The sequence below is a fragment of the Muntiacus reevesi genome, chromosome 2, assembly GCF_963930625.1.
Source record: "Muntiacus reevesi chromosome 2, mMunRee1.1, whole genome shotgun sequence".
Lineage (NCBI taxonomy): Eukaryota > Metazoa > Chordata > Mammalia > Artiodactyla > Cervidae > Muntiacus > Muntiacus reevesi.
This window is the reverse complement of record NC_089250.1, coordinates 224,185,665-224,301,673: the sequence shown is the minus strand read 5'-3', so window position 1 is coordinate 224,301,673 and position 116,009 is coordinate 224,185,665. Positions and strand designations below refer to the sequence as shown.

The following is a 116,009-nucleotide window of genomic DNA, read 5'->3' as shown; positions in this document are numbered from 1 at the left end:
AGAACACCTATACAGTGTATTTCCTCTCTCCTCTGTCATACTTATTTCCTCATCTCTGCCCTCCCCAGGGTTGGGCACTGTCCCCAGACCACAGAACAGGTGCCTCTATCTTAAAGGATCTTGGCCAGGGGGAAAGTGCTCAAGAAGAGGAGTAAGCCAAGGTAAGAAGTACCAAGGGTCTGGATTGCATTGATTCTTGCCTCAAGTCACTCTGAATCCCTTAATGAATCATTGATTTTCTATAACTCAGTTATCACATAAGAGGAAAGTCCAGTGTGTCCTGCCAGCCTCACAGCATAGATACTGAAATGGACTGGCATGATGAAAGGAAGCTTATATCCTGTAGACTAATTAGCTGCCATGTGTTCATGTTTCCACTGAGTTAAAGCAGTGACATCACTATTTAATACTCTTTCACATTTCTTGATCCAGTCACCCCTACCAACCTTTCCCATTCTTCCAAGAAATTCTTATTTTTCATTGATATTCAGCTAACATTTTTTTTTCCTGCAAAACAGACAGCTGGGGGTGGGGATAGGATAGCTTTCTTTCAGTCTTCTTTAACCTAGAAAAATAAGTATCCTTTCTATTCTCAAGTGAAGATTGATTACTATAATGCAAGAGTTTTGGGGGGACTTCCCTGGTAGTTCAGTGGCTAAGACTCTGCTCTTCCAATGCAGGGGGCCTGGATTTGATCCCTGGTCAGGGAACTTAGATCCCACATGCCTCAACTAAAAGTTTGCATGCCAAGTTTAAAGATTAAGCATGTCACAAATATATTTTTAATAGCTTTGTTTAGCCCATAGGAAACATCCTGGTCAGGCCCACCTGTGAATGATTGCAGGAAGGAAGAAATTAACACAACCCTCCAGAGGCAGCCCAGAACCAGAAAGCGTCTTGCTTTCTTCCCTCCCCTTTTAGTGTAAAAGAAGTCTGAATTCTAACTCAGACAAAATGGTTCTTTGGTGCACAGGTAGGCCCACCTTCTTCTTGGTTTGCCATCTTTCCAAGTAAAGCTACTATTCTTTGCCCCCCAAACTCATCTCTTCATTATTGACGTGTCTATGGTGAGCAGTATGAGCTTAGACTCAGTAACACCAGGATAGATCGGAGCCCAATGAGAAGGGCAGCCTTGTAATGCAGCCACACATGGCACACCAAGGTTCTAATGGGTGGGCAGCTTGTGGTCAGGTGAGAACCCCCACTTTGGAAGGAGCCAAGCAGGAACTATAGCCAACATCCTGTAATAGTGCATGTGCTCAGTCGTTCAGCCATGTCTGACTCTCTGCAGCTCCATGGACTGTAATCTGCCAGGCTCCTCTGTCCACGAGAGTATCCCAGGCAAGAATACTGGAGTGGGTTGCCATTTCCTCCTCCAGGGGATCTTCCCAACCCAGAGATTGAACTCTCATCTCCTGCATCTTCTGCAATGGCAGGTGGATTCTTTACCACTGAGTCACCTGGGAAGCCCATCCTACAATAAACCATAATACAAAAGAATATAAAAAAGAATGTGTACATATGTATACTGCTGCTACTGCTAAGTTACGTCAGTCGTGTCCGACTCTGTGCGACCCCATAGACGGCAGCCCACCAGGCTTCCATCCCTGGGATTCTCCAGGCAAGAACACTGGAGTGGGTTGCCATGTCCTTCTCCTGTGTACATATGTATAACTGAATCGCATTGTTGTACACCTGAAACTAACACAATACTGTAAATCAACTACATGTCAATTTAAAAAAAAGCAGATTTTAGCAGAGATAAAAGATGGAGAGAGAGAGACAAAGACAGAGGTAAGAAACAGCTGACATTTCTTGGGTCCCTGGATACAGCAGATTGAATCTGCGGACAACTCAGAATTCCACATGAACTGAGACCCCCAACCCTTTCAAACCTTTGCCACTTTGGACTGGCATTTTGTTACTTACCACCAAGTGAGTGCCATAAATACATTAATATTGTTGGTGTGTAAGTGTCATTTTCACAAAGTTAGAACATGACATTCAAATATAATAGTGAACCCATGTCAGAGGTTCACTAAGCTTATTGATAAGGAAGGCAGCAGAGTGGGGGGATGGATTCAAGGAAAGATGCAAAGTAGAGTCTGTATAGTTATTGAAAGAAAGAATGGTGGAACTTTTTTTTCTTTTTGACTGCTTCGTGTGACATGCAGGATCTTAGTTCTCTGATCAGGGATCGAACACATGCCCCCTGCAGTGGAAGTTCAGAGTCCTAACCAGTGTACCACCACAGAAGTCCCCACATTTTCATTTTAGAAAGACATCTCAGATATTAGCAGGTAAATTGTTGGAGATGGGAAGGTGGTGAGGTTGGGGGAGTGCAAAGAGATAGGAGGGCTTGATACTAGTTAAGAGCCTTCAACTGAATCCCAGGCTGGAGATACTTTGTGAGCTCCTGGATATAGCCATGCCTGAAGCTAGAAAAAGTTCATAGACTTCCCAATTAAGTCATCCTGAATAGGATGCTACAGAGGAGCCAGCTAACAGGGGAAATAATGGAAAGACATTAATGTGATGGAACTTGTTAGCTGATGTCAAAGGTAAGAGAGGCAACATTATTCTAATGTCATTTGGATTTCCGATTTGTTTTAGTGGGTAGAGGAAACAGCCTAAGATGAGGTGTTTAACTATTATTAGAAGTGAAATGGAGTAGGACCTGGGGTGCCCTCCATAGTACAAATCCTTTCTGTGTGCGCCATTTCTCATTTGTAAGAAATAGGCTTCATTCAGCCCTCTTGAACATCCCTGAATCCCAAAGGGCAGATTCAGATAGTTGCCTATCAGGGAAGGGAAAGAAAGTGTGTTGCCAGGCTGCTCTGTTCATGGAATTCTCCAGGCAAGAATGCTGGAGTGGGAAGCCGTTCCCTTCTCTGGGAGATCTTCCTGACCCAGGGATTGAACCTGGGTCTCCTGCACTGTAGGCAGATTCTTTACCATCTGAGCCATGAGGGAAGCCCAGAAACAAGCAAGGAGCAGCCAAGAAACAATAGTGTAGATTTGGGGTAGAGTCCTGGTTCCCTCTCAAACAATATCTTCGGGTTCTTCTGCAGAAACTAAGGCTCCCACCCAGGTGGATAACTTCAGGCTGAACACTAGATTCCTGGAGCATCACCCTGTTACCTCACCACCAACCAATCAGAAGAAAGTCACACCCCCTGCAGCCCTCACCTGAATTTTGTCTATGAGAATTCTAACAACCATCAGTGAGTTTGGGTTTCTCTGAGCATGAGCCACCTATTCTCCTTGCTTGACCCTACAATTAATCTTTCTCTGCTTCAAACTCTGAGGTTTTGGTTTGTTTGACCTCACTGCGTTGGACACATGAACTTGCCTTCGGTAACAGAACCTCTCTGGTTGCTCAGCTCAGGTGAGAGAGAGAAACACAAGCCAAGGGAGTGACAGTCTTCCTTCAGAGGCACAGTGCCTTATCTTTTTCTTCATTTCCATCAACAGGGCTTTGTGAACAACACACCCACACTGACTAGGCCACATGCTGACTTACCTTGCTCTACTTCTGAGTTAAATGCTCCAAGGCTTCAATTTCAGTTCTGCCCCGCCCCCAGCAAGAGATTTAATTTTTCTGTCTCTGTTTCTTCATCTCGGATGCATCTTCATCATGGCCGTGAAGACACATCAAAGCCCTAGGGCTCTGCATGATGCCTGGTCCATGATAAGTGCTTTATAAGGGGTGGAAATTACCATGATCATTCTGGGTTCTCCAAACCAACAAACATTTTTTGACTAACTGGCTTGTGACATGGATTGTTTCTTTCCAATTTAAGATGCTTTCTTTTCACAGAGGATTAAAAAATAATAAAAGCGTAATTACCATTGGGTAGGTAATTACTATGCTGTGCTTGCTCTATGATTAAATAAAAGTATTTTGCATATAAGTTAGTGTTGCTGCTATTAGCAGTATTGATATATTAGTTATGCAATAATTTTTAATTTATCAGCATGTGCAGGTTCCGGGGAGGGCAGCCTCCCAGGAAAGGAGAGGGGCACCTGACCACATTGCCCCCACTGCAGGCGGTCCAGGCACTGGGACTCCAAACTTCCACTGCAGGGGCAAAGGTTCAATCCCTGGTCAGGGAACTAAGACCTCCCACATGCTATGCCACGCAGACAAAAAAAGAAAAAAATGCTGCTTTTCCAAAACTGCTGCCATTTTACTGGTGGTGGCAAAGCAAGTCAGATAAAGAGTAAAGAAAATTTTGCACGCAGAGCCCTGGCCACCTGCAGGCTTGAATATATTTTATGTTAAGATTTTTTTAAAAGGGGAAAGGATGGACAGTACACAGGACCCTAGGCTGAATTCTTTCAGAATTTGGCCCATGTAGTCAGTTCCCTGAGTCTGTTTTCTTGGGGCTGTTAGTCAGCGTTCTCTTGAGAATGGAACGAATAGAAAGTGTGTGTGTGTGTGTGTGTGTGTGTGTGTGTGTGTGTGTGTGTGTGTATAGAGAGAGAGAGAGAGACATTTATCTTAAGAAATTGGCTCATGCAATTACAGAGGCTGGCAAGCCCCAAATCTGCAGGATTGGTTGGCAGGCTGGATACCCTGAGAAGAGCCAGTGTGTTGTAGTTCAGGTCTGAAGGCTGTCTGCTGGCAGAATTCCCTCTTGCTCTGGGGAGGATGCTCTCTGTGCTAGTCAGGCCTTCACCTCATTGAAGGCCCACCCACATGATGGAGAGCCTCCTGCTATACCCAAAGTTCACCGATTTAAATGTTCGTGTCATCCAAATAACACTTTCACAGAAACACTCAGAGTAATGTTTGACTAAATATATGGGCACTGTTACTCAGCCAAGTTGATACATATAATTAACCATCACATATGCATTAACCAGACCAAGATTCTAGATACGCAAAACCGAGAGCCAGACCTTAAAACATAGTAACCACATCATGCCACTGTCTTCCATGAGGAATCCTATGGAGGATTCTTTGACATCTCTGTGACATCTTTCCAAATGGGTGATGGGAATATCACCAAATCTTTTCAGAGTTGATGAGACACAGAAATCTTTTAGCTTCCTGTTTCCTAAAAGGTGTTATGATGACATAAAATCTCTACAGTTACTTTTGTTTACTTTTAAAAAGTTTTATTTTTGTTTATTTTGGCTGTTCTGAGTCTTTTTTGCTGCATGGGTTTTTCTCTAGTTGCAGTGAATAGGGGCTATTCTTCTTTGGGGTGCATGGGCTTCTCATTTATGGAGGCTTCTCCTGTTGCAGAGCACAGGCTCTAGGGTGTGTGGGGTTCAGTACTTGCAGCTCCCAGGTTCTAGAGCACAGGCTCAATAGTTATGGTACTTGGGATTTGTTGCTCCAAGGCATCTGGGATCTTCCCAGATTAGGGATTGAACCCATGTCTTCTACAATGGCAGGTGGATTCTTTACCACTGAGTCACCAGGGAAGCCCTCTATAGTTATTAGCAAGGAGGCACAAACAAGCTTGAGAAACCTTGGGTTAACCAGAGCTGTGTTAGTTACTCAGTTGTGTCCAACCGTTTGCGACCCCATGGGCTATAGCCTGCCAGCTTCCTCTGTCCATGGGATTCTCCAGGCAAGGATACTGGAGTGGGTTACCATGCTCTTCTCCAGGGGATTGTCCTGACCCAGGGATGGAACCTGGGTCTCCTGTATTGCAGGCAGACTCTTTACCATCTGAGCCACCAGGGAAGGGTCCTAACCAAAGTTAGGTAGGTGTCTTTAATGGGACTTTCAGAGGCTATAATATACAAATGTGTAGCCTGCTGTGAGTCTCCAAGAGGAAGATCTCACCTCAGAGTTTCCTAAACATTTCCTGACCTAAACATTTTCCTCTGGGGCAGCTGCATAGGAGACAAGGGTGAGGCAGGTCACACTCTGGGGGACATCTCAGTCACAGTGTAAACAACTGAGATTTAAGAGATAAAATCTCTTGTCCAGTGGCATGTTTCAGAGTGAAAGCGAAAAGCCACATTCCTGAAGCACAGCCCTGCGCTCCGTCCGTGAGGCCCAGGTGAGATCTAGTCCCTGTCCTAAAAGCAGGAGACACCAAGCAGAGCCTTGTTTGAGGCTAATTAGTTAGGAAGATCAGACTGGAATCCTGGTCTCTTGAATTTCAGTCTGGAACAAAAAAAGAAAGCCCACAGCATTGAGGCACTTAGAACTGCAGACAGGAGTTATATTTTTAGTGACTTTAGGTGACCCCTGGGAAGATGAATCACTGCTATGGCACGCCTGGTCAAAAGATTCCACTTGAGCCAAGCATGAAGTCCCAGCGCCAGCGGATGCTGGAGACGATTCAAAGGGTCGGGCCACACCCTAGCACTTCCTGCCTCCCATCAACAAGAAAGTGCACAGATGAGGTTCACTTTCCCTGGGATGCAGCAGGTGTGTGGCCCTGCAGAGGTTTGCCCTGCAAGGAGACCTCGCCAGCCTTCTTGAGCCCAAGTCTTTGGCTACCCCCGGGCTGAGTTGGACTTTAACCAGAGGGACGCCCCGTGGTTCAGGTTTGGTCAGTTTAAACCGGGCACAGCTGCTAGGGATCTGGCAGACTCATAGCTCAGGAAAGCCTGCAGGGGCAGAAAGGAGACAGAATCATCTAGAGAGCAGTGATCCTCAGTCGAGCCTGCCTTAGACTCCCTAGGAGGGTTCATGGAAACACACATTGCTGGGCCCCACTCCAGGAGTGGCTGAGTCAGCGGATCTGGGGTGGGGCCTGAGAATCTGCATTCCCAAGTTCCCTGGGATGCAGATGCTGCTGATCCAAGAACCACTGTTTGAGGACTGCTGCTCTAGAGCGCCCTCTGAAGGATACCCCGAGGTCTGCACACACAGAATTGCTCCCTTGGCAGGCCTGAAATCAAGGCTACTTTTTTTTTTTTAATGCTACCCTTAAAAAAAAATTCTTTTTATAAGAATGTTTACCCTTTAAAAAATATTTATTTATTTTTCACTGCACTGGGTCTTCGTTGCTGCGAGGACTTTCTCTAGGTCCATGGAACTAGTTTCTAGGTATGGTGCTCCAGCTCCTCATTGTAGAACTCAGGCTCTAGGGCTTGCAGGCTCCGTAGTTGTGGCGCACGAGCTTAGATGCCCCATGGCATGTGGAATCCTCCCAGACCAGAGACGGAACCCGTGTCTCCTGCGTTGGGAGCTCAGAGACTTAACCACTGGACCACCAGGGAAGTCTTATTCTTACTTTTTTAGAACCCCAATTTTAGAACCCAAGGAGGGGGGTTTCTAGTCTGAATCTCAACCTGTAGTTATCTGAGAGACCAATAAATAAAACTCAGAGAATGGGGTGAATTACTTACTATTTTCATTTTTTAATTAAAATATTTATTTATTAATTTGGCCATGCCAGGTGTTTGTTGCACCATGTGAACTCTTAGTTGCAGCTTGCAAACTTCTTGGTTGCAGCTTGTGGGATGTAGTTCCCTGACCAGGGATCAAACCTGGGTCCCCTGCATTAGGAGCTCAGAGTCTTAGCCACTGGATTGCCAGGAAAGTCTCTGGGGTAAAGTATTGCTTTGATATTTTAAACAAATGTACTGAGATATGATTCATACATCATACAATTCAATGACTTTTCATACAGTCACAGACATGTGCAACCACAAACACTGTCAGTTTTAGGGTATCTTCATCACCACAGAAGAAACCCATATCCTTTAACTTCTGCACTCCTATCTTCTCTCATCACAACTCTCCCCTAGCCCTAAGCAAACACTAACCCACTTTCTGTCTCTAAATTTGCCTGTTCTGACCACTGCATGTAAACGGAATCAACAATACGGTGCCCTTCGTGCCTGGCTTCTTCCACTCAGCACAGTATTTTCTTTTTTTTCTTCTTTATTTATTTTTTTTTTTTTATTTTTCAGTGGGTTTTGTCATACATTGATATGAATCAGCCATAGAGTTACACGTATTCCCCATCCCGATCCCCCCGCAACACAGTATTTTCTTTTTTTTTTTTTTTTTTTTTTTTTTTTTTCTTTTTTTTTTTTTTTTTTTTTTTAATATTATTTTATTAGTTGGAGTCCAATCACTCCACAACATTTCAGTGGGTTTTGTCATACATTGACATGAATCAGCCATATAGTTACATGTATTCCCCATCCCGATCCCCCCTCCCACCTCCCTCCCCACCCGACTCCTCAGGGTCCTCCCAGTGCACCAGGCCCGAGCACCCGACTCATGCATCCCACCCGGGCTGGTGGTCCGTCTCACCATAGATAATATACATGCTGTTCTCTCAAAACATCCCACCCTCACGTTCTCCCCCAGAGTTCAAAAGTCTGTTCTGTATTTCTGTGTCTCTTTTTCTGTTTTGCATATAGGGTTATCGCCACCATCTATCTAAATTCCGTATATATGTGTTAGTATACTGTAATGTTCTTTATCTTTCTGACTTACTTCACTCTGTATAATGGGCTCCAGTTTCATCCATCTCATTAGAACTGATTCAAATGAATTCTTTTTAACGGCTGAGTAATATTCCATGGTGTATATGTACCACAGCTTCCTTATCCATTCATCTGTTGATGGGCATCTAGGTTGCTTCCATGTCCTGGCTATTATAAACAGTGCTGCGATGAACATTGGGGTGCACGTGTCTCTTTCAGATCTGGATTCCTCAGTGTGTATGCCCAGAAGTGGTATTGCTGGGTCATATGGCAGTTCTATTTCCAGTTTTTTAAGAAATCTCCACACTGTTTTCCATAGTGGCTGTACTAGTTTGCATTCCCACCAACAGTGTAAGAGGGTTCCCTTTTCTCCACACCCTCTCCAGCATTTATTGCTTGTAGACTTTTGGATAGCAGCCATCCTGACTGGCGTGTAATGGTACCTCATTGTGGTTTTGATTTGCATTTCTCTGATGATGAGTGATGTTGAGCATCTTTTCATGTGTTTGTTAGCCATCTGTATGTCTTCTTTGGAGAAATGTCTGTTTAGTTCTTTGGCCCATTTTTTGATTGGGTCGTTTATTTTTCTGGAATTGAGCTTCAGGAGTTGCTTGTATATTTTTGAGATTAATCCTTTGTCTGTTTCCTCATTTGTTATTATTTTCTCCCAATCTGAGGGCTGTCTTTTCACCTTACTTATAGTTTCCTTTGTTGTGCAAAAGCTTTTAATTTTCATTAAGTCCCATTTGTTTATTTTTGCTTTTATTTCCAATATTCTGGGAGGTGGGTCATAGAAGATCTTGCTGTGATTTATGTCGGAGAGTGTTTTGCCTATGTTCTCCTCTAGGAGTTTTATAGTTTCTGGTCTTACATTTAGATCTTTAATCCATTTTGAGTTTATTTTTGTGTATGGTGTTAGGAAGTGTTCTAGTTTCATTCTTTTACAAGTGGTTAACCAGTTTTCCCAGCACCACTTGTTAAAGAGATTGTCTTTTTTCCATTGTATATCCTTGCCTCCTTTGTCAAAGATAAGCTGTCCATAGGTTCGTGGATTTATCTCTGGGCTTTCTATTCTGTTCCATTGATCTATATTTCTGTCTTTGTGCCAGTACCATACTGTCTTGATGACTCGCAACACAGTATTTTCAAGGTTTCATCCATGCTGTCACCAGTGTCATGCTTCATTCCTGCTCGTGGTTGAGTAATATCCCTTTCTCTGGTGTTTGCATCCCAGCAGCGCCTTCTGGGGGCATTAACGTCCCATGCAGGGAATGTACATGGTGGCCTTTTCCAAGCAGTTGAAAGAGCTGGATGTGAGCTGGCCGACTTAGGTTAAGTACCAGGAGTAGCAGGTGCCTCTGGGGTCCAACATGGACCCTCTGCCCTCCTCTGATTCTGCTTCAGAGCTGGCCACATGCTGACAGGATGCCCCTGCATCACACAGGGTGCTTCTTTCTGCCTCAAGGAAGGAGGGTGGGAGCTCTCTGAACAGCCAGCTCTGAGCAGGGCAGCCCTGGAGTGGACGTTGCCAGGGCCTCTGGGAGCTCCCACCCTCCTTCCTTGGGCAGAGGATGTGTGAGGATACACTGGCTGCTGTGGGACTTTCCAATTCATTGATACCCCTCAAAAAAGGTGCCATCTCTGTCATCCCTCAACCTCCAACCTAGGGCATCTTTGCTTTTGCCCACATGTAGGATCTTAGTTCCCTGACCAGGGATCAAACCCATGCCCCCTGCACTGGGAGTTCAGAGTGTTAACCATGGGACTACCAGGGAAGTCCAGGGGGTTGCTTGTGATGCCCTCAAGGAGCAGGACATGGCAGCCACGTGGCTGTTGCTAGTCACACCTGGGACACCTGTTCTGGGAGACTTTGGCTGCCAGGTAAGAAACTTGGTAAAGAAAGACCTGGAGAGAGATATGGCAGATTCTTGGTGGCTCAGACAGTAAAGAATCTGCCTGCGATGCAGGAGATATGGGTTCGATCCCTGGGTTGGGAAGATCCCCTGGAGAAGCAAATGGCAACCCATGCCAGGATTCTTGCTTGGAGAATTCCATGGACAGAGGAGCCTGGTAGGCTAGAGTTCACGGGGTTGTAAAGAGTCAGCCAACACTGAGTGACTAACCCTACTACTCTGGGGGAAAGAGAGAGACCAGCAGGATGTGGGAGCAGAGCAGAGGGAAAGAAATGAGGGGGGGGGGGGGCCCAGCTGTCTCAGGTCCCAATGTGTAGTAAGCCTCGGGGAGCTCCTATCTGGCTGTGACTGTGAGACCCAGGAGAGTGCTATTTCCATGAGCTCAGTCAACCCTCAGATTCGTCAGCAAAAATAACTGCCATGGCTTTAAGCCACGGCTTGGGGTGACTCACTACTCAGACACAGATAAAGCACCCTGTGAGCAGCTTTTCCTCCTTCCTGGTCTTGCTCGGCTTCCCAGCTCCCCAGGTCAGCCACCTGCCTCCAAGTCCTTGTCTAAGGTTCTCTCTCTGTTCAAGAGGACCCAAATGGACGTGGACCTTCTGGGGAGGTGAGGTAGTCCAATGTGGGTAATATAATTAGCCCGAGCTTTGGGTGCTTCATCTGGAAAATGGGAGGCGTCTCATTTCTAACCTAAGATTCTTCTGGAAGTAAAAGAATCCAAGAGAATTTACCATCTGTTAGTTGGTATCCCATCTGGGGCAGCTCAGTGGCTCAGAGGCAAATCTGAATCCAGTTTACAGGTGGAAACTGGCAGGCAGGTTCTTCCCACCATTCTCCCAAAGCTGAATTACCAAAGGCTCAGGGGAGCAACGCCTAACCACAGTGTCTGGGCTTGTCTGCTTGCTGGTGGTGGCCTTGAAACCCCTGCAGGGCATCAGAGCTATCTATCTGCCTCTTCTTGGGCCCTAAGGGCAGTAAAGGGACTCTGTTCTTAAGGAAATGCTACTATCTTTCTGATAAAGATAACCCATTGCTTGTTTTTCTTTTCTCATCAGATTATCCCAACTGACACAAATTTAGGCAAATAGTTTAATTTCAGGTCACAGGACTTCGGGCTGTCATTAAGGAACTGAACAAAACTTCTGGTAAAATACAGTAATTAGGAGCATAGTGAAAGCTGACTGGGAATGCCCCTGCCTCCCATGACACCGAAAGGCAGTCTGGTTAATTTCCAAATTATATTTGGCCTCAACATGCAAAGAAAGGGGTTCTTTTTCATTTGGGCAGAGAAAATAGAACTGAAGATTACTATAATAACCACACAAGACTAGGGTTTTAATTATAAAATAAGCCATACCCTAGCAGGCAAGTCATTTTTAATGTGTTTCGAGAATTGAATACTTCATAGAGTTATAAACAGAAGGGGAAAAAAATTCAACATGCAGGAAATTAACTAAGAAGAGATAAGAAACAGAAAAGCTTTGGGTGTCATACAGTTACAATACAAAAGCAACAGATCAAAAAAATAGCACACACATGATAACAGGCTTCAGTAACATTAACAGCCAGAACATACCCAATGAATTATCAATACTTAATCATCAAAGACCTAATTCTGCAAGGGAGCTGGTAGTAATGATGGATTTGAGTTGACCCAAAGGACTTTTTCCTTCCATCACAAGCAAACCTATAAAGACGGCTCGAGTGACTTGGAAAAGTAGAGTTCCTTTTCTCAAAGAAAACTGACACAGGAAGGTTTTTCTCCTCCGGCCCCACTCCCCCAAATTTGTACATTCATTAATTCTTCTAAGGCAACCAAACTACAATTTCTTGAGACCACTGAACTGAACACCCTGCAAAGCCACAAATTCTACCCGTGTAAAAATGAAAAAAAAAAAAAAAAAAAAAAAGAGCGATCTCCAAAACTCTGTAAAGTGCAGGATGGTTTAGGTTACAGCTTTTGTTGGATTTCATGTTAATGTGTCTTTATAAAAGAAAGGGTGGACGGACAAGAGTGACTCAAGACGCAGCCAGGCCCTGGGTTGAAAAATGACCCATATTGGAAAGGTGACAGATGGATAGGCCCTCAGGGATCTTTTCAACTCTGCACACTCTGCTGAGGTAGGAGCTTTGGAAGGAATGTTCAACGCCTCAGGGTGTTAGCGCATCCTCATCACACACACTGCCCTTTTGCTCAGCTGGGGCCCAAGACAGTCACATTCCTGGGCTATGTGTGACCTCATACAACTCAAAAGCATGGATGAGATCGCAGCCATGGCAGAGAGTCATGTCCATGGGAGGCGGCTATGACAAGACCCTGGCGCTGACCTCGGGAGGGGTGCTGGTGGGGAGATGGAAAATGAAAACCCCGGCAGGCAACTACAAAATGGTTATCAGCAAATGGTATAAAAAAGTATCAAAACATTTCAAAAACTTTAAAAACTGCCAGGCTTGGTGGACACAGGGGGCGGGCTCTCCAAGCCCCTGGAGAGCGGCCCTACATTTCAGAGGTTTATCCTGGAGGTCAGGGACATGGCCTCTTCCCCTCTGAAGGTGCTCAGAATCCATGGAGACAGCAAGGATGTCCATGCCACATGGCTGGAACTGCCCCTCCAGGTTTAGGAACAGGGGTCTCAGATTCTAACCAGAAGATCTGAGAGCCACAAGCTCAGTGAGATGCTGGCCAAGGCGCATGCTATGGAGGAAAGGGTAAGAGGAGGAGGAGGCTACTAGGTCTACAAGGGGTGGGAGTGGAGTCCTTTCACTTCCTCCATGGCTGCCTGTTGCCCAGAGGTCCCTACTGGCTTAGGGGCCAGGCCCTTAACTCACCTGAACTCAAGAGTGGGACCCAGGCCTGCGAGGGACGCCACTTCCCTTGGGCATCTGGGCTGCCATCTAGCACTGAACACCCTTTAGGGCTGACTTCTGCAGTTCCCACTAAGTCACCATGTGGCCAACTTATGATTAAGGGGCAAAGGGAAGGGCATTCAGAATAAAAATACACACATGAGGTTTTCTGCTCAGATTAAGACCTAGAAGGACCTAGACCTACCACCTAACAGTCTAGATTTCTAAAAGCAGCAGGATGTTAGGAATACAGATTGAGCCATACACACAAGCAAGGTGCTAAGATAACCTCTGTATACTTTAAACAGCAGACAGACCACTGTAAGTAACAAGGATTCTTCAGCTTTCTTTCTGTCATTACATTAACATCTTAAGCAAACAGGGTTCCAACTCAGGTGAGGATCAAACTCAAAATGTACCACTCATATGAAGTTAAAACTCTAGTTCTTTAAAAGAAAAAAACAAAAACAAAAACAGAACTTGAATAAACCCCATCATTCTGAAAGATCAAAATAAGACAGTCAAGGTGTTGTCAAAGTTCAAGGCAAATAGCTGGGAGCGCTGAGCTTGACAACATGATGGGGAAAGTTACCATTTCTGTCTCAACATGGCAGCCAGGAGACCCCAAGCCTTTGTCACTGTGGCTGGAAATCATATTATTGTGGTTCTGCAGTTTGAAGGGCCGCCTGCTAAGTGTGCCCCAAAGCTCTGCCCACCTGGGTTAGACTTTTCCTCCAGTCTTAGTTGGATTGCACAGCACACTGATTTCCACCTTAAAAGCGCAGATAGCAGAAATCTGCCACCGTTCCACCACTGCGCTCTCCCACCACTGCCCCACCCAGGCAGGCACTGCCCCCGGGTCACAAAGTTCCTCTCCATGGACCCCAAAGAGCTTGGAAAAACCTTTCTTAGCACAGTGAAGCCACCGCCAACTATTTGAAGTGGGTCTACAAGAAGAAATTTTTCTCATCGACCCTACCTTTAAAAGCCCACTCACGCCTCAATCATACCAGATTCTAAGGTGCGTAGATCACAAACATCCTTCACAGTGGCAAGAGAGACATCAAGGCACGAGAAAACGGGAATAGAGGTCAGCAGCACACCCTTATTGCCAAAAGCACAACAGCTAGCTTAGGCTAGAAATCTACAGCTGTCCTCCTCCCGAGGTCAAAGCCTTCCTGCTCCTCAAAGCAAGCATGGTCTTTCCATGTGCTCAGCCCAATCTGCCCCTGGATTCTGGTTGAATGAACACCTCTTTGCTCATGACCTGGGCTGAGCTGGGAACAGACCATAGGTTCTGTGCCTTTCAGGGAATAATGACACCTGCCTTGGAACAGGAGGAGGGTAAGTTCTTCCAAAGTTGGCAGTAGTGCTATAACACGGATTCTGTGGAAGGCTGGATTAAGTTTGAGACGAAAGAATTTCCGCTTCAATGCAGTTTGGAGGTGCAGGGTTGATGGAGGGTTAACAGGTGACACAGGACTTCTCAGAGCCTTCAATACACTGAAATGTTGTATCAAGGGGCTCCAAGAAGGTGGACAGTTTTTTGGTTTATTTGTATGCCTTGCAGAACCTCTCAAGGGTTTGTAAGCCTTTAGCGACTTCCACCGGTTAAACATGCATACAAGTCACCCATCTCGTGAGAGGCGGCGGTCATTTGGCTACCAAGTTTTCAACTCTTAGCTGGCTCTCAACTCTCCTGGTCACTATGGAAACAGGCCAACCAAAACCACAGTGAACCTTCAAGAGAAGGGGAAGGAAGTGCCATAAAGGAAAAAGGAAAAGAAAGAAGTTCACTGAGCTTATTCTAATGCCAACGTTAACGATAAATCACGAGGCGTTCTCGTCTCTGCAGTAAGATCTCTGCCACAGCACGGATCACTAATGTCTCCCTAGGCTGCTGATTAAAACCTGCTCCACACCCATTGTCCTGGTGTGACAGGTGGCTTGGGCAGGAGTCTCGAACACTCCTTAAAGGGCACACACTACTGCTGTCAATTCTGGTAACTGCGGGACCAGCAGGGGTGGTCGCGCATCTCAGGAGGAGGTGCAGAATCCACCATCACAGCTCATACAGACTGGGAGACCTCGACCCCTGGGCGGAGGCCTGGCCAGGATCTCACCCGTCCTTAATGAAGTGGGAAGCAGCTCGAGACTTGTTGAAGAATGTGCCCCTAGCACAGGACTACCTGGCGATGGCCGGGAGGGATAGGATCTGGCGCTGGAGTTGGGGAGATGCTCCGACAGCCTCCTCTGGTCAGGGGTCCCCGGGCCCTCCTTCATGTGGGAGCCTCCTGTGGCGTCTCAGAGTGGGGGTCATAGAACACAATGGCACGTTCCACCTGCCCCCTTCTTTCCTGAGTGATAAATGGAGATTCGTGAGGCTCAGTACATCAGTAATCTAAGAAACAGTGGGTTCCAGAAGAGACAGTAAAAAGACCAAAGCACAAATTACAGAATAACGCTTATCAAGAGCCTTGTGCCTGTTTTCCTTTCTCCCTTGATTACCTGTTCCCTTCTAGAATTCGGGAAGATGACCAACCGGGAGAAACGGTTACCTGAGGAAGAAAGGCCAGTGGGGAGACATCCCTGGTGAGAAGTCCCACGCCTTACCTGACTGCCTGGGTTGCTGGTGACCCTTGGTCACTCTCCAGGAGTCTCTCTGCCCTGCTTGTAAAAAACCACCTGGCCAGTGATTCCCAAGCATGGCTGATGCTCAGGTATTCCAGGGGCAGTAGTTTTCAGGCCCCTCTCGGCCCCCCACCCCTACCATCACTCCTGGTGGTTTCAGAATCGATAATTCTGAGGTGGGGCCCAGGAACCTGGATTTTGAAAAGCTCAGACAGGTTTGGGGAGGCGTGGACTACAGGGACTGCACTGTCGCACCGAAGCCCTTCATTCCACTACAGAAACTTCTGGGTCACTCTTGCCCTGGCTGCTCTCAGCAGGATGGTCGGGGGGTGGGGGTGGGGGGACACCCACAGGGGTTGGTGACTTGGGAAGCAGCCCCGCACAGATGCAGGGACCACTCCTGCCTGGGCCCCAGGTTAATTACTCAAGCAAGATGATATGTCAAGTCATATTAGAATATTTAATCGGTTACTGTGATACCATAGAAATACCAAGAATCATAAAAGTAAAAAAAAAAGCTGCTAAGTCGTACATAATGGTGCCGGGTTCTCCCGGGTGGCTGCGGGTCTGCTGGCAGGCCGGGGGTCACTGGCCGCGGTCCTGGGGCCTCTTGCCTTTGCCCTTCCTCTTCTTGTCCTCCAGCCGTGGCTTCAGGGCGCACACGCAGGCCGACACGCCGGCGATGGCCTTGGGCAGCTCGGTGCCCTCGCTCCACTTGTCCTTGTCGCGGTCGTAGACCTGCACGGTCTTGGAGAAGGCCGTGTTCTCCCAGCTGTAGCCCCCCAGGATGTAGATGCGGCCCTCCCACACGGCCACGCCCGACTCGCTGTTGGCGTGCAGCAGGGGCGCCACGCGCGTCCACTGGTTGCACTGCGGGCTGTAGGCCTCCACGCCCAGCACGTCGAAGCGCTCCATGGACTCCAGGCTGTCGTCGCTGCCGCCGATGGAGTAGATGCTGTCCCCCAGGCTGCACATGCTGTGCCAGCCGCGCGCCGTGCTCATGGGCCGCCGCTCCTCCCACACGTCCGTGCGGTGGTCGTAGCACAGCAGGTTCTTGCGGTAGGGGCCGATCTGGTAGTCGTGGCCCCCCGAGATGTACACAAAGTCCTTGTAGATGGTGCCTGCATGGCCGTAGGTGAACCTGCGGGTGGGTGAATGGACAGAGGGAGAGAGGAAGCTAAGGGCTCGCCTAGGACAAGGTCAAGATTTCCACGGTCAGCTTCCCCACCCGTGGTCGTCTGCGTTTGGGTGATAAACTAGGTGCGTTACAATCCACCCTGCTAGCTATTCTGGGGATCGAGGGACTCAACTCAGCACGTGAAGCATGAGGCCCAGGCTGGCACATGGTCATCATTCTATTCACAGGTGTCCAGGTAGGGCTTCCCTGGCGGCTCAGTGGAGGAGCTGGGAGCCACACCCAAACGCTTACCCCATACCCTCTTCTAACTCCCAGGGACGAAGACCCCTAGACACTCAGACGTGTTCCACAGCAAGCCTGCTTCAGAGGCTGCACTTGCAGGTTTGATTGCAAGGAGCTAGTCAGATAAATGACAGGCCCTTCTGCGAAACTCGTGATGATAACGAACGCAGTGAACGGACAGCTGGACAGGGTGGAACAGTCATCACGTCCTCATCACGGATGAGGAAGCAGAGACAGCACGGGCTGGGGACACCTGCTCGAGTCAGATGGAGCACAGACAACCCCTACCCTCTGAACGCCTCCTGCCCAAAGTTGAGAGGCTTTCAGTAAATCTCTCACTCCCTGAACCCAGAACCCACTCCCTGAAACTCAGGCAGTGAAGAGACTTGGAAATGGAGCACTCAGGAGGCCCAGAACAGGCGCCCTGACACATCACCACTACGCCCTCTGCTCCTCATGCTGGTATTTACAAGCCAGGAGACTCCGCCTGGAATTGGAGGCCAAGATACCCAGAGAGGCAGGTGGGCTCAACTGCCATCCCAGAGCCTCAGCGCCTGTAGGTCTGACCCCAAGCCCCAATCACCTTGGCAGGCCGGCCACGTAGGACCAGGAGTCGGTCTTGGGGCTGTAGGTCTCCACCGAGGAGAGTGCGCCGTTTTCGTTTCGGCCGCCGACGGCCACCAGCATGTCCTCGATGGAGGCCAGGTAGAAATCCACGCGGCGCTGGTTCATGGAGGCCACCTGCGGAGGCGACACACCTGTACTTCCCCATTCCCAAACTCGGGTCAGCATCAACATCCAGCACTGTGTCCCCAATATGCTCCATGGAAGACACAGCCCAGGGGAGGCAGCGGCCATGTGAGTCTGGGGAAGGGAGCCAAACTGGAAGAAGAAAGGTGGGACCCTCAAGACCTCATGAATCCCCATGAGGGGCATGGAGAATTCACTTCCCCAAACCTGTCTGGCCACACGTGGACTAGGATTCTGCAGGACACACAGGTCCCAGCGGCTGATGGACTGCTTTCCTGAAATGTAAGTTCACCTCTCCCCTCGCCCCCCACAATCAGATATTTTAAAAATTAGTACTGATTGCCATCCGTGTTGACGGGCAGAAAGTGGCACTCAGCAGGAGATTACCAACAGGAGATCCAAGCTTCTGTTTTCTTTTTTAAAGACATTCAGGACATTCGAATTAAAGATATTAAAGACAAGCAGGACATTCGAATGAAGACAGTCCCACAGGCGACTGTACGGTTAGACTGTCACCGCTATGAAGGTCTGGAGGCCAGCCTTCAAGGCTGGGAGCTTCCTTCTTGTGACAAGACTTACAAAGCGGTTGGTTTTAGATTTTTGAGAATAAAATCAAAAAGTCATCTGAGTCCCTTCTGAGCCTTGAGCTCAGGAAAGCTCCGCGTTTAGGTCAGCAGACTGAGATGTGAGTATAAAGACTGAGACAGACTCTCGCGGGTGGCGCTGTGGTTCTGGGGAGCAAAGGAGCACAACCCCAACTCCCCAAAATGTGAGCTACAACCGTGACCCTGGAAGGTCAATGTCCCCCCCACCTGTTTCCAGAGGGAGAAGCTGAGATTTGGAGTGGGCATGGAACCGGCCTGAAACTCTCAGCTACAATTTAGCCAAGCTGGGCCATGAACCTGGGTCTGATACCAAGACCCAGGCCCTTCCCAGAATTAGCCACCACACCTGCCAAGGGGCCATGGCTCCTACGAGGCATAAGCCTTTGCAGCCTCCCTGAAGCACCTCCAAACCCGTCCCAAAGAGGAGCTTGGCAGAGACTCCGAGACCTGGGGAGGCTGTCAGAACTATGGGTCAAGTCCCCAGACCAGTGCCATCCAGGATGGTAGCTGCTAGCCTCACGTGGCCATTCACACTCAAGTTTAAATGAATGAAAATGAAATAAAACTGAAAACTCAGTTCTTCAGTCCCACGGGCCACACTTCAATCCCTCAACTGCCACAGGTGGCTGGTGGCTACCATTGGATGGCACAGACATAGAACGGTTCTGCCGGTAGAGAGAGTTCTATGGGGCAGTGGTGCTCTGGACGTGGCCCATCCCTACAGAAGGTGGCCAGTCAGCCCTCACCGCCCCCATTAGGGGGCCATGATGGGGCTCGTCACTTTATCACACCTAGTTCAGAAGCAGGATGGCCATCCAGGCCCAAGAGAAGGGGGTGGGGGGGGCAGTCAAGACTAAGGTTAAGGAGATGGAAAGTCCTCAAGAGTAAAGAAATAATCTGGCTTTAATCTCACCTTGATCCACTGTTTACAGCGGGGGTCATACCTATAAAGGAGATTGGAGGCCGCATCCCCTCCGTTGTCCCGTGAGAAGCTGCCACCTGCGATGAAGATGAACCCCCCCAGCACGGCAACGCAGTGGTGGCTCCGCCGGGCCGGCAGGGGCGTCTCCTTGACCCACTGCTCGCTCTGGGCATCCAGGTAGCAGGTGTCGTCGCTGAGCTCCAGACACCGCTCGGAGACCTCGCCGCCCACGAAGAGCAGGCACTCCTGGGTGGTGCGGAGGGCCGTGCGCTTGGTCTGCATGACGGGCTGGGCCGCCAGGTTGTTGTGGTAGCGCACGGCCTCCTCGATGAAGCCCTCGCAGTTGGCCTCGCGCGGCAGCAGCGAGCACACGGCGGGCTTGACGCGGTGCAGCAGGTCGTTCTTGGGGATGAGTGGGAAGTGGATGTTCTCCAGCACCTGGTAGGCGTGGGCCTCACGCTCGGGCTGCTGAGTCAGCCACTGCAGGGCGGCCTGCAGCAGGTCATGCTCACACTCCCGCTGCACCTCACTGCTGCCCAGGTAGGCGCACAGCTTCTGCATGGAGATGTTCTGCAGGAAGTCGGGCGTGAAGGACAGCGTGCCGAAGCGGCTGAGGATGAAGCCGTCGATGAAGGCGTCCAGCCGCTTGAGGCTGTAGATGGAGGCCAGCTCCTGCAGGTACAGGTAGTTGTCCTCGCTCACCTCCTGCTCCAGGTACTCGCAGCAGAAATCCACTGCAGTCCAGATCTGCAGCAGGTGGGCCGTCTCCAGCACGTAGTCGATGTTGCCGCCATCCAGCACCAGCTCCCCGCCGTACAGGAAGTCCACCACAGCCTTGAGCCCGATGTAAGAGGCGCCGATCAGTTCCACCTCCTTCTGGAAGGCCTCGCGCATGCCCAGGGTGAACATGGAGTTGAAGTAGTCGCTGCACACGGCCAGCAGGTTGCGGTGGGCCGGCAGGCGCTGCTCGTCGGCCACCAGGACCACGTCGCAGAAAAGGCCACGCAGGCGCTGCTCGTTCAGCCGCTGCAGCACCGTGCCGGAGTGCTCGGCCCAGTGGTACACCTGCAGCAGTGAGAGCGCCCGTCAGGAGGGGAGCCCGATCAGCACTGAACACACAGCAGGAGGAGAGAGAACGGGAGACACAGTGCCAGAGTGCCTCGCAGAAAGCAAGGGTGTTTCACTGTGCTTGTCTGTATTTGTATTGGGCTTCCCTGGTGGCTGAGATGGTAATGAATCTGCCTGCAACGCGGGAGACCCGGACTTGATCCCTGGGTTAGGAGGATCCCTGGAGGAGGGCATGGCAACCCACTCCAGTACTCTTGCCTGGAGAATTCCATGGGCAGAGGAGCCTAGTGGGCTACAGTCCATGGGGTCAGCAAAGAGTCAGACATGACTGAGCAACTTTCAGTTCCATTTCTTTACAAATTAAATTTACTCAATCTTTCTTTTTTCCTTTCATTTTCCCCCATCCTCCTCCTTTATAAACAGAATTCCCCAAAGTGTTCTTCGTTCCCTCCTTTCCCATCTCTCTTTCCTTCTCAGCAAGTGTGTGTCATGGCAGAGGTTTGCAAATGCTGTCCCATGGGGAGGGTGAAGGTATGTGGGGCGGAGCCTCTCCGGTGGGATGGGAGTTGGTGGAGCCCCAGCTCTGCAGCCTCTGAGTCTCAAGCAGGCTCTGGGCCTCTGTTCCTGGTCTCACAAGTGAGGCTGAGGGTGTTTATCACCCAGGTTTGCGGGGGTCCTGAGACAGAACCTGGCACAGAGCTGGCCCCAGGGGAGCGGCAGCAGAGTCACCTGCTGGGCCCCTCAGTCCCCACGGAGGCGCAGTGCCGACACTTAGGCTACAGAGACCATCCAGCAAGATCGTGGGGCCCAGAGACTAACGTGCCTGGGGAATCTTACTTTCAGAAACACGGCTTCAGCAGTCATGGCCCGGGTTAAAAGAAACGTATGTAAACTGCAGGAACACTGCTACACACCCCCCTGTGCATGTGACTGCATGCTCTTGTCCCAGCATCATGGGAACCCTCCAAGGGAGCGTCAATTGTATTTCCAGATGAGGAAAAGTCAGGCTCAGAGAGACCATGAAATCTGTCCCAAATCCCACAGTGACTGACAGGCAGGGCTGGGATTTCAACCTGGATCTGATTCCAGAGCCCAAACCTTTCATCACCACACTACACAGGAAGTAACAAATCAATTGACACGAATAATTAATAGGAGTTAATTCAATACATTCAGGTTGGTGGACATTGACTGACTGTTGTATGCCTGCCCTGGGCTTTTAAAGATACAAAGAAAACTCAGACTTTAGACAACAGTTTCTAAATCCTGGATGGAATAATCAGGATATTTCATACTGCTCTATTTACTCCCTATAAAAACAAGATGACTCAACATATGGTAAAACAGACCATTCAGAAACATCAGCAGGGCGATTCAAGGGTGATTGGGGAAAAGGGCTGGGAGGGCTGGGCATTAAGTCTGGTGAGGGTGGAGGTGTGGGATGACAGAAAGGAAGACGGGGGGTGAGGCTGGGCAGGTGCAAGCAGCTGGCTGACTTGCACACAGGTCCCTAGAGATTACTTCTCAACATGTGTTCTATGGGAGGGGCTTGGCTTTTCCTTCCCTTCCAAATCTGCTCTCTACCACCTCTGATGCACTAGTAATGGGCCACTTTATCTCCCTGTGGTCCTTCCCGTCCAGCCAGTTCCAACACCCATGGCTCCATCCATACGAGTCTCAGGCAACATCCTCACATTCTGAGGACACCATGCAGCCGATCCTTACAGCTCCCTTCTGTTCCAAGTCTACAGAGCTCTCCAGCCTGACATTACAGGGTGGCTTCTTGGAGGTCCACACATGGATATTTCTGTCTATTCTGGTTATCCACAGAGAGCTGGGCTGGCCTGGTTTTGGCTTACAATTGAGCAGGAAAGGTCTGGGCTCCAGCACAAGCTGGCTTGGGGCCCCTCTTGGGTGCAGACTGAAGTAAGGAAATAAAAAGGCACCACAGGAGCGGGCTATCGAGTGACAGTGAAGTCTAGTGTCCTTGAGAAGCAAGTGAGGGGCCTCAGGTGGGCTCTGAGCCCACCCTGGTCTCCTGGTTGCTTCCATGCTGGTGGGGGCACCGGCACTATCACAGTTAAATAGGGGTACACACACCCCTAGCTGTGGAGTGAAAAGGAAACAGCCCTGGGGAGGGGCAAGGATAGGGAGAGCCCTGGAGGACAGCTGCCACGGGGCCATCTGCTGCAGACAGCCAGGGCAGAGACGGCTTCACTGCTTCTACAGCTAGGCCTCCAGGCTAAGTGGGCTTGTCTAGTTCTTCACCTGGGTCTCCATCACAGCCTGTTTCCAGCTGTTTAGTGTAGCAGTAGAGCCAAGAACTAAAAACAGACAAACGTAACTTCCCGACTTTAAAGGGTCATCAGTAAAAGAGTTGCAGCACTTCACATAATTTAGAAACTCTGACCTTTGACTTTCTCCCATGACATTAACCCTGTTCATTCCTTCATTTCTTATTTTAGCACCATCATCAAGGGCTAGGCAAGGTGAAGAAACACAGGTACTCAGGGTCTAACGCTGGGCAGAAAGGAGGAGGTATGGGGTTGTCGTTGCTGTTTAGTTGTAAGGTTGTGTCCGACTCTGCAACCCCATAGGATGCAGCCCACCAGGCTCCTCTGTCCATGGGATTTTTCAAGGCAAGAATACTGGAGTGGGTTGCCATTTCCTCCTCTAGGATCTTCCCAACCCAGGGATCAAACCTGTGTCTCCTGAATTGGCAGGTGGACCCTCTACCACTGAGCCACTAAGGAACCTGAGGACGGGGTACCTTATACTAAAAAAGAATTCAGGGACTTCCCTGGTGGTCCAGTGGTTAGGACTCCTCGCTTCCACTGCATGGTGTATGGGTTCAATCTCTGGTCGGGGGACTAAAGTCCCACAAGCCACATGGTACAACCAAAATAAATAAATAAACATTAAAAGATAAAGAATTCACCATCAAATTGGATGGACACATTTTAGAGGAGATAAATGAGCAGGGGCAACCACAGAATGGAAGACTCCACTGACCTGAGACAGGCAAGGTGTACCACCACACGCAGTAACCAGGGTAACCCTCAGAAGCAGGGTAACGAGAGCAAGGAGCAGGCACACAGAGGATCCGCCCCTGACTCCATTCATACAAGTTCAAGGGCAGGTGAAACCGCGCAGCTGAAAGCTGGGAGAGTGGTTCTCCTGACTGCAGGGACCCGGAGGGGTCTGGTAATGTTCTTTTTAACTTATCCAGGTTCGGGCCACATGGGTGTGATGAATGTCTAGAAACTCAAGGGCACGTTATGATTTGGGCACTTGGTAAGTATAAAATGTTAGGAACATAAATACAACGAACCAAGGGATAGAGAAGCCTGTTCCTGAAAGCTTCAATTCAAAGAGAAACCAGTTCAGAATCTGGCTTGAAGGGACAAAGGTTTCTGGCGCCATCGAACTTAGAAAGCTACGCTGTCTCGGCAGCCAAGTTCCAAAACAAAGCCCCTTTGAGGCAGCAGTGAGACCTTTCTGGGTTTTCACAGCAGATAAAGCCGGGCTTGGCAAGAGCCTTCTCAGTCAGCTCAAATGGAAACAGAGTTCTCAGGGGGACCAGCCTCCCCTGAAAATTATACCCCATTCTTCTTTTTCACACATCTGTTGTTGAACCTCACTCCCTCTTTTTCTCATCTATGAGTTGCTTGCAGTTCCCTTTATCTAAAATGCTATTTCTTTATCTTTCTTCATTTGTCTGCTTTTAAGATATTTTTTTCCTAATAGCTCACTGTGTCATTTAAATACATATATAGTCTATATATCTTGGCACGTATTATATGTACTTTGAAAGAGTAAAATTCTTTCCACACCCCCAAGAACACACTGCAGCTCCTTGTGAGCAACGTCAGCCCCATGGAGAATGCATGATCTAGTTCAACCATGACATTTAATCTCCAAAAAAGGAGACTTTTAAAGAAAAGGATGCTACTGATATTTATAAAGAAGCAGGTGTAAATGGGGACTGTCCCACAAATTAGTCCCCTGAACCTTATCTACAGTGGCTGTGGGGACAAGGGCCGTTTCAAGTCACCTGAGGAGTCTGCTAAAGCTTACAGATTACCAGGTCCTGCTCCCAGATTTTAATTTAGCAGGTCTGGGGTGGGGCTGGGTATATGTACTGCCAATGAGACGCCTGCCGCCTCTCTCTTCCCAGGATGAGTTTGATGCAGTCAGTGTGACAGGTAGGGAGCAGCGCCCTGGAGACCCACCCTCACTCACCCCTAGGGTCCTAGAAAGTCACGACCAGGAAAGGCTCTGGCCTTTGACATCAGGTATGCCAAGTGCTGCCCCACCATAAGGCTGGGGGCTGGCTTCTTGACAGACATCTTTGGAGCCTCAGGTGGAAACAGGAATCCCATGGCATCCACCCTGTCCTGTACACCTCTCAGGGTCGAGGTGCAGGATAAAGGAGTCCAGTTGTGTTTCTAACATCCACCACTCCCTTCAACCCCTGCTCTGATTTTATGATTTTTCCACTTCTTGCCTGTGCCGCCTCTAGTCATCGTTAAGGAGATTAACACCAATGCCAAGAATAGAAAAGCAGCCTGTACAATGAGAATGAGCTTGTTAGAAAAACCTCATGCTCTTGGGCAATCGGCACAGTGACCCGTTCACAGACCTTTGAGGACTCGCTGATCTTGTACGGCCGAGATACTCGCGTCTGCCGGCTTCCCTCCATCACAAACGAGATCGCAGCCCTACGACAAGAATGGGGTTTCTGAGCATGTAGTAATAACTTGAGGTCATTCACAAATCGTAGGCTCTGCTGGCAGGTGTCAGTGACAGCAAGAGCGAAGGGAGGGAAGAGAGAGAGAACATTGTACTTCCAAGTACTCTGTCACGCTGAGCGCTGAAAACATGCGGGTGTTAAAATCAGACAACACATAGTAAGCGTTCCCTTCTCACCTAAAGTCCCATCTCATCTTGTCTCTAAGCTCGCCTACAAACACCTACCTTTGGATGTTTGATCAGAAGGACGTCTTTCCAATAGATCAAGACCACAATATCAACAGTTGTCATTTCAGAACCCAGACTATGACTCCAGGACCAAGTTAAGGGACTGACACCTGTTATCCCATTAAACTTCCACAACGGCTTGACCAAGCTGATGTCACTTAACCCATTTCACAGATGAAGATGTTGAGCTCAAGGTCACAAAGGTAGTGAACGCCTGGGAATCAAACCTGAATCTGTTCAGCTTCAAAACTGGACAGACATGGGCCCTTGAAAGGGGCCTAGGCTTTGAGAGTCTCATCCTTGTAAAATTTTGTGATGTTCAGGACATGGTTCGGTGACGACTACCAAATATAAAATATGTTCCGGACACAGGCCCTGTCTTGTTTTCTGTGTCTCACTGATTTCAGCCCCACAACATCACCAGGAGGCCAGCACCATTATTACCCTCAGTTTACAGAGGAGGAAGCTGACACAGGGACGGGAAGGAACTTGCTCAGCATCACACTCAGGAAGCAGCAGCAGAGTCAGGATTCCAAGGTAGAGAGGCTTGCAGGCTCTTAACCTCTAGGCTACTCCACTTTGACCATTAAACAAACACCCAGAGGCAGGAAACCTCTGAGACAGAGTGGAGGAGGGGGCGGGGGTATGCCCTGCCTGGAACATCCAAGATAAACTTGAACAAGCAATTTAACCTCTACACACTTCATGGTGGAGTCTATGGCAAGGGCTGGTGTACTCACCCTGTGATAGGCTTCTTCCAGTTTCAGAAAAGTCAAGCAACTCACTAAGAGCACACAGCCCACACGGAGGAAGGATTAAGCCAGCAACATGGGCACAAGCCATATACTGGGACAGAGGGTTTCCAGAGGATCTATGCCTTGCTATCCAAGTTGAGAAGAGTCAATGTGTCACCTGCTGAATACACAGCTTTTGCTAACAAATAACAGTGCGACAAGGAGTCAGCGCTCTGTTAAGATAATCAGGGAAACCAAGAGGGGGCTCCAGTGATGCGGGGGAGGGGGAGGAAGCGATCCCGGTGCAGTCTACCCTGCCAGTTTCCTGGGGGGAAGGAAGGAATAAGTAGATTTCTTTTGGCAAATTAGCAGCTTTGTGACAAAGACCAGCTGTAGCCCTCCCCCCAATCCTTTCTGACTGCCCCTAGGATGCTGGGGACTCAGAGACGGAAGGGAAGGACACCAGCATCCATCCTACTCTTCACCCCTGACTTCCTTGTTTCACCTTCACCCTCCGAGACAGGTGTCACCGCCGCTCCTGACGCCCAGGCTCAGGTGGCCGTGGGGCCCGCCCAAGGTCACCCGTAGCAGACGGTCTCCACCACCCTAGGCAGCCAGCCAGGTCTCAGGTCTGCCTTCAGCGCTAAAAGCTTTGTTTTCTAGGCCAACGTTTCTAGAGAGAGTTTTCTTCGTGCGGAGGCTCCCTTTTGTCTGAGGGCAAGCGGTTCGGGGGGCCCGGCTGCTCCCGGAGTGTGGGTGTCAGCTGCCTCCTGTGCTTTCTGCAAGCAGGTGAGGGGTCCAGGCCACCCGCAGGCACGGTGGCGACACCGAGTGAGGCGTTGAGAGGTCTTTTTACTAAACACGGAACAGAGGCCACGTCCGGGCGGCCGGAAGGGTCCCCAGGGAGCCCGGGTTTCAACCCAGAAACCTGCCGGACCGCGGCGCTGAGGGGATGGGGAAAACCGCGTCGTGGAGGTGGAGGTGTACCTGGACGCCTGCCCGCACTCACCGGTCCCGGCTCTCGGCGGACGCCGCCGTCCCTTCCTTGGACTCGGGACCCCTAGGCGGAACCGCCGGCACAACAGCCGCCGGGCGGGCTCGCGCGGGCCGCGAGGCGGGGGAGGGCGCGTAGCGGGGTGGCGCCCGGGGAGGGCTCCAGCGGCGGGACGCAGGGACACTCGCCCACCTGGGCCGCGCGCCGCCGCGCAGGCCGCACCTGTCCCACCTGCGGGGGCGGCGGCCCCGTCCCCAGCCCCGAGCCTCGGGGCCCCCGCAGTCCTCACCGACGCTCCGCCGAGCACAAAGGGCTCCCGCGGGCGGAACCGCGGCGCCGGCGACCCTCCCGAAGCAGGCCCGCCCCCCGCCCGGGCCCCCGGACGGCGCGCGGCTCCCAGCCCGCGCAGGAGCGGGGTGCGCGCGGAGGCCCACCTGGGAGGGCGCGCTACTGGCGCGGCGCAGGGACCCCTGGCGGCGGGGCCGAGCGGGCGGGGCGGCGGGGCCGGAGCGCCGGAGCCCGCGGGCCGGCCGGGATCGCGGCCATGGCTTCGCCAGGAAGTGCGAGGCCAAGGGCGGAGGCTCGCGCGGCCAATGGCGGCAGCGGGGAGCGGGTGGGCGCAGGCGGGGCCTGCTAGGGGCGGGGCCTGCGCTGGCGTGGAGCCTGCGCCGGGAGGGCGGGGCCTGCGCGGGGTCTGGGCCTGCGTGGGGTCCTCACCCACCCCTCCGCCCGCACATCCTCGATCCGGGGACTAGCTCGCGGCCCCGGCGGGGCACTCAAGAGTCAAGCATCGCGACCTGCCTCCTGGGTGTCGACCGCCGTCCCAGGCGCAGGGACAAGGCGTGGACCGGACAGGCGAGGTCCCGGGCCTGGGGGACCTGAGTGCTGGGCGGGGACATCGCGGGGGCACCTTCGCACCTTCACCCTCTTCCAGCCTTAGTTCGGCCGGTCCCTTTGCTTTCACCTACAGCGAGGTCTTCGCTGGCCCCTGTGTTAAAGTCACCATTCCTCTCTCTCTAATCTTCTCAACCATTCCTTGTTCATTTGACTTACTTTTCTCTCTCCCCGGGGCTTCCCTTGTGGCTCAGCTGGTAAAGAATTCGCCTGCAATGTGGGAGACCTGGGTTCAGTCCCTGGGTTGGGAAGATCCCCTGGAGAAGGGAAAGGCTATCCAATCCACTCCAGTATTCAGGCCTGGGGAATTCCATGGACTGTATAGTCTATGGGGTCACAAACAGTCGGACACGACTAAGTGACTTTCACTTTCACTTTCTCTCTCCCCCGACTGGAAACCCGCTGGGGCAGGGTTTGCTGCCAGCCCCAACTCTGGCACGTGGTAGCCTGTTAGTTAAGTATTTGAGGAATAAATGAGCTTTAACCACCACGTATCTGTCATTGTCAAACTTATACTATAGCCTGAATGAACCTTGGAAACATTATTCTAAGTGAAAGATACGGAAGACCGGGTATTGTATCAGTCCATTTATATGAAGTGTCCAGAACAGGCAAATCCGTACAGACAGAAAGGAAATTAGTGGTTACTCAGGGCTGGAATGTTGAGGGAAATGGTGTGGCTGTTAAGGGATGTTTTGGGGCGGAAGTGTGATAAAAATGTTCTGAAATTTGGTCGTATTGATGATGGCACAACTCTGAATAGATGAAAAACCACTGAATTGTACACTTAGAAAGGGTGGATTTGGGATTTCCTCAGCGGTCCATTGGTTAGGACACGGCTCTTTCATTGTCATGGAGCAGGTTCGATTCTTGGTTGGGGAGCTAAGATCCCACAAGCAGCAGAGCACAGACCAAAAAAAAAAAAAAAAAAACTAAGGAAGTACTCAGTATCAAAAGGGACAAGCACAAAAGGGAAAACATGACCCACCCGAGGAGAACAGCTGTCAGTACTTAAGTGTAGATCAGCCTTGTGTTTTTTGCATGCCTGTGTTCTTCACGGATGCATGCACGTGATTCTGAGTGGTGCAGACCCTTTAGAGAGGTGTCAGTGAACTGCCAGCCATGTCCCCAGAACAGCTGGGCCTGGGATGGGGGGGTGGGTGGGAGGGATAGGGAGGGAGGTGTTGGGGATGGGGTGAGGCCTAGGAGAACTGCTCCATGCAGCTGCAGCCTTAGCTCCCCAGGGAGCCTCCAGGTCCTTGAGTCTCTTGGAGGAGGAGGGAAGGAGGAGGAGGCAGGCAGCTCTCTAAACACTCTGTTCTCACCAGAGGTTTGTCCTTGGCCCAGCTTTCCTCCCAAAGGCTGAGTAATCTAGAAAAATTGCAGCCCAGCATAAGCGAGCTGGCCTGGGGGCCACCCTGGATCACGTCTGCAAGTGGAATTCTTGGCTCCATCCCTCCAGTAAATTTGTAACTGTTTAGATTGGAGGGTAAGAAGCAACAGACCAATAAATGGGTGAAGCCACAGAGGTTTCCTGGCCTAGGCCTTGGTCGTTCCTAATCTCAGATTAAAAGAAAGACTTTCTTCCCCTCGGTTGGCATTTCTGCTTCCTGCTTCCTTCTCCTCAGGACTTGCCTCCCCAGCTGTGCCTGGATTTGGGCCCTGGCTTGGTGCCAACTGGACCAGCTGCACCATTTCCCATCTCCAAATGGGGTAGCCTTTGTTCCTTTCGTGGTGTTGACAAATTAATACATGATGAATGAATGATATAATGAATGAATGAATAATAAATGGATTAATACATGCTGACCACTTCCATCAGGAGAAGGCAATGGCACCCCACTCCAGTACTCTTGCCTGGAAAATCCCATGGAGGAGCCTGGGGGGCTGCTGCCTATGGGGTTGCACAGGGTTGGACACGACTGAAGCGACTTAGCAGCAGCAGCAGCAGACCACTCCCATCAGTGCCCCGTGCGTGTTAGTTGCTCAGTTGTGTCTGACTCTTTGCGACCCATGGACTGTAAACGGTCAGGCTCATCTGTCCACAGGATTTTCCAGGCAAGAATACTGGAATGGGTTGCCATTTCCTTCTCCAGGGGGTTTTCCCAACCCAGGGATCAAAGCCAGGTCTTCTGCATTGCAGGCAGATTCTTTACCATCTGAGCCACCAGCAAAGCATAAAGCCCCATGCACAAAGCTCCTAAATTTGAACTTTTGTTGATGATGCCTGTCTATCAGTTAGAAAACTTCCTTAGCTGAAGACTTTGTTTCCTGTTAAAATAGAAATCATTTGAAAATGGACTCTATGAGTCATTGACACCTTAGCATTCATTCATCAGCTTCAGGCGCTTTTTTAAGATCTTGTTGTTTCATGACCAGAGGGAAAAGAAGCCGCCAGCCCCTAAGAGGGGTAGAGAGAAGAGGGCAGGGCAGGCAGATACAACATACAGGAAGCTTCCTGCGTGTCACAGCTTCTCCTGGAGCTGATGCTGTCTTGGGACCTGTCAGGTCAGAACCTCTGGTCACTTACTGCTGAGGTTTCTAACGAAGCTGGCCTTGCCCACAGCCTGACTCTGTTTGCCATGGTTCCCTGTTTGCCAGCTGTGAAAATGAAATGCTTGGCATTTCAGGGTTGCACAGCTGGCTGTGGTCCAAGGTCAGCAGGTAACCCTGACTAGCCACGTCTGCTATGGAATCTTCAAGCCTCTTGTGTGAAACCCGGCGCGTGGATAAAAGCTTTCACAGAACTGTGTGGCCAAGAGAGCCACACAAATAATACAATTACTTGTAGATTCATTCACTGCTACACCCCCCTGCCCTTCCCAATGGAATTATAACTGAAAAAAAATCTCAGTGTTTTCATTTGACTTGGAAAACCTGGACCGGGTGTTTGGTATCAGTCTAGGGTGGTTGAGCTCTCAAGCTCTACAGCTGTGCTGGGCCATTTCTATTTCAATTAGTTAGAATTACATGAAATTTAAAGTTCACTTTCTCAGTTGCCTTACCTCCATGTTGCATCCTGATTAGTCACCTGTAGCTAGTGCATAGCACAGATTATAGAACAATGCCACTTCTCAGAACATTCCAGAGATGCTGCCCTAGAGGAGCTCTTATTAACTGCATGACTTTGAGTAAGTTACTTGTCTCTCTGGGCCTCAGTTTCCTCATCTGCAAAATGGGAGTTCATCTACTCAATAGCAAATACTTATTGAGTGCCAGCCATATGCCAGGTACTCTTTTAGGTGCTGTGGATATAGTGCTAAACACAGATAAATAAAATTGTGGGACTTCCCTGGTGGTCCAGTGACCAAAACTCCACGCTCCCAAAGCAGGAGGTCTGGGTTCGATCCCTGGTCAGGAAACTAGATCCTACATGCCTCAGCTAAGTGTTTGTATGCCCCAACTAAAGATCCCATGTGCCACAGCTAAGACCTAGCGAGGCCAAATAAATAAGAAAAATTATATAAGTAGGTAAAATTGTGACTCTTGTAGAGCTGCCATAGGGGAGGGACCAGAGTCCCTTATCTCTGAGCGTTATCTTGAGAATTAAATTAAATAGAACAGGCAAAGCATTTAACAGGGCACATTCCAAGTTCTTGAGAAATGTTCATTCTGTTATGACTACTAATCTGCCCAGCCCCTTCCCCCACAGCCCTGCCATCTGATGGTAAACAGATAGCATGCATACCTCTACGTCTGGTAGAGTATGCATGGCAGATATTGGTAGTTGATCACAGCACTTTCCCACTGAGCCCAGAGGTACTGATGGGATTCTAGGAACAGCACGGAGCAGCACTCTCAGACACATCCTTTTCAATATCTCTTCCAAGCTCCCCCATGAGCTGCAGGCCCCGTTAATTCCTGTCTATAGAGTTCAAGCTCAGACTTCAGGCCCAAGCCTGACTCTTCTTAGGGAAAAGAGCAAGTGCCTGGTTGATACCTCGTCAGCCAAGCAGTTGGTCCTGCTTTGACCTCCTGCCAGCAACTGACTTCTTGCTCTATTGCTTCTTGGAGTGGGGTCTTTCTGTGTTCTCACCAGGGCTCCTGCAGTCTTGAATATCATTTATTTCCTTTATTCAAGAAAAGTAGATTGTCCCTAGGTGGACACACAGTCCTGGCCAGAAAAGTTTGAGTGAAACTGGGCCCAGCATCCAAAGTGGGAGAGAGACACAGGAACTTGCAGTTACAATATAGTGAGATAAGGGGAGGGTGGAGGCTGGCCCCTAGCCATCGGGACCCAGGGGAGGAAGAACACTAGGTCCCCAGGGAAGGGTCTGCTCCATGGGAGGGGATGTCATCCTTCTCCATCTTTGAATTGCCTGTCTCTGTTCTTGTTCTCCCCCACTGCAGGGACTGACCTGGACAGCCCACCCTGACTCAGCAAGGCTGTCCTCTCTCTGGATCGACCATCATTTTGGTTCTGATGGTTGCATTCATTCAATCATTCATTCAGTATGCCACGTGGTGTGAAGATCCCAGAGTTCAGCCCTTGCTTCTACCACTTGCCAGCTATGTGACCTTGGGCAAATTACTCAGCCTCTCTCTACCTTGCTTTCCTCCTCTGAGAAATGAGGTTTACAGTAGAGTCTACCTGCCTCCCCTTCCATGGAGAGGGCTTAGCATGATGACCTGTGTGTGATACTGGCTCACTGTTATTTTCATTCACACATACATCTCCAGATCCCCAGAGATTTTTTTTTTTTTTTTTTACTCTTTTTTTGCTCTGTTGGCATGGTTAATTCCAGGAATGAACTTTTTTTTTTCCCAAATGCTAAACTTCCCTGGCACCCCTGAGATAAAGCTTTTCTGTGCATGACTTAAAACTGTGGGGGCAGTGACACCTGAGCTGTGTTTGAAAGGTTAAGTGGGAGATTCTAGGCAGATGAGAGTGGTGAAGGGGGTCCCAGGCAGAGGAAACAGCATGTGCAGCAGACAGTTGAGGAGGAACTCTGGTTGGCTGGACATGGGGTGCTTGCAGGGGTCCATGGAGGGGAAGCTGGACTCTATGAGAACAGAAACCCTTTGGCAGTGAGCTGGGTGCCTGGCCAGTGTGGTTGAAGTAGCTTTACTTGTGTATATATGTATGTATTATTTTATTGAAGTATAATTGACTTACAATGTTGTGTTAATTTCTGCTGTATAGCACAGTAGTTCAGTTATATGTGTATATGCATTCTTTTCCACTATGGTTTATCACAGAATATTGCATACAGTTCCCTGTGTCTACTGTAGGCCCTACCCTCTCCCTCTGACCCCCTTGGTGGGCTGGCATGTCTTCCCCCTTCTCCTTCCTTCTGAATCAGTCTCAGAGAATTCTTAACACCATAAAGGAAAAAAGAATTATATCAGTGATGCCAATTGGCAAGCGGGGTGGGCTCTGGTTGTTACCCATCTGCTTGTGCTCAGATTCATTCTTCACTTTCTCTCTGTCCTAGAAGCCTGACCTTGATGGAAGGCATCACCCGGGCTCCCTCCCCTGTGATTTCCTATTGGGTCCAACCAGTGGGAGGCACCAGATGGAGACTGGAGGGCAGGAGGAGAGAAGTGGGGAACTCCCTATAGTTCCTAATTTAGATTATCTTCAAGGACTTCCCTGCTGGTACAGTGACTAGCACTCTGCACTCCCAATGCAGGTGGCCCGGATTAGATCCCTGGTTAGGGAACTAGATCCCACATGTGGCAACTAACAGATCTTACACACAGTATGAAGCCACAACTCCTGAGCCCCTGTGCTTAAACCATTGAAGCCCATGTACCCTAGAGTCTGTGCTCCGGAAGAAGAGAAGCCCATGCACTGCAACTAGAGAGTAGCCCCCGCTCACCGCAACTAAAGCGCACATGCAGCAATGAAGACCTTGTGCAACCAAAAATAAAACTAATTAATAAAAAAAAGGGGACCCTCCTTGCTGCAATGAAGATTGAAGATCCTAAGTGTCCCTACTAAGACCCAGTGCAGCCAAATAAATAACTGTATTCTCATGCTCAGTCGTGTCCGACTCTTTGCAACTGCGTGGACTGTAGCCCGCCAGGCTACTCCGTCCATGGGATTTTTTAGGCAAGAATACTGGAGTGGGTTGCCATTTCCTCCTCCAGGGGATGTTCCCCACCCAGGGACTGAACCTGCAACTCCTGTGTCTCCTGCATTGCAGGCAGATTCTTTACAACTGAGCCACCTGGGAAGCCCTAATAAATAAATAAATACATACATAGATATATACATACACACTTATTTCAAAAAAATAAATTCTCTTCAGAATCTATCTAATGTGCCTTCTGTTTGCTGTCAGCACTCTGACTCCAAACACTGGGAAAATTTGCCTTTCAATCTATTTATCTGTCAGTTTTTCAAAATGGCTTATAGTATAGTCTGCTTTCTCCCTCGTACTGTCAACATGGAGAACCTGAAGTTCTGGTTTAAGGGGAAGAGAAATCTGAACCCTCCGTCTTACATGGTAAGGAAGTACATGAGGATGTACAACCAAAAGACTTGGTACTTGTACTTAAATGTGTGTGGCAATGACAGCTGGCTGAGCCTCAGTCTCCCTACCAATAAAATGGGCATAATAGAGTGACCCTGCCAATCAGCCTGTAGCCAGCAATGTGTCTAGTATTGTGAGTTCACAGAAGGAATATTTATTGACTGAAAGAGCACATGATGGATGACCAAGTAATATGAGCTAATACACACACGAAAAAGGCACCTCGAGTTTCAAAGCAAGTTTTAATTTTTATAGTTTTTTTTAAGACACTCTCTTAACCAGTCTTCATTTAACTGACTCACTAGGTTAATGAACTTGTCCCATTTCTTCTGTGAAACACACGTGCATACCAAACTCTCTGCCTACATGCTTCTTCCTCATCTTTGTCCTCTACCGTTAGGCAGAGTCAGTGTGTTTGCTCCCAAGCTTGTGTATGGCAGTTGTGTTTATTATTGTCAATAATTGATTCCACTAAGTGTTGCAGAAATCATGGAAACATGAAGGTAAAAAGAAAGAATATTGTCTCTATGAAAGCTGAGATGAAACTTGGGAAAACTTGAAGCCCCCGACTAAGGAAATCGACATCAAATGAACTGTAGAAACCAGGGAAGAAGGTGGAAGGGATTGTGAACTCCAGGTAAAGGGCTTCATTCTTCACATTAATGGTTTTGAAAGATTCTTTAGGTTCTCTAACCACCATAAAGAAAGGGAAATGGGAAATTGTAGTAGAAGGTCCATGCAAGAAGAAAGATATAGGGCTATAAAAAAGAATGAAATAATGCCATTTGCAACAACATGGATGGACCTAGAGATTATCGTACTAAGTAAGTCAGAGAAAGACAAATACCATATAATACCACTTATCTGCAATCTAAAAAATAATACAAGTGAACTTATTACAAAACATAAACTCAGGCATAGCAAATTTATAATTACCAAAGGGGGAAGAGGAAGGAGGGATAAATTAGGGATTTAGGATTAACATATGCACTACTATATAAAACAGGTAAAGAACAAGGACCTACTATCTGGTACAGGGAACTGAATTCAACGTCATAATAATCTACAATGGAAAAGAATCTGCAAAAGAGTAGATATAAATATAACTGAAGCACTTTGCTATACATCTGAAACTAACACACATTGTAAATCAACTATACTTCAACTAAAAAAAAAATACACTAGTGTATTTCAGCCAGCCTGTGCTCAAAGAAGAACATATACATATACTTGTTCAGTTCAGTTCAGTTGCTCAGTCGTGTCCAACTCTTTGCGACCCCATAAATCGCAGCATGCCAGGCCTCCCTGTCCATCAATCACCAACTCCCGGAGTTTACTCAAACTCATGTCCATCGAGTCAGTGATGCCATCCAGCCATCTCATCCTCTGTCGTCCCCTTCTCCTCCTGCCCCCAATCCCTCCCAGCATTGGAGTCTTTTCCAATGAGTCAACTCTTCGCATGAGGTGGCCAAAATATTGGAGTTTCAGCTTCAGCATCAGTCCTTCCAATGAACACCCAGGACTGATCTCCTTTAGGATGGACTGGTTGGATCTCCTTGCAGTCCAAGGGACTCTCAAGAGTCTTCTCCAACACCACAGTTCAAAAGCATCAATTCTTCAGCGCTCAGCTTTCTTCCACAGTTCAACTCTCACATCCATACATGACCACTGGAAAAACCATAGCCTTGACTAGACGGACCTTTGTTGGCAAAGTAATGTCTCTGCTTTTTAATATGCTATCTAGGTTGGTCATAACTTTCCTTCCAAGGAGTAATACTTGTTAGGTCCCTTCAAATACACCTAGTATGGATGATTTTAAGTTCTCCCTGGGACAACTGACTTAGATGCACTATTAACTGGTTGACCAAAATCCTGATTTTATACAATAAGAAAGCATCCTTTAGAAAGAACTTTCTAAAGTTCTCTGCCTTCTTTCCCTTTTCTTTTGATTTCTCTTTTTCTCTACTATTGTTCCTTCCTTTTTCTCTACTAGGTGTCCAAGTATGAAACTGGTCTTTAAATGTATTAAACTTTAATATTAAGTTTAAAATTTGTTTTTAATTTATTATATTTATTGACTTTGGTGGGGTATTTGCTGTTAATTAACTTAAACAATATATCTTTACCTACTGCAGGCTGCTGTTATGGGCTGCTAAAAGCTAAAAATGGTTATTTTAACAAATACCGAAGAAAATTGTGACTTTTTATTTGCATATTGTTCACATTAATTTATTCCTCTCTATAGACCTCCTCTGGATAATAGTTTCCCTTAGCCAGCATAAAATAAACACTTCGGGAAAAATTTTATTTGACCCTGAAAGTATGTTTTAAATGTCCTAGCGGCAGTTATTGTTTAAAGGAATTTATTGATAGTTTTTTGTTTGTTTGTTTGTTTTTAGTGGAACCAAGAACCAAAATTTTCACGTATTATGTTTGCTTAAAGTCAGGCAGATCTATACACATGTTCCTGTCTGTGAGGAACTTACAGCCTGTGAACAACGAAACACACCACACCAAAGGGAAGTAAAACAGAAGGTTTTTACAAAGCAAGTTTAAAAGTTTAACTGACAATACCAGATCCCCTGGATTACTGAAACTTCTTTGTCATGTCAAAAGTAGAAGCTAGTTCAAAATAGCAATGGTCACTAGACCAAGAATTAACACTCACAAATCCTTTGCTGTGATGGGGAGCTCACTACCTCCCAGGAAAGCCAAATTCAGTTCCATCAGAAAAGAGTTTTCTTCTTCTCCTTTTTTTTTCCATCAATATATTTTGAAAATTGAAGTGTAGTTGATTTACAATGTTGTGTTAATTTCTACGAAAGAGAGCTTCTTTATATTGGCTCCAATTCTGCCTTCCTGTAACTGGGTTAGATCTGCTTCCAGGACGGTCGTATGAGACTAGCTTCAGGACTGCCCTGGTCGTTCAGCGGTCAAGAATCTGCCTGCCAATGCAAGGAATGTGGGTTTGATCCCTGATCAGGGAAGATCCCACATGCCACAGAGCAATTAAGTCCATGTGCCACAATTACTGAGCCTGACCTCTGGAGCCTGCGAGCCGCAACAAGAGAAGTCACCACAGTGAGAAGCCCATGCACCGCAAGTAGACAGAGTGACCCCTGCTCGCCGCAACTAGACAAAGCCTGCACAGCAACAGAGACCAAATGCAGCCAAGTCTTCCTTTTCTTTTCTTTTTTTAAAGAAGACTATTATCTGCTGTAAGAGGGACTTCCTCCCAAGTGAAGGGGCAGTTCCCCTGTCCTCCACAAAACCGCTCTCCTGCAGGATAAACCACGTCTGTGGCTTCTCATCCCTCCCAGTGTCCGCTGGGGTCCTCCTTTAAGCACAATCCCCACATCAGAACACAATTCTCAAGGCGTGGTCTGACCAGCTCAACCACGTCTTCTTCCCTGGTTCTGGACGTTAGAACGCCTCCTCCTAACTACCCTCCTTGACCCTGAAGGGCTAGGGGGATGGTGGTAGAGTGGGAGAAGGGGGTCCCCCTTGCAGGTTGCTGGGTCTGATAGAGGGAGACTGGTGAGAGAGTGGAGGGCAGGAGGGAAGAAACACCAGGGGCACTTCTACCCCTCTCTGGAGCAAATCTCCAGTAGCCATACCTTCTCTGAGCTGCAGCATCCCTTGGGTGATCGCAGCTCTACTCCAGTGTCCCCCCACGTCGTCTCTTTGACCCAGGGCTGGTCACCCATCTCTGGGCTGTGGCTGATTTCTGGGGGTGCTTCACCAACCGGCTGGACTTCTCTGCTCTCCCATCCCTGCTGTAGTCAATATCCTGCATTCAATTCTTCCTGCTTATATACTTCTCCACTTGCTGAATGATCTCTATATATAAAGTTTCTATTTCCCAGTGGAGTTTTGTGTGCTACTTCTAGTAAGGAAATTTAAAGTTTCATACTGATTGGAGGGGGGGGGGGTGACTGGTACTTAAAATATCAGCTACTTTTTGGGACTTGCCTGGTGGTCCAGTGGTTTAGACTCTTTGCTCCCGATGTAGGGGGCATGGGTTTGATCCCTGGTCAGGAAACTAAGATTCTCATGCTGCACAGGTGTGACCAAAAAAATATTTTTTTTAAAGTAGTTGCTTTTATCACCTCTGATATGATTTTCCACATGTGGTCCTCACTTCATGGAAGAGGAGACTGAGGCTCAGGGAGGGAATGGCAGAGCCAGGGTTTGGGAGAGAAGTTTTCTGAACCTGCAGCCATTAGACCACACTGCCCCACTCAGAGGCTTGGACCCACCCTGCCCTTACACAATCCCAGGTCACATTGCCCTTCTAGTGTCTTCTTGCTGGATTTCTGGAGTCCAACTGGAGTTCTCCCCAAGTGACTCACAGTTCCTGAAAAAGACCATTTGGGAGGAGGTAGGTATTACGTTCCCTCTGTCAATAGCTCAGCTCCTTCACTTCCCAAAACCTCCAGGGACCCTCTTTTCAGAGATCTGACAATGAGTGAGCTCAGCATGGATTCCTTTTTTTTTTTTTTTAGCATGGATTCCATAAATACCATTTTCTATAAATATCCATTCCATGTAAGGCACCTGCTTCAGAATGACAACCACCTTGCTGAGAACAGCAAATCTCGGGGTTATGCTTTATTTCCACCTCTAATTACAGCTGAGATGGAATTTCTTCCTTCCTTTCCTTCTTTTAATATAGAGCCCCAAGGAAAATGTGGGAACCAGGACACTGACCTTCAAAATTCTGTAGGTTATTATTATTATTTGCAATGACAGAAACAAAGCTCATGCAAAAATGATGGTCTTAAAAATCAGCACAATGTTCCTAGTATGGAACACACACAGCTGAGCTACTCTGGGTCAGTTTCACTGTGTCCAAGCTCTGCTTCTTTCCGGGGAGGCTCAGACCCCGGAAGTCACACCGCCTGGGTTCTAACTGTCTCTGCAAGGTTCTCTCTGTGTGACCTTGGGGAGATGGTGCAGCTGTCCCTGCTTCAGGTCCCTCTTCTATGTTGAGGCGGTTAGTGACACTGTCTTCTTCGGCTGATGTCAGAATTACTTGAGAAGATAGTCGTATAGCACTTAGCGCAGAGAACACATAGGAAGCTATTACTCACCCCACGTGAGTGCTGAGTCTCTTCAATCGTGTCTGACTCTGCAACCCCATGGATGGAAGCCCACCTGGCTCTTCTGTCCGTGGGATTCTCCAGGCAAGAATACTGGAGTGGGTTGCTATGCCCTCCTCCAGGGGATCTTCCTGACCCAGGGATCGAACTCATGTCTCCTGCGCTGGCAGGCAGTTTCTTTGCCACTGAGCCACCTGGGAAGCCCCCCAATTACTATCCCTAATACAGCCTAATATAGTTACTATATCATGAATAGGATATATAGGGGCTGTATTAATAATATATCAATATGGATTATGTAAGTTGCCCATCTGTCTTAACGGTGGGGCTCAAAAGAGGCAGTACCAGTGAATTGCTGGGGAACCCACTTGCACTGGTCTCTGTCCATTGTCCATTTTCTGGGTCATTAACAGACTTAAAAATTTATTTGTCTACTGTCTCATTGCCCCTCACCACTTGCTGTCCCCTTTTTCTCCCCTGCCTAATATCACAGGGATGGGTTCTAGCTTGTCCCATTAAAAAAATATATTTTTTAATTTATTTACTTGGCTGCATTGGGTCTTGGTTGACACATGTGGGATCTTTAGCTGTGGCATGTAGGATCTAACTCCCCAACCAGGGATCAAATCCAGACCCCTTGCTTTTGGAGTGCGGAGTGTTAGCCACTGGATCACCAGGGAGGTCCCCATCTTTTGTGTATTTTTATTATTTAAAAATTTTTAAAATTAATTTTATTCATTTATTTTTGGCTGTGCTGGGTCTTTGTTGCCACGAGAGTTTTTCTCTAGTTGGTGGGTGGGCTTCTCACTGCGGTGGCTTCTCTTGTTGCGGAGCACAGGCTCTGGGGATTAAGGGCTCAGTAGCCGAGGCTCCTGGGTTCCAGAGCACAGGCTCAACAGCTGTGGCCCACAGGCTCAGTTTCTCTGTGTCACGTGGGAATCTTCTGGGATCAGGGATCGAACCTGTGCCTTCTATACTGGCAGGCGGATTCTCTACCACTGGGCCACCAGGGAAGTCCCCTTTCAATATTTTAAAATTTGGTTACCTGTATTTTATTTATTATTAAAACATGCCTGAATTCTATTAACTCTGGGCTTTCCCATCACAGAGTCATTGCTTTCTCTCCACTGTCCAGGCCTATTTGAACTAAGTTTTCATTTGGGCTTCCCTGGTGGCTCAGATGGTAAAGAATCCGTCTGTAATGCAGAAAACGCATACAGGAGACCTGGGTCCCATACCTGGGTCGGGAAGATCCCCTGGAGAAGGGAATGGCTACCCACTCCAGTATTCCTGCCTGGAGAATCCCATGGACAGAGGAGCCTGGTGGGTTAGAGTCTGTGAGATCACAAAGAATCAGACATGACTGAGTGACTGACACTCCAGTGTTAACAAGCAAAACAACTACCCACACCAAAGTGGCTTGTCTCCCTCCAAGACATAATTCCCATGAGGTCATGGAGCACCTTTGTCTAGTTCAAATATGCATGCAGGCAGCTCTTACATGTAACATTGTTACTGCCCAAGTTTAAGAATCTAGAGATGAGATTTCACAAAAAGATTCAGATTTTTACTGGAAGCCTTGGCCTCATCATGCTAAGATTCCTGCATAGCAACTGGGACAGATCTGAGAACTAGCGGACCCCTTTAAAGGGCAGTTCTGAAGATGAAACTGACACCCAGAGGAGAATGACCTTCAGGAAAAAATGTTCTTAGACTGTGTACTTGGCTCATTCACATTACGTGCCTGCCCCCTACAGGCAAGTGCGTTTGTGATCTCTTTAGACACACAATGGACCCAGTGCCAGGAATAAATGAATGAATGGATGAATAGTTAAATGAATGAATAAATGAATGAATGTATACCTGCTCTCAATTTTTTTTTGGTCCCACCATGTGGCAAATGGGATTTTATTTTCCTGACCAGGGATCAAATCCAAGACCCCTGCATTGGAAGTGCAGATCCACTGGATCACCAGGGAAGTCCTTCCCCCAATCCCTGACATAGTAGCTAGCCCATTATTGTTGCTGTTCAGTCGGTAAGTAGTGTCCAGCTCTTTGTGAACCCATAGACTGGACTGCTAAGCTTCCCTGTCCTTCACTGTCTCCCAGAGTTTGCTCAGATGCATGTCCAGTAAATCAGCGATGTCATCCAACCATCTCATCTTCTGTCACCCTCTTCTCTGGGTGCCCTCTATCTTTCCCAGCATCTGGGTCTTTTCCAATGAGTTGGCTTTCTTCGAATCAACTGACCAAGTATTGGAACTTCAGCTTCAGCATCAGCCCTTCCAATGAATATTCAAGGTTGATTTCCTTTAGGATTGACTGGTTTGATCTCCTTGCTGTCCAAGGGACTCTCAAGACTCTTCTCCAGCACCAGAGTTCGAAAGCATCAATTCTTCGGCACTCAGCCTTCATTATGGTCCAACTCTCACATTTTTACATGACTACTGGAAATACCATAGCTTTGACTATATGGACCTTGTGATGGTTTAGCAAAATGATGTCTCTGCTTTTTATTACACTGTCTAGGTTTGTCATAGCACGTAATATATGTCAAATATTTTGATTTGATTTTTTCCTAATGAAACGTGAGTTTGATTAGATTGATTTTTATATTGTGTGGATCTCAGATTTAAACAAATATTCATTCATTACTCGTGTGCAGTTTATTGTTCTGCCTTATCTGGGCATGTTGACTTCAGAATGCTCAAAATCAGGTTTTGTTTCAAAACCCACCATACACTTTCAGTCCAGTAGAGGGCAGCAGCAACTACGAATAGGAGAAACACAATTAAAGGTGGAATAACATAGTCAAGGCACCCAGGCAGGGTCCCTAAATTCTGGAATCAAATTCAGGCTAGAAACCACTTTGTTGTTGTTTAACATTCTTAATAGATAGTGCATTCATATGTTCAAAAACTGAACAGAATAGATAAAATGGTATATGGTAAAATCTCTCTCCTCCTCTTCCTCATCTCCATCTCAGGAACAACTCTTTATTTTTCTCTTGTGTGCTCTTCCACAGGTGTTTATGTACATATGAATGAACACAAATATCTCTGTACACCCTCCCCCAACTTTACCCAAAAGGTACACAAGCTTTACCCAAAAGGCACAAGAAGGTGTTTTGAGCATACTGTTCTGTACTTTGCTTCTTTCCATCATGATGTAGACTGTAGATCATTAATGTAGACTGTAGATCTATCAGTAACAGTGCATAGAGAGAAGCCCCCTATTCTCTTTGTTTTTCCAGCTTCAGATTTCTCCATGGCACACCTGTATCATTATCTCTTCATCCAGTCCCCCATCAATGGGGGGCTTCTGATACTAGCAATAAAGCTCAATGATTCAGTTCAGTTCAGTCGCTCAGTCGTGTCTGACCCCATGGACTGCAGCACTCCAGGCTTCCTTGTCCATCACCAACTCCCTGGAGCTTGCTCAAACTTGTCCATCCAGTCAGTGATTACTTGAATGATGATTGCTCAATGGTTACTTGAATGTGTCTATAGCAGCGGCCGTCAGCCCCAGTTGCACATGAAAATGATGAGAGGGGATTTAAAAAATCCCACCCCTTAAGTCACACCTCAGATCAACTACATCACTCTGGGTGTGGGACCGAGGCACACAGGGCGCCCTATGTCCTGTTGATGTTTCTAGGGGACACTGGCCAAGAGCACATAGATTTGCAACTTGGCTAGATATTGACAAGTGGCTTCCATGCTTGGTTGTGCCAACTTGCACTCCCACCAGCTTGTATGAGATGGCCTGGGTCTTCATGGCTTCACCAACAAAGCATGCTTGTCAAATTTTGCTTTTTGCTAAACTGTTAGTTTTTCTTTTCTTTAAAGTTATCTCAGTTTTGCTTCAATTTGCATTTCTCTTATTAGGGCTTGAGATTGAGCATCTTCTCGTTGTCTAAGAGCCTTCTGCTGTGTCTGGGCGTATCTTGTGCTCACTTTTCGTTTCTCTCCCTTCCTTCTGGCTGCTCCACAGGGCTTGCAAGATCTTAGTTCTCCTAACCCAACCCTCCTCACCTCTCCAGGACTGGAAGCATGCAGTCCTAACCACTGGACTGCCAGGGAATTCCCTCTTTTCTCTTTTCTAAGTTGGTTTCTCTACATGTCAGCGAGATAAATTCTTCCTGATTTGAGTTGCAAATACTTTCTACTGCCTTGTTTTCTTTTCTTTTTTTTTCCCCCTCAAAGAAGACTTTTTACATATCTGAATGTATCTATCTTTTATTATGGCTTTTGGATTTTGAGTCACGGTTAGTTTGGTTTCCCATTCCAGTCTTACAAAGGAAGTTTCCCATGCGTTCTTCTGGCACTCTTGTGGTTTCCTTTATTTACAGGCAAATCTTCCATCCTTTTGGAATTTACCTTGATCTGCGGTGTGAGGTATGGATCCATCTTTGGTTCGCTTTCTAATGGCTAATTATCTCATTACCTTCATCAGGGAGTAAGATAGGAGCTGCTTTGAGCTGTATCCAATTTGAATTTCTTTGTTTTTGCCTTTTAATTTATAGCAGTACCAGCTCCTACTTTTCCCATTCACCCTCCCCCATTTGCCTGTTCAATGCTTGATTGATTTTTATTTGTTTACCATTGAGAATTTTATTACTAATCGAACATTGTCCCTGACCTTTGGGGTTTTTTTTTACGACTTATTTTAGTTGATAACCAACAACTATGACCTTTTGTCGAATGTCTAACATATTTGTTTACAAGTTTCATTAAATCATAAAGCAAACCTTTGATGTCAGTTGTAGTTTAGTCACTATGTTCGACTCTTACGTTGTCGATACTATTGTTATTCCATTGGAGGAAAGTAATCGGAGAGTTTTTGAGGCTTGTCCAAAAGCCCACAGTTAAAAAGAGGCAACACTGGATACAATTCAAGAGCCAAGTCTTGAGGGTCCAGCCTTTTTACTTGCCTTTACCCTATAACTGGTCTTTGTGGAATGACTGCAGGAGGGAATGAATGAGTGAGTCAGTGAGGGAAGTAAGAAGACAGAATGAGTCATCTCCTGCCCTTAGTGGAACCCAAACGGGGAGATAAGATGTGAGTGGAAATAACCAGAGCGCAAAGTAAACAGTGATCCCACCCGTGTTTCGGAAGCAGTCCACATTCTATCCCCTCCTACTTAACAATCTTACTTCTTTCCAATTTCTCCCTACCTAGAAACCACGGAGCCCAACACTGGGGCAGGGCAGTTTGATGCAGTAAGTCACCCATGTGGTGGTTCCCTGTGGAGCTCTGCAGCCCAGGAGCTCTGGTGGGGAGGAGGGAGGCAGAGGAAGGGGTAGGGAGGAGGGGGGATGCAAAGTGAGAGAGAGGAGAGAGCAGGAGAGCTTGAAGACAAGGAATAGCGAGGAGGTAAACGGAGTTGTTGTTTGGGGGGGATAAAGAGGACTAGGGGAGGCTGGGGTAGGAGGTGGGGGAAGGGAGGGGAGGTGGGAATAGGGAGACAGGAGGAAGAAGGGGTTAAGGAAGTGGGAAGGGCAAGGGGAGGAGGTGAGGCGAGGAGCCGGGTAGTGAATGAGGAGGGAGACTCAAGGAGGGAGGAGGGAGAGGGAGTAGAGAGAGGAAAAGGAGAAAAAGGGCTTGGGGAGGAGGAAGTGGGGGAGGAGTTAGGGGAGTGGGAGAACGACGAAAGGGTTGGGGGATGGAGAAGAGAAGAGGAGGGGGGAGGAGAAGAGGGGGAGGGAGAAGAGGAGGGGAGCGGGGAGGAGGGAGAAAGGGCCCCCCTCCCCAGCCCCCTTCGCAGGTTTGCGCAACCCACTCGGGCTGGGATTGGCCGCTGGCGAGTAAAGACGCCACGCCCCTGACACGCGCTACGACCAATAGCGATAGGGGGCGGGGCGTAATGCGTCCTGGAAGGCCAATGGGCGGGGGGGGCGGGACTGCGTGGCCTGGGTCTAGCTCGCGCTCCTCGCGCACTCCGAGCCACCGCCGCTCTCAGAGCTCCGAGCTCTCCTTCTCACGCTGCAGTCGCCGCAGCCGCCCGCCCGCCCGCTTGCCAGCCCGCCTTCCGCGCTTCCCCGCCCCGCTCCGCTCCGATTCCTGCACGCGGCCCCAAGCGCGCTCATCTGTCGCTGCGAGCACAGTATTCCCACTGAGGCCCCGGGGCGATGGCCACCAAGATCGACAAAGAGGCTTGCCGGACGGCGTACAACCTGGTGCGCGACGACAGCTCGGCCGTCATCTGGTGAGGAACTTTCCATTGCTCTCCGAGCCCCGCTGCCCGAGCTCGCAAGGGGCCTGGTGCGCTGAGCCGTCTTCCAGACGGGATGGATTAAGGGTCATGCCCGTGCGGTCTCCCCGCAGCCTTAACCCGGGACAGCGTGGAAAGCCAGAGCTGGCTTTTCGCTAACCAGAGCATCTTTTAGATTGTTCTGTGGAAGCTCGGCACCGTTCAGCCACCGACGCTGATGTGTATGTGTGTTTTTCTCTTCTCCCAATCCAAAGGGTGACTTTTAAATATGACGGCTCCACCATCGTCCCCGGCGAGCAGGGAGCAGAATATCAGGACTTCATCCAACAGTGCACAGGTAGGGAGACACGCCTTCTGGGGGGACTCCCGGTCTTTTGGAACATGGTCAATGCTAGGGAGGAGCCTGAGGCCACCCTGGGCGCCCCCAGCGCTGGAGGAACCAGATTGGAGCGTTCTAAAGCCTCCACAAGCCTTCTCTCCTCTGGGCATCCAGAACAACCAGAGGTGACCGCCAGCCTCCTCCCTCTCACAGTAACCTTTTCAGGCGGAACAGCTCCTTTGCCCCCATGGTCTCTAGCTTTCCACCGTTAACTCAGGGGGTTCCAAACTCCAGGGTCCAGCCCTCCCGGGTTTCCCCTTTCATCAGTCAGAGCCAAAATAAAAACAATCCTGGTGCTTATTGAAGGAGAAAGAAATGGTTAGCGGCAGCCCCCTCCTTTCTTCTGCAATCATTGTCCATGTGCTGGTGATGTGTTTTTGTTTGTAGATTTTAGAGCAGGATATGAAAGCGTACATACCATATGATCCCATTTATATGAAATTTTAGAAAAGGCAAAGCTAATCTGTAGCGTGAAAAGTCAGAAGAGTGCTCCCACTTGTGGGTGGCTAGCCCCTGACTGGGGGAGGCACATGGAAGGTGGGGTGGGGTCTCAAGGAGTTGGGAATATTCTGTATTTTGATTTGGGAGGCAATTACACAGGTGTGTACATATAAGAAATCTTTTAAGCAAAATCTTTAGGATTTGTAAACTTTGTGCCTTTCCCTGGGTTGTCTTAAACCATTAAGTGGAAAAAAACACATGCATGTACAACCACAACCTCCAATCCCTGTCCCCCAACCCACCCCCCACACCATTGAAGCAAAAGGCCCAGCATTACTGGTAATAGGGCCCTTTAAAGCTAAAATTGGAGGATGGGCTCTTTTTCTGGGCTCTGGTCTCTAGCTTGGAAATAGATACTTTCAGACAAAGGCAATGCCGCCTGAAAGTTAGGGTGGGGACCTAGAGTCAGCAAGGTGGGTTCAAATCCCCTTGTGGCCACTTTCTAGTCGTGTGGTTTGGGGCAAGTTACTTAACCTCTCGGGGCCTCGATTTCCTCCCCCGTAATCTGAGAGGGCTGTCGAGAGGATAGGTGAGTCAGTGCTTGTACAGATGACACGGTCATTTGTGAAATAAATAAGAAATACACCACTGTGCTCAAGATCGCGCAATGGCCCCTTTCCTTTATTCAAATTATTATTTTGAATTTATTCTAATTCAAAGAATATCTATAAAGTGCCTGCTGTGGGCTGGGTGGCACTGAGATTTACCACCCCAAAAAAAAAAAAAAAGTCTCCCAACTAAAACATCTCCCAGAGCTACCTCTAGACCTTCACTCACTGCTTTTGGACAGGATTGTTTAAAATGTTGTTGTTGAGTTCAGTCGTGTCCAACTCTTTCGTGACCCCATGGACTGTAGCCTGCCAGGCTCCTCTGTGCAATTTCCCAGGCAAGAATACTGGAGTGGGTTGCCATTTCCTTCTCTAGGGGATCTTCCCGACCCAGGGATGGAACCCAAGTCTCCTGCATTGGCAGGCAGATTCTGTACCACTGAGCCATCTGAGGAACCCTTTGTTTAAAAGCAGATGTGTAAAGTACTATCACAACTCACATCTGTTGAGGTAAATGGGGCCAGGATTGAAAGCCAGGCCCCTGGCTCAGGAACCCTGTCTCTCAGCCACCTCTGTCCTTTCACCACCGTGATGCCTGCTTTCACAAGTGGGGTAAGTGCAGACTCCTGGGGTTTGGTGTATAACTGGGAGGTTCAGCAGTATTTTTTGCCTTGCCGGCTCTGAGAGTTTCTCTCAAGCCAGCTTCCTTCCTCTCTGGACAGTAAAGTAGCAGTTTCCTCCTGCTAGCCATCCATCATCCCCACCCCCTGCCATCAGACTGGGGTCTTCTCCTCCCACCCACCCCCCAGTTTCTGAAGCTATAGTTCTGTCCATTGAGTAGAAGGTGACCCCAGTAATAAAGAGCATCCTGTGAGTGGATTCTGAATTGGGGAGGCTGTGGTCAGAGAACACTTCCTCCCTCCCTGGGGCTTTGTGGTTTGCTAGTCCAGCCCTTCCCCCAATGATAGGGATGGCAGTGGGGAGGGCCTGGTGGGAGAACTAAAAATGCTTTCCCTGCTGCTTGTTGAGCTTATGAATGGGCCGTGGGATCTGAAGGCTCCGTCTGCTCTGGCTGGAAGTCCGCCTTCCTTCCCCAGCCATCTGTTGGACAAATGTATAGGCGAGCTATAGTTGCCATGTCTGCTCCTGTTTGTCTTAGAAAAGCCTGTTCCATCCAGCCACCGTGTCCTCCTAACCCAGTGACCAAGGATTCGGAACGCTGACTAGTAACTTTCTACACGCAAGTCACTGCACTGGGCACACCTTGTCTCTGTTTCTGAGCTTGCTTCCCTTCCGTAGGTGGGGAAACGGAGACCCAGAGAGGTTAAGTGATTTGCCTGCAAGTCACGGCAAGGTCGTGGCAGGCCCGGGCCTTGAACCCGGGCAGGGTGGCTTTGAGGCCTGTGCTTTTAGCCTCTTCTCACTAAGGAAGTAGTTTAGAGGCTCATTTCTGAGTCGAGGAGCATCTTCACTGTACAGCAGGTTCTGGTCGGGGCTGGTGGGATTGTTGGCAGTTACGGAAGGCACGTTCGCCTACTCCTGTGACGCGGGGAGTCCTCTCCATGGCCCTCATCTCTGGCCAGGTGTTCTGACAAGCCGGAGGGTCTAGTGCTCCTGGTCTGGCATAGCCTTCCTATTTCCAAACCTCTCACAAGGTCACAGGGGACCCGGGAGCCTAAAAACAGTACCTGGTCGCTCCTCTGTCTGCCCTGGGTGAACAAGGTGGGTGGAGGCCCCCCCGCCCCCACTGTGGGCTTTCTCTCCTCCTTGACATCCTCACCCTGTCCCCCCATCCTTGCTCTGCAATACTCTCTTTCACCCCTCCTCTGCCCTCTGGCTACTATCTTCCTTCTGTCCTTCCCCCGGGTTCTTAGGAATGGAATCTGCCCAGTAAGCCTCTCCCTGTCAGCCCTCCTCCGCCCCCCCAGGCTGGCCTGTCCTTGTCCCCAGGCACTGGTTCCTGAAGGTCATGGACTGGAAGGTCGCTGGGCCACCCTTGTCCTCTGTTTCTTGCTGCCAGGATCTGAGCCCTCTGGGCCCCTGCACTGACTCTTCTCGCGCCGGCCTCACCTGGCGCCTTCCTTCTGTACTGACCGCTCCATCACTGCCTCTGCTCTGGCTTCTTACTCCAAACTTCAGTCTATGTGGGATGGTTGCAGATCTGTCGGTGCAGTGAGAGGAGCCCAGTGCAGGTAACTTACCCACTCTCCCACCCCCGAAGAAACCAGTCTTAGCTTCTGTGGTTGGAAAGTCCAGGTAAAGTACTAGCAGCAGATAAGGCTGTCGGGACTCACGCCCCTCCCCCGGCCCTGTTTTCCTCCTTGATCACCTGCCTTGGGAGCAGGAGGGCAGGTTCTCCCTGAGCGGCGAGGTGATAACCTCTAACCACCCGGCTTCCAGGCTTTGGGGAGGAGAGAGAGACTGACTGCCACTGATTTCAGCAGAAGTCTCCAGACTGACAGACTCTTTGGTCTGACTGGGTTCATGTGCGCATGTGAACTAATCCCTGTGATTCTGGCTGACTATACCTGGATCAGTGCCCATGCCTGGACTGGGGGAGGGGCAGCCCCACCAAACCAGGAGACAGAGGGGGGGGGGCAGCCCCACCAAACCAGCAGATAGAGTTGGGGAGGGTGGGTTCCTAAGGGAAGAGTGAAGGCGAGGGCATGATGCTTCCAGAAGAGGGGCAGACCCAAAAGAGGTCCATGGCTGCCCTTTATTGCAACAGTCTCTCAGCCCACAGTCTTTCTAGTCTTAAATTCATTCTATCCCCCTCAACTCCCCCAGATGGGAGTAAAAGTGAAAGTGAAGTTGCTCAGTCATGTCTGACTCTTTGCAACCCCATGGACTGGAGCCTACCAGGCTCCTCTGTCCATGGGACTTTCCAGGCAAGGGTACTGGAGTGGGTTGCCTTTTCCTTCTCCAGGGGATCTTCCCAACCCAGGGATTGAACCTGTGTCTTTTGAATGGGCAGGTAGACTCTTTTACCACTGAGCCACCAGGGAAGCCTGCAAAGTAACTCTTCCTAAAGCGCGGGTCTCCTCAAGTTCCTTCTCTGTTCATTAGCCACCTATAGCTCCCGTCTGCCCACTAAGTACAGGCTATCTCCTTGGCCTTCCAGTCTGTTTGTCCCCACCCACATCTCCTGTGCAATAGCTCCCACACCCTCCTTTGTGCACCTGCAGCCTGACCCTGTGTAACTCTCTCAGTCTGCAGGCCAGCGATTCTCTCTAGGTGGAATTCCTCTCCCCTGTATCTGTCCATCTGAGACTGATCCAGCAAACCCGCCTAGTGCAATCCCTTCTGCATTTCAACAGCCAGGACCTTTGGAATCAGAGAAATTATAAATTTGCATCCCAACTCTGCCCCCTGCCATGTGACCTCAGGCATTTCTTTACCTGTACCACAGTTTTCTGGTGGTTCTGATGGCGCCCGCCTCTCATGCTGACTGAGAAGGTTCGCTGAAGCTGTATGTCTAAATGGAGAGTCCAGACATGGTGATGCCGTTGGCTGTTGTCGCTGTTACTTTTTTTTAAAAACTCTCCTAGCGTCACGTTGGTTGTTGCTACCGGTACTTTTTATATTATTTCTATTCTCCTAGCGTTTAGGGTGACAGTGTGCTTGCTGCTCTGATGTTTCTTGTGCATGCCCTAGCTCAGCACACAGTAAGCACTCAACTCTGAGTTCACTTAGTAGAGGTGCTCAACCCCAGACTGGCATGCAGTAGGTGCCATGTGGGCATGCCTGAGACCTTTGGCCCAGGTCTGCATGCAGTAGGTGGTCAGTACAGGGTAAGAGGTGGTTAGCACAGTGGTTAAAGGTCTAGGCTGCTTTGGATGGTCTGGGTTCAAATGCTTGCCAATCATGTGACCTGAATTATTCACCTGCTCATCCTTTTGCTATAATGTGATTATTAGGAGGATTAAGGAAGCAAGTTCATGGTGCCAAGGATGCAGTCTGTTCTCCATAAATGGTAGTCACTGTGATTGTCATTTCATTGGTGGAATTTAATTGATATGGAAGTAAAGTATGTGATCAGAGAGATGGGGGGAGGGAAGAGATGATGGGGAATGGGTACTGAGCTGTCTGGAGGGTCTCTGGTTGCCCTGACAGAGCCATGGGGAGTGGGGAGGAGCCAGGGCTAAGCTGGCAAAAGAGAAAGGAGTCATTTGCCAGACTGACTGGTGGTGTGATCTCTCTGATCTCTGTAGGAAGGACTTACAGATCATGTGTATGTGTTGGGTCAATGTCTCAGGGTGTCTGTGAAATGTTTTTTTTTCTTCACCTTACAAGTAATACAGGTCCATTGCAGAATATTCAGAAAGCAAGCTTAAGCAAAAGGAAGAGAATAAAAACCAGATATAATTCAAATATAGTTTAACCCTCAGAAATTTGTTCATTCATTCATTTCCTCCTTCCTTCCTTCAATCAACTCCTCTGTAGGTTACTGTTCTAGGCACTGAGGGTAAATCTAAAAGCAGAGAAAGCCCCTGTTCTCATGGCGCTGATGTTTTATTGTCATCATCCAGCCCTTAAAGTGGCTCCTAATCTATCTGTTGTATAAATGTAACGTTGTTTAACAGATCTTTTATTGATAAACTGACCCCAAAATACTCTGTTGCAAGCATTTTTATTTTAGAAAGAAGCTAGGCATCTGGGAATGAATCCAGTTTTCTGTTGGTACAGATTTTAGAGCCAATCAGTTATGAGCATCGATGGTAGAGCCAGGGTGTCTTGCTTTGACTTGGAGCCTTGCTGCACTGTGTGACCTTGAGCAAGTCTCCCAGATTCTCTGTTTCTTCATCTGTAAGATTCCGTTAGTGATTGCACACAGGGAACAGGGTTGCTAAAATTGAGGATAAATTGACATGATACACGTAAAGCTTATAGGCAATGCCTGCTATACAATGGGTGCTCAATTAATGTGGTTATCAGTAACATAGCACCTTGCAACTGCTTCTCAGGGACTGAGTTTGGCAGCGGGATGGTTAAGGAAAATGGGGGTCTCTTTACTGTTAAAGGCAAAACCATTCATTCTAACACTTGTCAAAGAACAGTAAGGCAGGGACTTCCCTGATGGTCCAGTGGTTAAGACTCCCACCTTCCAATCCAGAAGGCATGGGTTAGATCCCTTGTTGGGGAATTAAGATCCCACATGGCGCATAGTACAGCCAAAAAAAACAAGAACAGTAAGGCAGTCTTTATTCAGAGGACTGTTGTGATAGGTGTAGGGACCACTGCAAGGGAGAGAGATCACACTCAACTCTGAATACTACAAGGAAGAGTGGGAATTTGGAGTCAAGGAGCAAGGTAGGGATCAATGGCTGGAAAGTTACCAAGAGGAAGGGTCCGGGTTGAAGGGAGAAGCTGGCTAAACTGACTTAACAGGATTCTTGCTGAAGGCATGCCAGGGATCAGACATCACCGGGAAAGGGTGAGGACAAGGAGCCTGATTAGATATCGAGGAGTGATCAGATATGGCGGATGGGGAATTCTGGCTCAGTTGACTTGGTGGGATCCTTGCTAAAATCAGCGAAGGCTGAGACAAACACAGAAGTCGAGAAGTTGAGACCCAGATGAGAAAGAGCTCGGAAGAGCGTGGTTAGAGTTTGGTCAAAGAGAGACTCTTTACTATTACTGCAAGAGGGACAGGTTGGGACAGAGACAAATTCGCTCACTGTCCACGGCCTCTACGTGTGCAACTGTGCAGCACACATGTATGGTGGTCTATTTTGCTCTTCTGCACACTGGCATTTCTTCCCCCAAGCTGCACATATGCATTTTCCCCCCCTCTAGCTTTACTCAAACTTAGAAATTTGAGCGAGAAAGGAAGGAGAGAAATTATCTAGTGAGTCAAAGGGACTATGAGGTCAGAAGGAAGCTGTAGATCTGTGACAGGGCTTTGGACCTTGTAAAGTGCTAAACAGTCTGTCTGTCATACAATCAACAAACGGGGATTGATTGATGCATCATTTCTGTTGCTCCAGAAACAATGCTAGGTGGTGATTCTTCAGTGGTACCTGAAGTGCTCTGGAAACATTATCTTCACAGTTTTCTGCAAAATTCAGTCTCCTACTGCCTTCTTGGCTCATGCATGTGTTGTTGGGGGATCCTGAGCCGCGTTTTGTGGCTTCTTTGTGTCATAAGATGCGTGGGCTTTGTAACAGCTCTTCTGGGTGATATTTCCACTTGTGTGGAGTTTGTGGCCACACCTCCATGGAGAAGGTTGTTAGATGTCCCTTTTCCTGCTAAGTAGGGTGTCTCTGCTTCTGCAAAAGTATAGAGTTAGCTGAAATGAATTGAGTTTCCCTCTTTGAAAGTCTTTAGACATTAATGCAAACTTTTGGAAATTATTGCTGGTGAATCATGTAGATGTTACATCCATGTCGTCATCTTCCACCGGTTTTTCACCTCGTTACATCCTGGCATCCCACCGCCCCACATCTGGAGCCTGGCACCCCCTGCCCAAGTCTTTGGTCACCTCCTGGTGGCCAGATGGAGTGGACTTTTTTTATACTTATTTCACTTTCCCTCCTTCTAGCCTCTGGCAGCGACTGCTAGTTACTAAAAACAAGGTTTTTCCCTTCCGTCTGCTTTTGCACTGCAAAGCTCACTTACTTCTCCTTTCCTGTTTCTCATCTCCTGCTCTCACTTCTGTCTGCTGGTTCTGCTTCCCTTTCGTGCCCCAGAAGTGTGGGTGTTTCCCGGGCTCTACCCTTGACCCTGTCTTTTCCTTTTCCGGAGCATTTCTTGAGTGCCAGCCCTTTGCCCAGGACTGAGCTGACCCATTCTGAACTTGGTGAGCTTGCAGTCCAGGTAGCGGTGGGGAGGTGGGGAGAGCTTTTCTCTCCCCTTAACTTTTTGTTGCTTTTGCCCACAAGGTCAAAATGCTTAGAAATAGCCCAGAATGCCCGTTAGGATGGGATGCTCAGCAGCTCGCCCCTCTCATGCACATCCCAATGCATGATTCTGACCCCATGGATGCCAACTGCCCTGCACTAGGTAGGCACTTGGCCTGTATTAGCTCATCTAATTTTTCTTACCCGTGAGGGGTGTGTATGTAATAAGAACAATGACACCAGAGTAGGGGTCATCTCCATTTTACTGATAAGGAATCTGATTGTTTTCTCAGAGAGTCCAGTCACTTGTTTGGTAGACTCACAGATGACAGAGAATGAACTAGTGGTCACCAGTGGGAAGAGGGGACGGAGGAGCGGCCAGTGAGGGGTTTGTCCTAAGTTGCTCCAGTCATGTCCCACTCTTTGCGGCCCCATGGACTGTAGCCCGCTAGGCTCCTCTGTCCATGGCATTCTCCAAGCAAGAATACTGGAATTGGTTGCTATTTCCTCCTCCAGGGAATCTTCCCAACCCAGGGATCGAACCCAGGTCTCCTGCATTGCAGGCAGATTCTTTACCACTGAGCCACTGGGGAAGATAGGGGTAATGGGAGAAAAAGGATTATTATGGGATTTTATGATATCATGTGGGAAACTTTTGAAGATTGTAAAGCACTACAGAACTTAAATAATCTTTCATTCAATAATAAAATAATAAAAAATCACTTGCTTGAGATAGTGCAGTAGGTAGAGAAATTGGACTTTGAATCCAGATCTGTGTCCGAGGCTCCCAGCCTTTCTCCCATGCTGCACTGCCCTGCCCTCCCCCTTCCTTGGAACTTGTGCACAGTTTTCCTTCTTTTGGCCTGTCCTCTTTGGTCTTGCTTTGCTGGAGGACTTCTATACATCTTTCAAGGCCCAGTGTAAATATCCCCTCCACTCAGATGGCCTCCTTGCCTTTGTGATGTTCATCCCATTCTGTGGTGATTTGTTTCTTCAGTGTGCATCTGTTTCTTCAATTCCACGGTGAGATCCTAGAAAGAAGGATTTTGTCTCTCTGGTGGTAGTAACCTTAGTGGAGCATCCTCACCCCTCATGTTTACCCGGTCCTAATCTCTTTTTCCCCAGTGGTTATGTCACTCTCTTGTGTGGACCCAAGTCATGGGTAGCAAGCCCTTAGCAACTCCCCAAACTATATCCAAAACAGGAGCTTTCCGGTATCTGGTGTTTGACTCTCCTGCTGGATAGAATCTGAGCTCCTAGGGGCAGAAGCCTGGTTGGCCTGGTTCTCTGCTGTGTCATCAGCACCTGGAACAATACCTGATCTCCCCAAGTATGTGTTGAATAGATGAATGAACACGGTTCTCTGAGATGTTTGAGAGCTGAGCTCACCCCTGGACAGCCCACCGTGCCCTCTGCCAACGTAACAGCCCAGTGGCCTGTATGGAGAGTCTTTAGGTGCTGAGGCTCTGAAACCCTTGTCCCCCTCTGGCCTCTGACCCACATTCCTGCCCTGGAGCCCCTAGGTGTCTTCCTCTCCAGCTGAATTTGATGCCTTGGCTTTTGGGATTCTGCTCAGTGGCCTCAGCAGGGCCAAGTCCCCAGAGGCTTGTGTGTAAGGCAGGGCTGTTAACCTCAGCATTTTGTGTTTTGTTTCATCAGTTTCATTTGAAATTAACTTGCCTGACATCCTGTTTTAGTTCTGGACTTAATTTCTGGTCATCTGTCTCATTTTTCCTCATGCACTTATTCTTTTTTTTAATCATCTGTGCATTTCTGTAACCGTCCTTGCCAATCATAAGTTATCATAATCCTTAAAAATAATGACGAACACTGGGCTTTTATTGTGCCAGGAATTATGCTGAGGTCATTGTATCAGTTTCCTGTGTTTGCTGTAACCAGTGACCACAGACTCAGTGGTTTAAAACAACATAATTTCTCATCTTAGAGTCTGGAGGGCAGAAGTCCAAAATCAACCTCACTGAACTAGCATAAAGGTGTGGGCAGGACTGTATTCCTTCCAGAGGCTTGAAAGGAGAATCTGTTTCTTTGCCTTTTTCTGCTTCTACAGGTTCTGCATCCCTTGGCTTGTGGCCCCTTCCTCCATCTCAAGGCCAGCAGTATCTGGATGAGTCCTTCTTATGAAGCCATCTCTTTGATTCTTCTCCCTTCCTCACTTCGATATTTGAGGACCCTTGTGATGACACTGGGCCCACTCTAGTCATCCAGGACAATCTCCCTGTGCTGAGACCCTCAATTTGTTTTATTTTCATTTATTTATTTATTTTTTGAGACCCTCAATTTAATCATACCTGTAAAGTCCCCTTTGCCATGTCCAGTCACAGAGTCACAGGTTCTGGGAATTAGTGTATGGACATCTTTGGGGGCCACTGTCTTGCCAGCCAGAGTCATTTAATCCTCACTTTATTTCATGACACTATGGCCCCATGTGGTACCAAGGTCCTATTGTCATTCCCATTTCACAGACAGGAAAATTGAGGCTCAGAGCCGAGAAAGTACCCACCCCGGGTTGCGTGGAGGTCGAACCGTGTTCCTTACCCAGTGTCTGCCCTTCTGGCCACCACTCCTGACACCCTGCTGCTTCTCAACATGTGCAGCTGAAATTCTTTTGAAACAAGGAGGGAAGACCATGGGCGAGCTCTTTTCTTTTTTTCCCTGCTCCTTCCTCCCCCAGTTTTGTTGAGAAATAATTGGCATGCACCACTGTATGAGCTTAAGGGGTACAGCATGATGGTTTGGTTTCCATGTATCATGAAATGATGACTTTAATAGGCTTAGTTAACATTCATCCTCTGATATAGATACAATAAAAAGAACAGAAAAAATATTTTTTTCCTCCTTGTAATAAGAACTCTTAGGAGCTTTTCTCTGAACAGTTTTCCATAAGCTCTTTTTCTGAAAGCCAAGGGGCAGACCGGAGGCCTGTGCCTCTGGCTGGAGGCACATTTCTAAGAATACATAGCTCAGAGGTAATTTTTCTGCCTTTGTTCAAGTGGAAAACCTGTGATGGTCTCTGGGGAGCAACACTCCTTAATTCAAACGCCTCCATTTTTCCTAGGAAAGATTTCTGACTCTGCTGCTTTTGACTGAAAGGATGGCCCTTGGAGGTCATCTGATCTGACCCGGAAGTAGTTTTTTTCCCTTTCTTGGGCTATAATTCTATCCTGACTCTAGAATGGAGTGTATTGTTCAGAATTTGAAAATTAAGGAAGCTGCTAGCCAGGGGCTGGCCAGGGGCCCCTCTGGGTCACATGCTGGGGCTTCTGAGGAGGAGGAAAAAGAGTCAGACTTTGTGCAGCCCCTATGAGGCCCCTGCCTGATCAAAGAGGACCTGTGTTCACTCTGGTGAGCTCCTGTAGCCCTGAACTGGAATGCCACTTGCACTGTTTTTTAAACTTTATTTATTTATTTTTGGCTGCGCTGGGTCTTGGTTGCTGTAGCTGCACACAGGCTTTCTCTAGTTGCGGCGAGGAGGGGCTACTCTCTAGTTGCGGTGCAAGGGCTTTTCATTGTGATGGCTTCTCTTGTTGTGAAGCATGGGCTCTAGGTGTGTGGGCTCAGTAATTACAGCACGTGGGCTCAGTCGTTGTGGCACATGGGCTTAACTGGTCTGTGGTATGTGGGATCTTCCTGAGCCAGAGATTGAACCCATGCCCACTACATTGGCAGGTGAATTCTTATCCATTCTTATCTGTCTTATCTGGACAACCCCCCGTTTTTTAATATATATATATATACATATATATATATATATACACACACACACACACACACACATATATATATATAGAAATATAGTTGATTTACATCACTTACTCTGTTCTTGATTTGGCAAAATCTAACTGCCATGTGTTTGATTTGGGGAAAGTAACTTTTCTTCTTTGGCACTTTGTTACACTCATTATCCAACAAATGTACATTGAGGACCTACTATGTGCCAGGGACTCTGGACACTAGGGAAGTTGAGCAATCCAGATCACAGAGCTTACATTCACAGAAAATGCAGGGGCAGCTAATAGACAAGCTAGCAAATGTGATCTTTTCAGAATGAGATGAGTGTTAAGAAAATGAAATGAAGCAGTGGGCCACAGACACATTGTGGGGAGGCTGCTGTTAGCCAGGGGGGTCAGGGGAGGCCTAAAGGGGAGGGGACATGAAGGCAAGACCTGAATGAAAAGGAACCGGGTGTGTGGATACCTGGGTGAGGAGTGACTCCAGCAAAAGGGGAGGGCCTCAGACCATGCATCCTGTAATGGTCCAGCTTCCAGAGTCTGTAAAGAACTCATACAACTCAACAAGATGGGTAACCCAAGTGGAAAATGGGCAAGAGATCTGAATGGACATTTCTCCAAAGGAGACATACACATGGCCAGTAAACACATGCAAAGATGCTCAGCATTAGTAGTCATTTTGGAAGTGGAAATCAAACCACAATGAGATGTGACTTCACACAAACTAGGGGGCTGTGATAACAGGTGTTGTAAGGTGTCGCGAGTCAGAACCTTCGTGCAATGCTGGGGGGAAAGAGAGCTGGTGCAGGCACCGTGGGAAACAGTTTGGCAGTTCCTGAAAGGCTAAGCCTAGCTGTTTCACGCCTTAGTGTCTACCCGAGAGAGATGAAAACACACAAAAACTTGTGCATGAATGTTCACAGCAGCATGATCCACAGTTGCCCCAAAGTGGAAACCACCCAATGTTCATCAGCTGATGAAGGGATACACAAAATGTAGTCCATCCATGAATGGAATATTAATCACCCATATAAAGGAATGGAGTACTGATTCATGAGACAACATGGGTGAACCTTGAAAACATGCTGCTGAGTGAAACATTATGCTGAAAAGTCAGACGTGAAAGGTCACATGTCGTGTGATTCCATTTATTTCAAGTTTCCAGAACAAGCAAATCCATGGAGATATAAAGCAGATTTAGTGGTTGCCAGTAGTGAGGATGAGGGACAAAGTGTGACTATTCATGGGCACCAGGTCTCCTTATGGGGAGATAAAAATGTTCTAAGATAGACAATGGTGATGGTTGCACAACCTCGTGGATATACTAAAAACCAGTGAGCTTTACACTTAAAAGGGGTGAATTTTATGGTATGTAAACCTCACAGTTTTTAAAACGTAAAGAAGAAACGGGGTAGGAGGAGTGCAGAAATCCAGCAGGGTGATGGCCTCGCGGTGTGCAGGGAATGGGGTCAGGGGTGGGGCTTAGGGCCATGGCCATGACTCTGATTTTGCCTGAACAACCTGCATTTTATCCCCATGACTTGTCCACGACCTTGTGGAATTTAGCCCTTGGCCTTCCTGTGGTTCATTCCCAGGTCAGCACCTCCGGTTCTGCCATTTTCCCCTTCATGTCAGACTTGCCTTTCCCCAGGGCGGCTGTGCAGGTCCACGTGCCCCAGATGCGCTCAGCCCTGCCACATGCGACTGCGTGAACTTGATCTCGCGGTCTCGCGCGCGAACTTGATCTCGCGCGCTCTCGTTTCCCGCCTCCTGCGCTCCGCCATTGTCCTCCACATCCTTGTCATCACCCTGTGCCATTTTTAGTGCCTCTGGCTCTGTGCCAGGTTCAGTTCTGAGCTTTCCTTTCCACGATTCTGATGAGGATTGATAACGAGCCCCAGTACCAGTCCCCATGGGTGGGTTTTCATCTTCCAGTCCAGCGCCTGGCACTGAGCTGGTGTCCAGGGGGATATTACGTTGCCTGTGACCTTTCCTCAGAAGTGGGTCCTTAAAGCGGGAAAGTCTGTCTTGGATATTCATGTGGGTTAGTAGCTATGTGAATCAATAAAAGAGTGGGGTGAGTCAGCTGTAAATGTGTGGGCGAACTCGAGGGCTGCAAGTGTCAACAGCCACAGCCGGGTGAAACCCACTTGTGTGTTTGTCCCCACCACGCAGGGGGCTCTGAGACAGGGACCGAGAAGCTACCCCTCCCACCCCCAGCTTAGAACATTGAGGATCAGAGAGGGGATGCCATGGGTCCCTGGTCACACAGCAGAGAGAGGCAGAGCCAGGGCTTGAACCCGGGCCTCCTGGCTCTCTGAGCTGCTGAGGACTGGTGTCTGCTTTGCTTTTCTGGGGCTCGGTGCTTGGTGATGTGAGCAGGGAAGGGAGAGAAGAAGGCCCACGTGACGCAGGCATTGCTGATCCTAGCAACACCGTGGTGTTGGGCTGCCCTTCCCCTGCGCTTTTATTTACAGGGCACCTTTGTCCAGATCAATCAATTGCTACCTTTCTGTTCACATCTGATTATTTCTGCCGGTCTCTTCGTTAGAAGGCACACCTTTAAATCTGGGGAGGGGATTGGTTTTATTCTTATAAGACAGAATCTCCCACTGAAGTGACCCAGCTGAGGACTGGGGACCAAAATGCTTCTAAGCTGCTAAGATAGATGGGCAGAGGCTCCTCATTTACTCAAGAAATGTTTATTGAGTGTCAGCTGTGTGTCAGGCACCGTCCTGGGTACTGGAGATGTCCTCCTAGGGGACAAAATGCCTGTCCTCCTGGTGTAGGGGTGAGCAGACTGCAGGAGCCCCAAGGGATGTCATTCTGAGACGTTCAATTCTTGTTTTACGCACAGTAATAATAAGCTAATTATATGCTGGTCTAGCCTGTGGCCAGTCAGAAACAGCGGCTGGTAGAGGAAGGTGTTTTGAACTTGCCCACTGAAGCTGGTGCTCTTGTCTTTGGAGTTCTGTTATAATTTAGCCCTTAAGTTGTTAACATAGCCCCCTTCTTCCTTTTTATCCTGTTAGCTAGATGAATTCCAGGTCGTCCTTCAAGACCCAGATCAAACATCACCGCCTCTGTGAAGCCTGCCCTGATCACTGTCCCCCAGGCAGAGTTAATTTCTTTATTTCTTTGATGTTACCGTCTGCCCTGTGATGCCTGTGGTCATGGTGTTAACTTCACTGCATTCACATGCTTAGTTTTTCCTTTTTTTTTTTTTTTGCCTTGCTAGATTGTATATTCTTGAAGGGTTCGGATTGTATCTTATTCAGCAGTCTTTGAACCACAAATTGTCAACAAGTGTTTGTCAAATGACTAACAGCAATGGAAGAAACAGCAAAACTATGTGAGAGTGCAGAATGTGTACCCCAGGGCCTTTAGTGCTCAGACAATCAGACGCTGAATCCTTCAGTGTCTCCAAAGAGTCTCCTTGTCAACGAGGCCATCGTGTTCTCATAGCCTCCAGGAACTGGTTGCAACCACTGGTTCTTTAAGTCAGGAGATGCAGTTGGGTGTAGCACACCAACTTCCATTTAAGGAAGTAAAAGTAATCATTAAAAAAAAAAAGTTCTGGTGCTTTGTCACTGGGGGAAAACCTGTAGCTGTCCTGATCGTTTCAGTCTCCAGATCGGGTCCTTCGCTGCGGGTTCTACTGAAGTAATCATCTTTCTTTTCCTCTGGCTGTCCTGTACTCCATTTTCTCGTGTTCTGTGTCAGACTAGGAAAGTGGGGTCATTCATTTCACAAAAATTCAGTGGGAAAGGAATCATTTGAGAAGTCTCTTGCTTTGAGGAAGGGTGGGACAAAGAATCAATGTGCATGGGCTGTGAGAGCTCATGTGCCAGGACTGTGTACACATTCATGAAGCCCTTGTCCTCATGTCAGAGAGAGAGGGACCGTTTTCCCCGCTTCCAGGTCCTCGTCTGTGGCCACCTGAGCTCCCCTGTCAGCAGCCCGCTGGAAATGATGCAGCTGTGGCTTCTGTCCAGCTGTCCCTCTGCCCCAGGCGGCAGGATGTTTGAATTCTTTCCTGTTTCCTTTCATGCCCACTCTGGGGAGCTTGCTCGGTGGAAGCTGACAGCTCAGCTTTTTTGGTGTGTGGGTTGTTTTCTTCCTTACTGAACCTTGTTTTCATAACTTCTTAGGGAGTCTATATAAGGTAAGGACAGCTTCAGCCCGACTCTGGGGCAATTTCCTGCTGTCTCCTTCCCCCTTTCTTTTGTCTTGCTCTTAACTTCAGTGTTGGGCGGAAGTTATGAAATGGTTACTTCTCTCTCTCTTTTTACTTTCTGTTGACCGGTAGATATTTTGTTGGGTACCTGCTATGTGCTTGGCACTGGAGATGTGACATGAATTGGACAGGTATGGAAGCAGCTAAAAAGATCAAAGGACGTGCCCCCAAAGATTTGCTTAGGTTCCGTAGGGAGTTTACTAGGCTATTTTGGTGGTGAGGCCTTTTTTTTTTTTTTTTTGGCTTGTTTGTATTTCTAGTTATTCTACACCTCATATGTGTTTTGTGTGTAATGAAAAAAATTGTTCAAAGTATTTGCAAAAGTGTGAGTCACAATGCCTGGCTCATGGCAGAGTCTCAGTCTCCTTTGGGTTTTGTCCTCTGGCCAGTGCCAGCTGTGGGAAAAGGCAAAGCGGAAGACGGGTCTTTCTGGGGGGAAGATGAGGGCCCTGGATCAATGTGAGTCCTGTGTCAGGGTCGCCATGGTGGGAATACTGAGTGTGACGGGTCAGACTCTGCCCCTCAGTGATTCCGAACCTCAGGAGATTTCCCATGTGGCTGGGAGGTGTGGAGGAGGGCAGGGAGTCCTCGAGAGCTTGGTGGGGATTATGTGCCATTTATAGTTTTTGGGAAGATTTTTAGAGCAGCTCATCCCTGAGGCCTTGATGATTCCAGAGAAATCTGACCCCCTTTTTTCTTTACTCCTCTTCCCATGCCCTCTGTGGTCATGTCTCTCTTTTTGTTTCATTCTATGTCCTTTGTATCCCCTTGCAGGATTGAGGAGGGGAATAGAGGAGGGCAGGGGAAGGAAGGGGCTGCAGAGGAGAGACTTCCTAGTGACCACTGCCGGCGTTTCTGAGCACAATTCTGCCAGGCAGCGTCCCAAGAACTTTATATGTGGTGACTTTATGCTGCATATTAACGGACTTAATATGTGACAGCGAGGACCCTTGAAAAGAACAGGACTTTGAACCAAGTGGGCCCTGTCTGGGGTCTCTAGGTCCTGGGGATCCTTAGCTGTGGGATTGGCTGGTGCAGGAGATGTTTCACACTGATAATCCATCCTTGACCTGTGATGAGGCTACATAGACCAATGAAAGGATCGGGTTCTTTTGAGAGGGGACTTTTGTTAACACCCTATAAGGACCATCTCTTCATGAACAAGACTCTCCCTGGGCGTGAAGGGGAGGGTGTTCACAGCCCTGAACTGAGGCCACCACAGTGAGGGCCCAAAGGCAGTGTGTGGGTGGCATTGACAGTCCTCCGGGACAGTGCTCCCAACCTTGTTTTGTCATTGGTTGATGGCTTCCCTGAGATGGGGCTCTGTGTGGTTTTGTGATGCATTTGGGAATCCTTGTTAGTGACGGCTTATGTCAGTAGACATGCAGAGATCACAGAAAAACTCTTACTAGTGCCATGATTCAGCATCCCTTTTTCTAGAGACCACTCTTCTTTGTCTTGGGCTGTGGGACTCGGGGGGAGGGAGGATCTCTGGGGGACAGTCCCGGTGGTCTTTGAAGGTGAGATGCTCAAGGAACCATGCCTCGAATTCTGTAAGTTACAACATCCAGAAGACAGACAATACAGGAAGCTCCTTTATACGATCACTTCCTTAAAATGAAAGGGTGTGGGTGAGGAGGATGGGGGTGGGGCTGAACTCTGGGCACTTCAGCTTTTCTGCCCGCAAGACCCTTGTCTCACCCTCTTTCCCAGCCAGGGGAGAACAGGTCCTCCAAGTTGAAAACCCCATCTTCTCCTCTCCTCATCTCTTCCTCTAGCTCAGTGGTTCTCAGGCTATGGAGGCATAAGAATCCTCCCCAGGGTCTCTTTTAAACTCACTTCTGTTTAAAAGTGGCCCCGTTCCTAGAGTTTCTGAATTCACAATCTAATGAGTTCCTGGGAAATGATGTTGCTGCTGGTCCGAGGAACATACTTTGAGAGCTGTTGCTGTAGATGGAACCAGGAAAAGAGATGTCTGGTTTCTTGTCACTTCACCTCTCTGAGCCTCAGTTTCTCTGTCTGTGAAATGGGATTGTGGGCAGTGCTGACCAGATGGAGAGGTTGGGATGAGAAAATGTACAATCACACGTAAGTGCTTAGGATGGCGCCTCCCACATAGCAAGTGTGCAGTGAACAGCTTCTGTTATCTTCAGGACCCTTGTTGGTCTTATCTGTGCCCTCTAATGCTTGGCACTGTGTTTGGCACACAGTAGGTCCTCAAGAAATCTTCATGAGATGAGTGGTTCCATGACCATGTGCCTAGGAGGGCCCCTACTTTGATACCCAGCAGAGTGAACGTTAAGTTGGTGGATGCGGAAAGCCAGCCAAGAGGCTGGAAAGCAAGGAGGCTATCCCCCAGGGTTTGGCAGTGGAGACCACTGTGGACCTCATTTCACCAGACAGGTGGGGAGAGAAAGCTAGTCACCACCCCCATCAACCAAGCCTTTCACGGCTCTTTCTTTTTCATTTAATCCTCACTATACCTGATGAAATATATGTGACCCATTTTGCACATAAGGAAACAGGCTCAGAGGCATTCAGGAATCTGGTCTCATCACAGAGCTGGGACAGAGTGGGGATGAGTTTCTAGTGGATTCCAAAACTTGGACTCAACCCGGATGCTGTAGACCAGAATATTGAGACTGAATGGTTCAGGGGGCAAGCAGGTATAGACAGCTGTTCTGGGACCTTTCTCAGAGGGGGCTCAAGGTGTGTCCCCTGGTGTGAATTCGGGGCCCGGGTCCCCCCATTGGAGTTATCCAGAGCTGCACCTCGACTGCTCTACCCCCTCTACCCCAGACTGGGAAAATGTGCCACTGAGTCCCGAGTGCCACCCCGGGGGTGGCAGTAACCTCGATACCAGTCTTCCAGCCAAGTTTGCTATCCTAGTGTGTAGGTGATCGTGCATACATTCACACTCATGCATGAGCATGCACACACACAGAGATGGTGCACACAGACACGCTTCACATACACGTGTGTGATGAGGTCAGGCTCTCCCTTCCAGGTGATACACCCGTGTGCACATCCGTGTTTGATCTGCCCGGTTTGTTCAGAGGAGGGAAGTTAGTGGCTAAATGAGAACTTCCTCCTGAGTTGACTAGCTGGAGGCCAGACAGGCTTAGAACCTCCTTCAGGAGGCGTGGGGGCTGGAGGTCTGTGTGGGCAACTGTGCGAAGGTCTCCCCGACCAACAGGTTTTTCACGTCAGACTTTCCGCTGACTTTTCAGTGTCATATCACGTCCCGAGCAGCGGACATTTGTAAGCAAAATGTGACCTGCGGATTTTCAAAGACATCAGCAATCTTCTCAGCCAGACCATTGTCAGATAAGCGCCCAACAGCCACCCAGGAAAGTGGTCTCTCCTGCTGTGACAATTTAAATGACATTGGCCTGCAGTTCTGAAAGTTCTTACGGCCTGCTCGGCCGTGTCCACAGGGGTGGGGGTGAGGCTGACTTATGGGGCGTCTGTCCTGTGACAGGTCCTAGGCGGGTACTTGGGACACACAGTTTGTAACTTTCTCAGTGGCTTTGGCCAGTGACAGAGCAGTTGGGATCCAAGTGTGGTCACGGGATCCCAAACATCCAGACTGACCAATGAGGTAAAGGGAAATAGAATGGTTGCTGTGGAAACAGGCTGGGAGTTCTTTGTTGTCTTGGCATTAGCAAGTCAGGAGGCATCAGATGTGTGGTCCGCCTACCCCTCAAGTCAACGCTGCAATTTAATTAAACACTTTGGAACTGCTTCTCCTGTTCCTCCAGTAACACTACTCAGAAGAGTGTGCTGGCTTCCCAAACTCAGCCTCCAGTGCCGGGAAATACTGGGGAACGAAATGGCTCCTCTACCAGCCATGCGTGGCTGTGTGAATTTCAGTTCCTCAGCCCCACCAGCCTCATTTCCTGTGCTTGCACCTCATCCGCAGCTCCACTCCAGGGAGAAGGTTCTACCGGGTCGGGCCAGACAGCTTTCACAGCATCCCATTTTATTCTCGTGGCTGATGTGGAAGAGAGGTATAAAATCACCTGATTTGGAAATATCCCAAAAGTCCATCAGTGGGTGCATGGATGAATAGAACAGAATGTGGTGCATCCATACAATGGAGTATTATTCAGCCAAGAAAGGAATGAAGTACCAGAATTCCCTGGTGGTGCAGTGGATAGGAATCTGCCTGCCAATGCAGGGGACATGAGTTCAATCCCTGTTTTAGGAAGATCCCACATGCTGCGGACTGACATGCCATGTGCCACAACTACTGAGCCGGAGCTCTAGAACCTGTGAGCTGCAACTACTGAAGCCTGCGAGCCCAAGAATCAGCACCCTGCAACTGCTGAATTCCGTGCACCTAGACTCTGCTCCATAACAGGTGAACCCACCGTGATGAGAAACCTGCACACCACAACAAAGAGCAGCCCCTGCTTGCTGTAACTGGAGAAAGCCCTTACAAAGCAATGAAGACCCAGTGGAGCCAATAAATAAATAAAAGCTTCAAGCTATTAATAAAAAAAAAGAATGAAGTGCCGATCATGCTACCACGTGGGTGAACTTTGCCAACATGCTGAGTTGAAAGAAGGCAGACACAAAAGACCACATAGTATAGGGTCCCTTCCATCTGTAAAATGTCCAGAAAAGGCAAATCCAGGGACAGAAAATAGCTGAGTGGTTGCTTAGGACTGGGGGGATGGGGGAAGGGTGAGGAGTGATGGCTGGTGGGTAGGGGTCTAGGGGAACAGGGGTGAGTGAGGAGTGACAACTGGTGAGTAGGGGGTTCTTTTTTTTTTTTTTTTGAGTAGGGGGTTCTTTTGGGGGATGATGCAGATGTTCTGGAATTAGACTGTGGTGATGATGGCACCATATTGTGGATGTCCTAAGTGCCACTGACTTGTATGCTTTAAAACAGTTAGAATGGTGGATTTTTTGTGGTGTGATGTTTACCTCCTTAAAAAAATGAGGAGGACCATAAAATCACCCCATTTTTCAGATGAGGCCAACTGAGGCTCAGGTGTTTGGAGATTAAGTCAAGTTCCTCAAGGAGTTAGAGATGGCACTCATGTGGTCTCCTGTTCCCAGACTTCTCCTTCCTCATTTCCCATAGCCAGTTGGTCACTTGTTTGGTTGCTAAGTCATGTGTGACTCTTTGAGACCCCATGGACTGCAGTATGCCAGGCTTCCCTGTCTTTCACCATCTCCCTGAGTTTGCTCAAACTCATGTCCATTGAGTCAGTGATGCCATCCAACCATCTCATGCTCTGTCACCCCCTTCTCCTCTTGCCCTCAGTTTTTCCCAGCATCAGGGTTTTTTCCAGTGACTCAGCTTCACATCGGGTGGCAAAGATTGGAGCTTCAGCTTCAGCATCTGTCCTTCTAGTGCATATTCAGAATTGATTTCTGTTAGGATTGGCGGGTTTGATCACCTTGCTGTCCAAGGGACTCTCAAGAGTCTTCTCCAGCACTACAGTTTGAAAGTGTCAATTCTACAGCACTCAGCCTTCTTTACGGTCCAGCTCTCACATTCATACATGTGAGATGTACGTCGGTCACTAAGCCATGTTAATTTGGCCCGTGAAGTGACCCTGAGACCCGTCTTTCTTCTCTGTCTTCACTTTGTCCCCCACTGACCCCTGTGGTCAGGTTCCCGTGGCCGGGTGGGGGCGGTTCCCTCAAGGAGGAGGGCTGGGCAGACACACCCGAGACACACCTTGGCTCCAGGCTGGCTTGTCCTTGGTGCGCTACCTTGGGCACGTCACACGACCTCCTGGCTTCATCTCCCAATGGTGGTTTGGATGTAGCTGATGGTGACCATGATGCACCCCATGGCCCACCTCCCCACATCCTTATGAAGACCCGATGAATACTAACCCATAAACTGAAGAGTGCTGTGTCAGCGTGAATGGCAATTGTGATCCGTTTCCTTTAAGAAATTCCTGGATGTAGAGTTTGAATCTGGAGTCCGCGCCCTGTCCAGGGCTGTGTCTTAGCTCCCCCAGGGCAGATGGTTCCCTGGTAGACTGGCTGACTTGTTGTCTAGGGTGAACTTGGGCTTTCAGGTACTAACCAGCCTGTGTGGACTGTCTCCATCACACTCAGAGGGCTGGTGGTCTTGGGTCTTTGTGTGGGATGCCACATGGAGGCACCTGGAATGATTCTGGGATCAAGATGCCTTGGTTTTTGTTTGTTTATTTATTTATTTATTGACTGCGCTGGGGCCCTTTTGCTGCTTGAGGGCTTCCTCTAGTTTCAGAGATCAGGGGCTACTCTCTGGTTGCAGTGCTCGGGCTTCTCATTGCGGTGGCTTCTCTTGTTGTAGAGCAGGCTCTAGGCTGTGAGGGCTTCAGTAATTGTGGCACATGGGCTCAGTAGTTGCAACTCATGGGCTCCAGAGTGCAAGCTCAGTAGTTGTGGTGAAAAGGCTTAATTGCATCTTGGCATGTGGAATCTTCCCAGAGCAGGATCAAACCTGTGTCCCCTGCATTGACAGGTGGATTCTTAACCACTGGACCACCAGGAAAGCCCAAGGTGCCTGGTTTTAAGAAAGTAAAGTCGCGAAACCTCAAAGCATGATCCTTTGACTAACAGCATCAGTATCACCTCAGAACTAGTTAGGAATGCAGACCCCAGGGTCCCGTCCTAGACCTGCCAAATTGGAATCTGCATTTAAGTGAGATGTCAGGTGATTCAGATACACACAGTGCTTGGGAAACACAGCTCCATGAGTCATTGGGTCCCTGAGAAATCCTAAAGCCAGCAAGAAAAAGCTGTTTGAGAGCATGAGCTGAGTCAAGGGGCAGGTACAGGATGAATAACCCCAAACCAGCAGCACCGACTCGATGGACTTGAGTTTGAGCAAGCTTCGGGAGTTAGTGATGGACAGGGAAGCTTGGCGTGCAGCAGTCCGTGGGGTTGCAGAGAGTTTCGGACACAAGTGAGCGACTGAACAGAGTGAGCAGCTACCCGAGTCCCGGCCATCACCACGGAGGGGCTGAATCGAGATTTCACTGATAACTGCAGTTGACATGTGAACTGTTTAGGGATTAATCTGAGTAAGGATATGTGATGCCCTCAACGAAAAGTGCTGGATTTTGGTGTAAAACTCAAAGGGGTCCTGATTATATGGGAACATAAAGTATGTCTAGAAATTTGTGCTCATCTGGCAGTGGCTGGGGGTGGTTCCATTCCCCAGGGGACATTGGGTAGTGGCTGGAGACATTATTGGTTGTCATCCTGGGGTGAGGGGTGTGATACTGGCATGGAGTAGGCGGAGGCCAGGGTTGCGGTTCAGTGTCCTCCAATGCACGAGACGACCCCACCGGGAAGAACCACCCAGCCTCAAATGACTGGAGTGCCGAGGTGGACACACATATGCGCACACACACACACACACACACACACACACCATATAACAAGCATAACATACCTAGTGGAAAAATGCTCAGAATTCTTTATTGGCCTAATTGGCCACAATCTAAGAATGCCCAGGGGGCCCCAAACTGAATCCCAGGCCAGAAGGAGGGCCACTGTCTTTGTTCCCTGCCCTCTGACCCCAGCTCAGTTCCTATCTCTCTACTGTGTGGCTTTCCTGTTCCAAATAGGGCCTCAAAGGTTTGGGATAAAAACAGTTGACAACCTTTGGCTCCCTAAATCAGATTCAGAATTTGAGGTGTGACTATTTGAGGGGAGGGCTGGGTGGCAGGCGTGGCAGTCAGAGAGGCCTGGGCTCCCTCTGCCTGTGCAGAGCGTCCCGGGGCCCTTGTGCGCCTCCGCCTCCCGTCTGTGAAGTGGGCATCTCCTCTTGCAACACTGTTGTTGGGACCAAAGGAGGGAATGGTGGCTCCTTCTGTGTCACTCTGGGCACCCTTGAGGTTCACAGCCCCGCCTGGGGGTGTGGATCTGGGTGTTCTAACTGAGCACCTTGTCCTCCTTTTGCTGTTGGTGCAGATGACGTCCGACTGTTTGCTTTCGTGCGCTTCACCACCGGGGATGCGATGAGCAAGAGGTCCAAGTTCGCCCTCATCACATGGATCGGCGAGAATGTCAGCGGGCTGCAGCGCGCTAAGACCGGCACCGACAAGACCCTGGTGAAGGAGGTGGTGCAGGTAACTGTCTTTGTGTTCTCTTAGGGTCTGGGGGGTGGGGGTCACATTCTGCAAAGGGTCACCATCCGGTAGGGACACAAGGGGCTGGCTTGGCTCCTTGGTCCATGACTTTGAACATGTCATGCTAAGTCCCTGGACCACTAATGATGCTGGTGAGAGATACCCCAAATTGCTTTTTGAGTATGGTAGCTGCATTTGTGATCCCGACTAGAAACGTGGTGGCTGGTGTCTACCTTTCTGGGTGGGGCAGGCAGCTCATGGAGAAGGGGGCTAGAGGAATGACCAAAATGGCACCACTTCCTGTGGATGATGGAGGGCTTCCAGCCGTGGCCATGAAAAAGTGGCAATGGGAAAGTTCATGAGTACCTGCTGAATGGTGTCTAGCACACAGTAGGGGCGCAGTGACACTTGATGAATGAATAAATGTCAATCACATGGGCACCAGCAGGAGTTTAAAGATGACTTTGATGACCCTAGAATGACAAAGGCTGCATCAGCAATGGCACAGATCCTTAGACTGGGTAGCTGGTGGTGGCTGATTTACTCCTGTGTCCCTATTAGACTGAGAGGAAGAGGGGAAAATGGTGTACCCTTGGTTTTGTCCCTGGACTTCTAAACAGCTCTACTTGTAGAGCTTCCCATTTTGAAGTTTTCTTTTTTTTTTTTGCATTTTGAACATAACAAAAATTGACACTATTGGAAACTTCCAAAGCAGTTCATTTGAAGCTAGGGCATGGGGTCATGCTGAGGAAAAAAAAAAAATTCTAGGGCTTCCTTGGTGGTTCAGTGGTAAAGAATCTGCCTGCCAGTACAGGAGATATGAATTCGATCCCTGATCCGGGAAGATCTCACATGTTGTGGAGCAACTCAGCCTGTGCACCAAAACTATTGACCCTGGGCTCTAGAGCTGGGGAGCCACAACCACTGAAGCCTGTGCGTGCTGGAGCCCACGCTCCTCAACAAGAGAAACCGCCACAATGAGAAGCCCTCGCCCCACAACTAGAGAGTAGCCCCAGCTCTCCACAACTAGAGAAAAGCCCATGCAGCAGTGAAGACCCAGCATTGTCTTAAAAAGCAAATCAGTAAAATTATAAAAAAAAAAAAATCCAAATTCCAGAACGATAAACTGGGGAAAGGAGGTGGAGGGGAGAGGGTTTCTACTACCAAAGGAATCTCCATGTTGCAGAAGGATTTCCCAAAACCCATGATAGGGAGTGGATGGCTAACTGGTACAGGGCTTCCTTGCTGCTGCTAAGTCGCTTCAGTCATGTCCAACTCTGTGCAACCCCATAGATGGCAGCCCACCAGGCTCCCTCGTCCCTCGGATTCTCCAGGCAAGAACACTGGAGTGGGTTGCCATTTCCTTCTCCAGTGCATGAAAGTGAAAAGTGAAAGTGAATTCGCTCAATTGTGTCCGCCTCTTAGCAACCCCATGGACTGGAGCCCACCAGGCTCCTCCATCCATGGGATTTTCCAGGCAAGAGTACTGGAGTGGGGTGCCATTGCCTTCTCCAACAGGGCTTCCTTAGAGGTGATGAAAATATTCTAAACTGTTCTAAAATCTGTGGTGTTGGTTGCTCATCTCTGAGAATATACAAAAAACCATTGCATCCTAAGAAACAAGAAACGCACACACACACAAATCTTCTGACTGCAGTGTGGTGTCCTGGATTGGATCCTCGGATAGAGAAACTGGTGAAATCGGAATGAAGTCGGGGGTTTAGTTAGTAGTCCTGTTCCAGTGTTGGCTTTCTGACTGTGACAAACATACCATGGTAATTTAAGATGTTCATAGTTGTCAAAATGGCTGTGCGGTACGTGGGAACTCTTGGTGCTGTCTCTTGCAACTTTCCTCTAAATCCAAAACTATCCCCCAATAAAACTTCTATTAAAAAATAATAACAGGAGAGAACTCCTATCATTCCGTTATTACGGCCGATTTTTCCATCTCTCCTACCAGTCCTGTGGGTGAGCTCACTCCCCTCTGCATTGCTACAGTCACAGCCTATGAATCACACCTAATCAGCTTCTTTTTTCCTAACATAACGTAATTACATAAATTATGTGTCTGCAGAGTCTTTGTGATGAACATTTTTCTGGCTGCCGACCGTCCCGTTTCGCAAGTGTACTGTGATGGAATGAAAATCCCCCTGGTGTTGGCCTCTTGAGTTGCTTCCCGTTTTTATTGTTATAAATTAATATGTTCTAACCAACATTTTAATACGTGCAGCTCCTTCCCGTCCTACACTGAATTGTTTTTTTAGAGAGCCTTTTCAGGAGGGGGAGCATTCCGGAGTTAACAGGGGTGAGAATCACTTTAAAAAGAAATAGGCTAGGACTTCCCTGGTGGCCCAGTGGTTAAGACTCTTCACTTCCAATGCAGGGGGGTGCAGGTTCAATTCCTGGCCAGAGAAGTAAGTTCCCACATGTGCTGTTGTGGACAAAAATAAATAAAATGAAATTTTAAAATATTTGACCCCAAAATTAAAATATATATACACATTTATCTTGCACCTAAAAAAAAAAGGTATAGGCTGTCAAATTACCTCCTAAAGGGCTAGCACTATGCCTGGGATGTGGTAAATGTTCCATAAATGTCACTCACTTCCTAGCCTAATCAACATTACCAGCGAATACTGCGGCTGGAACCCTGTCCAGCAGTGGCACTCTTTCTTTGGGCAGCTGCCTACTCAACCCCTTGGGCTGTTTTTCTCCCGGACAATTGGAGGCTTTAATGGTTAACCAGCCTTCAAGGGTCTCCATTGTGGCAATAGAATGGAAAATGCAGAAGAATGCATGTCCGTGACCAGAGGTCTCCTGCTGGACTCCACCATCCACACTTAGCCCTCTCAGCCAGCCCGGCGTGGCTGTAAGAACAGCACACACTGGGAGAGGGTGTTTGCTGGGGCATGTCCAGTGGGGGCGGTCTTTTGAATCTTGGAGAGCCCCTGTTTTTCCATTTTTAAGACTGTGGTAAAATGGAATAACATAAAATGTTAGCCCTTTTAGTGTGCGGTTCAGTGGTGTGACGTACATTTAGTGTTGGGCGGTCACTGCCATTGTCCAAAAATTTCAGAGCTTTTAAAATCACCCCCGAAGGAAACTCTGTCCCTGGTAGCAGTCTGCAAAGTTCCTGTTACATCTAAAACTCTTCTCAGTTTGGTGAAGTGGGTAGAGGGTGGTTTGGGGAAATGATTCTTTGGTGGAAAGACTTCAGTTGGGCGTGTTGGTTATAATTCATTTGTTTGTAAACTCTAACATATTGCAGCAAAAGGGGAATTGCTTGGCTCTCTGAACTAGGAAGTGCAGGGGTTGTCAGCTTCAGGTGTGGCTGGATCCAGAGTTGAAGCCGTAGCTTCTTTTCTTTTCTCTTTCCTCTGTGTTTGGCCCCAAGTGGCCCCTGTGCAGCAGGAGAAATGGTCCAGGCCTAGTGGCTGTTCTGGGTCTTGATCCCAAGGGAAGAGAGAGTCCTCCTCCCTTAGTGTCAATCATTCCCTTAAAATGATCCAATTGGCCCAGCTTAGGTCACATGCACGGGGCCGGGAGGTGTGGGGCCTCATGAGAGGCAGCTCCAAACTGATTCCAGTTGTTAAAAGAAAAGGATGCTGGCATATGAAGAGCATAGCGGATGCTTGCTTGATCTTGAACTGCAGGTGCAATGTGATATTTTGACCATTACCTTTTGCATTTCCCTTCTCTGCATTTAAAAAGGGTTATTACCTGAAGCTGTTACAAGACTTCACATTTATACTACAGTTGTAAATACAGCCATTTATGTTACAAAGGTGTAACCTTTACTGGTGTAATGGTATCTTCCAACAGTCATTAAAATCATGCTGATGCTGGCAGGTCAGTTTCCCCCTCTGCTTGCTTAGCGGGGACTCGGAGCAGATGTTCTTTAAGGGGTCTCCAGATGGTTATTCTGGATTCCTTGTCTTGGGGACAGGATCACATCCCCAGCTGCCTTTTACCACCATTTTCATGTGAAGAATAAATGGATTGAGTTTTAATTTCAGATTATTCCTAACCTTTTTTTTTGTAATAATAAAAATACCCACATCCTTATGAAACATTCAGTTCAGTTCAATTCGGTCACTCAGTCATGTCCGACTCTTTGAGACCCTTTGAGACTGCAGCATGCCAGTCTTCCCTGTCTGTAGAGAATGTAAATGAATGTTGTTGTTCAGTTGATATGTCGAGTCCAACTCTTTGCAACCCCATGAACATAGCCCACCCGGCTCCTCTGTCCATGGAATTCTCCAGGCAAGAATACTGGAGTGGGCTGCCATTTCCTTCTCCAGAGATCCTTCCCGACACAGGGATTGAACCTGTATCTCCTGCACTGGCAGACGAATTCTTTACCACTGCACCACCAGGGAAGGCCATCAATGAATGTAGAGCCACTGAAATCAAGAAGCGTGGGTCTTTATGCCACCTCCCTGCCCGTGGGCAAGTCTCTCTCCTTTCCTGGGCCTCAATTTCCTCATTTAAAAATAAGTTGGAGTGGGACTTCCCTGGCGGTTGACCTTGCCTTCCAGTGCAAAAAGTATGAGTTCAGTCCTGGATTGAGGAGCTAAGATCCCATGTGCCTCCTGGCCAAAACACCAAAACAGAAAGCAGAAACAATCTTGTAACAAATTCAATAAAGACTTTAAAAATCGTCCACAGCAAAAAAAATTTTTTCTTAAAAAAAAAAATGAATTGGATGAGTTGAACTGCTGTGTCATACTCTGTTTGTATATATTCTGAAACGGTTTCATTTGTTTGGAGGGCACTTTGTTTATCACAGCATATTACTTTTATTTTTTTTTATTTTTATTTTTTTTCTTTTTCTTTTTTTTTATTTTTCAGTGGGTTTTGTCATACATTGATGTGAATCAGCCATAGAGTTACATGAATTCCCCATCCCGGTCTCCCATCCCACCTCCCTCTCCAACTGATTCCTCTGGATCTTCCCAGCCCAACAGGCCCGAGCACTTGACTCATGCCTCCCACCTGGGCTGGTGGTCTGTTTCACCACAGATAATACACATGCTGTTCTCTCGAAACATCCCACCCTCCCCTTCTCCCACAGAGTTCAAAAGTCTGTTCTGTACGATGGCCCTATATGCAGGGCAGAAGAAGAGACGCAGAAGTACAGCATATTACTTTTAAAGGAACCTTTTACTTGTCAGTAGAAGAGACAGCGTGCAGGGCCGAGGTCTGGGGCTGTAGCCTTTGGAGCCAGATGGAGTGAGCTCAGGTTTCAGTCCTGCCAGTCAGCGTGCAGCCCCAGGCAAGTTCCTCTCCTCTGGGCCCCTGTCCGAAGCAGGGCTGGTATAGCATCTGCCTCCTGGGGTTGTTGTGGGGATTGAATGAGTGACTATCAGGAAGCTTAGAACAGTGTCTGGTAGCATCCTGGGAGTGTAGCTGCGAATACACCCAGCTTTCCTGGTTCGACACCACTGTGATACACAGCTTTCTAGTTTCCCTGGGGACTGACAGGTCCAGATGCTGAGTCCCTGACCTGGGGCATGGATCTTGTTTTTGAACCATCCTGCCTAACTGTCTTACATATGGCTTAGATCACAGTCACATCCATCAGCAACACAGGAAGGTTCCAGCCTCACTCACCCTTGCTGGTGCTGACCTCAAAACAATCTGAACCTCACCTGGGGCCTGTGCCTAGGTGCCTCAGCTGGGAGAGTAACCCTAAGTGTAGCCCTGAGCAATGATAAGACTTGCCTCAAGCCATGGCTAGCAAGCAGCCGGCCGGGGCTGGCTGAGGAGTCAAAAGTCAGGAGGTTTGATGGCGGGTCTCTAGTGTGTGTTCAGAGCCAGGCTGAGATGCTGAGCTGCCTCTGAGGCTGGTGGAGAACAGGACGAGGCCAGCAAGACTGGGGGCAGCAGTGGGTTGCCAGGCTGGGCGATGATGGCACCCAGACTTGGGCCTGGAATGCGCTGAGTCGACAGGGTGCGTGGCTGCCTCGTCACAGCCGTCGTCTGCTGCACAGAAACGCCTGGCTGGTGCAGGCGACACAACACCCAGCCCATTGTCCTGGCGCCGCTGCGGGGTGAGAGTGGCCCCCGTCAGAGACCAGCCCGCGCCGGGCCAGGCTGTCTCGATTTAGAAACAGACTCGGTCGATGGAGCATTGTGCTGGCCTTGCAGAAGCTCTGTATTCACGTGGTCCTTTTATCTCTTTTTTCATTTTTGAATATCACATGAATGCTCACTGAACCAATTACCCGGAGGTACATCTCGGCTTTCAGCTCTGGGAAGAGAACAGCAGGGAGTGTTTCCTCTACGGGGAAACGGAGGTGGGAAGGACGGGCCTGTCGGTGACTGCATGGAGCCATCAGTGTAATGTGTATCCTGAAGGCTTCTGAACCCCAGGAGCCGGGGCAGTTTATGCGCTGGAGCCGTCCACCCACAGGGCCAGGGCCAGGACCAGATGTCCTAACTCTCTTCCGGGGGTCATGTTTATGTACAAGTGCAGTAGTTATATTAATAACAGGAGCTTTACTGTACTTGCCTTATGCCTGGCACTTTGAAGGACTTTCCACATACTGAAATCATTTCTTCTTCACAAGGCCAGTTCTGCCATCATCTGCATTTTATAGATGAGGAATCTGGGGACCAGGGGAAGTTGGGGAAGTTGCTCAAGGTCCCCTGTGCTTGCAGACTGGCCAGGGACCCTGACTCTGTCACTTCAGCCCACTACACGTTTCCCAAAGTCCTCTAGCACCAAGAATGGTCTGAGGCCAACATACCTTTTGGAAACTCTACTTTTATAGACTCGCATGACACATTAAAGGCTCTGAGAAGATCTGCAGGAAACAAATGTCTTACATTTATTTTTAAATTTACTGACCTGGTTCTCAATCTTCCTTGATGTTAGAACTTTTTTTTTTTTGAAACTGGAAACTGAACATCATTGCCCAGTGTTTCTTTCTTTTTTAAATACTACTGTGTCAAATGGAAGAGATCATGGGTCTAAGGGGGAGTGAGATCCAAGTTGACATTCCAGCTTTATTAACCTTTTGCCCTAGGACCTCAGGCAAGTAACTTTATCTCTAGAAGCTGTTCTCACTTAAAGAGAATGTAGATTCTCACAGAACTGTTGGAAGGATGAAAGAAAAACAAAGGAAGTGAAAAGGCTTCTCCTTTTAGTGACTGATGAACTCCTATTCATCCTTCACAACCCTGATTTTTTATCCCTTTCTCCTACCAGCCTCAATCAGAATTAATTGCTCCTGTGTTTGGACTATAGCTCAAAGTCCTTGAATTATAATTAAGTGGCCCTAGAAAGTAATCTCGAGGGCAGGGACCATGGCTGCTTTATTTGCATTTCTCGTACCTAGAAAAGTACTAAAACATGCTAAAATGTGAAGAAATAGATCTGTTCACATAGGCTCTGCTGCTGCTAAGTCACTTCAGTCGTGTCCGACTCTGTGCAACCCCATAGACGGCAGCCCACCAGGCTCTGCCGTCCCTGGGATTCTCCAGGCAAGAACACTGGAGTGGGTTGCCATTTCCTTCTCCAGTGCATGAAAGTGAAAAGTGAAAGTGAAGTCACTTAGTCGTGTCTGACTCTTCGCGACCCCATGGACTGCAGCCCACCAGGCTTCTCCGTCCATGGCATTTTCCAGGCAAGAGTACTGGAGTGGGGTGCCATTGCCTTCTCCTCACGTAGGCTCTAGTCTATGCCTTATTCTAGGACAAAAGCTAGTAAATGTTCAACAATGCTGTTCAGGCTGAACTAAGTTGTGGAAGCTATTTACACTCAGGGAGGGGCTTGAGGTTGGGTTGGAATTTCCACAGGCTCCTCTTTTGTTTCAGTGGAAAGCAGAGGTGGAGCGGGGAGAACCTGTGTACCTCGGTGTCGGGAGATTTACGGGGCTGCTGCTCCTGCTTGTAGAGCATCAATGCTGCCCGCCACTCAGTGGACCAGCTTAGATGCCTCATCCCTCTTTAAAAGGGCTGTTTTTATGGGGAGTTTTATGCTTCTTCAAGCCTGAGGTTTGGCCCTTTATTCTTCTCAGAACCAGAAAGGGCTTTTTGTGCTCATATGTTTCACCTGGGCCTAGACTCATGCAAGGGGGCTTTCCAGTGATTGAGTCCTATACTGAAAACATAGGGACTTGCCTGCTGGTTCAGTGGCTCAGACTCCATGTTCCCAATGCAAGGGGTGTGGGTTTAATCTTTGGTTCGGAAACTAGATCCTATATGCCACAACCGAGATCTGGCACAACCAGATAAATATATAAATAAATGTGTATATATATATATATATATATATATATATATATATATATATATATATATATAAACTCACAGACAGACACACACACACCAAGGTCCCAAGCTGCCTGTGAATGGTGGTGCCGGGATCCTGTGTGGAGGGGCAAGTGCCATTATGTGTCCAATGTACAGATGAGGAAACTGAGGCTTGGAGGGGTGCCGCCTCAAGCCAAGGGTGAGTGTCAAGACAGAAGCCAGATGATGGGGCTCAGAGATCACTTTAGTCATGGGGAGGGCAGTAGGGAATGTGGTCCTATGCTCCTGCTACCAAGAGGTTAAAAGCTCATGGGAGAAAGCGGAGGATACCCACACCCCGAGCCCGGCATGTAAATGCAAGTCGCTTTCACAGGCTGAGAGCTCTGCCAGCAGGTTGTGGCGGGGTGCCCGTCGCTAAAACCCCAGGTGGGCCCCAGCCCCGGGCCAGCCGGCCTTGGCGTGGTGCCTGCCTGCCCCCACCCCCACCTCTGCAGGGGTCGGCCTCCTGATGTCTACACAGTGACTCCTGACACTCACAGCAGACAGTTTCCACGGACTGGGGACGTCAGATTAGAGCCGTGCATGCAGGTCTTCACTGAAGGAGCCCAAGCACTGAGTCCAGACAGGTCTCCAGGTGTGACCCGCCCACCCAGTGGTGCTTGTTGAGAAGGCTGCCTGTGCCCTCTAGCTCCGAATCTTTCAGATCTTCCCTCCCTCAGTCTCTTGCCTTGCAGGGACCATCCCCCACCTCTGTCCTTCTCTTGTCGTAGTTTATCCCCGACACCCTGCCATTGAGAGTCCCTCCTAGAACAAGCTCCAGGCTCTCTGTTCTTTCCCCTATGGTGGTTTATCCCACCTAATGGTTAGGACAAAATTAAGGACTTCCCTGGTGGCTCAGACGGTAAAGCGTCTGTCTACAATGTGGGAGACCCGGGTTCAATCCCTGGGTCAGGAAGATCCCCTGGAGAAGGAGATGGCAACCCACTCCAGGTATCTTGCCCTGAAAATCCCATGGACGGAGGAGTGTGGTAGGCTACAGTCCATGGGGTTGCAAAGAGTCGGACACGACTGAGCGACTTTACTTCACAAGTGATAGTCAGTCACACAGCTAAGTCTGCTAATTCCTCTGGAGCCCTGGGTGCGCAGTATGCGTTATTACAAAACATTGCAGAGGTGCAGGGTATGTCCTTTTATGTAACATTTCATAGATGTTTTCAATTTTCATAATTTTAGTGGCTGAATCCTATTCTGTTCAGTGGATGTGGGATTATGTGTGTGTGTGCGCACGGTTTTCATTCTGATGAAGACCTTGGCGTGGAGTTAAACATGGGTTTGGGTCTCAGCCCCACCCCATGATGTGTGTGACCTTGTGCCAGCTGTTTCACTTCCCTGAGCTTCAGCTTCCTCTGAAAATTGGGGATGATAATATCTAACTCATAGAATTGTAAAAATTAAATAAAATACTGTGTATCCTAAGTGCCTGCCATGTAGGACCTGTTCAATGTAGGCGCTATTTACTTATTTACTCAACTTTTGTTGAAAAGTGGAAGCAGTCTGGTATTTACTGACAGTGAACATCTGTGAGTATACATGTTGTAATTTTTTAAAAATTCCGTTGAACTTTTCCTTTGGGAAAAATTCCCAAAAGTGAATATTGCTGAGGAGCAAGAAATACTAACCACTTTTTATGGCTAAGCAATATTCCATTGCATATATGTACCACATCATCTTTATGCCTGCATCTGTTAATGGACATTTAGATTGTTCCCATGTCCTGGCTATTGTGTAAATAGTGCTGCAATGAACATTGGGGTACATTTGTCTTTTTGAACTATGGTTTTCTCAAGCAGTTATATTCCAAGTTAAAAAAAGAAAGAAATGCTAGCCACAGCTTCAACCAGGCAGAAATTGAAGTCCTAAACTGGATTAATATCTCTTGTCAGTTGATTGAGAGCAGGGGCTATTTGGAGGTCTGGATTAAGAAGGATTCTGAGGTTAAGTCTGGAGTCAGTGGGGAAAGTGCCATGACTGATTTGTGATGTCTGCCCTGGGTACTGGAGGAGAGAGTGGAGTTTGTTCCTGCCTTCTTTTTTTATGTATATTTATTTATCTGGCTGTGTCAGCTCTTACTTGCTGCACTTGGGTTCTTGTTGTGTCATGCAGGATCTTTCATCGTAGTGCTTGGGTTTAGTTGCCCCATGGCATGTGGGATTTTAGTTCCCCAGCCAGGGATTGAACTCGTGTCCCCTGAACTACAGAGCAGATTCTTAACCACTGGACCACCAGGGAAGTCCCCAATTCCCACATTCTTACCATCCTTGATCTAGACAGAGCCTTGTCAGAAACCTGGCAAAGTGGAGTCGGGGCTCTTATAAATATCCATGGTCCAGGAAGGCAGGGGTCAGAATCCAGGCAGTTACTCAAATGCTAAAGGGGTGGATGGCCCTGCAGGGTTAGGATTCAAGGCACAGAGACAGCTGCCCATAGCTGGTTTGAACTGAGAGCGAGCCTAGCATGCTGGAGGACATCATGCCTTTCCACCACCCATCCACATTGGGCAGTTACCTTGAGTCCACTCGGAATGCCACCACCTGCTCCGCTCTCGTCCTCTGTCCTCTCCTTAGTGAAATAGGCTCGTGCCATTTCTGACCTGTGACAATGATGCAGGTGCCTACATTCCCAAATTCTGTCAATCATTGGACTATACCGTTTCGACCTACTTGTTTTTCCCTTGTCTCTGACGACTCATGCCAGTTACAGGAACCTGTTCTTTTTTCAGTAAATATACCCCACTGGAAGGACTTTTAAAACCTTGGTCTCTGAGACTGTAGAATAGTTGTAGGAGGGAAGGTGTAGGGGGCCCAGGAGGGGTTGGCAGGTTTGCTGTGCATTTTCATCTGGCCCATGTTCCTTGGAGGGTGCCTTTTCTCTTAGCAAGATGCGGGCTGCTGGGGACCAATTGCTTTTCTTCAGTATGCCAAGGTCTTTGGTTTATAATTAATCTTCACCCACTTGGGGAAAAGATACATTATTGTGGCCAGCATGTGTCCCATCCACCCACTACTCCATCTCACTGCCCACACACACTGCCCCACCTCACACGGGTGGGAGGGGAGGCTCCATCTCCGCCATTTTTGCAAGAGTTTGGGATGGACCTGAAGCCAGCATGCAGCCTTCTTTTCGAAAGTCATACTCAAATCCCAAAGTTGGCACTTATGTGCTGGTTTCTCTCACTGCTCCTTGGACTCTGGTGTCCAAGGTAGAACTTGTCCCACGGTCTCTGGAGGCTCAGGTGCAAATCCAAGGATGGCTGGTGGGGAAAGAGCCGGCAGACCCACCATCCATACTGCTTCTTTCATGGAGATGGAGACCAGGGCCTGGAGCCATTGACTGCTTCCTGCAGGGCCTTTCAGAGCCCTCTTGGTTCTTCTTCTCTGCTCTGAGATTGTCAGAGGGACCTGACAGATTTTGACTTCCCAGGGCCTCAGATAGTGTCTGGCATATAACAGATGTTTGGTAGGCAGGTGTTAATTGGAAGAGTGATTTGCATTAGCTCTCGTTATCTTAGGGTGCGATGAAGGTCACCTCTCCTCCCTGGCACCACCCTGTAGCAATGGGCATTGCTGGCATCACAGACTTAACTCACTTTTTCTCCCCAGACCTTCCCAGCACTTGTGTTCTCTATGTAGGGTAGCAACTCATCGTGGTCCTTATGTTCTGGGTAGAAAACCAGACACACTTCTGCCCCCACGGGCCTCCTCTCTGTCTTCCCATGGTTAATTCTGTCCCCAGCTTTTGAGTGAGCAGCTGGATTTGCTGTCTTCTTTCTGCAAGGGCGAGGAGAGCCTGTGTCACTATCTCGCTTATTCTGAGAAATTCCCCAGACTTTCCTTCATTAAAAAGTAAACAGTGAGGATGGAGAAGTCAGTGTGGGTGAGGGAAAGGAAACTTAGCCACACCCTATACATTTGCTCTGAGCATTTCAGAAAACTTCTTTAGAGCTCACAGACTTCCCTAACAATCTTGAGAATGAAGAAAATCCATGACTTTGTGAAATATTACCTTATCATTCTTGAGCATGTGCTCTGCACTAGGCACATTCATCAGATCCTTACAGGATGTAGGTCCTCTTACTGTCCCCTCTTGAGCGAGAAACCTGAGGATCAGGCGGGTAAGTTTCCGGGGAGGGTCAGGCTGCTGGAAATGCACATGGGCAGCCGTCTCAGTGTGTGGCCCAGGCCACTCCCAGTACATTTTAGGACCGAAACCTGGGCTTAAACCCAGGAAGTTGGGGGCCATATAAAACCGAGATGATTTGGGGACTTCTCCGGCAGTCCGGTGGCTAAGACTGCACTCTCCTGATGCAGGGGGTCTGGATTCAATCCCTGGTTGGGGAACTAGATCCCACATACAACTAAGAGCTCGCATGCTGCAGCTAAAAAATCTGCATGCTACCACAAGGGTAAAGATCCCGACTGCTGCAAGTAAGACCCAGCACAGTCAAATAAATAGTATTTTAAAAGTAATAAAAGTGAGATCATTTGAAACCAAGGATGGGAAAATACAATACTCATGCACTTTTTAGACCAGCCTTGCAAATAGATTCTTGACCGTGTATAGAGCACCACTTCTTAATCCTTGTCCTTCTCTGGAGTTGCCCTCCTTGGAAGCAGATGGATGTTCATCTTCCGTATTTGAAGCATGAGCTTAAATGATCCAGAGAAACGTCCTGGGGACAGAATGTGTCTTGAATTTGATCAGTATGTGTCTCCAAGTCATCTAGGAGTCCTGGTTAGCTGGATGAGGCGTCTTCCTTTGAGAAGTCCTGCCCTGGCAGAAAAGGGAGAGACCCTGTCTGCAGGCTGTCAGCCAGGGACACCGAGTTCCCAGACATGACGATCTTTCTAGAACTCTAGGTGACAGGGCCCCCAGACCAGCACATTTTGCTTTGAAGTCCTTGGCATGTGCTCCTGGCAGCCTGAAGGGTGTGATGGCTGCTGGCCTGGGAGGGGTGCACAGCCCACCAGGTAGCATGTCGGGGTGAGAGGGCCTGTCCCTGGGGCCCCAGTGTGACGCTGCTGTGTTCTCCGGGACGAATCGATCACCCTCTCTGGGTCTTCCTTATTCTCTATCAAATGAGGGGGTGACTGTCAGGGTCTCAGAGGCTCTTTCAGATCAGTACCCCCTCACCCTGACTTTCTTTTGTTAACCAAGGTACATATAGAGGAAAACACATATATCTTAGGTGTACAGCTTGATACATTTAAGAATTCTAAAATTTGGAAATTTTGTACACACCCATGAAACCACCGCCCAGATCAAGACATGGATCCAGCACCCACCGACTCCTGCCCCAGAAGGCTCTCCTCCCCTGACCCAGATCAGCTCTAATGTGTCTGCTTGACCGAGCACATTATTCTTTTTTGTTTTTATTTTTTTTAACTTTTTATTTGATATTGAAGGATAGCCGATTAACAATGTTGTAATAGTTTCAGGTGCATGGCAAAGGAACTCAGCCATACACATTTTATTATTTATTCATTTGGCTGCTCTGGGTCTTAGTTGCAGCTCTCGAGATGTCAAGTCACAACATTCGAACGCTTAGCCGTGGCATGTGGGATCTAGTTTCCTGACCAGGGAATGAACCCAGGTCCCCTGACTTGGGAGTGTGTAGTCTGAGCCACTGGATCACCAGGGAAGTCCCTGAGCATGTTGTTCTCTCCGGCTCTTTCCTGTCCTCTCTGGACCCGGACTGCCACTGGCCATGTGTGGCCGCGGAGCATGTAAAGCCTGGCTTGTCACACTGCTGTGTACTGGGTGCACCGGCTTTCTGAGATTCAGTATGGAAAACAAAATTACTTGTTTCAGTGCGGCTTCTAGCAAATTTACGATTCCCTATGTGTTAGGGTTGCTCTGGGCTGTGCTGGGGGTCTTCTTTCCGGCGAGGACTTGAGCCCTGAAGCTTGCAGCCTCTGTGTGGCCTGCCTCTTCTCCAGGAGGTGTTGCTAGTACCTGGAGGGTGCCAGGGACTGTGGTTGAGAGCCCAGGGTGTGCGCATGGCGGGGAGGTGGCCCTGCTTTCTGTAGATGTGTTCTTTGTGGTTTTCAGCGTGGGCGAGTCCCTGCAGGCCCCTCAGGTTGCGGGCTTTGCTCCTACATTGAGGTCTGGCTGTCCACAGAATTATTTTTGCTGTTTCTGCCTGTTTTTGAAAACTCACATTTAAGCCCACTTCCCAGAGGTGGTGGCACCTCCCTTGCCACGTTGAATGCCCGTTCTCTGAGGACCCTAGAAGGAACAGAGGTGGAGAATTGTAGTCATTTTGGGTTGGGTTTAGGTTGACTCAGACCTTTGGGGGACTTTTTGCAGAGTCCACACCCTGAGGGGATCTCACCTTTTTGAAGCTTCCGCCCTCCCACAAACTCCACCCCAACATCCTGTGGTGGGGGAGCCCCTCCAGGCCCGGCCAGGCCCACCTCTATGTCTGCCCTCTGGAGGGAGGGGGCTGATTCCAATAGTAGGGATGGATGAGGCTCTTTGTCTCCGTACTTTTGTTTAAAAGAATCAGTTTTGGCAAACGTGTCAAAAAATTTTGGCTTTAAGCATGTCTCAAATTCTCAAATGTATAGGGTTTGAGTTTTATTTTTGCAGTTTGAGACATAGCTGTTTTTTTTAATGTAATTTTTGAGACATAGCTGTTTTTTTAATGTAATTTAGTTCATTTACATTTATTGTTATGCTGTGTTTCACTGGGTTCTGCTACCCTGGTTTGCTTCTTTAGCTTTGATTCGATTTCCCATATACTTGTGATTTTAAGGGGGACTGTGCTCTGTCTGCACTTTCACTGTGGATTTCTTAGACCTTGTCAAACCTCTTCTTGATCTATATTGTCTAATGGCTAACAGACACAAGCGCAAGCATTCTTGTTTCTCTAGATAGCCATATATAGCTATGACGGAGCAGAGGAACTTTGGACTTCCTTCTATAGGCATCTTGAGCTGTGGGGCTTCCTCCTCCTGCTTTGCTCTTCACCCCGCCCCCTGCCGCTGGGGCTCAGGTTGAGAAACACGTTATTTCTGGGTTCCCCTTTCTGGCTCTGCCATTCTGCTGTGTCCGCTCTATGCTGATGACTTACATAGGCCCTTAGCAGCACAGTATGTCGGACTGGGAGCAGAAAAGGATGTTTAGTCATCTGGGCTGATTGCACAATCTCTCCAAGCCCAGCCCATGGAACTTATCTTTAAAAAAAAAAAAAAAGCTAATATACTGAAGGAGGATAAGTGAGGAAAATGTGTGAGGCTGCACCTGGCACGTATTAGTTGCTTGATAAATATTAACCTCCCCTTTCCTCCTTCCTGTTAGTATTCTTGGTGGCTTGGCATGTTTTGTCTTAATATTGTGAAACTTGACCTTGAGATTGCTTCTGGCTTAGTCATTCTTTTTTGTTTCTTTCTCCCTCTTTTTTAAGATTGGGGTGAAATTCACATAAAATAAAATTAACCACCATTAAAAAATGTACAATTCAGTGGCATTTAGTACCTTCACAGTGTTGTACAGACCCTGCTGCTGCTGCTAAGTCGCTTCAGTCGTGTCCGACTCTGTGTGACCCCATAGACGGCAGCCCACCAGGCTCCCCCGTCCCTGGGATTCTCCAGGCAAGAACACTGGAGTGGGGTGCCATTTCCTTCTCCAATGCATGAAAGTGAAAAGTGAAAGTGAAGTCGCTCAGTCATGTCTGACTCTTCGAGACCCCGTGGACTGCAGCCTACCAGGCTCCTCTGTCCATGGGATTTTCCAGGCAAGAGTACTGGAGTGGGGTGCCATTGCCTTCTGTACAGACACTACCTCTATCCAATTCCAAAATATTTTCATCACTCCTAAAGGGGATGATGACACTTTTAAGAAGGCCAGCTTTAGGACTTCCATCATGGTGCAGGGGATAGGAATCTGTCTGCCAGTGCGGGGAACATGGGTTTGGTCCCTGGTTCAGGAAGATTCCACATACTGTGGAACAACTCAGTCCATGCGCCCCAACTCCTGAGCCTGTGCTCTGCAACAAGAGAAGCCACCGCAATGAGAAGCCCGTGAACAGCAACAAGGACCCAGTGCAACCAAAAATAAAAATAATAAAAAAATAAATAAAATTAAAAAAAAATAAAAAGAAGAAGGCCAGCTTTGCAGTCAGCTGTGCCTGCTAGCCGAATGACTTTGGGCAGCTCTCATTATCTCTAGCTTTTTGTTTTGTCATCTTCACAATGGAAATAATATTGATTATTAATATATTACAGGATTTTTTAAAAGCAGCTTTATTATGGTATAATTTACATACCACAAAATTAACTCATCCTAAGTCACCCTAAGTTCAATTGTTTTTAGTAAATTTACAGAGTTGTGCAACTATTATTGCAATTCAACTTTAGAGCATTCCCATCATTTTCTGTTCCAATCTTTAGCTCCTAGAAACCAGGAATCTACTTTTTGTCTCTCTGGATTTGCCTTTTCTGGACCTTTCATATAAATGGAATCATACAACATGTGGTCTTTCATGGCTGGCTTCTCACTGAGCATAATGGTTTTTTTTTTTTTTTTTGAGCATATGGTTTTAAGGTTCATCCCTGTTGTAGCCTGAATCAGTACCTCACTCCTTTTTATGACTGAGTAATATTCCATTATATGGATAGGCCCTGTTTTGTTTACCCTTTCATGTGTTGGGCATTTGAGTTGTTTCCACTTTGGGGCTGTTATGAATAGTGTTGCCATGAATGTTTGTGATTACAAGTCTTTGTGTGGACATATGCTTTCTTTTCTGTTGGGTAGCTATCTGGGAGTAGAATTGCTGAGTCATGTTAAAAGGTTTTAAGAATTAAGTTTGTTAATGTGTGGCCCTGCCTGGTCACTTAGGCCCTTTGTGTACAGTGGTGATTGTTTACATTATTTCCTCGTGGATTCTTTTTTTTAATGTGGGTGATGTTCTGACCTTCAGACTTGTTATTCATATTTTGGTAACTTCTCTGTATTCTTACCATCCTGACATTTTCTGTATGGCGGTTTTTAATGCATGTATTCAAATACCTGTTGACTCTTCACGGCTTAGATCACCTGCTTCACTCATTCAGGCCACCCACATTTAAGAGAGCCTCATGTGTGCTAGGTCTGTGGGGTTTTATGATGGACACATGTGTACCACAGCAACTACAACCGTTTGGCTCATCACTACAGCCCCATCTCATGGCACAGTGTTTGTTGAATGAATGCAAACAGTTCCCTTGCCTTCAAGTAACTGATTGTGGCTGGAGAGCCCTGTACAACCTTCACTGCATCCAGTGTCTGGACTGAGTGATCTCAGACCTGGGACCAGAGGCCCCACTTCATAGGAGTGTCTGAAGCTACCTTTTACTAGCTGATGCCAGCCAGTCATGCATCTCTTCCCAGCTCCACTTACAAGCCCCTGTTGATAGTTTGTAATCAGCCAACGTGGGGAGATTTATGCCAGCCATGGAGATGGGAGAAGGCTACCATCCACCCCTAACCCCTTTTGTGAGAGAGCCTGGTGTTAAACATTGACCAGCAGACCAGCCTGCCTTTCCAACCTCCTCTTCTCTTATTCTCCTAACAAGATGGGTTTTCATATGAAGAAATGGAGGCACGGAGCATTGAAGGAACTTGCTCAAGGCCGCACAGTTGGAAAATGACAGAGTCAGAATCTGAACCCAGACCTGACCCTGGCCTTTCTGCGTACTCTCGGGATCTCTGGCCATGTTTTTTTCTCCCCCTGCAGAACCGTTCTGCCCCCAGATTTTCATTTTGATCATTTCTTAGTATTTTAGTTGCCAAGACTTCCTGGTGTGTTGCCTGAGCAACACTCACATCCCGTCCCCTCTCTTTTAACGGGAACTCTGTGTTTTATTTTGTTCCTGCAGAATTTCGCCAAAGAGTTTGTGATCAGCGATCGGAAGGAGCTGGAGGAAGATTTCATCAAGAATGAGCTCAAGAAGGCGGGTGGAGCCAATTACGATGCCCAGACGGAGTAACCCCCCGCGCACCCCGCCCCTTGCCAAAGTCATCTGCCTGCTCCCCAGGGGAGGGGACCGCGGCCTCAGCTACCAGCCCACCAGCCCACCAGGGAGAGGAAACGCGATGAGAGGCGACGCCCACCACCCCATCCAAAATCCAGCTCCCCTCCCCACTTCCCTTGTGCACCTGCCGTGTCCTAGCCCTCAAAGCTCATTGAACATCTTTCTTTTCTCTTTTATTCTTCCTCCCCGCCCTTCTTTCTTATTCTAAAGAAAAATCATTTTGATGCCAAGGTCACGCACATCATCAGATCAGAGGTGCCTCCTATGGTGACCCTTTCCTGATATTTCTCTGACGCACAAGCAGCCTGCCCGGCTTCACCCACCAACCTCGTGTCGCTTCTGACACCTGGGTCATGCTGCTATCTTGGTTTTCCTTGGCGCCTGCCTGCTTCCGCTGAGGCGACGGCTGTGCCGGGAGCCGTGCCCTCAACAGTGGCCTTCACAAGCACACACACATCCCGCTGGCCAGGCTCACACCCCTGAGAGTCGCTCCAGAGCCCCCCCACCCCCCCATTCCAAGTTGCCTCAGCTCCATGCCCATCCGAGACGGCGCTCGGTGGAGAGAACCGCAGGCCTGACTCAGACCAGAAGAGAAGAGAGAAAATTAGCCTTAAAAGTTGCCTGGCTTTGCCGTCGGTCTGAAGTGGCCCATTCCCACCCTCTTGATCGAAATCTCACGATGACATGGGGTGGGGGCAAAGGTCTAGGTCCAGATTCAATAGGAGGAGTCTTTCAGGGGTCACGTCCCAGGCTCCCCAAGTGATGAGGACGTTAGGGAGAGAGGCCCGGGGTGCGGGATGGGAACCGAGGTCCAACCAGTCAGCAAGGACAGCAGGGGACAGAGCGTGTGCAGTGGGAGCCCCGCCCTCGCGGGACCAGAGAGTCTGTGGGTTTAATCCTTGGTGGCACAACAGCGGCCAAAGGATTTCCTTTTTTTCAAAGAAAGATGTGATTGGCTTGGTTGTTCATGAGCATGTTTGGTAGCATTCTTTTTCTCTTTTCCTTGCTCATTTCGTTGGGGGAAGTCTGTGCTGCGTTGGGGTCGTTAAGAGCATCCGCACTCAAAATGGTTTACAGAAATAAACAGTTTTTTTGTTTTTCAAAAAACAGGTCTGTCTGATTGGTCTTATAAAGCTTCTCTCTTTCCTGGAAAAACGAAGGTGGTTGTCGTATCAGATTTTAATTGGCATTTGGGACTGGTTGTTTTTCATATTCCATAGCTTGTTTACTTTTAGCAATAACCGTAAGAAATTTGTGCTGTTTGGGACTTCCGTGGCAGTCCACTGGTTAGGACTCTTAAGTTCCCAGGGCAGGGGGCATGGGTTTGAGTTCCGGTTGGGGAACTAAGACCCCACGTACCACACGTGGTGTGGCCAAAAAAAAAAGGTGCTGTTTGCATCCCCATTTTATGGAAACCGAGGCTCAGAGAGACTCAGCGATTCACCCGTGGCCTCCCAGCTGGCAGGTGGGAGAGCTGAGAGTTGAACCTGAGTCTCCAGGTGGCCCTGGTGCAGTGGCTCAGGAACAGCGGGGGAGGCCCAGGATTGGAAATAGTGACGGGACCGCGGGATTGTGACATGTCTCGTATGGTCAGACCCCTCCACTCTGCATTTAGGAAAAACTGCGAGAAGGCGTCCCCCTCAGCTGGGCCATGACATGCTTTCTGAGGTTGAGCTTCAAAACGAGATTTCCAGCATGCCAGCCCTGCTGGGAGCGCAGAATCAGGCCAGAGGAGTTTCAGATGCACAGTTGGCTTTGGAGGAGCTGTGAGTGGGGCGGGGAGGGTGCGGGGAGACCAGGAAGGAATCCTGCAAGATGTGGGCAAGGCCCGAGGTGGCCTGGGGCCCATCCTCAGTCAGGCTTCTCTGCTCATGCCTGGGCAGGTTAGTTAACTTCTCTGAGCCTCAGCTTCCTCATCTGTGAAATCCTTAAGGAGCGCTGTGGAATATGAGGATATCTGGCAGGGCTCGGTTGTCATCTCATCGGGCCTGCCACTAGGTCTTGACAGCTCTGGGTGCCCCAGTTTTTCCTAAACCTAGAACAGAGGGAGCCAAACTAGGTCTCCTTGCTTTTAGCGCTGGTTGGAGAGCTTGAATAATTACACACATAGATAAGCCCCCTCAGGAAGAAAATTACAAAGGCACTGGGGCTGGTTAGGGGCATCAAGGAGGGCTTCTCTGAGGAGGGAACACCTGAGATGTGACGGGGAGGAGGGAAGCCGGCTAAGGGGTGTAGGGAAAAGGGGACCAGGGACAAAGGCTCCGGGGGGATGTGTGCCCAGAAGAAAGGCAGAGAGGGTGGAGCTGAGTTTGTGTGTCAAGGAGCTGGGGTTTTAGTCGACAGCTGCAGGTCAGGCCTTTGCTGGGATTTCAGAACTTGGCTGATGGGATCTTGATGTCCTCAAGGGCAGATAGACCTTGCCTTTATGTTTTTGAGAGTGAAAGTGTTGGTCACTCAGGCGTGTCTGACTCTTTGAGACCCCATGGAGTGTAGCCCACCAGGCTCCAATGTCCTTGGGATTCTCCAGATAAGAATGCTGGAGTGGGTTGCTGTTCCCTTCTCCAGAGGATCTTCCTAATCCAGGGATTGAAACTGGGTTTCCTGCAGCCCAGGCAGATTCTTTGCCATCTGAGCCACCAGAGAAGCCCCCACCCTGCCCCCTGCCCCCTATAACCGGCATCCAGCAGGTGTCTGGTGGTGCTGCCCGGAACTAGTTCCACCCAGCTGCTCCCCACGCTGCCCAGGGCGTGGGTGCCCCAGTCTGGCCTCCCTCAGGGTCTGGGGTGAAGCTCTGGGTCCTTGCGCCTCCTTGCTTACAGACTCTTAATTACTCGACACACTGGACATTAAGCAGCTGTTCTGGGTTACCCCAAACTGAATGGTGGAAACCAACCGCTGTGTTGTTTGGCCCTTGAATTTGTAGAACTGGAATTTAGGAGGGGTTCAGCAGGGCGATTTTCACTAGCAGGGTCTCTCCTTTGGTTGTGGTCGGATGCTCAAGCTGACCATCTCACACGGCCACTGGCCGGCACCCAAGGCTGGCCTGTGGCTTAGTGCACCCAGCGCGTCCTCCTGCCATAATGTATCAGGCTGTGACCTTTTACAAAATGTTTTAAATGTATTTTATTGAAGTATAGTAGATTTACAATGTTGTGGTAATTTCTACTGTAGAGCAAAATGATTGTCACACATATACTTACCTTCTTTTTATATTGTTTCCCATTATGGTTTAACATAGGACATTGCATTTAGTTCCCTGTGCTATAAGCAGGACCTCGTTTTTATTCCATTCTGTATGTAATAGTTTGCCTCTGCTCACCCCAAACGCCCACTCCATCCCTCCCTCCCCTGCCCTTGGCAACCACAAGTCTGTTCTCTGTGTCTGCGAGTCTGTTTCTGTTTGATAGATAAGTTCTTTGGTGTCAGAATCTAGATTCCAAGTAATGATATTTGTCTTTCTCCATCTGGCTCCCTTCACTTAGTACGATAACCTCTAGGCCCATCCATGTTGCTGCAGATGGCATTATTTCATTCCTTGGTATGGCTGCGTAGCGTTTCATTGTGCATGTGGACCTTAACTTCACTAAGGGCTGTGGGCTTGCATGGCAGCCAGTACTCCGCAGAGCGAGCATCCCAGGGGACCCGGGTGAGGCTGTGTGTCCTTTTCTGACCAAGTCTCCAGCATTACATGGCAGCATTTCCAGTGACCCACCACCCCTCACATTCAAGGGAAGGGGACTTGACCGCACCTCTCAGTTAGAGGAGTGTCAAGACCCGTGCCCCCTTTTCTGAAAAAAACACCCCGTCTGCTGTGACCAGGCACTGTGCTAGGCCCATGCCTCGTGCTCTGGGGGCTTGCATGGGGCTGGTGGAGGGCAGAGGAGGTCTATGTGGAAGCCAGCCAATAGCTGCTGTGCCCTCCGGGGTCAGGGGGGTTGGGGGGAGGGAGGTGGTGAGGCGGTGGGAGGTGGGGGTGTTATTGCTCTTTGCTGATTGATCCCTGGGGGGAGGCTTCTGCTTCTCAACTTTGCCAGCGTCCCCAAGGACCTTTACTCTCCAGGGGGCTATCTGAGGCTGGCAAGGGGATTGCCCAGCCCCAGGTGCCGCCCCCACCCCCAGGATGTGCTGTCCCTGTTCTCATCCCCCTGCTGCTTCCTGTTCCCCGTGTATTAGTGAGTCACAGAAGAGAGGTGCCCACAGAGCCAAAAAAGGTCGGCTGCCAGGACATGACGCACGAGAGACAGGGAAGGGAGGGAGCTCTGCCCTCAGGCTGAGTGGGGTCGGAGGTGGCCGGCCAGGTGGGCTGCACCTCAGCTTCCTTCTCATGGCTCGTCTAGCCCATCGGAAAAGTCCACCCTAAACTTAGAAGGCAATTTACTCACCAGTTACAGCTATACCCTAGTCCTTTGCTAATCCCCGCCCCTCAGCGCCTCACTGCTCTGGGATCCAGAGGAAATTTCCCAGTGGTCGGGGTGGGGGGGTGGCGGTGACCAGGAGTCCTGCTTGTCCCTCCACTCAGGACTCTGTCCACTTCCTCCTCAGACCCCCGATCCCTATCCGGCATCCTTCCTCCTCTCTGTCTGAACGCCCCCCCCCCTCCCCAGAGAGACTGGCTCCTGCTCTGACCTGCTTCTTCAAGAAGGTCCCCCATATCCTGTGGGGTTGGTTGAGTGGTTGTCCACTGAAGATATTAATACATCTGTGCCCGGAACCTGTGTACGCATGTGAAGCCACTCAGTCATGTCTGACTCTTTGCAACCCCATAGACTGTAGCCCTCCAGGCTCCTCTGTCCCTGGGATTCTCCAGGCAAGAATACTGGAGTGGGTTGTCATGCCCTCCTCCAGGGGTATCTTTCGACCTAGGGATTGAACCCGTGTCTCCTACGTCTCTTACAGTGGCAGGCAGGTTCTTTACCACTCGAGTCACCTGGGAAGCCCCCAGAACCTGTGTGCAGGACCTTATTTGGAAATAGGCTCATTGAAGGTGTAGCTATGACCAACCTAGACAGCATATTAAAAAGCAGAGACATTATTTTGCCAACAAAGGTCCATCTAGTCAAAGCTATGGTTTTTCCAGTAGTCATGTATGGATGTGAATGTTGGACTCTAAAGAAAGCTGAGCACTGAAGAATTGATGCTTTTGAGCTATGGTGTTGGAGAATACTCTTGAGAGTCTATTGGACTGCAAGGAGATTCAACCAGTCAATCCTAAAGGAAATCAGTCCTGAGTATTTATTGGAAGGACTGATGTTGAAGCTGAAACCGAAATACTTTGGCCATCTGATGTGAAGAATGGACTTATTTGAAAAGACCCTGATGCTGGGAAAGATTGAAGACAGGAGGAGAAGGGGACGACAGAGGATGAGATGGTTGGATGGCATCACTGACGCAATGGACATGAGTTTGAGTAGGCTCTGGGAGTTGGTAATGGACAGGAAAGCCTGAGCATACTGCAGTCCATGGGGTCACAAAGAGTCGGACATGACTGAGCAACTGAACTGAGCTGTAATTAGTTAAGGATCTCCAGGTGAAGCCAAGGCCAGGTGTCCCTTAGGAGAGAAAGCAGAGGGAGGCTGTGAGAAGATGGAGGCAGAGACTGGAGGGAGACATTCACAGGCTGAGGACGCCTGGAGCTGCAGGAGCTGAAAGGGGCAGGAAGGACTCCCCCAGAGCTGCTAACATCTGGAGGGAGCCTGGTCCTGCTGACACCTCCATTTCAGACTTCCAGCCTCCAGATGGTGAGAGCCTAGATTTCTGTTGTTTGAAGCCCCAGTCGTGATCGTTTGTTCCAGGAGGCTCAGGAAGCTCTGCTCTCATTTACTCCTCCCCTCCCCCACTCACTGTGACGCGATCAAGGGCAGGAAGCTGTCCCTGGGGCCGCACACATAGGGGGTGCTCAGTAAATAGTCCATGAGTGGGGCTCGCCTGGGGCGGGTGCACCTCTGCCTGCTCTCCAAGCCCCACACAGAATCTAAGCCCGCTCAGAGTAGGGTCAGACTTGGCTCACGCCCAACCAGACAAAGGGCCCCAAGGCCTTTCTCCCCTCCTCCAGCTCCTACCTCCAGCTCTGCCGAAGGGCAGGCATGTACCTCATCTTCCTGTCTACCGGTCCCTCCCACCTGTCCAGCTTCTCCACCTCTGGGGGCTCAAGCCCATATCCTGATTGCTTCTCCCTTATCATTGCCTCTGAAAGATTTTTAAGATATCTCTAGGAGGCTGCTGCAGAGGCAGTATGCCCCTGGGCTGAGCCGGCTGGGGCACTCCATGGCTCCCTTGGGATGGGGCAGGAGAGGGCAGGTTGGCCCCAAGGCCGAGAGCTGCAGCAGTCAGAGCTCTGGTGAGGACTCAGCCTTCTGAGACTTGCAGGTCCCTCAAAATCCACGCTGCGAGCCCGGGGAGGGGGCGGTTCTGCCTGTCTGTGCCCAGGATCTGGAAGGAGAGCCCAGCGTCAGCCAACTCTGGTTTGGGGGAGCTGCCCGGCAGCGGGGGGATGAGGGGAGAACCGAGGGCTAACAGCCTGCTGTGGGTTATGTCTGGTAAAGCCAAGAGAAGTAGCACAGACGTTAATACGCCCTGGGCTCACCCCCGCAGGCCTGTGTCTGACGTCACCGCTGAGGATACGCAGAGCTGTGGACAGCATGCACAGGCAAGACAGACTGGTCCTTCCGATAAGTCTCCAAACATAAAGGTGGGTGCGAAAGGCAACATGCAAAGCAATGAGGGTACAGAGTGCTAATATCAGAGCTAAATTTTCGGGCTAAATAACACAATCTGTTGGTTGTGCATACACACCCATAAGCAGAAATACATCAAATGCCGTGAGAATGAGGGGTAAGCTGGAGGCGGGGGTGGGGGGCTCAGGGAAACGGAGGGTCAGAGCGAGGCTCCGGCCTTGTCTGTTTGGTGAGCTGAAGAAAATTACGAAATGGGAGCACCTGTGTCATGGGCAGGTGGGGATTCATCAGATGAATTTCTCTGATCTCCTGTCTGTTTGGAGTACAGAAGTTTCAAAACATTTTAAAAACAAAGACACAAAAGAATTCATGAAGCAGGGGCAGGGAGGAGGCGCAGAGGGCTCACCTGGACAGGTGGTCTTTGAAGTATGATGAAGGGACGGGACTGTGGCAGCTGAGGGGAGAGCCGTGAGCAGATTCTCAGAGGCCCTGCCCAGAAAGGACAGCCAGGCTGCTGCCTAACAGCATCTGTTGTTTTTTTTTATTTGAAATATAGTTGATTTACAATGTTGTAAATTTACAGTGTAATTTACATGTACAATGTAAATCATTTACAATGATTTACAATTTACAATGAAATATAGTTGATTTGCAAAGAATTTACAATTCTGTTCTTCTGTACAGTGGAGTGACTTAGTTATACGTATACATACATTCTTTTTCATATTCTTTTCCATTATGGTTTACACAGGTGTTAAATATAGTTCCCTGTGCTCAAACAGAAGGACTTTGTTTATCCGCTCTGTATGTAATGGTTTGCATCTGCTAACCCCAAGCTCCCACTCCTTCCGTCCCCCACTCCCCCTCGACAACTGACTGCTCTCTAAGTCTGTGAGTCTGTTTCTGCTTTGTAGATAAGTTCATTTGTGTCATATTTTAGATTCCATGTGAAAGTGATATCATAGGGTGCTTGCCTTCCTTCTTCTGAGGTACTTCACTTAGCCTGATCGTCTCTAGTTGTACCCGTGGTGCTGCAATCGGCATTATTTTGTTCTTTTTTATGGCTGAGTAATATTCCATTGCATACATGTACCGCATCTTCTGTGTCTCTTTATCCGCTGATGGACACTTAGGTTGCTTCCATGTCTTGGCTATTGTGAATAGTGCTACTATGAACATAGGGGTGCGTGTATCTTTTCAAACGATGGTTTTCTCCAGATATATGCTCAGGAATGGGATTGCTGGATCATATGGTAGTTTTATTTTTAGTTTTTTGAGGAATGTCTGTACTGTTCTCCATAGTGGCTGGATTAGTTTACATTCCTGCCAACAGTGTGGGAGGGCTCCCTTTTCTCCACACCCTCTCCAGCATTGGTTATTTGCAGGCTTTTTGATGATGGCCAGTCTGACTGGTGTGAGGGGATATCTTGTAGTTTTTATTTGTGTTTCTCTAATATTAATAATTAGCAATGCTGAGCACCTTCTTATGTGCTCCAACAGCACATATTTTGAGTTTGACAATCAAACACTAACTGAAGCTGGTGCTGTCGAGAACAAATTGTTGGTTTGAAAGATCATGAGAAAGAACGTCCCCACATGCTCCCAGAGCCCTCCTCCAGGCTGCCTCCGTCTAGACCTAGGACACCCGCTGCCCAGGGCGCTGCCTCCTGCCTCCCCACACCCCAGCTCATCAGCCTCCACAGAAGCCTTCCGTTGGGTGCTTGTTCCTTCTGCCCCCAGGGCCGCCCCTGGAGGGAGGGGTGTGGCTTGTGGGTCTGTCCAGTTCCTGCCACATGCTGGGCACACAGCAGGAATCCACCGAACACCAGTAAATGGGTATGACCCAAAGAAGCTGGCAATGCAAAGAGGTGCAATGCTTCTCAAGGATGTCCCCAGGCACCCACAGCAAAACCATCTAGCATATTTGCTAGAATGCAGATTCCCAGGCCCCAACGCAGACACCCCCCCCCCCCCCCCCGCCGCCCCAGGAGTCGCTGTCTTTGAGGATCATCCCAGAATGTGCATTTTTAGCAGGTTGACTGAGGGATTCTTAGATCCCCTGATAAGAAGGTCTTTTCAGAAAAGCCTAGCCTTGCTCATTCCCACTGGTTCTTGGTGGGTGTGGTCCAGGCCCTGCGTGAGTTTGTGAACTTGAGGGTCACCTGGAAGTTGGCGAAAGGCGGGCTCCACAGCCCAGTCGTTGGCCTACTGAGTCCTAGTACCCCCCCAGGGTGGGCTCTGCATTTAAACACGCCGTTAGGTCAATGCCGGTACATATTTTAGTGTGGGAACCCCTGTTTTTTACCACAACCCCACTGTCCACCCTTTTGCTAGGAAAAAAGCTTCGATTCCATTTAAAAACAAATTTTGAAATGAACTTAAATTTTTTCACTTTGTAAGTGTTACTCGCCATCTATGTGTCTGTGTGTGCTCAGTCGCTCAGTTGTGTCCGACTCTTTGCAACCCCGTGGACTGCAGCCTGCCAGGCTTCTCTGTCCATTAGGATTCTCCAGGTAGGAATACTGGAAGGGGTTGCCATTTCCTCCTTCAGGGGATCATCCTGACCCAGGGATCGAACCTGTGTCTGCTGCATTGGCAGATGAATTCTTTACCACTGGGCCACCTGGAAAGCTCCTGAATACTACTATCATCATCATTTTTTTGTGGCTTATATTGGATAGTTGGACGATCATTAACTTAGCCAAACCCCTAAGACTGGGTTAGAGAGTGGAGTTGGCAAGCTGTGACCCACAAGCTAGATTTGGCTCCTTGATGTGATGGGATTACACATATATAGCTGCACAGTTTGCCCTGAATTTACATAAGACTAGTGAGCCCAGAGTTGTGCAGTGTAGGACCTGCACAACAGTACTCAGAAGCCCGACCCCAAATCTTGAATTGGTTGCCAATGTTTCAATTTTAGTATATGGGCTGCCGAAGCGAGCACAATTGCCAATGTTTCAAAATGGAAGGATTTCACATAAAAATTCAACTCTCAACTTTCAACAAATCTGAAGATCCAATATCACTGGGATTACATTCCAGCAGAGAGATGAGGGGCTGGACTGAAATGGCTGCTCTTACAGATGGGGACGTGTGCATGCTCTCCAGGGCTTTACTGCCCCTTAATCTCTGATTAAACCCCTAGCCAGCCTTTTAAACGAACTCCTTAATGTTATCAGTTTGATCCTATAAGCATTTGAATTTGCCACCCCTGGATGACACTTTTAAATACTTGTTGAATGAACAAATCACTTTTTAAAGCCACAATAGCCTAGAGATGGAAGATGATTCTTCTGTTTCATTGAAATAACACAGATGGGGAGTTGCTATGGCAACACTGGGACTGTACTGTAGATTGCTTCAGGGGTGATCACAGAGCATCTTCCAAGAAGCAGTATCCCTTCTTCCCCCAGACCCCGACCTGGTGGGAGCCACTTCCAGCAAGGCTGTAGTTTCAGTGGCTTTTTAATGGGGGGAAATAGGTGTGCTTGCAGAATGGAATGTTAGCTCTGAAAGGAGCACAGGTACCACTTAGTCCTGTAGATTCCAGCTTCTCCCCCACGAAGGATTCCTTTTATTATTTACATGCCCATGCATTCCATATTTGGGAACAGTTGTCTTCCAAACAAACAGCACTTAGGACGTTCAGATTTGTTTTCCTATTTAAAAAGAAAATCAAAGATGAATCATGGTAGCCGATGTAATATCGTGGTTAAATATATGGGTTTTCATCCTGGCTCTGTCATTCACTTGCTGTGTGACCTTGGCCAAGTTACAAAACCCCTCTGAGTCTCAGTTTCATTACCTTTTAAATAATATCAATAGGGGCTTCCCTGGTGGCTCAGTGATAAAGATCTGCCTGCCAATGCAGAAGACATGGGATGATCCTGCAGGCTCCAGAGCAACTTAGCCTGTGTGCCACAACTATGAAGCCTGGGCTTGAGAGCACTTGAACCGCAACACGTGAGCCTGTGTATCTCAACTACTGAAGCCCATGTGCCTAGAGCCTGTGCTCTGCAACAAGAGAAGCCACTGCAGTGAGAAGCCCGTGCACTGCAACGGGAGAGCAGCCCCCATGCAGCAGTGAAGATCCAGGTCTCCTGCATTGTAGGCAGATTCTTTACCATCTGAGCCACCAGGGAAGCCAAATGAAGACTCAGCACAGCCAAAAAAAAAAAAAAGATAAAAAACAAAATCTTAACTAACAATAACAACAGCAATAACAGTCTCCATCTTACAAGGTTGCTGCAAAATATCTGATACAGGACAATGCATGAAGCATTCTGCACTGTGCATAGCTAATAATGGCAGCCACTTGATACAGAATAGCCATTAAGGTTTTTTTTTCTTTTCTTCTTGCTTCCTTTTTTTTTTTAGTTGGAGGATAATTGCTTTACAATATTGTATTGGCTTCTGCCATACATCAACATGAATCAGCCACAGGTATACATATATCCCCTCCCTCCTGAATCCCCCTCCCATCTCCCACCCCATCCTACCCCTCTAGGTTGTCGCAGAGCCCCAGTTTGAGTTCCCTGAGTCATATAGCAAATCCCCACTGGCTATCTACTTTACATGTGGTGACGTATATGTTCCCATACTATTGTCTCAATTCATCCCACCCTCTCCTTCCCCCACTGTGTCCACAGGTCTGTTCTCTATGTTTGTGTTTCCATTGCTGCCCTGCAAATTGGCTCATCAATACCATCTTTCTAGATTCCATACATATGCATTAGTATACAGTATCTGTCTTTTTCTTTCTGACTTACTTCACTCTGTGTAATAGGTTCTAGGTTCATCTACCTCATTAGGACTGACTCGAATGCATTCTTTTTCATAGCTGAGTAATATTCCATTGTATATGTGTATCACAATTTCTCTATCCATTCATCTGTCAATGCGCATGTAGCTTACTTCCAAGTTGATCTGTGCAGTCACAATGAGGTTAGAACAGAGAGACCCGATCCTTATTTCTTTGTTTAAGGACCACAGGGGTCATCCAGGCCATGGCTAGAGGCCGTGTCAGGGCTCTCCTCGCTGCCCTGCTGGTGTGGTGGGTCCCTGGAGCTGGACTCTGCCCTGTCTCCCAGGCCCTCATCAGGATCCTTGACCTCCTGTGCTGTAGTCTCCCTCTTGGGTAATGACCCTGGGTACTTGGTGTTCATTCTAACTCTTTTTGAAAAGTTAAAAATGAATTTCCCAAACTCTCTAGGAGCTCGGGTTCTGGGTGTGAGTTTGGTCCTGCCAGTTCGATGCATTCTTGTGAGATTTGGAAGGTGGGAAGATGAGAGCTGTCTCTCTGTGGCCTGTTTTCCCTTGACCAGCAAGGTCGTGGGGATGCTGGCGTCCAGTCTCCACTTCTGAGGGTGTCTAGCCGCAGGTGCAGGGCGGCAGTGGGGGCTCTCACTCCTGGACTATGGCGCTGAAGGTGTGCTTCCGACTCAACAGTGCCCTCGCAGCTTTGTGTTCCTCAGTCCTCCTGAGTGTGGCAGCTCCCGTTCTGCCGTGTCGAGGGGTCACAGCCTCAGCGGAGCCTGGGGCTGCTCCTCCAGCCCGCCGTCGGCTTTGCAAGCACCCAGTGCTTTGTGTCAGAGAAGGCAATGGCACCCCACTCCAGTACTCTTGCCTGGAAAATCCCATGGACGAAGGAGCCTGGTAGGCTGCAGTCCATGGGGTTGCTAAGAGGCGGACACAATTGAGCAACTTCACTTTCACTTTTCACTTTCCTGCATTGGAGAAGGAAATTGCAACCCACTCCAGTGTTCTTGCCTGGAGAATCCCGGAAATGGGGGAGCCTGGTGGGCTGCCGTCTGTGGGGTCGCACAGAGTCGGACACGACTGAAGCGACTTAGCAGCAGTGCGTCGTGTGAAACTGTTCTCTGCTGGAAAGACTTCAGATTGTTTCTACTTTCTACATGGAGCCTGACTCATGACACCCCTCTTCCCGGTACCCCAATCCTGCTGACTGCCTGGCCTGTGTGACCGCCCCGCCCTTCCATCAGCAGCCTCTAAGCCTGACTCAGATCTCATGGGCTGCTGCTTACCTCCAGACAACCCACTTCAAACTCCGACCTGCCTGCCCTGAGGCGTTTGCTCCTGTCCCCCAGTGTTGTACAGGGGTGTGGTTCTAAATTCTCACTACTCTGATTGCTGGGAGCGCTCCTTTAGCAATGAGTAACTTCAAGAGTCACTAAGAAATATTTCAAAACAAGAAATAATGAGAAAATGAGTCTGACTTGAAAATTACTCCCAACATGGTCATATCATAAAAGCCTGGGGGGCAGGGGGAGGCATGGACCAGTTTTCCTTTCTGTGCCTTAAAATGTAGTGATCAACTAGTGACTAAATTGTGAGCTTTTTCTTATTAATGTGTTAATCTTTCTAAGCTACAAAAATAATAGATACTCACTGCAACTAATTCTAAATAATACACACTGTATGAAATAAAGCTTAGAGACCAAACTATGAATGGTGAGCTCCTCAACCATCTGTATTCTTCTAGACTTCTCTTTGTACATGTACAAACACACACACATGTACAGGTGTACATAGTTGTTTTTGATCAAATGAAATTGTATGTGTAAAATTGCACATCTAAAAGAAATTTTGTATGTACACACAGAGAGAAAAATATATATATATATAGTTTTGCAATGTGCTGTTTTCACTTAACAGGGCATCAAGGAAGGTGTTCCCCATGAATGCATATAAATAGTTCTCATTTTGTTTAAATTCTTTCCCTTTTTTGAGATCCTGAAGCTACAATGGTTTACTGACATGGTGTCCTACTGATGGACACCGTGACAGGCAGAATTCTCTGATGACCTGCGGTGATTCTACCCTTAAATGGCTCCTTCTCCTTGAGCGTCTGCTGCTACGGCTACTGTGGTTACTCAGTCATGTCCGACTCTGTGACCCCGTGGACTGTAGCACCCCAGGCTCCTGTGTCCACGGGATTCTCCAGGCAAGAGTACTGGAGTGGGCTGCCACGCCCTCCTCGTGAGTGTGGGAGGGAACTACAAATACGATGGGGTGTCGCTCCTGTGAGTAGAGTGTGTGAGGTTGGTACTGCGGATTTCAAGAAAGGGAGGTTCTTTTTGGTGGGCATGACCTAGTCAAGTGAGCCCCTAAAAGGAATGGGTTCTTCCTGGTGGGGAGATTCTCCATGGCTGAGGGGTGGGGGGCATGTGGAAGAGCCACTCCTGGACAACGGTCAGCAAGAAAAGAGGGCCTCAGTTATAAACCCCGGGGAAGATGAACTCTGCCACCAACCTCGGTATGCTTATAAGAGGACCGTGATCTCTAGGTGAGGCTGACAGCTTGAATTTTTTTTTTTTTCTTTTTAAAAAATATATTTATTTTTAATTGAAGGATAATTGCAATATTGTGTTGGTTTCTGCCATATATCATATGGGTCAGCCATAGGTATACATATACCCCTCCCTCTTTTGCTTGAATTTGGCCTTGATACCTTGATCAGAGAACCCAGCCCAGTAATGCAGGGACTTCTAACCCACAGAACCTGGAGATGCTAGGTAGGCAGGGGGTAAGAGAAGTCTCATTTTAAGTTGCCACGTTGGGGGTAATTTGTTAATACAATAGAAAACTAATGTGGCATTTAGGTTGCTTTCAATTTTTGTGTGCTCATTTGTTTTTATTATTTATTTATTAAAAAATATATATATATATACATATTTTTAGCTGTGCCTGGTCTTAGTTGTGGTATGCGGGATCTTTAGTTGCAGCATGCGGGATCTAGTTCCCCAACCAGGGGTCAAACCTGGGCCTCCTGCATTGGGAGCGCAGAGTCTGAACCATTGGACCACCCGGGAGGTCCCTGCTTGTTCTGAGTTAACAGCTCCATCTTGAACCTCTTCGCACGTGTATATTGATGTCACAGGAGTTTCTATAAGATTTTTGGGTACAAGCGTTTAGATGATGACATGAACGACCACACTGTTCTCCTGAAACCCTGTGACCCCACACCCCTCACCATCATTGGCTATTAGGCCTCTTTTTTCATTATGGTAAAATGCACATAACATAAAATCTACCATTTTAACCATTTGAAAGTGAACAATTCAAGTGGCATTATACTCACAACACTGGGCAGCCATCACCACTATGTCATTCCAGAACTTTCTGTCTCTCCGGAGGACGCCTCATACCAGTTTAGCAGTTGTTCCCTATCTCCACCCCCACCCCCTGGCAGCTGCTAAACTGCTTTCTGTTTTATTAGTAATCTTTTTACTTTTTTTCCAATCGGATATGCAAATAGGGGTGCTTATTTCAAAATGCTTTGACGACCGGCTGACGCACTGCCTCCTCTTTGAGTTCAGGCTTGTATGTTTCAGTCGGGGCTCAAAAACACCAAGTGGACACATCCTTGCCCTCCTCTTCCCCCCGGGGCTCCCCATCTCCATCCACCTCCATCTCAGTCTCAACAGCCTCCCAGCTCGAGACCTGCATGTCCCTCTCTCTTCCTTGTCTGAGTTCTGTTGACTCCACCTGGGAAAGCCTCCTGCATCTTATCCTGCCCCCAGCCCACTTCAGTTCCTCCTCTGACCTGGACCGCCCCCCAGAGGCAGGGGGCTGAGGGCGGGAAAGGAGGCTGAGTGCCAGGGAGGCAGCAGGGAGGGGTGGGCACTGTGGCTGCCGGGTGAGGCCTTGCCCTGGTAAAGAGGACACTGTCACCCACGCTGTGTGGTTGCATGTTCCCAGATCTGACTTTTCAAAAGAAGCCCCAGGTCTGGATATTTATGTAAGAAGTCTTGGCGTCTCATTCCGAGAGCAAGTTCTCCTTGTTCTGGACAACCTGGGAGAAGCAGGGGCGGTGGGAGCCTAAAGCCATCTCACCCTGCAGGCGACTCCTCTGTCAAAAAGAGGGTGTGGGGACAACGGGTCCCAGGTTGCCGAAAGCTTGAAAAGCCCCAGACAGACGCCCCAGGCTCATCTCCAGTTCCCGCTCCCTGCTGTCAGGCCCTTTAAGGATTCTGGAACATTCTCTCCAGCTGTCCCTGTGACTATGGCTGTTTCCATAGCAGTACCAAGTATCTGCAGAGCGTCTGCGGGCAGCGGGCTTTCCCGGGGCAGGTACCCCACCCCGTGTGACAGGGGGGTGCCTGCCGGGTAGGGGTGTAGGTGTGGGTTTCTGAGCAGATGCTGTGGGAGGGCCCCGGCCTGCCCAGCCTGCTGAATTGCGCTGAGGTGGCCTTGGGGGCGGGGCTGTTACTGGGCTGAAAGAAAGCAAACCTCAGCCCCCGGCTTTGGGAGCAGGCTGGGGCCACACCAGCTGTCAGGGAGCGGGGGTGGGGTGGGGTGGGGGCAGGGAATGCTGGCTCTAAGAGTTGGCTGGGGCCTTAGAACCTGGCTCCTGCTTGCAAGTTTTTCTAAAAGGCTTTTATTGGGAGCGCCCTGCTGGCCCAGGGGTTAGGATCCAGGACTTTCCCTGCTGGGCCTGGGTTCAGTTCCTGGTTGGGGAACCGAGATTCCACAAGCCCTGTGTGGAATGGCCAAAAAAAAAAAAAAACGAAGGCTCTTCTTGTCTGCTGTCATGTAAGATCTCAGGTTTCGTTTCCACATGGGAAGGCGTTGGCTCTGGCTTCCTGCAGAGCCCACTGCCTGAAACCTCTGTGTGATGAGAAATTGGCAGGGTAGACTTGGAGTGGGGAGCAAGAACCCCTCCCTTGAAGGAAGACCCTTTTAATTGAGGGCCTGCTGTGTGACAAGCCTCCCTCCTTCTCATCTAGGCAGGATACAATACTATTAAGCCATTTTACAGATATGAAAACTGAGGCTCAGAGAGGGTAAGCTACTTGCCTAAGGTCACAGAGCTAGGAAATGGTGTGGCTGGCATTTGAAACCAAGTCTGTTGGCCCCAAATCCATCCTTATATCTTTCTCTCCGTTGCTCCCCCTCTCCCTCGTTCCTTCCCTCTCTCTTTCTCCTTTCCTCCCTCCCTCCCTCCCCCCTTCCCCATCACCTCCAGAACCATCCATCCTTTGACCTTTTATATTCCAAGTTGGATATTCCTCTGATCTCCAAGCTGCCACCATCCTTTGTGTGGATCATTGCCACAGTCTCCTGACTCACCTTCTTGCCTGGTTTTCAAGATCTAAGCCAGATCACATCCTTCCCCTGCTCAGATCAGATCCTCTATGGGTCCCTCTTCACACAGAGCAAAACCTGAAATGGTCACAATGGCACCAAGGCCAAATATGACCAGGACTCTGATGTCTCGCTGACCTCATCACCTGCCCCCGCACCACCACCTCTGGCCCAGACATACTGGCCTTCTCACTGGGCTTCACGCTCACTTGGTACAGTCAGCCTCAGGTCCTTTGCACAACTCCCACCCCTCCCTGGGCCTGGAGCTCCCTTACCCTGACATCCTTGTGCCGATTCCCTCTTTCACAGCACTCTCTGCCCAGCGTCACCTTGTCAGAGAGGCCTGCCCTGACCCCTGTTCTAAAGCAGCCCCTGGACCTGGTTTATTTTTCTTCAGAGCGCTAATCACCACCTGCACCAGAAGGAATCTATCTCTACCTCCCTGTTTGTCTGTATCCCTATCTGTATCTTCATCTGTATCTACAACTCTTTCTACATCTGTGTCTCTATGCCTATCTACCTGGAATTCTAGCTATGTAGATAAGTAGCTTAGGGGGTTTAAAAGATGCCACAGTTCTGTGACCTTGTTTCACTTCGTTTTGGTGTCCTTGATTGAGATCAGACCCATGATTCTCAACCACGGGCAGCTTCGCCCCCTAGGACACGGTTGGCTGGAGACAGTTTTGATGCTCTCAGCTGGAAGGGTGGGGGCTGCTCCATGGCATCCAGGGGGTCCAGGCCTGGACTGTCTGCTCTTTCCCTTCTACCGGGGCCGCAGTGGGCGCCTGGTGGATGGGGTTCCTGTCTTTGCCCTGAAGTTTCAGCATTGTGCTGGAAGGAATGTGGGAAACCTTTCAGAGCTTGTGTTGATGAGACTTTTGTGACATAAAAGCTGGGGATGGTTGAGATGGTTTGTATGTCAGCTTCTCTAAAGATCAGCCTGATGACTCTACTAGTATTTGTACTGAAGTCAAAAGAGTCTTTAACAAAGCTGAAAGGAGAGGGTGGGGGATGTCGGGGTAGGGGCTCCAGGTCAGGAGGGAGAGGGCGCAGGTCCTCCCTGTAGCAAATGCCCTCCTCAGGGACCCTCGGCAGAGACAACCCACTCTTGGGGGCCCCTGGCAATGACCACCCCCATCCTGACATCCCCAAATGCTCTGGGAGTCCCTGAGAATCTACCCTAAGGATTGAACAAGACAGCTGTTTAATTATTCATGATTCACATTTTATTTCAGTTCAAAAAAGGAAAAAGTTATTTCCAGGAGTTGGAGTCGCAGGGTGCTTGGGTTCCCCTCTTATGCACTGCTCCTGAGCCCTGGTTTCAGGGCAATTTCAGCCCTGGGATGACCTGGGCCCCTTGGCCTTCAGGCGTCAGGTGTTGACCCAATGTCTCTGTCTGCCGTGAGCCAGGAACGGGAGCCCGGCCTCGGGCGTGGGGGCTCGCAGCCAGCAGTGCTGCGAGCAGTGATGGAGCCGGCACTTGAAAGGCTGCGTGTCTGACCCCCAAGTCTGCACTTTCTCACATGAAATCAGTTTCCCTTCACCCAGGGGGCTTTGAGAATCAACACACCCACCAAAGTAAGAAAAGTCAAGATGCCCAAAGCATCAGCTCTACCCCAAGTGTCACTGAGAGAAGCTGGGCAGAGAAGAGAGAGGGTCGGGAGCGGCAGTCCTGACTCTGACTCTGGTTGTGCCGGGGACAAGCTGTGTGGCCCCAGGGCGGTCCCTCTGCTTCATGGCTCTCAGTGTCCCCGGGGTTCGGTCAGTCTCCCCAGGCAATTCGCGTGGGGATTTAGGGACACCCAGAGGAACAGTCTAGAGAAGGCAATGGCACCCCACTTCAGTACTCTTGCCTGGAAAATCCCATGGACGGAGGAGCCTGGTAGGCTGCAATCCATGGGGTCACTAAGAGTCGGACACGACTGAGTGACTTCACTTTCACTTTTCACTTTCATGCATTGGAGAAGGAAATGGCAACCCACTCCAGTGTTCTTGCCTGGAGAATCCCAGGGACGGGGGAGCCTGGTGGACTGCCGTCTATGGGGTCACACAGAGTTGGACATGACTGAAGTGACTTAGCAGCAGCAGCAGAGGACCAGTCGTTCATGTGAGTCACCATGTCATGATCAGAAGGTATTAACACATGCAGGGCTTCCCTGGTGGCTCAGTGGTAAAGAATCCACCTGCCAGTGTAGGAAACACAGTTCGAGCCCTCGCCTGGGAAGGTCCCACTTGCTGCGTAACAACAAAGGCTGTGGGCCCCGACGACTGAAGCCTGTGTGCTCCAGAGCCCTGGAGCCGCAGGTACTGAGCCCGTGTGCCTAGAGTCTGTGCTCTGCAACACGAGAAGCCGCTGCAACAAGAAGCTGGTGCACCACAACTAGAGAGCAACCCCCACTACAACACACAACAGCAAAGTCCCAGCACAACCAAAAATACATAAAACTTTCAAAACACGTGCAGTGCAGAGAGCTAACAAGTCCCCCAGGAGTTCTCACACTTGGGCATGCAAAGAACCCCCTGGAGGGTATGTTAAAGGTCCCCAGGCCCACCTCCAGCATTTCTGGTCCAGTGGGTCTGGGTGGGACCCAAGAATCTTGAAATTCTTGAAGACCCCGATGCTGTTCTCATGGGACCGGAACCAGTGTTGCCTGTACACGTCAGATGTGCTGGGTGGGTCGTGGGTGTTCACTGCGTACGTTACACAAAGAGGGCTGTCTGCCTCAGGGAGGCTAACAGTAGAGAAGTCCAGAAGTCAACCTCGGGACTCTCCGACCTCAAATTCCTACCCATCGACTGTGCTATCACAGAGCCTCTCAGTCAGCTGAAAGCTTTGTGAGTCTGTTCAAAGACAAACTGCCAACTCATCTATTCGTGTAACAAATAGTTATTGTGCTCATACTATGTGCCAGGCTTGGTGCTGGGTGCTGGGCTAGCAGAAGCCAACGATACAGAGGCAGAGAGTATAAGAAAATAAAATAGGTAAATACTCTGCATCATTACAGTTACTGCCATGAAGGAAAGAAGCAAGAGGAGGGAGGGGCTACTAAGGGCGGAGTTGTGGATGGGAGAGGTGCTGGAGCCCCTTTCAACAGAGAGAGCCTAAAAATCTCCTTTGAATGATACAGTTTAAGCTGAAATCAGAAGGCTGCAGAGGCGTGGCCCAGGGAAGATCTGGGCATGTTGGGGAGAATGGTGGTTGATGCAAAGAGCCTCCTAAAATGTTCAGATCTTAATCCTTGGAATCTGCAAGCGTTACTTCATGAGGGCCAAAGGGACTCTGTGTGAAATTAAGACCCTTAACGTGGGGCGGCGCGTGACCCTGGACTATCCAGGTGCGCCTATGTAACCACACATGTTCCTGTCAGAGGAGGCAGGTGTGATGGGAGCAAAAGACTGGAGCCATGCAGCCTGGAGCCAGGGAGTGTGAGCATCTCTGGGGGGTAGGAGCGGCAAGGCGTGGGTTCTCCCCTGGGGCCTCCAGGAGGAACCCCTCTGCTGACACCTTGATTTTTGTCCGGTGAGACTCATCTCGGAACTCTGACCCACTGAACTGTAACAGGATCATTTGCAGCGTTTGAAGCCCCTGCCTCTGTGGCGATTTGTTATTACATCGAGCAGTCAGGGATTAACCTTGCCTGATTTGACTCGTTCTGGGAGTCACCTTTGGAATATCCTGCCCAAAAGTGTTTACCTGGAGCCACCCTGAATGGTCTGTGCTGACAGTGTGACTTCTGAGGGGGCCTTGGACTCAGCCTCTGGAGAGGTTGCAGGTTGAAATCAATCTTGGGTGTGGTCAGCCAAGTTCACATGCATGAACCCCGATAAAAACTCTGACGTCAAGGTTGGGTGAGTTTCTTTGCCTCGCAGTACTTCCAAGCATGTGGTCACATCAGCGCTGGGAGAAGTAAGTGCCGTCCACCCGACTCCCTTGGGAGGGGCAGTGGGTTGCTTGCGCCTGGTCATGCCTGGTCTCTCCCGGACTCTGCCCTTTGCTGAACACTGCAGCAAGTTGTAACCACAAGTAAAATGTCTTTTCTGAATTCTGTGAGTCCTGAATTATGAAACTGAAGGGTGATCTTGGGGACTCCCATGTACAGTTGGTGTCAGAAGTGAGGTGGTCTTGGGATTCCCAAGCTTTGCACGCAACAGTGGGAACCCACTACAAATGCAGGATCTCTTGGTAGGAAAGTCCCATGATGCACTGGGAGCTTCACTAAAGCTACCTTCGCTGGGATATAAAGGACAGGGGAGGTCTGCCAGCCACAGAGACACAGGGACAGTGTGGTGGTGGTTCATCCACACTCTGACGTCTGCTTTGAGTGTGGTCCAACTGTCCCCTTCTGGAGATGCATAGTGTGGGCCTCCAGAGATGGGCTGTGAAACCTTTACCCCTCTGCCTGGCTCTCTCCCTGACATCCGGAATCTGTTCTGGGATGTTCCGTGGGTTCCTCTTAGATTTCTGCTTCTGCACTGGCCACCGGGAGATGTTTACTCTGAGTAAGTTCGGACAGCTTGTCCATCAGGCATGCTCACTGAAGATGAATCTGGCTCATTCTGGTGTGGATACATCAGCCTCTTGTGTCCCAAGGTAGAATGAGCCTGGGTGCCTGGGAATCAGTCCCCCAGGGTGCTGACAGCCTCATTCCAGGACTGCTCGGGGTCCTGTGGGTCAGGGTAGATCAAGACACCCAGAATGTCAAATGGGCACACACCATTGGGTCAGTACCACATTTGGGTAAGAAATGAATGAGACTGTGTAGATATATTTAAAGTAGACAATACTTTCCAGGCATTATAGGATGGTTTTCCTAAAGGACTAGAAGATCCTATACCTTTCTTTTAGGCCCTAATTTATTATTTATCTTACTGTATATTTTACATGAGCACACTTAATTTCCGTACTCTAAGGCAAGGACTGGCAGACTACAGCCTTGAGTCACATGCAGCCACACCCATTCATTTACTGTTGTCTATGGTTGGTTTTTGAACTTCCCTGGTGGCTCAGAAGTAAAAGAAATCTGCCTGCAATGCAGGAGACACAGGAGATGTGGGTTTGATCCCTGGGGCAGGAAAATGCCCTGGAGTGGGAAATGACAACCCCCTCCAATGTTCTTGCCTGGAGAATCCCATGGACAGAGGAGCCTGGTGGACTATAGGCCATGGGGTCACAAGAGTCAGACACCACTGAGCGACTGAACACACAGTCACCTCATGCAGACAGTGATATGCATATTCCTGCCTTACCCTGCTCATTCTTATAAGCACCCTTTGGGGTGAGTGGTGATTATCCCCATTTCACAGATGAGGGTATTGAGGCTCAGAGGGGTAATAAGGGACACAAATGCAGCTAGAATCCAGGTCTGACTCCAAAGCCCTGCTCTTAGGCCATGCTGTGCTGCCTCTTGCACTGCAGGAAAGCTTCACAGGGCCTGGGGAGACTGATTCTCCTGTGTTTGTTCAAAAATGGTTTTTGAGTGTCCCTGTTGCTGGACTCTGAGCTGGAATCTTTGTGGTTGGTTTAGTTTGGATTCCCAAACCCAGAGAACCCGAGGCAAGAATTCAAGTGCAAGGGGTTTATTTAGGTGGTCTTGGATAGTGATCAGGAGAGTGAGGGTGAGACAGGAAGGGGAAGGAGCCAGTGACAGGAGGGGTTGTGACCACCTTAGGCCACCCGGAGGATGCACCCAAGTGTCTTCCCACCCAGGCTCAGGCATTGGCTCGGGGTTGCCTTCACTCTGTCTGGTGGGCCAGCTTTAAAGGTGGATAAAGTGGGTCCTAGGCAAAGAAAGCCGCCAGCAGAGAAACGCAGGTGTTGGTGGTCAAGGACAGGTGGGGACATCACATGATAAAGGCAAAGGGGAGTCAGGGGCTGGAGTGGCAAAAGAAATGGGAGGCATGTCATTAACATGTGATGGGAAAGAATCTGCCTGCAATGCAGGGGACCTGGGTTTGATACTTGGGCCGGGAAGAGTCCCTGGAGAAGGGAATGGCTACCCATTCCAGTATTCTTGTCTGGAGAATTCCATGGACAGAGGAGTCTGGTGGGCTATAGTCCGTAGAGTCAGTCGCAAAGAGTCAGACATGACTGAGCGATTAATACTTTCACTTTTTCCCCCCAATATATTAACAAGGTCCCAAACGATGATGCTGGGGCCAGAGGGACCAAAAGTGAACAAATGGTCTGGCTGGGGACCAGGGTGATCAGCTGACCCCGTTTGCCCCAGGACGGTCCAGGTTTAAAACCGGAAGGCCCATGTCCCAGGCTATTCACTACCCCCCTCCCCCAGGCACTGTGGGGACTAGAGGGCTGTGCAGAGCAGGTGCTTCCTCCGAGGTGACAGCCCCACCTAGCTCAGCGAACTTCACTGTGTTGGGACTGTGGATCAGTTCTGCCAAATCATCGAAATAGTTCAAGAAGAGTCAAAAAGCTAGATTTTGTGTGAAATTTCTCAGTTTGAATGGTTTGGAATGAATCCACATTTTAAACGCTCTAGGTTGTCTAGGGAGTGATGGGGACAGCTTCCTTCATAAGTGGTCACAGGTCATGGCTTTGGTGAGCAAGGGGCATCTTTGGGGTAGGACCCAAGGCAGGGCTCTTTGCCCTTTGGTCCTCCAGGCTGTCTGTGAGGGGGATGAGGGCTGCTGTGGGTGCCCACGATGAGCCCATGGGTGAGGATGGTCCTCCCTGGGTCTACACAGTCCCCTGGGAAGGGAGTTGAGTACCTCTGAGTCCAGTACCTCATTTCACAAAAGAGGTGCAGAGTCTGAGAACACCCTCCAGGGACCCATAGCAAACTGCTGACCACAGAAGTCCACCCATCCTGACATCTGTCTGGCCCCCACCTTCTTCCGCCTCACCACCCCTTCCAAGACCTCTATTATAGGGTCTCAGATTCTTCCTGAACAGAAGCACTTTGAACAAGTAACAAGATCCGCTGGCAAATTGGAGGGGCCACAAGGACCCAGCTGCTCTCGAGGTTTTATTAGAGATACCTGCCCAATTAAAGGAAGCTGCTGGTTGACTTTTCAAAACAAAGAAGCTAATGAAACAAGATCTTCAGAAGGAAGGATAAATCTGCCCTTTCCTAGTTTATTTTTCAAAAATCTTATTTTGAAGAGAAGCCAGATCTCCTCTGATGTTGCTTTAACATATAGTTATTTTAATGACAGAAGTTTGCGGTTCTATGCAGCCTAGACCATTAGTTCTGAACCCTTTCAAATACAAGCCCCCTGCCTCAGGCAAATGTAGAAAGTGTGAGTGCAGGTGTTGGAGCTGTTGGGAGCCATCTGGGCGAGCTTAACAGGAAATGAAGGGAATTTATTGGAAGTGACCAAGGGCAGCAGTGCCTCAGGAGAGCGTTGGAACCAGATGCATCCTTTCTCCATCCTCTCATTGCCAATCCACTTACTCTCCTCTGCCCACGTGGCCTATAGCTGCCCCCAGTGCCTAAATTTATGAATTGCAAATCTGAGACACAATATGGTAAGCATATGCTCAGGGGAAGAACCTGATTGGCCCAGATGGAATCAGGTGACCCCTCCTGGCCCAATCACCTACGAGTGATTGAGCAGCTGACTTGCAAGGTGCAAATACGGCAGCCCGAGTCCATGCTAGAGGGGCTGGGGGCCAGCTTCGCCAGGATCTGCAGTGCCTGGGTGAGTTCCAGGACAGAGCCTCCTATCCATGCCTTCCATCACGTAGTGATACAGAAAATGCTAAAGGACCAAGAGCCACTGCAGACTTAAGATGCTAATGGTAAGGGATCATGTGGTTTTTTATTCCTTAAAAACTTCGTTGACATGAATTTGTGGAAGAGCAAATATACTTTGGAGGCATTTTAAAATTCTGTTCCCTAGTGGATTGCAGACTCCTTGTCAGGACCCCACCCACAGCCTGAAGTTTAGGAATGGAGGCCTTGGGGAGCTTATTGTGGAAGGTTAATGAACCCTTTGCTGATACCCTATCAGCCTTTCTCCCCCAGGGATGCCCCACCTGTTAGGCCCAGGAAAGAGAGCCTCCTGTTCGCTTTTTAGAAGGTCCCTCTGAGCTGGAAAAATTCCCACCAAGCCGAGGGGCATGGAGAAGACCTGCCTGGGTGTTTTCTCTGCGTCCTGAGCCAAGTGAGGAACCAGGATGGAAGGAGCCAGAGGCTCAGCACGTGGGGTTATCAGCTAATCACTCACCTCCTCCTTCGCTCTGGTAACTCATTCCATTCATGTGTTCATTCCTGAGAGTATTGACTGATGAGAAAACAGGCTGTCATGAGGCTAAGAGTCCACCCTGGTGTGGGGGTGTGAGAGCCCAGGAGCCCAGGACTGGAACCTGCCAGAGAGGGGGAGGGCATTTGAGTTAGCCTTAAAATTAGGTGCATTCATTCATCCAGTCACCAAATACTTACCGAGGGTCAGCCTTGTGCAGACAGTATCCTAGGTGCTGGGGGCACACCAGGGAGATAAACAGCAAGGTTCCAGCTCTTGTTACAGGCCAGAGGATTGGTTCCAGCTGGTAGGGATGAGGACGAAGCCAGTTGCCAGCCTTTGTCCCATAATCCTTGTAAGCCTAGGGCTTCCCAGGTGGCTCAGTGGGTAAAGAGAATGCTTGCAAGGCAGGAGACCTGGGTCAGGAAGATCCCCTGGAGAAGGAAATGGCAACCCACTCCAGTAATCTTGCCTGGGAAATCCCATGGACAGAGGCCAGGCTACAGTCCACAGGGTCACAGGAGTCAGACACGACTTAGTGACTAAACCACCTCTTGTAAGCCAGCAAAGGGCTCACGTGCCCGAGGCAGAGAAAACCAACCCTGGCATCGAGAGTCTGCCGCAGAGTAAGGTTTATTTACTGCAGGACACCCAGCGAGGGACTGGAGATGAGTCTCAGATACAATGAGACTTGGCATTTGAATTGGATGTGTTTTAAGGTCAAAGAACAAAGAAACTGGGGTTAATTATCATCTTGTGACGTTTCATCACAACAAACTGTGAAAAATTCTTAAAGAGATGGCAATACCAGACCACCTGACCTGCCTCTTGAGAAATCTGTATGCAGGTCAAGAAGCAACATGGAACAACAGATTAGTTCTAAATTGGGAAAGGAGTACGTCAAGGCTGTATATTGTCACTCTGCTTGTTTAACTTATATGCAGGGTACATCATGAGAAACACTGGGCTGGATGAAGCACAAGCTGGAATCAAGATTGCCGGGAGAAATATCAGTAACCTCAGATATGCAGATGATACCACCCTGATGGCAGAAAGCGAAGAACTAAAGAGTCTCTTGAGGAAAGTGAAAGAGGAGAGTGAAAAAGTTGGCTTAAAACTCAACATTCAGAAAACTAAGATCATGGCATCTGGCCCCATCACTTCATGACAAATAGATGGGAGATAGTGGAAACAGTGCTCCAAAATCACTACAGATGGTGACTGCAGCCATGAAACTAAAAGATGCTTACTCCTTGGAAGAAAAGCTATGACCAACCTAGACAGCCTATTAAAAAGCAGAGACATTACTTTGCCAACAAAGTCCATCTAGTCAAAGCTATGGTTTTTTCAGTAGTCATGTATGGATGTGAGATTTGGACTATAAAAAAAAGCTGAGCACCAAAGAATTAATGCTTTTGAACTGTGGTGTTGGAGAAGACTCTTGAGAGTCCCTTGAACAGCAAGGAGATCCAACCAGTCCATCCTAAAGGAAATCAGTTCTGAATGTTCATTGGAGGGACTGATGCTGAGGCTGAAACTCCAGTACTTTGGCCAACTGATGTGAAGAACTGACTCATTTGAAAAGACCATGATGTTGGGAAAGATTGAACGCGAGAGGAGAAGGGGATGACAGAGAATGAGATGTTTGGATGACATCACCGACTTAATGGACGTGAGTTTGAGTAAACTCCATTGGTGTTTGGACAGGGAAACCTGGCATGCTGCAGTCCATGGGGTCGCACAGAGTCAGACACGACTGAGTGCCTAAACTGAACTGTGACATTTCTGTGACATTTTCTTAATTGTAGGTTTGGGAGTCAGGATATCTCTGGTTTATGATTCTCTGGTCAGGTAGTCCCTGGCTGGGGGGGTCGGGTGGGGAGTGGGGGTCCTGTGAGTTCATTTTGCCCTGGATTAACAACCCAAGTTTGTACATTTATGATGGTATCTATGTAGTTTTTAGTACGTTGTCGATCTTATCGACAACAGCAATCTAAGTCATCTGATTCTAGTTGATTAGTGTTCAGTTAGCACAGAATTAAGGTCAAAGGGGACAAGAAAAGGAGTAATGTTTTGGATAGAGAGATTAATCATGAATTGGTAAGGGAATTTGGTTTTAGGGGGATTTGGTTTCATACTCAGCTGGTGGGAATTCCCAGGCCAGATCCCTCCTCCCTAGCTGGCATTTATTAAGCACCTACTGCCTGCCAGGCACTGTGCTTAGTGGTTGACCTGACTTTCTCATCTGTCTTCACGCCAGTCCTCTTCAGAGGGCACTCGTTGTTAGCCCCACTTTGCAGACAAGGGAACAGAGGCTTAGTGAAGCTAAGCCACTTGAACTCTCTTCCCACCCTTGTGCTGGGAGATCTGTCCACGA

General features: G+C 48.8%; 2 protein-coding genes across 2 annotated transcripts; one reads left to right on the top strand and one right to left on the bottom strand.

Annotated features, from left to right (window-relative positions):
- Window positions 1-11,371: 11,371 nt before the first annotated feature.
- On the bottom strand, window positions 11,372-27,840 carry KLHL36 (kelch like family member 36). The gene is made up of 5 exons (XM_065925119.1): window positions 27,717-27,840; window positions 25,217-25,295; window positions 19,498-20,571; window positions 17,813-17,970; window positions 11,372-16,950 (listed from the first exon to the last, which is right to left on the bottom strand). Exons 2-5 carry the CDS (start codon window positions 25,274-25,276, stop codon window positions 16,395-16,397), a joined length of 1,848 nt encoding a protein of 615 aa, XP_065781191.1. The 5' UTR covers window positions 25,277-25,295; window positions 27,717-27,840; the 3' UTR covers window positions 11,372-16,394.
- A 17,843-nt stretch (window positions 27,841-45,683) lies between these two features.
- COTL1 (coactosin like F-actin binding protein 1) lies at window positions 45,684-89,753 on the top strand. The gene is made up of 4 exons (XM_065920444.1): window positions 45,684-45,965; window positions 46,226-46,308; window positions 70,157-70,314; window positions 88,491-89,753. The coding sequence occupies exons 1-4, from the start codon at window positions 45,889-45,891 to the stop codon at window positions 88,599-88,601; spliced, it is 429 nt and encodes a 142-aa protein (XP_065776516.1). The 5' UTR covers window positions 45,684-45,888; the 3' UTR covers window positions 88,602-89,753.
- The last annotated feature ends 26,256 nt before the right edge of the window (window positions 89,754-116,009 follow it).

What these genes read in the sequence shown, in the direction of transcription:
- COTL1 (XM_065920444.1), top strand. Translation starts at nt 45,889, where the DNA reads ATGGCCACCAAGATCGACAAAGAGGCTTGCCGGACGGCGTACAACCTG. An exon ending in CTTCATCCAACAGTGCACAG is followed by an intron (nt 46,309 to 70,156) that starts GTAGGGAGACAC and finishes CTGTTGGTGCAG; the next exon opens with ATGACGTCCGACTGTTTGCT. An exon ending in TGGTGAAGGAGGTGGTGCAG is followed by an intron (nt 70,315 to 88,490) that starts GTAACTGTCTTT and finishes TTGTTCCTGCAG; the next exon opens with AATTTCGCCAAAGAGTTTGT.
- KLHL36 (XM_065925119.1), bottom strand. Translation starts at nt 25,276, where the DNA reads ATGGAGGGAAGCCGGCAGACGCGAGTATCTCGGCCGTACAAGATCAGC. An exon ending in AGATCAGCGAGTCCTCAAAG is followed by an intron (nt 20,572 to 25,216) that starts GTCTGTGAACGG and finishes TCACTGCTGCAG; the next exon opens with GTGTACCACTGGGCCGAGCA. An exon ending in GCTGTAAACAGTGGATCAAG is followed by an intron (nt 17,971 to 19,497) that starts GTGAGATTAAAG and finishes TCGCCTCCGCAG; the next exon opens with GTGGCCTCCATGAACCAGCG.